This window comes from Lethenteron reissneri, chromosome 37 (genome assembly GCF_015708825.2).
Source record: "Lethenteron reissneri isolate LAM-NWPU_2019-01 chromosome 37, ASM1570882v1, whole genome shotgun sequence".
Classification (NCBI taxonomy): Eukaryota; Metazoa; Chordata; class Hyperoartia; order Petromyzontiformes; family Petromyzontidae; genus Lethenteron; species Lethenteron reissneri.
The window spans coordinates 11,944,897-12,080,555 of record NC_083815.1 but is presented as its reverse complement, the minus strand read 5'-3'; the positions used below and the strand labels follow the sequence as shown (position 1 = coordinate 12,080,555).

The 135,659-nt window shown below is 44.0% G+C and overlaps 1 protein-coding gene across 1 annotated transcript; it reads left to right on the top strand.

Moving 5' to 3' along the window:
• The first annotated feature begins 15,663 nt into the window (after positions 1-15,663).
• On the top strand, positions 15,664-133,456 carry LOC133351319 (IgGFc-binding protein-like). Its single transcript, XM_061566418.1, is given in 111 exon segments — positions 15,664-15,724; positions 18,683-18,774; positions 19,415-19,471; positions 19,953-20,009; positions 20,699-20,755; positions 21,554-21,675; positions 21,787-21,934; positions 22,995-23,039; positions 24,293-24,537; positions 25,220-25,394; positions 25,619-25,727; positions 29,966-30,063; positions 30,219-30,395; positions 30,578-30,780; positions 31,987-32,131; positions 33,086-33,139; positions 33,575-33,696; positions 33,803-33,947; positions 34,804-34,925; positions 35,018-35,162; positions 35,681-35,716; positions 35,995-36,236; positions 37,465-37,639; positions 46,090-46,198; positions 46,827-46,924; positions 47,600-47,776; positions 47,959-48,161; positions 48,475-48,619; positions 49,038-49,077; positions 49,325-49,598; positions 50,345-50,519; positions 51,572-51,680; positions 52,059-52,081; positions 52,320-52,418; positions 53,185-53,361; positions 53,545-53,747; positions 54,057-54,201; positions 54,402-54,449; positions 61,011-61,255; positions 61,918-62,092; positions 63,028-63,136; positions 63,225-63,316; positions 63,425-63,601; positions 63,784-63,986; positions 64,296-64,440; positions 64,739-64,786; positions 65,419-65,657; positions 66,391-66,565; positions 67,615-67,723; positions 68,363-68,460; positions 69,732-69,922; positions 70,172-70,228; positions 70,230-70,295; positions 70,610-70,754; positions 70,955-71,002; positions 72,107-72,351; positions 73,014-73,188; positions 74,128-74,236; positions 74,325-74,416; positions 74,525-74,701; positions 74,884-75,086; positions 75,396-75,540; positions 75,839-75,886; positions 76,519-76,760; positions 77,494-77,668; positions 78,718-78,826; positions 79,492-79,589; positions 80,266-80,442; positions 80,625-80,827; positions 81,137-81,281; positions 81,966-82,013; positions 82,645-82,886; positions 83,619-83,793; positions 85,416-85,524; positions 86,164-86,261; positions 86,736-86,912; positions 87,095-87,297; positions 87,604-87,748; positions 87,949-87,996; positions 88,862-89,106; positions 89,768-89,942; positions 90,930-91,038; positions 91,127-91,218; positions 91,327-91,503; positions 91,686-91,888; positions 94,636-94,780; positions 96,119-96,163; positions 96,905-97,051; positions 99,472-99,725; positions 99,972-100,056; positions 100,688-100,834; positions 102,766-102,927; positions 104,628-104,725; positions 106,359-106,443; positions 106,557-106,592; positions 107,319-107,560; positions 107,751-107,918; positions 108,889-109,016; positions 110,825-111,090; positions 111,639-111,847; positions 112,102-112,243; positions 112,773-113,020; positions 113,712-113,841; positions 115,875-116,049; positions 116,302-116,463; positions 117,012-117,142; positions 120,219-120,418; positions 120,739-120,877; positions 129,179-129,292; positions 130,204-130,315; positions 132,958-133,456. Coding segments are annotated over 110 exon segments (15,615 nt in total). The 5' UTR covers positions 15,664-15,724; positions 18,683-18,719; the 3' UTR covers positions 133,133-133,456.
• Positions 133,457-135,659: the final 2,203 nt, after the last annotated feature.

Here is a 135,659-nt window from a genome sequence, read left to right as displayed (position 1 = left end):
ATTTAAATGGGTGGGTTTTCAAGACACTTCATTAGTTCTCACGACTCGGATCGTGTTATTAGCAAAGGCAAAGCGCTGTTCAATAGTTTGGGAGCTGCACTGGCAAACGCCCGAACACCAAGGTAGTTAACATCTCGATGGCAAAATGTTAACTATCTCGCCTGGTATACAGGAGGTCATGGGTGCAATCCCGACTCTGACGCCTGCATATTTGGAGTTTGCATGTTATCCCGGTGGTTGTATGTGATTTTATCCGGGGCCTTTTCCTCCACATTTATAAACATGCGTTGTCGAGTATTTGGCTGCTTCGGAAAAAGAGCCATATAGCTCAGTGGACCTTATCTGGTAAAATCAAAAGTATAGTTTAGAACATTGACCACGGAGTGCTCAGAAGAATGCCATTCTCAGGGGCATCATCGGTGTGTAAATATGGATCAGTTTCTGCAAATATTGTGGGGCTATCCCATTGGGAGCCTTCTAATAAGTATATATTTAAAGCCCGTTGTCAATCCACACAGCTGTTGAATGTTGGTTTCCATTCACACTAACTCGATATGTAGGACCTTGCTTATAATGCGAGACCCTCAAACGATCATAAAGAGTTTATTTATTTATTTGAGGATCATGCATTACGTATTTTTATTTTTCTGTACAATGAGCCCGAGTTCAAGCTTATTCTACTTAACTAGGTGAGAACTCGAAAAAACAGGACAGTCTACCGAAAAAACCTAAGAGTAGGACAGTCTAATTTGCAAGAGTAGACCCTACTCAAGTCGGTATGATGAAAATTACTCAAGTGACTGAATGAATTGTAAAATGAAGTGTTTTTTTATAACGTAGATGCCATACGATTGTAAATAATAATCATAATTTAATATTACAATATCCAATATGACAGTCATGTGTGAACATCCTTTGCATGCAATTAAACTTGTGAACTTTGCATCCCCAGATAAAATAAAATAAAAATTATCACAGGTGTATCTTAAGCATGTTTTGAAGAATATATGTAATTACTCTTGAATTAAATATATAGGGCCTGATACGTGTGATGGCAAATGTTGATATTTTTCTTTCATTTTATAGCGTGCATGTGCCAATGTCTCCACAATCCAGAACATTGCCAATGTGACATTTTGCCAATTCATTAAGACTTGATTCTGGCAGTATGTGCCTATTATTTTTATATCTTCATTTCTAACTTTCATTGCACGTGTTTTGACTTAGTTCAGAATCAGAATCTTGGTTTATACTGGAAGAATCCGATGAGCTATGAAGCTCTTTTTCACAGATGTCCAGTAGGGGCGGGTCAGCAAGTTACAACAACAAACAATACAATAAACGATAGAAGTGCAAAATAGAGTAAAAGTTAAGCAAGTCATGAAATAAAAATGAATACAAATAAATACAAATTGTATAAGTACTGTACATAACTGTCGATTCTTCAACACTAAACGCAAGTTTGGGCAAAGCAACAACAAAAAACTTAAACAGTCCCAGACCACACTAAGACAACACACAATTTCTCAATAAAATAGCTTATTCAAATTTAGCTATCGTTACAAAGTGCATTTGCTATTGGATGTCATTTATTTACATAAGGTTTAGTCCTGCTCAAATGAACTTCGAGGCAGCACGCATCTCCGATTTACAGCCCTGAGCAAGTGGCAGAAATTCCACATTCCCTTGGTGGGGGCAAATCTATCTATAGGACAACCACTGTTGGCTTCTACACAAAGGAATACTCATTTTCATTGACATCAGAGAGACAATGTGTTGACCCCCCCACCAACCAGGTTTTGAATTTGTAACATTCCGATTGCGAGCTGTTCACTCTACCACCGAGCCACCTAGCCTCCAAGCCGCCTCTTTATTGCCCTGTTCTCCATATCCTCAATAATATTTTAAACTATGAGTACTGCTGACAAGGTGAGAGATTTGCATACATTTACATTTCTAACACCACTCTGTGTACTTTGCTTTACGTCCATAAAATCGTATCTTGTACCATTGTCCAGTACGTCCTCTCCCTGACCTTTGTACCAAGGCATCACGCATATATGGTGCAATGGCCTTCATCCTGCAGCTCTGAATCCCATTGCAACGTTGGTAATCCCATTAATAGTGGTACCCTATGTTGGAATGTCACACAATCCTTAGTATCATCCACAGGTTCTCAATCTAACCCTTGATCAATAATAGAATCGCTCTTGCAATCTTCAAGGTTCTCCATTGGGGTTTTCGCAAAATGCCCATCTCATCTCGCTCTACTTCTGTGCCCTTGCTTCAGCAATCAAGGTATTCTGTCAATACCCCCACTGTTTAGGGTTCGCTCATTACAATTGATGTCTCTGATGTCTGGTATTGCCGCCACCTGTTTTAAAAAACATTTCCCCCATATTATAAAACTCCCTTCCTGAACATTGTCCCACAATCATTTCAAAACCACATGTCCACCAGCTTTGTAGAGTACCTTGGTTTGCTGGCGTATTTATTTTTTAAAGTACGTGGGTAGGGGGGTGCATATTGGGGTATGAGTCGGGGGATATGAGTAGGGGGATGCATATTGAGAAAATTGGGTATCCTGAGGGTACCCCCGCTCCCTGCAGCCTTTATATACCCTATTTCATTGTATCATGGTGCTGTGGATCTTAAATTACGACAATCTTGCCCAGTGATCTACCCCTCCCCCACCCACTACCCCTTATTTGATCCTTATGGCAGTACCCCGGGGTACCAAATAATACAAAATGGCTGAGAAAATTAAACATTTTATTTCTGGGGTGTACTTAACTCCGCGACTGGGGTACCAATCAATCCGAAATCAGTGCTACTCCGCGATGTCGAAACACCAAACATTCGCATTAAAAAATCCGTTATCGAAAAATTCAACTTTGAATAGTGCATCATGTGCAGCTCGTCGAGATGAGTCGATTTCCACATCGCCGACCAGCAACAGACTAAAAATGACTGCATCACGAACATTATGCGAGAGCCGAGTATTATGGTACTCCGGGGTACCGCCATAAGGTTCATTTTAGTTGTTTTGCAATGTTAACATTTAGTATTTTTTTTAAACGTTCCCTGTCATTACACCTTTTATTTACCACCCGTGACCATTTCCTCCTGCCTTTTTCACCTTATTATATCCGTTGATGCAGTTGATGCCATTCTCCCAGAGTCTGTGGTGCTTCCCAGGGTGGGGGGCTGTGTTGTATCTTGGCAGCTTGAGGACTCTCCTGGGGGGCATCTGATCTAGATTCTGATGGTGTGGGGATGTTCTGGGGGGCCTGATATAACTAGTAATGTAAATTTATTTTAACTGGGTGAGAACTCAAGAGACCAGGATAGTCTTATTGCAAGAGTGACCAAGGTAACAAAAAAACATCAAATGAATGCTAAAATGAAGCAAATGGAAATTAGCACAATAACAACTGAATAATATGAGAAATCGAAAATACAGGAACACCTTGCCCAACGCGGCTTTAATGAATGTGTGTTTCAGCTATACAAGGTGTACCTGATGAGGTCTGTTTTCCGGAACACGGGGTGATGTTTTGGCAGTACGCGGTTTAATGCTGCTAAGATTCTTATCTCCGCGGTAAAAAGGTAGTACCATGACAGTTCTAAATCCGTTGGAAGGTGGGAATGAATATGCTGTGAAAACTTTTTATTACAATGTTTGTTTAGTATGATAATGTAACACGCTCAACACTCACAATGGCAAAACCCAAATGTTACACATTGCCACATGCACCTAACCATTCTGCCGTTTAGGACATTCAACAGACACCTTAATGGTGAATCATTAACATTCAAGTAACAGGGGCAACCATTGGGCGTGAGTGCCACAGTGCATAAAGTTTTGTCTTGAGGTGAAATTGATGTCTTATTCTTTCTTATGCCTGATGTATATGCAGAGCAACTACAATTTCACATTTAGGTGGTCAAGCCCAATAACCGCATCAGGTGTAGCGGAGTAAATCACTGTGAATTGCATCGTTTTATATTATACGAGCGGGAAGTACCCGACGTTGCCCGGGTCTTAAAAATATTTCAAAACTACTCTTAAAAATCTAACAGCAGTGCGTACTGACTGTGGTGGTGCCTGCTATGATTACAGCAGTGCATACTGTGGTGGTACCTGCTTTCACTGCAGCAATGCATACTGTGGTGGCACCTGCTATGATGACAGCAGTGCATACCGACTGTGGTGGTACCTGCTATCACTACAGTAGTACATGCTGACTCTATACCCTGGTGTCTACAAACTAAGTTGTGTCTGCGGCAGCAGTTACATTGGGGAAACGAAACGTGTCTTGGACCGTGTTCGCAAACACAAGGCAGATTTGAAACACGGAAGAACTAACACCCCTGCCGTGGCTGATCACTGTTTTAACGCGGTGTGTTCACATGATATTGTTTTTTCCAAGACCAAGGTACTTTGCGAACCTTCGGGCTACCATCAAAGATTTGTCCATGAAGCCATCAAGATATATAAACACAGACACAATTTCAACCGAAAAGATGGGTACAAACTGAGCAATCATTGGAAGGACGTTATTAACCAGTTTAGGTCATAATTGGCTGTGGCACTGGCTAAACAGTGGCATTGTGTTACTTGATGTGATGTCCCCTTCCTGCCCGCCTATGTTAGCAGCTTCTCTCGGCTCTCTGAGTCACATTCACTAACACATATTTTCTCTCCCCCTGCCACCGTTTATCTATGCCCCACCCCCTCTCTCTCCTCATGCTGCCCCCCCCTCTCTCTCTCGCGGGCGCTCGCGCAGCTCCCTTCCCTATCTCTGTTCCCCCCCCCCCCTCTCTCCCTTACCTCACGCGCAGCCCCCTGTCTTGCTCTGCCCCCCCCTCTCTCTCCCCCTTACCTCACGCGCAGCCCCCTGTCTTGCTCTGCCCCACCCCCTCTCTCTCCTCCTGCCGCTGACCCCTCTAACTATGCGACTGCCTCTCCAACGCACCTCCTCGGCCTATCCTGATTTCTCCCTGCCCTTCATCTTAGACATGGACGTGAGTGACCTGGGTATAGGGGCTGTCCAATCTCCGGAGTCGAGAGGGTCGTTGTCTATGGTAGTCGCGTTCTGACACTGGCTGAACAGTGGCATTGTGTTACTTGGAGGGAGCTGCTGGCAACGGTCTGCTTTATACAATAGTACAGCCCAACCTATATGGCAGGGACTTTGCGGTCCGCACTGACCATGCGGCCCTGCAGTACTTCTGTAGGGGTGTCAGGGGAAGGATTCCCACCAATAGATGGGTTAGTGGGAGGGGTGATCGAGGAGATATAAGGAGGGAACGGGCGGGAAGAAGGGGCCTTTGGCGGGAACGATATTGGGACGGCTGGGGACAGGTGTGGATGGAAGGAAAGGAATAAAGGACGAGATCCCTGCAATCTGGTGTCGGCTCCCCCTTTACATCTGGTGGCAGCGGTGGGATCTCAATGGCTACAAAGAAAAATCCCCGCGGGAAAGAGCCAAGGGAAGAGGAAGCAGGGGCCGGGGATCCTTCCCATCACGGGCAACAAGGGGGCCTGCTATCAGAAGCAGCAGCAGGGGGCCCGGATCGCCTGGAGGACCCCATGAAGGACCGCATGGCCCGCGTGGAGAGGGCACTCCAGGAGCTACTACAGAGGCTCCCTATGGGGGGCCCGCCAGCACCGGGACCCCCACCCCCACGCGTAATATGGGAGGAGAGGCCACGGGACCCGGAGGCCGACCAGCCGGCCGGGCAAGAGCCGCAACCAACCTCGTCACGCCAGCCGCCGCCGCTCCCGCCAAAACCCCCAGGGCTAAACACCCAACACGGAGAGCAGGTGGCCGGACGGCCGCGTCGGCTGGGGCCCGTCGACAAGTTCGTGGCTGAGGAAGAAGATTGGGAGGAGTTTGTCCGCCGATTCGAGGCTGCCTTCCACGCTCTCGAGTGGACAGACGAAGAGGCACTACGAGCGCTGCCGTCCGTTCTGGGCAAGGAAGCACTCTCCTCTTACACCTCCCTTCCCTCGCACAGCAAGACCACGCTACAGGCGGCCTACGAGGCTTTGGGGGAGATCTATTGCCCGGTGGAAAGAGCCTTTAAACGGTTCCAGGATCGCCAGCGAGGGCCTAAAGAATCCCCTTTAGCCTACAGGGGTGCGCTGCTCGTGTTGGCGAGGAGAGCTTTCCCTCGCCTGGCTGAAGAAGCGCTCGAGGACCTCGTGGTCGAGCACCTCATCGCCTACGCTTGCCGCGCCGGCATTGTAATGCCCGTGGTGACGCCGGGGGAACGCACCTCGCTGTGGGCTGCCCGAACCATCCAAGCCCACGAGCAGGTCATGGGCCGGGCGCCACCCGTGGGCCCGGTGGCTGGCGCGGCGGGGGGGAACAGCCGAGCCGTTGCCGCGGCGCTACTGGGTCCAGCGACACCAACCGCCGAACCTGCACCGTCGCCACAGGCTGCCTGTGGGGCAGCTGGGGACGGACCCCCGACGTCTGAGACGGAGCCATCGCTGCGGGAGGTGTACGCGGCGATCCGGGGACTGGCGGAGCAGAGGGACCAGGGGCGCGACCAGCCGCCGCGTCGCTGGCAGCCGCCTCTACAACATCGCGCCGAGCCCCCCCGACGGAACGCCCCGTGGGTCTGCCACCGTTGTGGTCGAGAGGGGCATGTGGCGAGGGGGTGCCGCACAGAGCCGGAGGCCGCCAACGTCACCTGGAACCCGCCGGGGCCGAACGCCGACAGGATCCAGGCGAGTGACGCCGTCCCGCCCGGCCTCTCGGTCGGGCCGAGCGATTACAATTCCGACGCCGCGAACTTACCGGGAGTCTCCTCGGGGTGGGTGCCGTCGGTGTCGTTCCCCGGTCCCCATTGTCCGGGTTGGGGGAAGGGGATCGCGCCGGGGATAGCGCCGGGGCCTGGGATTGCGTCGCGACCAGAAGTGGCGTCGCGACCCGGAGTGGCGTCGCGAACGGACGTGACGTTGCATTCGGAAGTGACGTCGCGGCCAAAAGTGGTGTCGCGGATCGCGCCGGGAATTGTGCCGGGGCCGTGGACCGCGTCGGGGATCGCGCCGAGGCCGGAGACCGCGTCGGGAGTCGCGCCGAGGCCGGGGACAGCGTCGGGAGTCGCGCCGAGGCCGGGAGGGACGTCGCGGGCGGACATGACGTCGCGGGCGGAGGTGACGTCGCGGGCGTCTGACAGATGCACCACCATTGGCCTTTCCGGATTTTGGCCTCCCCTTTATCCTGGACACGGACGCCAGCGATGTGGGCATCGGCAGTGTTTTGTCGCAAGTCCAGCAGGGTCGGGAGGTGGTTATCGCCTATGGTAGTCGCGTGCTTTCATCAGCGGAGCAGCGCTACTGCGTCACACGTAGGGAACTCCTGGCAGTCGTTCACTTCGTGCAGCAATTCCGACCCTACCTGTATGGTCGCAAATTTACGGTCCGCACTGACCACGCGGCCTTGCAGTATTCGCTCCGCATCGACCAGCCTTCGGGCCAGCTGGCCAGATGGATAGAGCGCCTGCAGGAGTACAGGTACCAAGTAGTGCATCGCAAAGGGACCAGACATGCCAACGCAGACGCATTGTCCCGACTGGCGCCCCAGGGCCCTTGTGCATGCACCACAGGCGGGGCACGCTGCAAGGAGGCGAGGCCGGAGGGGACGGTCATCGCTCCCGTACACACGGCGGAGGGCGCACAGGGTGAGGTCCAGCTGGCCTACCACGACCTGGGGCTGACCTTGGACGATTGGAGACGGCTACAGCTGGAGGAAGCCCCACTGCGAACACTACGCGCCTCAGCAGAGGCAGGGGGGGAGGAGTACATCGTATGTGAGGATCTCCTCATGCGATGGGACCCGACAGGGCGCCGGCGATGCCTGGTAGTTCCGGAGTCGCTGTGTCAACAATTGGTTATGGACATACACGGCCGCCAGCTGCTGCACCTGGCGGGGCGGAAGACACTGTACACATTACAGGGTCGGTACTTTTGGCCAGGTATGACCGCTGACGTGCATCGATGGGTCGCTACCTGCGTCGAATGTGCGCGGCGAAAGCCGCCACCCCGGGTAAGCCGGGCGCCCCTACAGCCCATCACGGTGACCAGGGTCAACGAATTGGTTGCGTTGGACATCCTGGGACCGCTGCCGGTCACGCCACGGGGAAATAAATACCTGTTGGTCGGAGTCGAGTACTGCACGAGGTGGCCGATGGCGTGGGCCCTCCCGGACCAAACGGCACAGACCATCGCCGATGCCTTCGTGGGAGGCTATGTCCTTGATAAGGGGGCACCGGAGCGGTTGCTCACGGATCAGGGCAGGAATTTCTCCTCACAGCTATTGAAGGACGTCTGCTCTATCCTGGGCACTAAAAAGGTCCGAACATCTCCATATCATCCCCAGACCGATGGGATGGTAGAGCGGCTTAACCGCACCATAGCGGCCATGCTGTCCCAAGTGGTGGACGAAAACCATTCCGACTGGGACCTCCACATTCCATCGGTCTTAGCGGCGTACAGGGTGGCCCCACACGCGGCGACGGGGTTCTCGCCGTTTTTCCTGATGTACGGACGGGATCCCGTTCCGCCTATTGAGGTGCAGCTGACGGACATTCCCGCAAGAGCCGACGCATGGCCGAAGGCACTAAAGACCTCCCTCATTTATTTGAGAGAGGCCCGCCAAGCAGCCGAGGCCGCATCGGCCACGAGCCAAGAGAGTAATGTACGGATACGGGAGAGGACAGTGACAGCCAAGCCCTTCAAAGTCGGGGACCAGGCATGGCTACACTGTCCTCAGGTGCCGGTTGGCCTCTCACCAAAGCTGCACCGACCCTGGAAAGGGCCGGTCGAGGTCATTAAAGCACTCCGACCGCAGTGCGTCCAGGTCCAACTGGGTAAGCGACGATGGTTTGTACACCCCACCCGCCTTAAGCCATACATCTCTCCACCGTCATCTTCACCAACATCACCACCAACATCACTGCCAACATCATCATCATCCCTACCCAGGCCAAGGTCGCCGACCACCACGCGCCGACCGGCAGGGGGTTCGGTGCCCTGTGTTCCCTTGTCACCTACAGCACCCCATGTGAGGCCTGACGGAGCGGCGGCACGAGCGGGGGCCGGAGATACAGCGGCGCCAGGCAAGGCGACACCGGCACCACCGAACCAGGGACCGTGACGAGAGGGCCTTCGAAGGAGGGGGCCGCCACGGTCATCTGCTGCCTGTGGATGTCCGGGCTGTTACGGGATGCTGGCTGGAGACCTGGGCAGGCCGCGCAATTGATTTCGTTGTGTTATATTGCATTGTATGGTTGTGGGGGGGGGGTAAGGGCTGTCGTCACTGTCAGTGGTGGGAGGCATGGGGAGACTTAAATGGTCCATGGGGGAGGCAGAACCGAGGACGGTTATTTTTTTCTCAGGGGGGGGGGGTGATGTAGGGGTGTCAGGGGAAGGATTCCCACCAATAGATGGGTTAGTGGGAGGGGTGATCGAGGAGATATAAGGAGGGAACGGGCGGGAAGAAGGGGCCTTTGGCGGGAACGATATTGGGACGGCTGGGGACAGGTGTGGATGGAAGGAAAGGAATAAAGGACGAGACCCCTGCAGTCTGGTGTCGGCTCCCCCTTTACACTTCCATAGTGTAGACCAATCTTCCAGCCAGCTCTCACGCTGGCTGGAAATACTGCAGGAGTACTCCTTCCATGTGGTCTATAGGAAGGGCACGAGACACAGTAACGCGGACGCGTTAAATTGGCTGCCTCGCGGGGAACTGTGTGCGTGTGCGTCGGGCGGGATGCAGTATAAATCACCTGCATCTGTGTCGCCGGCAGTCGCGGCTTTGCTGGGGGAGGCAGAACCCACCGGGGTGGATGTGCATAGAGACAGCACACTGGGGCTCACACATGCAGAATGAGGACAGCTGCAGATGGAGGACGGTTCATTGTTGGCTTTGCGGCGTCACGCAGAAACAAACCAGGATACCCCTGCCTCTGCGGGAGTCTCACGGTTTGTTATCCATGAGGGACTTTTGATGCGGTGGGATTAGGTCACCCAACATCGATGTCTGGTGCTCCCCACTTTCCTATGGGGTAAGCTGATGTGTGCGGTGCATGCCACTAAGCTGCTGTACCTTGGACGTCGTAAGACACTGTTAACTTTGCAGCAGGATTTTTACTGGCCTGGAATGTCGGCCGATGTCCATCACCTGGTCGCGGTTGTGCGGAGTGCACAAGCTGGAATCCCCCGTTGCAAAAGTCTCAGCCCCCGTTGCAGTCCATCACGGTGTCCTGCATCAACGAATTGGCCGCGCTAGATATCCTAGGCCCCTTTCCTTGTTCACAAAAGGAAAACAAATATCTCCTTGTGGGGTGGAATATTTTACCAGGTGGCCAATGGCTTGGCTGTTACCGGACCAAACAGCTGCGTCCTTTGCTGACGCGTTCCTACAAGGCTACGTTTTGGACAAGGATGCCCCACAGCAGCTTCTCACTGACCAGGGTCGAAATTTTTCATCTCAGCTGCTGCACGGAGGTGTCTGACGCTTTGGGTACTAAAAATATTTGAATGTCACCATACCATCCTCAAACGGATGGAATGGTAGAACGCTTGAACAGGACGATAACATCCATGCTCTGTCAAGCAGTAAATCAGGCACACACGGACTGGGACTTGCATGTCCCAGGGGTCCTGGCAGCGTACAGGATGGCTCCACACGCCTCTATGGGGTTTTCCCCATTTTGTTAATGTACGGGCGGGAGCACGAGCCCCCCAACTGGGTATGGCTTCAAAGAAACAAAGACAGGACGTACCCGTGCTGCTGCAGGTTACGCTCGGGTGGGTGTCGGAGGCACATGCTGTGGCGAGGGAAAATACTACTGTGTGGCTGGGGTATGGTGTGTTCGACATGCTAGGGCAGTCGTGCAACCCGGGGAATGCATTGTGCCACCCACAGTATGCGACCATCTGAGTCTCAGAGGCCCACAAGACTCCAACACGTGCAATGGTCCAGTGTCAAGAACTCGGTCGAGAGAACTTTACGGCTGCGATAGCGGCTCTCCAAACCACGAAGTGAACTCTCAATTTCTAAAGCCAAACATTTTTTTTTACGTGTACCCCAGTGCAGTTGTTGTTCGTGTGAAGTGGCTTGCACCACTCACTCGTCATATTGTATTGTTATTGTTGGTTTCTATAGTCGAGCGGCAGGTTCTTTTCGATGCGGATGTTTGTCATTCTGCCCTAATTGTTGAAAAAACATGTCTCTTAAGTGTTGGTATTAGCCAGGGCGGCTACATTTTTAAGAAGGGTGGGGAGTGATGTAATGACAGTAGAGTCTACCCGCGGTGTGAGTGGACAAGTGGCTGTGGGAGGTAATGACAGGGGAGTCATCCTACAGTACCAAGGGACTGGTGGCTACGGGAATGATCGAGATTTGGAGCGTGGTCAGGTGACGGAAGAGGACGGTCGAGTCTGCTGGTGGAGCGAGCGTCCAGAGCCACCGAGGTGTGGCCTCGGTCCGTATCAAGGGAGATGCGCGAGAGACTCGGGGCTGTTGCAGTGGAGTCTCCATCTGTTCGAGTGAACATGGCTCGTAAATAAAGTGAGTACAACGTTACTTTATTCGCGGCACTCTCACGCCCCCAGCCTCTGCCTCTCCCGCTGACGTCACCCCTCTCTCCCCTTTTCCCTGATGACGTCAGACCCTCGTGGGGACCTCATCTCATGTAAGTAACTCTACCTCATCTCATGTAAGTATCTCTACACATGTACTAGACATGTATACATGAGTGTCTTTCAGCTCCGTGCGGGTGTGCTGTGGGGCATTCCAGGCATGATGATGCCCATATCAATATATGGGCGATATTGGAATTTACATGCGATATAAGAATTTGCGGCAACAAAGTCTCCTTTTCAATATTTCTGGAAAACATTTTAAAAATATAAATGGAATATTTATTTTGAAAATTGTATGCCTTGCCATTCTTGAAACCATTAAAAGCACAGGGTCTGAATACAATGTTCGCACAGGGCACCATTTTTTATTGCACCGTCCCTTACAAGCTACACAACCATACATAGAAATCAGCTGAAAGTGCTTATAGTCTCTAAAATGTGTTACATTTTAAAAATGGAAATGCAAAGTTGAAACGTCAGTGTCGTAAATAGACCCCTTTCACTAACACTGAGGCTCAAAAGAAAGCTGTCACTGATGTGGACCAATCAGTTTCAAAGACTGCATATATTTCGATTTAAAGCTTTCGTGACTGCAGGGATTAATCTTCTTAGTTCTTTCGTTAAAGTCACGTAGAAGGGAAAAAATAAAATAATAAAAATAAAACATAAAATACAATTCTCACGACGTTTCGGCCACAACGCAAGCAGCCGTCCTCAGGTGAAGAACAGGTCTGTCGGAATGAACACCACCAAGCTTGGCAGCGTATATTTAAGCTGGGTTAGGGAAGGGCGCCTTGACAAAGGAATTTGCATATCAACAGATGAATTTAGCATATTTATGGAAAATTCAGATATGGGATTAGTCACTACTTGTGGAATGCGTAGGAGGTGGGGGGGGGGTCTCAAAGTCATATTATGCCCGTGCATTATGTAGGATTAGCAGCAACAAAGGGAGGAGGTAGGGTTAGAAGTAATTAAGGGAAGGAATTTTTATAGTAAGGAGCAGCAGCAGCCAAACCACCACGTAAAAAACTAAAATATAAACTACATCAATATCATCAATATACTAAATATACTCTCCAATAAGCTGAGCTACTAACAATAAGTCATACATTACAATTATATGTCGCAAAAAATATAATATGCCTCCAGCTAAACTTTTTCCTTACATCACACGGATCTACCCCGTACTATATACTGCCATAGACAAACCCAACTTTAAATTAAATACTGCATTACTATATACCAGGGGCGGTTTCTTCATTAGGGCGATTGGGCGACGCACCACCAATCTCAGCCGTTACTGTGCCTCTGGATATAGTCCAATCAGCGTCATGTCACGTTCTGTGGAGTACCGCCTCTTTTTGGGCGATTTCACTCCGGCTGAGAATCGCCCCGAGTGTTCCCATAGACTTACATTCAAAGATGTTTTTTTTCGAACGGCGGGCGCTGCAATGCATTCTCTATGGCTTCTGGGAGGGCTCGCACTAACGTGCTTACATCATCATACGTAAGCACGTTTCATCCAACAATATTATTTGTCGCCACCTAGTGGAATCTTTAATAAAAGAAACTGAGTGGATTGTAATAATAGTGAGATAGAAACAAACAAGATGTATTGTAAGAGTCACTTTATTTTTCATTAATATTAAAGAAGTGAAATTGCCTTTACATGCTTAAGCTGTTAATTTATCCATTGCATGGGTAGACCTTATCCTTATCAATCATCCAGACATTTGCCCCCCCTGAGAGATTTTGCAGGAGCCGCCACTGATTCTGACCACAAGTATTGTGGTTAATGCAGACATGATTCCCTTAAAAGGTTTCAGTTTGGTGTTTTAACATCTTCACACCTGTTTTGTTGCCAGAAAAATGGGAACCCTATTCTCATAACGCAGAGGTTGTATTGGGCTGTGTGAAGTTCAAGGTTATGTAATTCAACTCCTAAGTCAGGGCAGGAAGCATGAGTGACTGAAGAACGGTTATTTTTGTCACGGCCTGCAGCTGAGATTAACGTGCAATGTAGAAACAACTCAAAAAAACAAACGCAGCACCTGTCTTAACGGTTAAGCTGTTATTTACAATCTTAGATTACTCTCAGAGTTTGGACATTGTAAAGTCGCTCCATCGTTACTTCTCGTCCACCGCTGCTGCGTGCTACACTTTTCCCTTCCAAGGTCATCAGCCGCTGTTCACCGCTCATGGGTAGTGATGTCACCACGGCGCTTGTGGCATGCGAGGTGCACTTTGAAGCCACATGAAGTGGCAACGACACGCTGGCACGTACGGGAACAGACTCAGGTGCCATGGGTTGACTGAGATGACTTGGCAGATTCACCAACTGTGCTCCCCACTGTGCCAACTTTGCGTTTTATCCACCCGGCGCTCCATACTTTTTGTGAGGGTCGCTCTTCTGCCCTCCGTTGTTGTTGGAGGGTGACTGCCTCCAACGCATCAGCAGCGTCCTTCACGAACCTCCTTCACAGAGTCCGATCTTGACATTGCTGGTACCGGTCATCCGCAAGTCCAATCAGCTCCACATCCTTCTGTACCACATCAGTTCATCTCTTCTCTAGCTTGTGCTGCGGCAATTTAGCCACCTCTATCCAGCCGAATAGAAGCTAATTTGGCATGCGGTGGCTGGGCATGAGCTAGAGCGCCTTACAACACAGCACCTTACAACACAACGTGAGTCGATCCATATTAAAGGTTTTTGGGTTAGATCATGTAAATATGAATGTGTCGTTAAACCCGCCACCACCCAACACAGCCAATTAGTAAGGTTTGTCACGTAAGCAAAACAATCCTATTCTTTACTAGTTCAGCACACCGGAGTGTTGGAGAGTAAACCCACAACAGTCTACCTCTATTATGTTTAACACGAAGGCTTTCGCAACCAATATTATTCATATTATTATTCATATTGGTCGCCAATATTATTCATAATATTGGTCGCAAAAGCCTACGTGTTAAACTCACGTGAGTCTAATTTGCTACTCATATACATTGAAATGAAGACATCTTACAATCCTCGCTCTTGACAAACGTAATTGATATCACATTGATCATATGTACTGCACTGAAATCCATAAAAGTCTCAAGTATCACTCACAATTCTCCGTTTTGCATATTTCTGCGTGTCTCGTGGCAAAGGATTTTCACGTTTTTTATTATTTTACACGCTTTTATTTAACTCACCCTGTTGTTGTATCCTCAACTCTTGTAACTCAATTTTAACCCACTTCCCAATGTATCGACTGCAAACTTGGTATACGTATGTCATACTGATGACAATACTATATTCTATCATTTTAAAAAATATACAGTATTTTAAAAGAATATTTTTATATGTTTAATTGTCCACGCTCAACTCACGTTGGCTGTAAATCACCACGGTCCCTTACGTAATGGCAAGGTTCGTGGCCACTTCCTGGAGTTCCGTCATTACTCGTACGGTACATTTCATTAAAGCGTGTTTTTTTAAAAGTAGTTTTAAATATTTTTGTTGCTTAGCTGAAAATATCTCATTCGGTCCAATTTGTTTTCGTGCAGCGGCTTCTGCCGTTGGTTCAGGACGTGTGTGTATGGGTCAAGCTCCACAAGGGTTGTCTTTATGTACAGCATTTCTATGAAGAGTAAGCGGGAAACTCATAACTATATAAGATACATATAATTCAATTTACGATGTGGGTTATTACTATCAAGTGTAAAGTAGCCTGTTTCTGCTAGAAAAAAAACTCATGATAACCGCGATGTCTTCACCAGTTAACTGCTAAATGTTTCTGTGCCTCACTTCGTGGGTTTCTCTCTTAGTTTTTGGGTTATTCAGAAGGTGCCTCGCCACTTTGACCCCTTTGCGGTTGACGTGTGTAAGATGTCCACATGAGGATTGCACACTAATTTGCATGTTTATCTTTCACGTCAGTTTCATGGTGTGCAATAGCCAGGAGGGTGTGGTTCACAAACCGCTCAAGTGTAAATATAAGTCGCGGACATTTCGCTTAAAAAGCAGTCGTGATTGCAAAGGCATTTGGTCAGTATTGTTGGAAAAGTGCATAGGTAAGTACATTTTTCTCAGTTTTCTGATTTAACAGTCTGCTGAAACGTGTCACGTTTTGATGTTTTGCTATGAAGGCTTATGTCACAGTTATACTCTGCATTTAGATTACAATAAAAAAAATTCTGCTGCTAATTATGGTTGTGTTCTGTAAAATCATGTCCACGAAATAGCGATGTGTTTCACCAGCATACAACTCGAACTCTTGTGCGTGAGTGCACGCCGATGATAGTGTGCTCGAGGCAGGTTGGTGGGCGGTGCGGTGCCTCTCCAAAGCTTCGTGACTGAGTTTGGGAGCCAGCTGGCCACGATTGGGCAACACCATAGCAACCGGAGAGCACAGACATAGATATTTATTTGACTTATCGCTATAACAACACATATTTAAGAATGCACAATTTAAAGTAATAAGTACATAACACATATTCATAACAAAATGTTGAAATTATATATTTTAGTTTACTTAAAACTGTATGAATGATTCTCCAAATGTCTGTGACACTTTCAATATCGGACCAAGCTACTAACTAACCAACTGATCTACGAGAGGGGAACAAAGTAGCAATTGAAGGGCAATACTTGAACGCCATCTGTCTGGTTATGGTACAAAAGGTACACTGTTTAGATGACACAACGTTGTTTTAAATAAAACCTTATGGTTACACTGTAAAAAGTGGCAGTTAAAGGACATTGCATCAATCGAAATACGGTAAAAAGCCATTGTGAAATAATGTTATAGTCCAAACACTAAATTTGACACCTTAGATAAAACAAAATGTTTCAATGTAACTGTTGAACCAAAGTATGCAGTGAAACTCCTCTTGTATGCAATAAATGAAGAAAGTGATGGATGTGGATGCAGATAAGAAAATTTGTGAAGAAGTTTAATCCTGTAGACAACACAACACATCTTACATGTTCATCACTTACACATTATATGCCAGCTAAGGGAAGGAATTTAGTTCCTTGTGTCTCTTATATTAAAATATGTAATTAATTTTCCTCCCTGACTGTAACGTGGATATAAAATAAAGTAATGCAGCAGACTTTCAAGCATATTTGAGCAATGAAAATCATTACATTTTTCATATTATCACTGGAATGTGTTTTCGTGACCATATCCTGACAGGAAAGACATAAACAGAGCGTCTTTTGTGCAACTACAGTATTGCACACAATGCACTGGTCCTGCTTATGTGTATGACTCAGGGAGTTGCGGATGACAGGATTTAATTAGAACATGACTCACTATTATTCTGATTATTATTATCCAAGACATGCAATTATGAGGATAATGTTTTTTTACGTGGAATACTTCAACCATTTCCCATAATTCACTGTCATTGGTTAACAATATTTCTCCGTTTCTATTTTACTTGTATATGTGTTGAGTAATTTTGGCTAATCTCAGAATTTGCATTGATGTTTCCTCTATATTCATTTATGTAACTAGTTATTTCTGCACAGCATCTAAATCTGTCCATAGTATTCATTTGGGTTGCGGTGATGAGGAAAAACGACAATTAATGTTATGATAACAAATCTTCGACGATAATGATATCTTCCATTTTGTAAATTATAATTTCATGTGATTATCATTGCTCTTATTTTTTTTGAAACTTCTTTCACAATACCTGTATTTTTGAAAACACACAATAATTACAAATGTACAACAACAAATAAAATCTTCCATTTTGTAAATTAGAATTTCATGTGATTATCATTGCTCTTATATATAAAAAAAACTTATTTCACAATTCCTGTATTTCTGTAAACACACAACAGTTATAAATGTACAACATACGTAGATTTCAGCAATTAAAGCAGTACTTTACAAAACGTTTTCCGCAATAAATGGCATGATTTTGTGGGTCTTGTTTTTTTTATGCTTTCTCGTATAACTGACAACGTAAGCTTTATGTATCATAAAGTTACTATAATTAGAGGAATTATGGGAGAGTAATGTTGAGTAAACTGCAGTTTAAGATCTTTCGAATAACTTTCGTATGTATTGAAAGTACAGTATTGGAAAAACCTAAAAATACCAAAATATTAATAATTCTAAATACAATTACAAAGCTTTAGGAAACCGAAATGAATGATAATTGTCATATCGTAAACATGAAGATCGTGTCGTGCAAAAATACATTTGTAGCAACCCAGGTATGAAGACAGTAAATTGTGAAAATTATTATAATTATGGTGACCATGTTATCGGAAAATACTCTATAGCTAATCCTCTGTCTGCATTGTATGGCATTAATTCTCCAATAAAGCTTTCAGGAAATCTATTTTAATGTTACTGTGACAGTGAATCAAATTTTTCTTCTGCTTCTCTCTTCATATGCAATTAAAGTAGAGGCTTCTTTGATTTTCTTTTTTTTCTTTTAGAATTATTCGGTGACCCAGGCTACTCTTGCAAATGAGACTTATCCTAGTTTCTTGAAATATTTTCAGATTAAAGACAAATCTCTTTATAAGGCTGAGGAACCGTTGGAGACGCAATTATATTACAGCACACCTTGTGTTTTTACTGCCCATTGCATAACTTATTAGGCAATTAAAGGCAAGTTATACATTTTTATTTCTTCAAAATTTAGGTGTTAAAAGTTATAATTTTGATAAACATGTTGTTGGTAAGTGGCAGTGCGTGAATAATTTTTGCGGGCTGACAGTCGCTTTAAAACAAATGCCTTGGCTCAGTGTAGGTGATGAAACTTAGTTTCTACTTTCAATTTAAAGCTTTCGTGACTGCAGGGATTCATCTTGTTGGTTCTTGGTTCTTTCGGTAAAGTCACGTAGAAGGGAAATAATATTAATATTTCCCTGTTTTATTTTTATTATTTTATTTTTTCCCTTCTACGTGACTTTACCGAAAGAACCAAGAAGATTTCTACTTTCAGTTAAGTCATATTTCTTAAACATCCATTGTCCTGTGTGCTGGATTGTGCGATATGCAGCTATCGTCTGAGTCACTCGTCCACCGCTTCGCACGGCATGAGGGCACTGCTTCCACTTGTGCTCCAGTGCATCCTCATCTCTTACTATGGAGGTGACTACTCTCACTCGGTCCACAACTTGTCAAAAATCAACCCAATTAATTTAGTTTATTAAAGAGTCCTCACATATGTATTTACCAAAACGATGTGAAATGCATATTTTTTCATATTTTAAATATTTAACTTAATTTAACATTATATTTTCTACTTTATAAAGACGTTCAGGGAAACCTACGCGACAATCAAAATGGCAGACTCTTATATGCAAGATCGTCCTCGAAATGCATTGACTTACATTTTGACTTAAAACTTTCGTGACTGCAGGAATTCATACTCTTTGGTTCTTTCGGTAAAGTCACGTAGATAGAAAAAGAATAATAAAAAATTAAGTAGAAAAAACACTAATGTAGACTGGAGCCGGGTTCTTAAGCTGGGTGAGTGTACTGGCAGTCTACAATGTAGACTGTAGCCTGGTTCTTAACCTCGGTGAGCGTACTGGCAGTCTATAATGTAGGCTGTAGCCAATGCGCTCACCAAGCTTAAAAACTAGGCTACAGTCTACATTATAGACTGCCACTACACTCACCGAGGTTAAGAACCAGACTACAGTCTACATTATAAAATGCCAGTACACTCACTCTGGATGTTTTATTTTCTAACTGTTGTTATTTCGAATTATTTCGCGAATTACAGCTGTTGACACAACAACTCAAGTCTTCACTTCAGCAATTACTGCCACCTCATTTCAAGGTGATCCAAAACTTTACATCATTAGCTAATTTCCAATGTGCACTCAGTAGAATCTTTATGCATTTACTTTTTTTATAAAAGCCCATTTGCTGAAAATGTATTCCATGCTACAATAAGGGAAATATTAATTATTGTAATTGAGCATAACAAGTACAATACACGTTTAAATTGCAAATTCAATTGAAGAACCACTACAAGGTACATTACAATACATCTTAATACCTAATTCTAAACTGAAACGCACATCCAATCAAATAAGACCACATCCCCTTCTCATACGCAAAGCTAATTTTGAGACGTCGTTAAGAAATAGGTACGCTTTGAGGCATGCCTTAAACCAAAGGATTGGAGTCCCCTGATCGATGTGCCCTAGACAGGTCAGCACTACCTAAATGCTCATTTGGGAAATTTGATTTGATATTTGACTAAACATTACTTTTTATAATTTACTAATGTGTTATTTGCATATTCTGAATCACAGTTGTCGAGACAACAACTCCAGTCTCCACTTCAACAATAACTGCTTCCCCATCTTATGGTAATCCAATAAAGGAATTGTGTACAATAATTACAATACATTCAAAGTGCACATTTCATTGACGAGCTAATACAGGGCATCTTACAAAATGCCTCTTCAAAATACACCTTCACACCTTACTCAAAATATGAAATATGCAACCAACTAAGAGCACATCCTCTTCTCATAAGCAGTGCTCATTTTCAGAATTCCTTTGCCATGCTTTGAGACCTGACTAAAAACTAAAAAAGGACTTGAAGTTAGAATAATGCCTCATTTCCTTCATTAAAACTGACTACAGACCTGTTTTCCTTTTATCGCACATGTATCAATTATCCCCAAAGATAATTGGGAACAGAATAACAAAATAACAAAGGCTAACCAAACATGGGATCTAGCAGATTTATCTACCAACTTACCATCCACGGGATAACCGATATCACTTATTCTTATAGAGTTACCATTGGACCAGAATCACCAATGTTGATTTTATCTTTCCAGAATTAGTAGTATTGAAGTGCAGCCCTGACATTACATACTCACGTGACTACGGGCAGAAGGGCCCCCAGTAGAGGGAACTCGAGATAACCCTTCAAGTTGGCCCTCTTCCACACTTCCAGAAAGTGGAACTTATTCAGACAGGTGGCTTTTTGAGGTACGTGCCACCCATTAGCAATTATTTATTTCTTACTTCTGTTTCTTCCACACAGCTGTTGACACAACAACTTTTTCCACTACTTCAAAAACTACTCCTCCAAAACCTCCTGGTAAGATTTGTCATATATGTTTTCAGACTGTCCACATCCAATCATATATGATGAAAATGATTTTATGAAGATATGGTTTATCATTGATTGGATGGCAACTTAGGAGAGGTAATGGTGTGATAGTTTGAAAATGTAGTTCTCTCGCATAGATTCAGTGTGCACATTTACAGCCTTTTTGTAAATCCACTGCTGGATGAGAAATTGAGCACGTGTATTAGAGAACATATACAGATCAGAGACATACTGCGCTCATTAGAGTAAACAGGCTTGGGCAGGACACATCACGAAAAGGTTTGATGGCCGATAGTCAAGATTAATGATGGAGTGGTGGCCAAGGGAGGGAATGCGCCTGAGACGATGTCCACGGTGAAGATTGAGAGATTTCTGCGTTGCAGGAATGAGAGACGGTGATGCCTTGTGCCCTTTATCTACCAGTATATTTATCATGGCTCATAATGATGATGGTAATACTTATAAATAGTTTCAACTTGTAACGCGGCACACATCACATTCACTCGCTCTCGAATTAAGAACGACTCAGAGGCGTGAAGAACCACAGCCAAGCGGCACGGCAGCAGTGAGCTGGTGCCAACAATTGTCCACGCTCTGCGGTCCTCTATATATTAAGGCAGTATCAGCCAATTAATGAGTGTTTACGTGTAGAATGAAACCAGAGCACCCAGAAAAAAATCTATGCGTGTGAAGCGGAAACACTGTATCCCATAAAGACTGGACTGGTAATAAAATAATAAATAATGGTTACTGCAACATATGCTTGTAATGGATCTTACATTGCAGATGGGGAGTGGACACAGTGGTTTAACGGTGATCGGCCATCTGGGGTTGGTGACTTTGAAGATGTTGTATCGATCGAATACCATTATCCGGGTCAACCCTGCTCTAATCGCATAAAAATAGAGGTGTGTGCAAAGTATATACAAAACTCTTTCATGATCATATTTTTCAAGAAAAACACATTTATGTCACTAATTGATGCATTATCTCCTCATGTATACTCTGCAAACAAATAGGGCATGACAGTGGAAGGTATTCCTGCTGAGGAAACAGGACAAGTATTAGCATATTATGACGCAGACAATGGAATTCAGTGTTTCAATGCACATCAAGTGGATGGTCAATGTCTCAACTACAAAGTTCGCTTTCTATGTGGGAAAAACTGTAAGTTTTGATACATTTCTTCTTTTCATTCTACGCATCACCAGGCCATGCGATTCACATTCAGAAGGTGGAAAATCGACCGTACTTGTAACTTTTTGAGACTGGCCCCTTCCGTTGGAATGTGGAATTGTTAATGCTGTAAAAAAATATCACTACCTCAGTGCTCACTTGATCATTGTTATGATATTTCACTAATACTTACGTTGCATGTTTTTTTTATTAACTATTGTTACGTGGGATTATGTTATGAAACAGCAGTCAACTCCAGTTTTCACTGCAACATTCACTGCTACCTCACAGTAACCCAACATCTTTAGTTTACAATATGCGCTAAGTTTTCAGATTATCCATTTAGGTATTTATCTACGTCCATATCCTGAAAATGTATTACATGTTACAATAAAGGTACTTGTAATGACGTGTGCATTCTAATATTTGATACATCTCCATCTTCATATCCATCTCACTCAGAAATTAATCATATATCCATAAAATAAAGCCCATATCCTGTTTTCATCTTAAGTTTGTTCTCTCATAAATGTGTTCCTCTTTTTATTTCTCAGTGTAACATTTCCAGCATGCATCTCTCCGTCCTTTGCACACTTTTCAGCTTTTGTTATGTGTGTTTGTCAATGGGTCCATGTTTCCAATACATGTCAAGATTGGCAATACTGACAACATAAAATTTCCAAAACCTCTCCATGCTGCTCTGGCTCGTTGGCTTCTAAGCACTCTCTTCATATCATTTTGAAACATGATCCACCTTCAGCAGTTGCCATAAATATACTTTGTTTTCTCGTTTCTAGTTTTACCTCTCCAACAATAATTGGAAGCAATTGTTGTATAATCTTTATTTTGTTAATATTTAACTTTGGCCCATTTTGCAACTTTATTTGTTAATTTAAAGAATAATTCTGAGATGGTTTGTAATGTATGATGTTTATGCCCTAATTTTTCTAATCTAATGTTGAAAAATTCATCTTCTGACTTAGCAAAAGGTAACTTTATTTTGATATCAGTGGAAATCTTTTGTGACTTGATGTCTTTTTTTTTATCACAGATATAACAACAACGACAACAGCAACAGTAGCTCTGCCACGTCCTGGTAATTCGAGACTACATATAATTTCCTCTTAACTAAAATGTTCATTGTTAAAACTATGCATGTGCTTCCATAGAAACCCTCATTGGTAATGTAAAATGTACAGAGAAACACGGAGAGCTGCATAGTTAGAATACTGAGATACAAAAAGGCACACAGTGGATCAGGGAATAAACAAATTGGAGACATTAATTTGTTAAATTAAGAAAAGTAAATGGGTTAGGGCAAGACACATCCCTGCATGGCTGGTGGGCGAGCCAAATGAGAGAAGTTGGCCAAGCAGAAGATCGTAGCAGAGATGGAGCGATGAGCTCATGGTGCATTCGTGAGATGGATGGTGGCAGCACTGCACTATGAGGGCTGGTGATGGCGGGGGGAGGCCTTCATCCAGTAGTGGATAGACAATGGCTGATGATTGTCAAAAAATGTAATATCTTGAGATAAATATAAAATATTATAGATTGATGTTTTAACATTTCCCACTTTAAAACAATTATAAATACGCATTCGTAGTTAATATGTAAAATCAGTATTTTTTATGAATTAGAAACATTTATATTATTTGAGTGGATATTTACATTTCATATTCATACCTTTTAACTCATACCTTCTGCTATGGAAAGTGCATACAGACCTCATTTAATTTAAAACACACAAATAGCAGTGTGCTACTATGTGGTCGATATCACAGGAAAGATGTGGTTTTCAAACTTCTCTTTGAGTTGCAAGTTATAGTGGTACATTTTTACTGAAATTATCTTACCTTTTTCACAGCGTTTGTAATTTATGATCCTTGAATGTTGTGTCCTGCGGCTGCATTCAAACCAAATGGCGGTTGCAGCCTCGTTAAATCAGTGATGGAGGTGGAAAAATAAAATCAACCTCCTGACACCACGGATAAGGGTTGAATGATTCAACCCCTGCGATTCCATGACTTGCCCAGATTCATGGTTGCAATTCCATTTGTTTATAGATACTTTTTATTTAACACTACAGTGAATGCTATTGCCTACCACTCGTTACTGTAGGGATGATGCGAACCCATTACATTAAGCATACACGAATAGAAAAACATACATTTTTACAAACACGATTCAATGTGTATATTGTTGAGCATAAGGATCACATTGATCGATGTTTCGAACCACCCCTTCGGGATAATTAAAATGGCTGCACGGGTAAGTTGGTCATCACTTTGGAGAGATTGGGAGAATGGTCACCGGGAAGTGAACAGAAAATTCTAAAATCTCTTTCAGTCACTACAAGATGCGTGATACAGGGAGACCCACATTACATGACGTTTGATGGACTCTATTACGACTTCATGGGCGCATGCATCTACACAACAGCCAAGCTGTGCAACATCTCCTCCTCCCTGCCCCACTTCAACGTGGAGACGAAAAACGAACGCCGTGGCTATCCAAGCGTGTCTTATGTCCGAGATGTTCACGTGGACGTGTACGGACACAGGGTCACCTTGTCTTTACAGCACGCCCTCCTGGTTAGTATTACACCTCGTGTTACCGCCGAGATTATAGTAACAAATGAGTTAAATGTAAAATACCATTATGCATACACATTGTGTGGACTCAAGCAGAGGCGATGGAACAAACTAATATTGGGGAGGACAGACGAGACGAGCATAAGTGGAAGTGGGTGTGGCAGGCTTGGATTTAGCTTGAGCCTGGTTAGCATTTTGATGGGTGACCCATAGGGATCGCCAGGTGCTGTAGGCATGACACTGTGAGGTGGCCAATAGATGGCAGGTCCGTTTCTCTGGTTTCCTTATTTATATAACTGTTCAAACATCTCAACGCAGGATCCTCCGAAACTAAAAGATGAATCAAGGTTGTTTTTGATAAATAATTTCCATTAATATATTTAGAATTATTAATAGATGAGAGAGACAAGGAATCCAGCCTCAAAAGTAATGTGAGGTTTTGTGTTAATCGAATGTGGCTTGATGTGATTTGGCTTCAATTATACACAAATTCTCAATAAGAGAATAGGGTACAATACTTAGGTCTCGAAAGCCCAATTCTTGAGCAGAAGTCATGAAAGTACTTTTTTACCAGAAATAATCAAACGTATATTAAACCAAAGACCACTGGGATATACAAGCATTATAAAGGGGACTCATTATTTGCTTAACGCTGGAATTACTCATGTGCTATGATCTACAGTTGGATGGGGAGCGGGTGACGCCCCCACTGGTGTTACCGGGGATGCACGTGTCTCTGAGCGGCTCATACCTCGTGCTCATGACCAACTTCAGCCTCACGGTTCGATTCGATGGGAACCATCAAGTGGAGGTGTCTGTACCAATGGAGTACGCTGGGCAGCTCTGTGGACTCTGCGGTGAGACCCTGCCTGAAGATGTCATTATTATTTTGTTACATGAAAATTTTACAAAGTACTTTGTGCAACCGGTGTGATGAATCCATGAGAAATCTCTCGTTGAAAATCCAGCTGTTCTCAGTACAGCTTCCAGCATTGGCATGAGCAAGGAATTACAGGGCTGTACCTTTATTATTTACCCATTTGTTTTGTGGATCATGTGAATTTAGTCTTCTTTTCAACAGGAAACTTTAATGGTGATGTTGGGGATGACTACCTAATGCCGGATGGGATGGTAGCTGTTTCCTCAACTGAGCTGGGAAGTAGCTGGATATCAGACAATAGCTCTGCTGAGTAAGTGATCACTTGCCCATTATTCACACAAGCATTTCCATCACACGCAGCATTCCAATCACACGGCATTTCATTTACACAGCATTCCAATCACTCACAACATTCTGATAACTCACTGTATTCCAATCACACACAAGCATTCCAATCACACTAACAGCACCAACAGCGGCAGAAGTAGCTACAACAACGGCAACTACAGTAGCAACAATATCAACAACAGCAACAAGAACAAGACTAGCAGCAACAACTGCAGCAGCAACAACAAGAACAGCAGCAACAACAGTAACAAAAACAATAATAACAACAACAGCAGCAACAACAGCAACAACAAGAACAACAACACCTTGCGATGGCGACGCTGCGACTGCTTCTGCTGCTGCTGCCCGGCTGTCTGCGGCTGGGCCCTGCTCTCGCGGGGCTAAGTGAGCTGAGCGGTCTGGTAGAGTGATGCCTCCACTCCTTCCTGGAGAATGGGGGGCATACCGGAAACTTCTCTTGGCTTGGATCGAAAAACCAGTTCCATTTCACCAAAACGTTGCCGATACTGCGATGGAACTCGCCAGCAGACTCGGCCCAGCATCCAACGTGCAGAAGGCAGTGCTGATTGGCTGAATTTTACACTTCAAGCGACTCGAATTCTGCACCCACTGTGCTACGATCGTCTGTGGAAATGCTGACCACTACCCGACCGTTTTCGTCACTTGTTGTAATGCCTCACACATGGTTGTGCTGCAGATCTGGTCAGTTCTTCTTTTTGCCCTACAGCCACACGATCATGGAAAAGAGCAGCTTTATCACCATAATGCTGCTGATGTTGGGTATCGAGCCAAACCTCGGACCAGGGCTCCTCAATTTTGGATTTGTCATTGCACGCTCAAAAGTCAACAAGACGGTGCTGATCCACGATCTTATCAACGATTGTGGACTCGACAATATTGGCCTTTTGCGAAACCTGGGTATATGACGACTCACCGGACGTAATTAAGCGTGAGGCTGCACCTAACGGATATGTTATTGTACATCAGCACCGTCGTGGGAAGCCTGGCACCGGAAACCCGCATGGTGGTGGGATCGCTCTGATTCACCATGAAGACATCTGCGTGAAAGTTCTGAGCGACTAATGAACAACCACATTATTCCAGCTGCTGCTTGTGAAAATAACAAACAGCATACTGGGGCTTAAGTTCGTTGTCATCTATCGACCGCCGTTTTCACTGCTGTGGAAATTCTTTCCCGAGCTTTCTGGTCTGCTGGAGTGTGGTTCACTTGGCTCTCGCTAGAGTCGCTACATCATCTGTGGTGAGCTGAACTGTCCCGGACCGACTGGTTATTGTGGTAAAATCAACAGCTAGTGATCTTGCTAAGAGTCACAGTTTAACCCAGCACGTTAGCAGCGAAACATAACTGGGAAAATATACCAGATAACATCTTCACATCTGCCAATGCCGTAACTGTGACCTAAATTGTTATTTAAGACATGGGTATTTCAGATCACAGTCTCGTGACTGGATCACGATGCTTCCCATCACGAGATCTGGTCATCATCGGTATGTCTAAATCCTGCATCGATGGTCGATTAATTTGCAGCTCAATTAAAAAATGTCATCACTGCTGTTCTTGATAAACTCTTGCCCATCTGAACAAGCACAAAGAGAACGTGGAAAGCGCACAGTAACTGGCTATCACCAGAGGCGATCGCTGCAAAGCAGACAATGAGTGAGCTGGAGCATCTTTGGAAGAAAATTGGTTTTGAAACTGTCTGACTCATTTACAGAGCAGCCTGCAGATCTGACAACCGACTTATTATTGAGTCTCACAGATCGTTCTATGCTCTGTGAGTCAATGAGTTGGCTCTTGACCCCCGTGCTCTGTGACGCATCGTGAAGGGTCCTGCTGTACTTCAACCACCCATAAACTAGTCAACCCAGTATGTGCACAGATCTTGCGACATTCTTCAGCAATAAAATAGTGACGATCAAGATGGCAGTTTATAACTTGAAGACAACGCATTCTCCTGGTCTGCCATCTCAGTTTCATCAACCTGGAACCAATGCAGAACTCGAGACCCTGGCACCAACGTGGATGGCAGAGGTGTTGATGTTCATCACACGGCTGCCAAATAATATTTTGCCACTCAACTACATCCACACGTTGATTCTCAAATCATGCTTGGACGTGCCTGCGACACTGATTGACCACCTGGCAAATCTTTCTTTGAGCAAGGGCTGTTTCCCAGACTGGTTCAAAATGGCACAGGTAACATTGCGCCTGAAAAAAAGTTGGCTAGAGCCATAGTGACCCCGCAAACTATCGCCCGATCTCAAACCTGAGTACAATTTAAAATGCGCCTTTGTCTGAAGAGGTTACTTCCCTCCGTCGCTGCGAGGGGCAGATTCAACCCATTGCAGTAGGCATACCAGAAGTTCCACAGCACTGATACAGCTTTACTAAAGATCACTGATGACCTCTACAAGATCATTGATGACCGGTGTGCTGCAGCGTTGGTTGGCCTTGATCTCTCAGCCACCTTTGTCACCATCGACTATGACATACTCATCGGGTGGCTATGGTTAAGGTTCGATGTATTGGGTATGGCACTGGGGTGAATTGAGTCATTCATACATACATGGTCGATCATTGTTCGTCAAGCTGGGTAACGAACAGTCGTCGCCTATGCCATGTCTAGTTGGCGTACCACAGTGGTCCATCCTCAGACTCTTCCTATTTTCAACATACGTCTCTCCGATCGCTGATGTCACCTCATCTTATGACATCAAGTTCCATCAATATGCTGATGATACGCAATTGTACACTGCAGTGAAGTCAAAGATTCCACGTGAGCAGTGCATGTGTAGATTGCATGAAACAAAATACTGCTTAATCCAGAAAGAGAGGAGGTTCTGCGGGTTGGCACTCAAGCTCAGGGGAAACAAATGTGGGAGGATGAGGTATGGCGGTCGCAGACTTCAGGATTCAGTTTTCTGCTTATCTAAAGTGCCTTGGCACCATACTCGACCAGAATATGCCGTTTGATCACCACGTGCAAAATATTGTTAGGTCCTGCAATCTGCATATGAAGGCTCTATGACACATTCTAACACGATTGAATCGTGACACAAACAACACGGGTGGCGTGTATTACAATATCGACAAGGCTTGATTATTGCAATTCACTACTCTATGGGACGTCCGGAAAACACATTACCAAACTGCAGCGTGTATAAAATAATTTGGCATGTGTTGTGACGGGTACTGCAAGATTCAATTATGTCTGTCCAGTGCTCACTGAGCTGCATTGGCTTCCGATTGCTGAACGATACATTATAAGGTTGTACTTATTATACACACAAAGTGCTTGTCACAAATTAACCACAATACCTTGCTGATCTCGCTAAGGAGAATAAACCATCTTGCAAACTCCAGTCATTCACACAGTTGCTTTTGGCCAACCATCTAAAAAGACAGTCACTGTATCACACGCTTTCAGATCCGTTTTTGCGGCCATCTTGAACAGTCATCCTTCCGATATTAGGAAGCCACTGGAGCTACGCACTTTTAAATATATATTGAAAACTAATTCATTTGGAACTGCTTTTTAGGAATAGTTTTCTGTCCTTCCCCCGCACCTCTGATTAGAATGGTTGGCTGCATATGGTGCGAAAGTAATTTCAGCGTACATTTTCATCTGAAATCGTGTTCATCAATGGAGCACTTTTTGTTAATTGAATGGGTTTACTGGACAGTTTTGTAAATGGTAATTATCTGCAAATCTAATTTCCTGTTTTTTATGATAATGTTTTTACACCAGTCTGTCATTCAAATTGTGTGGCATTAGAAGACTGCCAAATGCATGTTACGGTGTAATTTATGCCCATGGATAAAGCCGACCATTCAATCTCACCCTCTGTTGTGGAATACCATGGAGTTTATGGATCTTGAATTGCGTCTTAGCTCGACCCTAGCCTCACCTACATTGATTCATTCCCCCTGTAGACTCAGGCACAGCCAAATGTCCTGCACAGGTTGTGAAAATATCCCTGTGTGGATTGCAGTTTGTGGAATTGAAAACATCCATCATTCAGGTGGGGTGGATTGATGGCCAAATTAATTAGAAGATTTGTGTCCCATGTCTCTGATTCAGTTCGAAGAAGTCCAAGGTACTCCTGGAGACAATGCAAATATGATGAACGGAATTATGTTGATGTGGTAGTAAGAGTTTGTTTTTGTTGTATTTGTAGCTGCGTCATTGACTTTGAGCCTCCAGTTCCCTGTGATGCAGGAGAACAGGCTAAGTTTGAATCGGAGGAATTTTGTGGAAAGATACATGATGTCAATGGTAAGTTCATTCTGTTCTGAATATTGAATCCATCATTTCCTTTTCAACATTAAACAACTTTGTTTCAATTAACATTCCCTAATAACATATATGTTGATCATTTTGGTTACAAATGCTGTTGTGATGTAACTGATATTCATGTCACTTGTGAACAGGAGCATTCCAAGAATGCCATGCAGTGGTCAATCCAGAGCAATTCTTCATAACCTGCGTTCTTGACCAGTGTTGGATGGATGGGAACGAGCAGTTCCTCTGTGCCTCCATGCAGACCTACGCTGACCAGTGTGCCCAGCATGGGGTCATCGTCATGTGGAGGAACGACACCTTCTGCCGTGAGTGCACATCTGTCTGAGCTTTAATCCGTAACACATCACATTGCATGAGACTGGGCCTTGTTTTTATTCTGTGGAAGCACAATGTACATCTGTGTGGTTTGTTCATTTGTATAGCTGCTTGCAGTTGTGTATCCCCATTGTAATTGATCTCTGAGTATGTTTATCATTTGTGTTGACAGCGCTCGAATGCCCAGCAGACAGCCACTATGAGAGCTGTGCCCCATCATGCCCAGCCACGTGCAGCAATGTGACCCTCCCAGGTGCCTGCCAGCAGCCCTGTGGGGAGGGCTGTGTCTGTGACGAGGGCTTTGTCCTCTCAGGAGACAAGTGTGTCCCTCAGGATCAGTGTGGCTGCATGGACCACAACGACTTCTATCACCCAGTGGGTTAACCCTTCACATCATGTTTCTACGACAACATTTTACTTGAAAATCTCAATCATCAATGAGTATTTTTTGGGTATAATCAAGTTTCAGATTAAATTAACAATGGTGCCCTATTGGCCAATATTATAGCTTATGCATTCTATACATTGTATTTTACCATTGACACTCGTAATGCATTTCAAACCATAGAGAGTGTTTTGTCATTTTTCATTGAAAGAGTGATCCAGAATCCAAGTAAAAATCAGCAAATTCTTCTCTATGATAACAATCCAATACTTTGGATCAAACCACCCATATCAAAATGTATGTTGAACAACCTCTATCATCTAAAGCCACGCCAGTTTAATTTAAACAGGATGGGTGTCATTTACCCAATTCAACTGGGTTATTATCTCCGTTAAGCAGTGGTAGATTAGATGTAATTGGGAAGAGGCTCTAGGCTTTCGATTGTGTTGCAGCTTCAACTCCCCGTGCATCCTAGCGCTACCATCCTCTTGCAAACTCCATCCATTCCTGATTTCTAAATTAAATCGTCATCTTCATCAGTGGTGATCTTTGCATGACTGGAGGAAGGCCACCTCAAGATGCCACCACGTCTTAATGCTGCAAATTACCACAATCCATCTTTCTGTTCACACCAGCTGATCTCACTCCTCAGTCTTATCGGTAGTCTTCCTCTCATATTTGATGACGTTAATACAATCATATTCATCATGTAAATTAAGAGAAATGAGCCTCAGAAAATTGTTGAAGAGCTTAACAAGGAAATTGCAAAGTTGTACTGAAGATAAATACGAGATAAACAAAGCCATATCAACAAGTTTGTTGAAAAAAATCTGAGGGACACAGGTGGAAAATATTTAAACGAGCATGTGTGATGAGTATGTGTGACACGACTGCTGGACCGGCCCACTATCCTTAACTCACTTTTGTGGCTGCATTGTGTGATTTGAAATCTATCAATGTTATTAAGAGTAAACAAATGCACTGCCTTTAATATGTTGAATCTGTACACTCATGTATCGGCTTCATTCTCGGATAGCTTGTCAAATGATATAGCAATTCTTTACTGGATTTGTTATATGGAAATGAATATGTTTGTGCCGTCTAAAAAATATTACTTCTATAACATAATCATCATGTGCAATTGTTTTGCTGTAAATAACATCCAGGATTCCCAACATTCATGTGTTTTTTTGTAGCTTGGGGACAGCTGGTTTGCAACACAGAATTGCAGTCTGCATTGCTCCTGTGGCGCTGCTGGAGGTGTGGTCTGTGAGCCCTGGCAGTGTGGAGCCTCCGAGAACTGCAGTGTGCAGAACGGCATTTTCGGATGCCACAACGTTGGTAAGCTTTCACTTCATTTAGTGTCTCGATATGAATGTGGATTGTACACATCCAGAATGCACGTGTTGTATTTTAATTTACCATCCCGTTGGTCTCCCCAGCTGCAAAAAGTCCCCAGTGTAAAATTCTATTTGGCTCACAGTCCTAGTGTTGGCCCATTAGGTTATTGGTTGTCCACAGAAATAAAGATTGCTGCTGCACTTGATACAGTTTTGCTGAGAGATCGTAGACATGAAGCAGGATCATTAAGTTATTCCACTGTTAGAGCATGTGGCCTTAATACAAAACATAATCAGGTAGTCTACAGGGGACTTTACCGAAAGAACCAAAGAGTATTGATTCCTGCAGTTATGAAAGCTTAAAATCAGGATTGATGTCACCATCCCGGTAAAGCAGGTTTGATTCCAGATTGTATTTACGTTGAGAAGTTAGTTAGGTTTGCTAAGCCTGCAATGACCACCGATGTTGTAATAATTCAGGTGTATACAGTAAGGTCTCAGAATACGCGGGCTCAAGAGTACGCGGAATCGCTCATACGCGACCGACGCCGATTCATACTTAACACTTGCGACTCGACACTGTCGCGACACACACGGGGTGGGAAGTGAGGAGTCAAATCGCTCCCAGCCATCACGCCAACGTGGATTTGACGGCGTCTAACTGAAGTGCCCGCGCAAGAACCGAGTCCTAAACAAATATCATGTTCGATCTGACCTGGATGCTTCCAATGATTAGTGAATCATTAACTGTACAGTACTGCACTTTAACAAAAATGTATGTACATTTATATACATTTTATATATCCTCATATTTTATATATACACTCGTTTCGGAGAAACGAGGGTTAGGTGCACGGAACCTATCCCTCGCCGCATACTCTGAGACCTTACTCTTGCTTGATGCCGTGCAAGTCATCTGCAGCAATGAATATGCTGTGTATGTTTCTCTCCACAGCCGTTGACACAACTCCATCCACCATTCCCCAAACGATTCCCCCATTACATCTTGGTAAGATGCTATTTATTACATATTGGTCAATACATGTTGCATGAAAACTATATATTTTTGTGCATATTTAACAACTTTGCTGACATTTATTCTCAATACATGTTATATTAAATAAGAAATGAAGGCTAATGTCAAGAGTTTGGTCTATAATCTTAAATTAAGTGACAATGAATAAAGGCTTCAAATGCTACCCTGCATCTTCTCAACACATGTCCAAACCATCTAAGTCTGCTAAAGCTCTAACATCTTCATTCCACCTCCTTTCACTTGTGAGAATAAAATACAGGTCTTAAAACCAATTCCTATATTTAAGCTTTCCTTAGTGGCGTGCACAATAAGCTATTCAATCCGGCGAAATTATGCATTTCTTGGAAACTGATTGTGTTATTGTGTGTGGGTTTGTGGCCGATGTTTTTTCATTGTGTTACATTACAGGTGTGCACTGGACGCAGTGGTTTGATCACGACAACCCCCATGAGATTGGTGACTTTGAGACAGTGAAAACACTCAGAGAGGAATATCCTCAACAAATCTGCTCCAATCCCATTATAATAGAGGTGTGTATTAAGCTGGTGGAAAATATTTTAATGACATTTTTTTTAAAGGACATGAATGTTATTTATTTGTATACGAACATATGTACGCACATTTTGCCGAAAATAGGCTAGGACACTGGATGGAATTCTTGCTGAGGCGACTGGGCAAGTTTTCTACAGTAACTCAACATATGGATTTCAGTGTTTTAACCACCTCCAAGTGGACGGAAAATGTCATGACTATAAAGTCCGCTTCCTGTGTTGGGACTATGGTGAGTTCTGGAACATCTGGGCATTCTATGGTGGATACAGAATTTTAGAGAAATGCTAACATGTATAACATAATTAGTATTGCATTGCATGGATTAATGTGTGCATACATGGATTAATGTGTGCATACAATATTCTTAGTGTGGACGTGGCTGTGTTAATGTGTGGCTAAATCATAATGGCAGATAATGTATACTTCTACATTGTGCAATGGATGTTTGCAGGCATGATTTATGTTTGTGCAAGCCCATCACTTCCTGGGTTTTTATTTTGGTATTTTATAGTGTATAAACATGGACAATACTACTTTTGTTCAAAAATTGGTGTGGCTGACCAACAACTGCACATGTTACGGAAAATTGTGATGGCAAAATCTTAAACAATTCTTATCAGTCTTGATTTGAAGTTTTCGTGACTGCAAGAATTCATACTCTTTGGTTCTTTCGGAAAAGTCATGTAGAAAGAAAAATAAATAATAGATCACAACGTTTTGATCGCAACAAAGAGCATCGTCTTCAGGTGAGAGAGAGAAACAAGCCGAAAAAGAAAGAAAGAAAAAAGATGAGAAAGTGTTAACTGTTGTGTTAGCCGACTCTCTGAGTTGCATTACATTTCTAAGTTTGCTAAGTTTGATTTCTCATCTTAGTTTCTTTCTTTCTTTTTCGGCTTGTTTCTCTCTCTCACCTGAAGACGATTGCTTGTTGTTGTGATTGAAACGTCGTGATCTATTATTTATTTTTCTTTCTACGTGACTCTACCGAAAGAACCAAAGAGTATAATTCTTATCGGATTCACCATATTTAACGATGTCGTTAAGATGTATATGCACAATATATTTATAATGCTGTTTCATAACAGATGGACACTGGACACAGTGGTTTGATCGTGACAGCCCAACTGAGGATGGAGATTTTGAAACACTGCAGTGGCTGAGACATGAATATCCTGATCAGATATGCCCCCGTCCTGTTGAAATAGAGGTGAGTGTTAAGATATTGCAACAGTTGTTATGATCTTATTTTGTAAAGACAGCTGATGTCTATTTCTAACTGAAATATTCACGTACAAACAGGTTATGACACTGGATGGAGTACCAGTTGAGCTGACAGCAGAAGTTACCTTCAGCAACGCAACATATGGATTCGAGTGTTTTAACCACCTCCAGGCGAATAATCAGTGCCATGACTACCAAGTTCGTTTTCTATGTGGGAAAAGGGGTGAGTATTGAAGACCTGTTATTCGTAGTAAAACATTAAAGGCTTCATATTAAGCACAATTGCCTAGCTAACTAAGAGTTTCAAAGATATATCATCATGTGCTGCATATGTTGTTTGTAACAGACACATTTTTTACTTTTCCAGACGATCTTTTGGGAAACAATTGCCCAAGCTCTTTGGACTGGGCTGTGTGTATATATGTTGAACTTCTTTCGCTAATCGTAATAAAGCCATGGGCCTTCTTACAATGGCATCGGAATGTTCAAAATTAGAGGTGCAATTGTTAAAATATGACTCGACCCACAGATTTAACATATAAAAATGTAGTTATATTTATTATTTTATTGTTTCCCTTCTACGTGACTTTACCGAAAGAACCAAGAATATGAATCCCTGCAGTCACGAAAGCTTTAAATAAAAATGTATACCAAGTAGTACGGGGTAAACAAACAATACGTTTTAAACATTGCTTGGGAGCTAGAACAGTATAGTTTTTACTTTTATTGTTTTTTTTACAGACATCACTGCAGCTCCGTCCAGAGCTCCATCATCTGGTAATCAGAGACTACACAGCACAATACCATGTATTTATTCTCACATAATTCCAGTGTAAATATACAATATCGCATTGTCAAAATAAACAAACTAAACATTGATATTTGGACATCATTTTACATCTTCTAGATAAATGAAGGTGCAAACAAAAAAAAATGAACGTTAATTTATATACAGCCCAAATAACAGAGACAAAACTGTGATGAAAACGAATAGTTAAAATGGTGGCATGGACGGTCACCGTGAAGTGAACGGGCAATTTGTGAATTTCTTTCAGTAGCTGCAAGATGCTTGGTGACGGGAGACCCACATTACACGACATTTGATGGGCTCTTTTACGACTTCATGGGCGCGTGCATCTACACAACAGCCAAGCTGTGCAACATCTCCTCCTCCCTGCCCCACTTCAACGTGGAGACGAAAAACCAGCGCGCCAGCCCAAGCATATCTGTGCTCCAAGATGTTTATGTGGACGTATACGGACACAGGATAACCATGACTGCACGGGACACCCTACTGGTTAGTATTACACCTCATGATAGCACTGAGGTTTAATGCATCAGTAATATGTGACTCTGGTTCTTTTGGTAAAGTCACGTAGGTATAAAATAAAATTAAAATAAATCACGACGTTTCGATTGCAACATAAGCAATCATCATCAGGTGGGAAAACCACAGCAATAATTTTTTTTTGCCAAGTTAATTGCATCCCCAGCGTTTGGCATTGCTGCTGCATTGGCATTGTTGCTTCATTGGCATTGTTGCTGCAGTGGCGTTGTTGTTGCATCCTCCCCCCGCGCATCCTCAGCTCTCTCAGCCTCCCACTTCCAGTCCCGCCCACTTCCCCCCTCTCTTACCTATATAACCTCTTACCCACTTCAGCAAAACATTTTCTTGCTGTGGTTTTTCCACCTGATGATGATTGCTTGTGTTGCAATCGAAACGTCGTGATTTATTTTTATTTTATACCTACGTGACTTTACCGAAAGAACCAGAGAGTATGGATTCCTGCAGTCACGAAAGCTTCAAATCTAGTAATATGTGAGTTAAATGTTACATTATTAGCCTATTAGTTTGAGCTAGTGTAACAGACGGTGCAATTATACATCCACGTTGTGTTGACGCATGCAGAGGCTAATAGGAGGCACCAACCTAAGCCGAGTGTATATTCCACCACCAATTCATCTGTTATTTCTGCATTCTCACTTAACTCGCTGGTGCTTGGCTTCTAAGAAAAGAATGCAACATTTTCCTGGTTGTAATTCCCTACTGCCCACAATGGCAGTTCCTCCAAATATGATCTCACAGGCTGGAAATGGCAAATTGCGACAACATCTTCATGATAACAGTAATTAGTAAACATCCTTAGACCATCATCTCCGGATGCTCAGGAACCCGGTTTATATTAAGGTGGCTGCCTGAATCTGAATTGAGCATCTCAGCAGAGGTGTCTTTTTAGATGTGCCCTCTTAACTTGAGTCCAACCTTCACCATTAAATGAATGTGAGCCTTTGTGTTAATTGAAGGTGGCTTCATACGATTCTGCCACTTACTGCATGAACTGTACACAAATGCTCAACAATGTGGTACTCGGGTAATCTCAATTTTTAATTAGCAGTAATTAAAGACCATTAACCAACCAATAATAAATCTAAATTTATATTTAGACTCCTGGGATGTACAAGCATTATTATAAAAGGAAATCATTTCCTTAACACTTGAATCACTCATATGCTATAATCTACAGTTGGATGGGGAGCGGGTGACACCCCCACTGGTGTTGCCGGGGATGCACGTGTCTCTGAGCGGCTCATACCTCGTGCTCATGACCAACTTCAGCCTCACGGTTCGGCTCGGTTGGAATAATCAAGTGGAGGTGTCTGTACCAATGGAGTACGCTGGGCAGCTCTGTGGACTCTGCGGTGAGACTATGATCAAAATGTTCATGAGCATTATTGAAACCTGACTTGCGGTAGCATCAGTTACTAGATGAAACATTCCCCTTCAAATTGAAATTAATTGAGAATGGAAAGGTTGGTAGTGAATCCTATAGTTCATCAGCTTGTGATATGAACCTTATGGCGGTACCCCGGGGTACCATAGTACCCCGGCTCTCGCATAATGTCCGTGGTGCAGTCATTATTAGTCTGTTGATAGTCGGCGTTGTGGCAATCGACTCATCTCGACGAGCTGTGCACGATGCACTATTCAAAGTTGAAATTCTTCTGTACAACTGTAGTGACTGTGATTGTCACTGTGTGGTGCCGGGCTTACAAAGCCACGGCGGATAATGTCTTGGCATTACGTGTCGCCCGCTTACTGGGCATAGTACCAGCCCTAGCGAAGCTTGGGTGAGCGTTGGTTAGCGCAGAGGCACCGCGTACAGTGTGCGGTGTGGGCTCCGGGTGAAGGAGCGGGAGGGAGTGTCAGCCAGCCAGGGTTACGTTGGGGCATGATACACTGGTTGACCTGCCGACACGTGACCTGGAAGATATTGGAGGGTGGCAACATGAGCATTCAACACCCAAGTGTAGGTTGTGTTATGTTACGTTGATTTATTGAATGAATAGTGTTGCTCCCAAGGTAACGTCTGCGACTCAGTTGGACTCACTACACAACTGTTAAATGATGGGTGCTTCATCGGCCAACGAGATAAGCTAGAACCACTGGGATATAAATTTTAATCTAGGTTACAGCCACTTATCATTTAATTGGGTTCTCAAGTGCATTTGATTGTCTAAGCCCAGTCACCAATGACTATATATGTGTAGAGGTGTTACGGAGGGCTTAACAATCACACTGGGCGTGGTTATGCCCGTACGCCGATAGGCGCTTACATCGACGTCCGCACCGTTCAGCCTGGGGGGCTGACACGGAGCTGGGATCCCCCACGGCCCCACCCCTCAGTGGGGGAGTTGCTATATAAGGCGGTGAGCCGGAGGGCTAGGGGTTCAGTGTTCAGCCTTAACCAGTGAAGCAAGAAGACCTGCTAGATAGGCCCTGGGACTCCCCTGGCTCGCTGTCCTTCTCAGGACCGACCAGGGCAAGCCAGTGGCGTGGCCCCGAGAGCCCAGAGCCGATGCTCTTGTAAGAGCCGGTCTGGGGACTCAGGGTGCCGTAATCCCAGCTTAACCAGGGCTGGGTTAGCTAGCCTCCCCTAGCCCGGTAGTGGAGGACCTAGGAGTAGGCTAGCTGTGACATAGAGTGTTGATCTCCCAGTTATACGGGTGAAGGGGCCGATACCCCTTCAAGTGTTGTACATCTCGGCCTGTTATGTACTTTGTGCTTAATAAATAAGTGTGCCTCCAACTACATCGTCCAAGTCTCCTGGAATCTACTACAACTGGCGTCAGAAGTGGTCTTCTAAGGATGGATAACAAGACGGACGGCTCGTACCAGGGAACCGGGGGAGGAGGAAACCTCGGCCAACTCAGAGCCCGAGATTGCGGAGGGCGAATCCGAGCAACCGGGGCCGAGTCCACCCACACCGCAACGGCAGGACGGATGGGGACCGTCGGCTGATGGACTACGGCTGGCTCACTCCCGCCTGGCGGAGCTACTCTACGCAGCAGGCGCCACGTTGGAGGAAATTACTCGCCTGGAGGCTGGAGGAGCGGCACGGGGCGACGACGGACGACACGTGGCGCCGGTTCCCGCCATTTCTACGGGCCTGGAAGTCGGATTTGCTGCCATCAGTTCAGTGGGTGCTGAGGGCGGGGCCGGGCTACGTCAGGCGACCGACTCTCGCCAACCAGGAACCGCCACGTCATCAATGGCGGCCAGCGTGTCACCAGAAGAGCAACCGCCGATGCCACCCGCCCTTCCCGCCAAAACTGTACGGAGTGGCGGGAACGACGGGGCGCGATCTTCAACTGCGGACGCCGCGTTACAGCAGCGATTACCACCTCTCAAGGAGTTCGTGGGGGAAGACGGTGACTGGGGAGGCTTCCAAAGGCGCTTCCTCGCTCACCAAGAAATGGCACAATGGACGGATGACGAGGCGCTACGCGCGCTACCGGCGATGCTCGACAGTGACGCCCTCGCTACCCTCACCTCGGCGCCAAGAGCGAAGCGCGCCATGCTGCAAATGGCGCTTCAACTCCTGTCTGCAGTCTATGGACCACCTTCGGACTGCAGGCAGCTGTTCTACGATCGCCAGCGGGGCGCCAAGGAATCGCCTTCGGCATACCGCACAGCTCTCCTGGCCCTAGCGAAGGCGGCTTTTCCTCGGATGGACGAGGAAGGGGTGGATGCCATGGTGGCAGAGAAGATACTGCTGTTGGCGGACGATTTGGACATTGTCGTCTTGGCATAAGATGACACGGAGATGTGTTCCCTGCCAGCCGCGCGGCACATCCACGCTAACTTGCTTTCCCAGCGTCGCAAGGCCAGCAAGGCGGCGGCCGGGCATACCATGGCTGCAACCACCCTCCCATCGGAAGAGGTCTGCGCTGTGGATCGCCCGATGGAGTGGAGAGCCGGGGGACGACCGGCTCGGGACGGACCGAGCCGCCGGGATCAGCCCAAGCCGTCTGGGGCGCTCACGCGCTGCTACAACTGTGGCCTCCGGGGCCATGTGGCTTCGGGATGCCGGGCTCCTCGACAGCGCGGGGCGACACCTTGGCCGGACGTCGCGCCTCTACCCAAGCCTCACCAGCAAACTCCGGCGAGTCGTGGCACCCCACATGTTTGGCCTACGCACACACCTATGACACACTCACGCACTGCAACAAACGGGGGTCAAACATTGCCTGTCGTCGCGCCGAAACGTACCACAGTGGGGAGTGCGTTCCAACCGGGCCAGTGGTCCGAGTTGGCCCATCGTGTTGTTGCCGCGTCGTCGGGGTCGTCGGTCGTTGTGGGGCATTTCGATGGGGTTGAGGTGCGGGTCTTAGTTGATACGGGAGCATCGGCAACTATAGTGTCCGATTTGATTTATAACATTCTCCCCGTTCAAAGCCGTCCTTTGCTCCCCGTTGATGTTCCATGCTATACTGCTAACGGGGGCTCGCTGGGCATTATCGGACAGATCTGCGTGCAAATTTGTATTGGGGACATAAAATTATCCGGCCCCATATTGGTCTCCTCCTCGCTGGCGGTTCCGTGCCTGTTGGGGACGGATTTCTTGGCCAAAATGCCGATTCGTATCTTGGTCGACCAGGGTTGCATCGAACTCCCGTCGGGCCGACGTATGATGTTTTTGTCCTCTCCCGCTACTGTCCGTACGGCATTTGCGACGGTACAGGCGCTGGTGGCGAGGACGGTACGCGTACCGCCGGGAGCTCAGATGCTCGTGCCTCTTAGGCTGCGGCGACCATTTGCCCAGGGCGTTGGGGATCGGGGGGTTCTGTTGGGACCATCTAGGGCCAGGGGTCAACGGACCCGATATGATAGCGGCCCAGACCATTGTAAAAGGGGACGGGGATCCCTTCATCGTGGTTCTCAATGTGGGATCGCGAACGGCTGTGGTTCCTCAAGGGGCCGTGCTTGTGCATGCGACGCCGGTACCCTGTGAGGAACGGGTTATTGGTCAGGTGAGCGCCGCACCGCCGGCGCGACCGCATTCGGACCGTGACGAGGGGTGGCTGGATGCGCTTTGTGCGGGATCATCGGACCTGTCAGACTTACAGCGTGAGAGGCTTCGAATCCTCCTGCGTGAGTTTTCTGACGTTTTTAGTCAAAACAAATACGATATTGGGTGTACTAAACTGCTGCGACACCATATTGACACGGGTGACAGCGCGCCAATCTACCAGAATCCTTTTCTGTTGAGTCCCGCCGAAAAGGATCATGTCAAATCGGCCATAGACGACATGCTGGCTGCGGATATTATATCTCCTTCTACCAGCCCTTGGGGTGCGCCGTCTTAGTTAAAAAACATTATGGCTCATTGCAGTTTTGTGTCGATTTTCGTCGGCTGAACAAGATTTCTGTAGCCGACGCATACCCGCTTCCTCGGATGGATGAATCGCTTGATGCCCTGGCAGGGGCGCGGTTCTTCTCCACATTGGATTTGTTGTCCGGGTTCTGGCAGCTCCCTCTGGATGATTAATCTAAACCGAAAACTGCTTTCCGTACGCCGCACGGCCTTTTCCAATTTAACCAGTTACCGATGGGGCTACATTCAGCGCCGGCAACTTTTCAGCGATTAATGGAATTGGTCCTGGCGGGGTTGCAATGGGATTCATGTTTGATTTACTTAGACGATGTCATCGTCTTTAGTAAAACATTCGATGAACACCTACAGAGGTTGCGTGCCGTTTTTCTAAAAATGCGGGTTGCTAATTTGAAATTCAAGCCCCAGAAGTGTCATTTGCTCCGCGAATCAGTGCGGTATTTGGGTCACATTGTCGGGCGTTCAGGTATTGCCACAGATCCCGCCAAAACGCAATGTGTCAGCTCCTGGCCGACGCCCACCTCGGTGGGGGAGGTCAGGAGTTTCATTGGATTCGCGTCGTATTACCGTCGGTTTGTCGCTGATTTCGCTACGATTGCGAAACCCTTACATGCCTTGACATCCAAAGGGGTCAAGTTTCATTGCGGTAAGAAGGAGGAGGCTGCTTTTCGCTCCCTCCGGGACGCCCTAGTGGGGGCTCCGCCGTTGAGTTACCCTGACTTTATGAAACCCTTCTTGCTCGATACGGATGCAAGCAACACGGGCATTGGGGGCGTGCTTTCGCAGGTTGTTGGGGGCGTAGAGCATGTGGTTGCGTACAGCAGTCAGGTGTTGTCTCCGGCGGAACAAAGGTACTGTGTTACCCGTCGGGAACTATTGGCGATCGTTTACTTCATTCAGTAATATCGCCCATATCTGTACGGTCAACGTTTCACCGTCCGCACAGATCATGCGGCGCTGCAGTACGCCTTGCGGGTTCAACAGCCATCGGGCCAATTGTCTCGATGGTTGGAGATTCTCCAGGATTTTGATTTTGAAACTACTTATCGTAAGGGCGTTTGCCACACAAACGCAGACGCTCTGTCGCGTTTGCCGCCCACCTCCGAGTGCGCTTGCCTCCTGGGTTCGGGGCATTGCAGACCTCCGAATGTGATCGCTGATTCGGTCCTTGCGGCCGCCGCTGATGCGCCTTCGGTTGCCGGTCCTATTGAGCATGATGGGAGGGATTCTTTGCTGGGGTTGTCGGTTGTGGAGTGGGGGCGCCTCCAAATGGAGGACACCTCCCTCCTCGCTTTGCGCCGTCGCATCAGGGGAGTTGGTCGGGGGGCGGAAAATGTCGACTCGTGGGGGTTATTTCAAGGTCTTTTGATGCATTGGGACGGGAGATCCCGCCGCCACCGGCTGGTGGTTCCTTCCGCATTGAGGGGTAGAGTGGTGTGGGCTGCGCACGAGCGACTCCTTCACCTGGTGACTCACAAAACCCTTGCCATGCTCCAGCTGGATTTTTCTTGGCCGGGCATGGCAAGGGACGTGGATGACCTTTTAGGGTCGTGTACTCAGTGCGCGCAACGGAAGCCACCAGCGCGGGGGTCCAACCCACCATTGCAGTCTATCAAAGTCTCGTTGCGCTTGATATTCTGGGCCCATTCCCCGCTACACCTAGGGGAAATAGATACCTATTGACCGGGGTAGAATATTTTAGGCGATGGCCTATGGCCTGGCCCCTCGCCAACCAGTCGGCAGCAGCCATCGCGGAGGCCTTTGTCCAGGGCTACGTCCTCGACAAGGGTGCTCCGGAGCGGCTGCTGACCGACCAGGGTAAAACAATTTTGGGTAAACTTCTCCACGAAGTATACGAGCTCCTGGGAACGAAGAAATATTCGTATCTCCTTGTCTAAGCTGGTGCGGCCGTGGCGGGGGCCCGTGGAAGTGGTGCAGGTCTTGCGGCCACAATGTGTGCGTATCCGGTGGGGGAAGCGTAGGTGGTTCGTGCACCCCTCCAGGTTGAAACCGTTTGTTGCGCCAAATGTTCCTACCACACACACGCGTGGCCAAACATGTGAGGGGTCCACCGACTCCCGGAGTCCGACTTCGCTGCTTTCGCCTAACTTGCCACCAACTGTTCCACCTCCAGGTGCACCAGGATTGACGTGCTCACGACCGCCAACCCCTCCCGGGGGGGTCGGGGGTCGCTCGGCAGCGAAGCCTGACTCTCTCGCACCCGGACTGTTGACACTCACCACTGGGCCAACCGGGGTTGCCCCTTGTGACGGCCCCGCTGCAAGAACGCGCGCCAAAACGCGCAGACTTTTGTGAGGTCGGCCGCTTATGCGGCCCTTGCGGGGGTCGGGGAGTGGGGGGGGTCCTGGAAATTGTATATATGTTGGGTTTTTACGGGATGCGGTATTTATTTGGGGGGGGGGTGCGTCGGGTTATTGTTCTCTTTCTTGTTGTTCTTGTTCATTGTTGTTCTTGTTAAATTATGCGAGGCACACACGGATTTGGGGGGATGCATCTTTATTGAGATTTTGTTGCAGCCGGGATGGCTGCGGGCTGCACAGGGGGGGGGGTGATGTAGAGGTGTTACGGAGGGCTTAAAAAACACACTGGGCGTGGTTATGCCCGTACGCCAAGAGGCGCTTACATCGACGTCCGCACCGTTCAGCCTGGGGGGCTGACACGGAGCTGGGATCCCTCACGGCCCCACCCCTCAGTGGGGGAGTTGCTATATAAGGCGGTGAGCCGGAGGGCTCGGGGTTCAGTGTTCAGCCTTAACCAGTGAAGCAAGAAGTCCTGCTAGATAGGCCCTGGGACTCCCCTGGCTCGCTGTCCTTCTCAGGACCGACCAGGGCAAGCCAGTGGCGTGGCCCCGAGAGCCCAGAGCCGATGCTCTTGTAAGAGCCGGTCTGGGGACTCAGGGTGCCGTAATCCCAGCTTAACCAGGGCTGGGTTAGCTAGCCTCCCCTAGCCCGGTAGTGGAGGACCTAGGAGTAGGCTAGCTGTGACATAGAGTGTTGATCTCCCAGTTATACGGGTGAAGGGGCCGATACCCCTTCAAGTGTTGTACATCTCGGCCTGTTATGTACTTTGTGCTTAATAAATAAGTGTGCCTCCAACTACGTCATCCAAGTCTCCTGGAACCTACTACATATGTATAAAAAATTGCAGGTTAAATGTTCAATTTTATTCGGCTGAATAGCAGATCTGTCATGTGAAAAATCTCATCGCTGCACACACATTCATACACAAAACACATTAATTTGGTTTTAACTTACTTTGTATTCCAGCATTGAAAGCTTAAAAATCGGTTTGACTTTCATGGGAAAAGCTCATCGCAGGGTGCATGGGAGAGTTCGACCACGAGTTTGTAAGACATCCTGCATCAAATAATAACAATTCGCCTGAGACTTCCAAATGGCTTCTTCGTCTCATCATATGGCGCTACGACCTTGAAATAAATTGGACAGAACAAAAGATCCCTTTTTTTCCGTTTCACGTGCACAGTTTATGGCAAACGGGCAGCGAGCCTCACTCATCTTTCAAAGGGAATTTAGCGACACTCTTGCACCACGGTACCCCACAGTACACCCGAACAAAATCGCTACCCTCAGGGGTGTAAAGATTCACTCTACTCCCCCACCCTTCACTCCCCGAAAAAATAGTGTCCCAGAAATAAAATATTTAATTGCCTCGGCCATGTTGTATTATTTGCTACTCCGGGGTTACCGCCATCAGGATCATATGACGGATGAGACACAGCACTTTGTGAAATGGATTGGCGAAGACACACAAATCCTATGTGGAGAAATAAGAGAGTAAGACAGTTCAGAACATAGGGATCACTGATTTGGGCATTTCAGAAAGGCTAGAAACATAAAAGTACTGTAGAAGAACACAACACATAGCAGCAGTACTGTAGCAGAGGCAGCAAAGAGATGTGATGAAGACAGTCCAGGTGCTCAGACAGAGCTACATCATCCATCGGGAGGACAAGCGCTTGATTTAGTTGCACCAAGCAGTTGTAGTGCTCACTTTGATGCACCATCCCTGAGGTGGGAGCATTACTATATTTTAGGCAGACCATTGATTTGTTAAAGTGTTTTGAGTTAAAGCTGCTCAACAGATTGTGTGCAATCTTTTGCTTCTAGAATCCATGATTTTAAAATGGTCCAGCCCCTTGTGAATCCACTGCTAGATGAAGGCCTCTCTAAGTTGCGTCGGTCATGGGGGTTGTTTGACCATACTTCATGCTGGACACTGCATGTTGCAATGGGGCCCAGGACCGTTTCATATATCACTCACCACTCATGTTAGCCCTGGCTGGCAAAGTTTTCTTTTCATGTATTATTTGTCATTTTGTAATGTCACATAATCTTACAATTCCAAATGTTTGCTCCTTATTTTATGAGGAGCAGTATTCTGGGAGTGAAGCCACACGTTTGGTGGACCATTTGAATGTTGTTGTCTTTTGAACAGGAAATTTTAATGGTGATATTGAGGATGACTTCCTGATGCCAAATGGATCATTGGCTGCTTCCGAAACCAAGCTGGGAAACAGTTGGATATCAGATAACAGCTCAGCTGAGTGAGTGATCACTCACCTATTTTGCATCTTTGTTCACGAAAACTGCACTTTCTGTTTGCTTTGTGGCTTCATTGACAGTTTCGCTGGTGGTAAATTGCTGCATCCCATTTCACGCTTTTTACGATATTTAAAATAATTTTAGAAGTCAAGATTTGTGCCGCTCAATCCACTCAGCACACATAGAATTTGAAGAATCTGCCAAATACACGTCATTGTGTATTTTCTGCCCATGGACAAAGCTGATCATTCAGTCTCAGCCTATATTGCCGAATGCCATGGCTCTGTTCATGGACTGGTGGACTATGAATTGCGTCTTAGCTTCACTATAACCTCACCGACTTTGATCCATTTCTCCTTGTGGACTCAGGCACAGCAGAATGTGCTGCACAGGTGGTGCAAATACTGCTGCGTGGATTGCAGTTTGTGGACCTGTGATAGGTTCTAGAAAGCACCCATCTTTCTGCCTAAGTAGGGAGGATCGATATTCACATACATTATATTTGGGTCCCTTGTCTCCGATTTAAAAATGGTTACAGTAAGTGACCGGTTTTTCTGAAGGCAATGCAAGGGTGATGAATGGAATGATCTTGATGCGGTAATAAGAGTTTGTTTTTTGTTTTATTTGCAGCTGCGACGTTGACGTTGAGCCTCCAGGTCCCTGTGATGCAGAAGAACAGGCTAAGTTTGAATCGGAGGAATTTTGTGGAAAGATACATTATGTCAATGGTAAGTCCAGATATGTATGACTGCTGAACGCGTAATTTCCCTTTAAACAACTTTGTTTCAATTCAGATATAATACAGAAATATACGTTGATAGTTCTAGTTTAAGTTGATTGGTTTAGTTTTACTCTATGGGATGTCTAGCAAAAACATTAGCAAGCTGGAGCATGTTCAACATTATTTGGCAAATGTTGTGACGGGTACTGGAAAATCCGACCATGCCCATCTATTTCTCGCTGAACTGCTTTGGCTTTCTGTTGCTGAACGAATACATTACAAGTTCACACACACTACACACAAAGTGGTTGCAACACATATGAACCACAATACCTTGCTGATCTCATCAAGGATCATAAACAATCAGGCATCCTCACAGCAGCTTTTGGCTAACCATCGAACAAAGATGGCCACTGCATCAAGGGCTTTCAGATGCACTTCTACAGCCGTCTGGAACACACTTCCTTCTAATATTAGCAAGCCACTGGAGCTCTGTACTTTTTACATAAAACATTTAAACTCATTACTTTAGAACAGTTTTATTGTTTAGTTTGTTGTCCTTCCCCCGCACCTCCGATTAGCACGGTTGACGACATACGGTGCGACAGAAGGTCAACATACGTACATACGTAGTTACAAATATCGCTGTGTTGTAAATTATATTCACGTCGCTTGTGAACAGGAGCATTCCAAGAGTGCCATGCAGTGGTCAATCCAGAGCAATTCTTCATCACCTGCGTTCTTGACCAGTGCTGGATGGATGGGAAAGAGCAGTTCCTCTGTGACTCCATGCAGACCTACGCTGACCAGTGTGCCCAGCATGGGGTCATCGTCATGTGGAGGAACGACACCTTCTGCCGTGAGTGCACATCTGTCTGAGCTTTAATCCGTAACACATCACATTGCATGAGACTGGGCCTTGTTTTTATTCTGTGGAAACACAATCTACATCTGTGTGGTTTGTTCATTTGTATAGCTGCTTGCAGTTGTGCATCCCCATTCTAATTTATCTCTGAGTATGTTTATCGTTTGTGTTGACAGCGCTCGAGTGCCCAGCAGACAGCCACTATGAGAGCTGTGCCCCACCGTGCCCAGCCACGTGCAGCAATGTGACCCTCCCAGGTGCCTGCCAGCAGCCCTGTGGGGAGGGCTGTGTCTGTGATGAGGGTTTTGTCCTCTCAGGAGACAAGTGTGTCCCTCAAGATCAGTGTGGCTGCATGGACCACAACGAATTCTATCACCCGGTGGGTTAACCCTTCACATCATGTCTATTCAACAGTGATCATTTATTAATATCCACAGAGGCAAGCTAAGCCCTGTATTGTTTTGGTATATGACGTACCAGTGAACATCTTCCTTTTTAAGACTAATATATGAGTAAAGATGAGTGCATTAAGTTTCACGCTGGAGTAAAATGGTGAAAATTATTAACAAAATGAACAAATGCAATGTATGTATGTTACAATGCTGTTGAAATATATCAGATAATGTTTCAGTAAGCTTTTCCTAATATGTACAGTATATTTCATGATTCTCATCGTGCATTGGTTTTCACAGCTTGGGGACAGCTGGTTTGCAACACAGAACTGCAGTCTGCATTGCTCTTGTGGCGATGCTGGAGGCGTGGTCTGTGAGCCCTGGCAGTGTGGAGCCTTTGAGATCTGCAGTGTGCAGAATGGAAGCCTGGGCTGTCACAGCAATGGTAAGATTTTCCCTACATGTCCTCCCCCAATGTAAGAAATAATCAAAACCGCTCATTTGCAATGACTTTTCGGCCCATAAAATGATAGTGATATTGCAACTAAAATTATAATATTGTATGCGTATTTTGTGTTCATCTTAAAAGTATGCTTCCATTTGTGATTCATCAATATATGTATTTGTGTATATTTATGTATGTTGTACTTCTTTCGCTAATCGTAAGAAAGCCATGGGCCTTCTTGCAATGGCATCGGGATGTTTAAAATTAGAGGTGCAATTGTTAAAATATGACTCGGCCCACAGATTTAACATAGAAAAATATAGTTATACCGAGTAGTATGGGGAAAACAAACAATACTTTTTCAAACATTGCTTGGCAGCGAGAACACTATAGTTTTTACTTTTCTGTTTTTTTACAGATATCACCACTGCAGCTTCCATCCACAGCTCCATCATCTGGTAATCAGTGACTACACAGCACAATACCATGTATTTATTCTCACATATCTCCAGTGTAAATATACAATATCGCATTGTAAAAATAAACCAACTAAACATTGAAGCTTGGACATAATTTTATATCTTCTAGATAAATAAAGGTGCAATAAAAAAAAGTGAACGTTCATTTATTTACAGCCAAATAACGAGGACAAAACTGTAAAGCAAAGGAATGGTTAAAATGGCGACATGGACTGTCACCGTGAAGTGAACGGGAAATTTGTGAATTTATTTTAGGAGCTGCAAAATGCTTGGCGATGGGAGACCCACATTACACGACGTTTGATGGGCTCTATTACCACTTCATGGGCGCGTGCATCTACACAACAGCCAAGCTGTGCAACATCTCCTCCTCCCTGCCCCACTTCAATGTGGAGACGAAAAACGACCGCCGTGGCTCTACAAGCGTATCTTATGTCCGAGATGTTCACGTGGACGTGTACGGACACAGGGTCACCTTGTCTTTACAGCACGCCCTCCTGGTTAGTATTACACCTCGTGTTAGCGCCGAGATTATAGAACAAATGAGTTAAATGTAAAAGACAATTATGCATATACATGGTGTGGACTCAAGCAGAGGCGATGGAACAAACTAATATTGGGGAGGACAGACGAGACGAGCATAAGTGGAAGTGGGTGTGGCAGGCCTGGATTTAGCTTGAGCCTGATTAGCATTTTGATGGGTGACCCATAGGGATCGCCAGGTGCTGTAGGCATGGCACTGTGAGGTGGACAGTAGATGGCAGTTCAGTTTCTCTGGTTTCCTCATTTATATAACTGTTCAAACATCTCAACGCAGGATCCTCCGGGAAAAAAAAGATTCATCAAGGTTTTGTTTTTGGTAAATAATTTATATTAAAATATTTATAATTATTAATAGATGGGTGATTGTCATGACACTGAGAGAGACAAGGAGACAAACATGAAGTCTTACAGATGCTGTGCTCCCCTCATTTGAATCCAGCCTCAAAAGTAATGTGAGGCTTTGTGTGAATCGAATGTGGCTTGATGTGATTTGGCTCCAATTATACAGACATTTTAAATAAGAGAATGGGGTACAATACTTAGGTCTCAAAAGCCCAATTCTTAAGCAGAAGTAATGATAGTGTTTTTTTACCAGAAATAATCAAACGTATATTAAACCAAAGACCACTGGGATATACAAGCATTATTATGAAGGAAAATAAATTCCTTAACGCTTGAATCACTCATGTACTATGATCTACAGTTGGATGGGGAGCGGGTGACGCCCCCACTGGTGTTACCGGGGATGCACGTGTCTCTGAGCGGCTCATACCTCGTGCTCATGACCAACTTCAGCCTCACGGTTCGTTTCGATGGGAACCATCAAGTGGAGGTGTCTGTACCAATGGAGTACGCTGGGCAGCTCTGTGGACTCTGCGGTGAGACTATGATCAGAATGTTCATGAGCATTATTGAAACCTGACTTGCGTTCGCATTGGTTACAAGCTTAAACATTCCCCTTCAAATTGAAATTAATTGAGAATGGAAAGGTTGGTAGTGAGTCCTGAAGTTCATCAGCTTGTGATATGACGGATGAGACACAGCACTTTGTGAAATGGATTGTCAAAAACACACAAATCCTATGTGGAGAAATAAGAGAGTTCAGAAGATAGGTGCACTGATATGGGCATTTCAGAAGAGCACGAAACATAAAAGTACCGTAGAAGAACACAACACATAGCAGCAGTACTGTAGCAGAGGCAGCAAAGAGATGTGATGAAGACAGTCCAGGTGCTCAGACAGAGCTACATCATCCATAGGGAGGACAGCGCTTGATTTAGTTGCACCAAGCAGTTGTAGTGCTCACTTTGATACACCATCCCTGAGGTGGGAGCATTACTATATTTTGGGCAGACCATTGATTTTTTAAAGTGTTTTGAGTTAAAGCTACTTAACAGATTGTGTGCGAAACAGCATAAAAAAGCAACGCAACATTCACAGAGGCACTCTTACGAATTATAAGATAAGGCAGAAGATAAGGAGTTTTCAAGGATAACACATTAACGGCAATGGTAAAGAGAAACCGATTATGAAGACATTCACGATGGATTTGAATAAGTTATTATTAATCTTTTGCTTCTAGAATCCATGACTTAAAAATGGTCCAGCCCCTTCTGAATCCACTGGTAGATGAAGGCCTCTCTAAGTTGCGTCAGTCATGGGGGTTGTTTGACCATTCTCCATGCTGGTCACTGCATGTTGCAATGGGGCCCAGGACCAGTTCGTAAGTCACTCACCACTCGTGTCTGCCCTAGCTGGTAAAGTTATATTTTGATGTATTATTTGTCATTTTGTAATGTCACGTAATCTTACAATTCCCAATGTTTGCTCTGTATAAACGTATGCTCCTAATTTTACGAGGAGCAGTATTATGGGAGTGAAGCCACACGTTTGGTGGACCATGTGAATGTCATCATTGTCTTTTGAACAGGAAACTTTAATGGTGATATTGAGGATGACTTACTGATGCCAAATGGATCATTGGCTGCTTCCGAAACCAAGCTGGGAAACAGTTGGATATCAGATAACAGCTCAGCTGAGTGAGTGATCACTCGCCCATTTTGCATCTTTGTGTAAAATATTGTTCACAAAAACTGCACTTTCTGTTTGCTTTCTGGCTTTCTAGAAAGTTTCGCTGGTGTTAAATTGCTGCACACCATTTCCCGCTTTTTACACTTTTTAAAATGATTTTATGAGTCAAGATTTGTGCCGCTCAATCCACTCGGCACCCATGTAATTCGAAGAATCTGCCAAATACACGTCATTGTGAATTTTCTGCCCATGGACGAAGCTGACCATTCAGTCTCATCTTCTGTTCCCGAATGCCATTTCTCTGTTCATGGACTGGTGGATCATGAATTGCGTCTTCGCTTCACTATAGCCTCACAGACTTTGATCCATTTCTCCTGTGGACTCAGGCACAGCAGAATGTGCTGCACAGGTAGTGCAAATACTGCTGCGTGGATTGCAGTTTGTGGACCTGTGATAGGTTCTAGAAAACACCCATCTTTCTGCCTAAGTGGGGAGGATCGATATTCACATACATTATATTTGGGCCCCTTGTCTCCAATTTAAAAATGGTTACAGTAAGTGACTGGTTTTTCTGAAGGCCAATGCAAGGGTGATGAATGAAATGATGTTGACGTGGTAATAAGAGTTTGTTTTTCGATTTATTTCAGCTGCGACGTTGACTTTGAGCCTCCAGGTCCCTGTGATGCAGAAGAACAGGCTAAGTTTGAATCGGGAGGAATTTTGTGGAAAGATACATGATGTCAATGGTAAGTCCAGTTATGTATTACTGCTGAATGCATTATTTCCCTTTAAACAACTTTGTTTCAATTCAGATATAATACAGAAATATACGTTGATAGTTCTAGTTTATGTTGATAGTTTTACTCTACGGGATGTCTAGCAAAAACATTAGCAAGCTTCAGCATGTTCAACATTATTTGGCAAGTGTTGTGACGGGTACTGGAACACGTTCCTTCGGAGTGGGCAGGTAGGAACTCGGTTGGACAGCGCATTCGTGCACGACAGACAAATATTCCCTGGTGGGCAGTGTGGAACTGTTGTTCCTATTTGTAAAATCCGTCCATGCCCATCTATTTCTCGCTGAACTGCATTGGCTTCCGGTTGCTGAACGAATATATTACAAGTTCACACTCACTGCACACAAAGTACTTGTTACAAATGAACCACAATACTCTGCTGATCTCATCCAGGAGCATAAACAGTCACGCAGCAGCTTTTGGCTAACCATCGAACATAGATGGCCACTGCATCAAGGGCTTTCAGATGCACTTCTACAGCCGTCTGGAACACACTTCCTTCCAATATTAGGAAGCCACTGGAGCTCTGTACTTTTATATCAAAATTTAAAACTCATTACTTTAGAACAGTTTTATTGTTTAGTTTGTTGTCCTTCCCCCGCACCTCCGATTAGCACGGTTGACGACATACGGTGCGACAGAAGGTCAACATACGTACATACATAGTTACAAATATCGTTGTGTTGTAAATTATATTCACGTCGCTTGTGAACAGGAGCATTCCAAGAGTGCCATGCAGTGGTCAATCCAGAGCAATTCTTCATCACCTGCGTTCTTGACCAGTGCTGGATGGATGGGAACGAGCAGTTCCTCTGTGCCTCCATGCAGACCTACGCTGACCAGTGTGCCCAGCATGGGGTCATCATCATGTGGAGGAACGACACCTTCTGCCGTGAGTGCACATCTGTCTGAGCTTTAATCCGTAACACATCACATTGCATGAGACTGGGCCTTGTTTTTATTCTGTGGAAGCACAATGTACATCTGTGTGGTTTGTTCATTTGTATAGCTGCTTGCAGTTGTGTATCCCCATTGTAATTGATCTCTGAGTATGTTTATTCGTTTGTGTTGACAGCGCTCGAGTGCCCAGCAGACAGCCACTATGAGAGTTGTGCCCCACCGTGCCCAGCCACGTGCAGCAATGTGACCCTCCCAGGTGCCTGCCAGCAGCCCTGTGGGGAGGGCTGTGTCTGTAAGGAGGGTTTTGTCCTCTCAGGAGACAAGTGTGTCACTCAAGATCAGTGTGGCTGCCTGGACCACAACGACTTCTATCACCCGGTGGGTTAACCCTTCACATCATGTCTATTCAACAGTGATCATTTATTAATATCCACAGAGGCAAGCTAAGCCCTGTATTGTTTTGGTATATGACGTACAAGTGAACATCTTCCTTTTTAAGACTAATATATGATTAAACATGGAGTGCATTAAGTTTCACGCTGGAGTAAAATGGTGAAAATGATAAACAAAATGAACAAATGCAATGTATGTATGTTGCAATGCTGTTGAAATATATCAGATAAGGTTTTAGTTAGCTTTTCCTGTTATGTATATTTCTTGATTCTCATCGTGCATTGGTTTTCGCAGCTTGGGGACAGCTGGTTTGCAACACAGAACTGCAGTCTGCATTGCACTTGTGGCAATGCTGGAGGCGTGGTCTGTGAGCCCTGGCAGTGTGGAGTCTCCGAGATCTGCAGTGTGCAGAATGGAAGCCTGGGCTGTCACAGCTATGGTAAGATTTTCCCTTCATGTCCTACCCCAATATAAGAAAGGATCAAGACCGCTCATTTGCAAAGACTTTTCAGCCCATTAAATGATAGTGATATTGCAACTAAAATTATAATATTGTATGCGTATTTTGTGTTAATCATAAAATTATGCTTGCATTTGTGATACATCAATATATTTATTTGTGTATATTTCTTACCACAGATGCCACAACAGTTTCACCACCAACAACAACTGCTCCTCCAAGCATAAGTAATCAAGGACTACACATGGATATCTCTTGCCCAGGATATTTACTTACAAAATAAATGTTTCAGAACTTTTGCTCTAATATATATTGCTCTGAATGTGTTCAACAAAGCATGGAGCCTTCAAAACTGGTCCAAATGCTGGCAATTTACTAATTTATTCTCATTGTTCAAAGATTGCATGTTGATGGTTCAAACACGGATTTGAGAGATTGAAACAAATCTTGCCTGTTTTTAACTTCATTTAGTGTAGTTCTGATTTGAGGGGAGAATTTTTTAATATTAACGGAGAAAAATAATGGCTCCATCTCGAGTTCATGAAGATATTCTTGTTTCATCTTCTTGGTTCTTTCGGTAAAGTCACGTAGAAGGAAAATAATAAAATAATAAAAATAAAACATAATAAAATAATTCTCACGACGTTTCGGCCACAACGCAAGCAGCCGTCTTCAGGTGGAGAACAGGTCTGTCAAGTAGACAGAGTCTGAATGGCACGCTCCAGGCTTGGAGCGACTATTTATGCTGGGATGGAGGGGCGAAGAGCGTCTTGACAAAATAATTTGCATATCAAGAGGAATTTAGCATATTTATGGGAAATGCAGATATGCGATTAGTACTACTTGTGAAATGCGTAGGAGGTTTGGCGAGGGGTTTAAAGTCATTATGCCCATGCATTATGCAGGATTAGCAGTATCAAAGGGAGGGAGTAAGGTTAGAATTAATAAAGGGAATGAATGTTAATAATATGGCGCCGCAGCAACTAATATGCTTATTGACTATACATTGTCATATTACACTGTTTTATTCTACCCACTCAACTGTATAACACACTGCTATATATTCACTATAAAATTACGATACTATATATTACCTTATACATTGTATTAAACATTACACTTTAATACTGTTTATTATTATATAATATGCTATACACTATACCATTAACCGTCGCGTGAAAGGTACTAAGAGGAAGCAACTAACTATGTCAATGGGAGAGTGGTGGTAGGAAGCTTGCAGTGGAGCAAAGAATCCATTCCCTGCGGAGTGCATATCAAGAGGAATTTAGCATATTTATGGGAAATGCAGATATGCGATTAGTACTACTTGTGAGATGCGTGGGAGGATTGGCGAGGGGTTTAAAGTCATTATGCCCATGCATTATGCAGGATTAGCAGTATCAAAGGGAGGGAGTAAGGTTAGAATTAATAAAGGGAAGGAATGTTAATAATATGGCGCCGCAGCAACTAATATGCTTTTAGACTATACATTGTAATATTACACTATGTATTATTCTACCCACCCAACTGTATACCACACTGCTGTATATTCACTATACAATTACGATACTATATATTACCTTATACATTGTATTAAACATTACACTTTAATACTATTTATTATTATACAATATGCTATACACTATACCATTGACCGTTGTGTGAAAGGTACTAAGAGGAAGCAACGAAATATGTCAATGGGAGAGTGGTGGTAGAAAGCTTGCAGCGGAGCAAAGAATCCATTCCCTGCGGAGAATGCAAGATATATATTCAATGTCAGTGAGTGGACTGCAGGTCTGAAAGTCACCGTAAACGTGAACACAATCAGTTAAGATCCGAAATGGTTTATTACGTCCTTCCAATTATTTCTGAGCCAGAATCCATCTTCTCGATTGAAATTGTCTCTGTGTTTGTATATGTGGATCGCCTCATGGACGAATCTCTCATGGTAGCCGGATGGCTTGCAGAGAACCTCTGTCTTGGAGAAGTCAATATCATGTGATTCTAGATTTGAAGCTTTCGTGACTGCAAGGATTCATATTCTTAGGTTTTTTTCGGTAAAGTCACGTAGGTAAAAAATGTTAAATTAATTAAAGTAAAATAAAATAAAACAAAATAAAAAATCACGACGTTTCGGAAGCAACACAAGCCTCCGTCTTCAGGTGGAACCGTCACAGCCACGACAGCTGTATCAAGTAAATGAGAGATCACAAGAAATACCACCCCGTATATATAATGGTTGAGGGGGGAAGGACCAGGAACGGCACACTTTTTATTAATATGGTAAGGTGAGGCTTAAGACTAAGAATAGACTGCATAACAAAGGACTGAGCCTTTGTTATGGAGAGGTGCAGTTTGTAACTAACACCTAGCATACATGACAAAAGTGTGAAAAAAGAAAGCAAGTAAAAACTAAAACTGATGATACAACAAACTGGCTGTCTATCAATAACCTGTAATAGTTGTCTGTCAAATAAGATGGTCCAAATAAGTGTAGTTGCATCTTTTTGCATGGTTAATCACATCTTTCCAATGATTACTCAGTTTGTAACCCTCATCACGGTTGAAATTATGTCTGTGTTTGTATATTTGTATGGCTTCGTGTACAAACCTTTGATGGTAGCCAGGAGGTTTACAGAGCACCTTGGTCTCGGAAAAGACAATTTCATGAGAGCCCACAGAGTTGTAGCAATGATCGGCAACAGCCGAAGAATCAGTTCTGCCGTGTTTCAGATCTGACTTGTGCTCGCGGACACGATCAGAAACATGACGTTTCGTTTCTCCAATGTAGCAATCACCACAACTGCAACTCAGTTTGTAGACTCCAGGATACTGTAAGTCAGGAATAACATCCTTCACAGATGGAATCAGATCACGGATTTTATGCACTGTACTGAATCGGACTTGGATCTTATGTTTGTTTAGAATTTTGGAGATCTTTTTGGTCACGCCTGCTATGTATGGTAACGTGATAGTTTTGGTCGGAGTTTCATGTGGCTGTTTCTGTATGGTGGGAGAAACAGCTTGGCGTATGGTGCGGTCAGAGTATCCGTTCATCCTGAGGGCCCGATGTACATGTCTTAATTCACCGGCCAGGTGGTGTTGGTCAGAAATGCCATGGGCTCTGTGGTATAGCGTTTTGATGAGAGAATTCTTTTGAGATGGGTGGTGGTGGGAATCCGGTTTCAAGTAGGAATCTGTGTGGGTGGCTTTCCTGTACACAGAATGTCCCAAGGATCCGTCAGGTCTCCTCTCAAACAGAATATCCAAGAATGGTAGTTTACCATCTTTCTCCACTTCCATGGTGAATCTGATGGATGGGTGTCTGGAATTGATGTGGTCCAAGAAGTGGTTCAATGCTGGGAGGCCATGTGGCCATATGACGAAAGTGTCATCCACATACCTCTTCCACAGGGAAGGACGCAGGGTGGATGTCTGGATGGCGTCTGATTCAAACTTTTCCATGAACATGTTGGCTATCACTGGTGACAAGGGGGAGCCCATAGGGGTACCCTCATTCTGTTTGTAGAAGGTACCATTCCAGGTAAAATAGGTGTTGGTGAGGCAATGCCTAACCAGCACAGGTACATCAGTATTCAATCCATGTTGGACTAAGTCCTCAATTATTGTTAGGGTGTCCGGTACTGGGACTTTGGTAAACAGAGATACTACATCAAAACTGAAGAGGATGTCATCAGGAGATATTACCTATGTCCTTAACCATAGAGACTAATTGGGTTGAGTTGAGTACTGCCGAAGAGGTCTTGCCTGTGAAGGGAAGCAGAGTATCTGATAGAAACCGGGCTAGTTTGTAAGTAGGGGAGTTTGTCGTCGACACGATGGGTCGTAGCGGGGTGCCTTCTTTATGGATCTTGGGAAGACCATAGAGTCTGGGAGGTCTTGCCGCCGATGGTTTTAGATCTCTCATTTACTTGATACAGCTGTCGTGGCTGTGACGGTTCCACCTGAAGATGGAGGCTTGTGTTGCTTCCGAAACGTCGTGATTTTTTATTTGTTTTATTTTATTTTACTTTTATTAATTTAAAATGTTTTACCTACGTGACTTTACCGAAAAAACCTAAGAATATCATGTGAGCCCACTGAATTGTAACAGTGATCTGCCACGGCTGAGGTGTTTGTCCTACCGTGTTTCAAGTCTGCTTTATGTTCACGGATGCGGTCCGAGACATGTCGTTTGGTTTCTCCAATGTAACTGCTACCACAGAGGCAGCTTAGTTTGTAAACGCCAGGGTACTGTATGTCTGGAACCACGTCTTTTACAGACGGGACCAGATCACGGATTTTATGTACTGTGTTGAATCGGACCTGGATCTTGTGTTTTACCAGGATTTTGGAGATCTTTTTTGTGACCCCAGCAATGTAGGGTAAGGTGATGGTTTTGAAAGGCTCCTCAACAGGATCCTTCTTGGTGGTTGGAGTGATGGCTTTGCGGATTGTGTAGTCGGAGTAACCATTAGCCTTAAGAGCTTGGCGTACGTGTTTGAGTTCACTGGCAATGTGTTCCTGGTCGGAAATGCATTGGGCTCTATGGGTATAGAGTCTTGATGAGGGAATTCTTCTGGGATGGATGGTGGTGGGAATCCGGTTTTAGGTAAGCATCCGTATGGGTGGCTTTCCTGTAGACAGAGTGGCTCATTGAACCATCAGGTCTCCTTTTAATTAGGACATCCAAAAAGGGTAGCTTGCCATCTTTTTCGACTTCCATGGTGAATCTGATGGCTGGGTGTATGGAATTGATGTGGTCAAGGAATTGTCAATATCATGTGGGCTCAAGACAGAGGTTCTCTGCAAGCCATCCGGCTACCATGAGAGATTCGTCCATGAGGCGATCCACATATACAAACACAGAGACAATTTCAACCGAGAAGATGGATTCTGGCTCAGAAATAATTGGAAGGACGTAATAAACCATTTCGGATCTTAACTGATTGTGTTCACGTTTACGGTGACTTTCAGACTGCAGTCCACTCACTGACATTGACTATATATCTTGCATTCTCCGAAGGGAATGGATTCTTTGCTCCGCTGCAAGCTTTCTACCACCACTCTCCCATTGACATATTTCGTTGCTTCCTCTTAGTTCCTTTCACGTGACGGTCAATGGTATAGTGTATAGCATATTGTATAATAATAAATAGTATTAAAGTGTAATGTTTAATACAATGTATAAGGTAATATATAGTATCGTAATTGGATAGTGAATATACAGCAGTGTGGTATACAGTTGGGTGGGTAGAATAATACATAGTGTAATATTACAATGTATAGTCTAAAAGCATATTAGTTGCTGCGGCACCATATTATTAACATTCCTTCCCTTTATTAATTCTAACCTTACTCCCTCCTTTTGATACTGCTAATCCTGCATAATGCATGGGCATAATGACTTTAAACCCCTCGCCAATCCTCCCACGCATCTCACAAGTAGTACTAATCGCATATCTGCATTTTCCATAAATATGCTAAATTCTTCTTGATATGCACTCCGCAGGGAATGGATTCTTTGCTCCGCTGCAAGCTTCCTACTACCACTCTCCCATTGACATATTTAGTTGCTTCCTCTTAGTACCTTTCACGCGACGGTTAATGGTATAGTGTATAGCATATTATATAATAATAAACAGTATTAAAGTGTAATGTTTAATACAATGTATAAGGTAATATATAGTATCGTAATTTTATAGTGAATATATAGCAGTGTGTTATACAGTTGAGTGGGTAGAATAAAACAGTGTAATATGACAATGTATAGTCAATAAGCATATTAGTTGCTGCGGTGCCATATTATTAACATTCCTTCCCTTTATTAATTCTAACCTTACTCCCTCCCTTTGATACTGCTAATCCTGCATAATGCATGGGCATAATGACTTTAAACCCCTCGCCAAACCTCCTACGCATTTCACAAGTAGTACTAATCGCATATCTGCATTTCCCATAAATATGCTAAATTCCTCTTGATATGCAAATTATTTTGTCAAGACGCTCTTCGCCCCTCCATCCCAGAATAAATAGTCGCTCCAAGCCTGGAGCGTGCCATTCAGACTCTGTCTACTTGACAGACCTGTTCTCCACCTGTAGACGGCTGCTTGCGTTGTGGCCGAAACGTCGTGAGAATTATTTTATTATGTTTTATTTTTATTATTTTATTATTTTCCTTCTACGTGACTTTACCGAAAGAACCAAGAAGATGAATCCCTGCAGTCACGAAAGCTTTAAATCGAAATATTATTGGTTCTTTCGGTAAAGTCACGTCACTTTACCGAGAGAACCAATAATATAAATTCCTGCAGTCACGAAAGTTTAAAGTCAAAATGTATAAAGATAATTTACCAATCACCAGAAGTATCCCTGTTGTACAGGACATTGGGCTACCCTGTGGTGCAATTGATTCACACATGTTGCAACCACTCAAGGAACCACATTCACCACAATAGTAACAAAATCATTATTTATTGCATCAAATTGTGATCCTGAAGTGTGACAATTCATTGACTTGCAATAGGAGCAACTGTTGCATTCTTCATACACTGTAATATATCTGAGCTGCTCATATAAACTAAAGTAAACCAAACAGAGTATTCAGTTGATACAGGCCATGTATCTCATCAATTTAATCACATACAGACAATGGGAACCTACTTTAGGTAAATATATCATGGTGGCAATTTAATCTAAAACGCTGACTGTAGTTTATTGAAATAAATCATAATTAAGTGGGCTATGACAGAGTGACATTAAAGTGAATGTTTAAAAATCTCTTTCAGTGCCTGGAAACTGCATCGTGCATGGAGATCCACACTACGTCACGTTTGATGGGCTCTCATTGGCATTCATGGGAACGTGCACCTACACAACAGCTAAGCTGTGCAACAGCTCATCTCATCTGCCCTACTTCAATGTGGAGACAACCAACGAGTATCGCAACCAGGGCTCCATCTCTTTTGTCAGAGAAGTTCACACAGAAGTCTATGGACAAAACATCACCTTGTCCTTGGGTCGTACCCTTCTGGTGAGAATTCAACTTTGCACAAGCATTGAGGACTTGAAAGTGGCTATCCATCTGTCAAATTTTCTTGATGATTGCATTGGTCTAAATCCTTCAATTGTATCCAAAATGATGTATATTGCAGGAGGAAATATGTTTCCATTACAGTGCTGATTTGCATGAGTTTTTCTAATATGGTATTCATATGAATGCATCAATTTTTTAAGTTATCATTGTCTAGAATCCTCACAAGCATATAATTTTACATCCGACTTCAAACGTATGCTGGTTTTATTTCTACCCCCTTAGAAGAGTTCAGTGAGCACTGATTCACATTCAGAGTGGACTCTACTATTCGATTAGATAATATCACCATCATACTCTACATTTTGGAATCCTTAAGTTGGTTGGAAACACGGTCATTGATAAGCAACTTAAAATATAATTAAGCTTACAATTAAAACAAGATAAAACCATACATATCCAGACAATGTACATATCAAGTCCAACTTTCCACCAGTGCAATGCAGATGAGAGGTTCAATTGTATTTTGGAAATAAATTAGTCAATTATGTGGTACCCACTAATTATCTTTGCAACATTATCCATTGATCGTGAGGTAACCAAGAGTAGAACCCACGTGGAATGACTTGCGATGCCTGTGTTTCCTGTGCGCTGATCTACAGCTGAATGAGGAGCTGGTGACGCCCCCACTGGTGTTGCCAGGGCTACATGTCTCTCTGAGTGGCTCATACCTCGTGCTCATGACTGACTTTAATCTGATTGTTCGATTCAATGGAGACAATCGGGCGGAAGTGACTGTGCCAAGAGAGTATGCAGGGGAGCTTTGTGGCATCTGTGGTGAGACCATGTTTGTGAGAGTTCCATAGCAGTGCTGAGACAAGGCTTTAACTGCTCTATTTACGTTCTCTCTTCAGAAAGCACTGCTGTGTTATTGCCATATAATCACCGTGCAGGATTAATTATGTCAACTGCCAATATTTAGGTTTTTTTATAATTAAAATATTACACCATTCACGTTATGAAATTGTTCACTTAATTTGCAATCTGAGCGTAACGTACACTCACTTTACTGAAGACATTGCTTCTCGTTACATCACACATTTTCATATTGACTCTCCCGCCCATGCTGAGGAATGTGCTTTGGGGTTAAGTATTCTAAGAATAAAAAGGTTGCATACATTGGAAGATATATATAGAAACATTTCAATTCAATTTAGAAATTCCCAATTACACCCCTTCACATGTGGCAATGTGTAATGTATGGATGTCCTTGCTAACGGACTACGATAGTTCACCCCCTGTGGACATGCGCAAAACGCCACTGATTGCGAGGCACCAATCTGTGCACAAACCCTAATCTCAGGGAGGTGAATCACCTCAGCTGGGAAAGCCAACATCGCTTTCCAACCTGTGCTGATGGAGGTGCGCTCCCCACTCTCCCCTCCATTGAATCGCGATGTCACCACCTACCGGGAATACTAGGCAGCACACATTGAATGTCACCTTCTAACATTCTAATGTAAATGTATTTAGCTAGCAATGTTTTTATCAAATCAGGGCCTGGCTTGGCATATGCATAGTTGACCGCACCTCCGATTAGCGCTGGTGGCTATGTACGGTGTAAAATAAGTTTAGCGTACATCCATACATCACACATGGTTCTGGAAGTGGTTTTAGTTGTTATAAGTTCATTTTACATTTATTCCTGTATTGTTGACTTGAATCCAGTTTTGAGGCAATACATGTGAACAGTTTAATCTGTGTTTTAACAGGAAACTTTAATGGTGACCGTGCTGATGAATATCTGATGCCCGATGGGACGCAAGCTTCTTCACCAACTGAGCTTGGTAACAGCTGGAAAACAGACAACAGCTCCGCCTAGTGAGTGGCCACCTCTTTATTGTTTACCATCACCTTGAGTCTTGCCTCTGGTTTGTGGTTATGGACTTGTACCTTTGTCTATTTGTAGCTGTGACGCTCCACCTCCACCTCTCTGTGATGAAGATGAGCAAGCAGAGTTTGAAACAGAGACATTCTGTGGAATCATCACAGATGTGAATGGTCAGTGTCATAAGTTATTTTTATTGCAGCAATAGTTATTGAAAGTGTGCTTCATAATCAATGAAGAGGACAATTGAGTCAAGCAAAATGTGTGTCCCTTGTGAACAGGATTGTTCACAGAGTGCCATGCAGTGGTCAATCCAGAGGAGCTGTTCACCAGCTGCGTGCTTGACCAGTGCTGGACACATGGGGACAAGGGGACCCTCTGTGGCTCCCTTCAGGCCTATGCTGATGAGTGCGCGGAAAATGGCATCGTCATCATGTGGAGGAATACCACCTTCTGTCGTGAGTGCAAACCCCTCTGAGCTTTAATTCGTAACACATCACATTGCATGAGACAGGGCCTTGTTTCTATGCTATGGAAGCACAATGTACATCTGTGCGGTTTGTTCATTTGTATAGCTGCTTGCAGTTGTGCATCCCCATTGTCATTGATCTCTGAGTATGTTTATCGTTTGTGTTGACAGCGCTCGAGTGCCCAGCAGACAGCCACTATGAGAGCTGTGCCCCACCGTGCCCAGCCACGTGCAGCAATGTGACCCTCCCAGGTGCCTGCCAGCAGCCCTGTGGGGAGGGCTGTGTCTGTGACGAGGGTTTTGTCCTCTCAGGAGACAAGTGTGTCACTCAAGATCAGTGTGGCTGCATGGACCACAACGAATTCTATCACCCGGTGGGTTAACCCTTCACATCATGTCTATTCAACGGTGATCATTTATTAATATCCACAGAGGCAAGCTAAGCCCTGTATTGTTTTGGTATATGACGTACCAGTGAACATCTTCCTTTTTAAGACTAATATATGAGTAAAGATGGAGTGCATTAAGTTTCACGCTGGAGTAAAATGGTGAAAATGATAAACAAAATGAACAAATGCAATGTATGTATGTTGCAATGCTGTTGAAATATATCAGATAAGGTTTTAGTAAGCTTGTCCTTTTATGTATATTTCTTGATTCTCATCATGCATTGGTTTTCGCAGCTTGGGGACAGCTGGTTTGCAACACAGAACTGCAGTCTGCATTGCTCTTGTGGCGATGCTGGAGGCGTGGTCTGTGAGCCCTGGCAGTGTGGAGCCTCTGAGATCTGCAGTGTGCAGAATGGAAGCTTGGGCTGTCACAGCTATGGTAAGATTTTCCCTACAATGCCTACCCCAATGTAATAAATAATCAAGACCGCTCATTTGCAATGACTTTTCAGCCCATAAAATGAAACGTCGTGAGAATTGTATTTTATTATGTTTTATTTTTATTATTTTATTATTTCCCTTCTATGTGACTTTACCGAAAGAACCAAGAAGACATAAAATTATAGTGGTATTGCAACTAAAATTCTAATATTGTATGCGTATTTTGTGTTAATCTTAAATTGATGCTTCTATTTGTGATACATCAATATGTTTAATTGCGTTTATTTTTACCACAGATACCACAACAGTTTCACCGCCAGCAACAACTGCTCCTCCAAGCATAAGTAATCATGGACTACACTTCGATATCTCCTGCTCAGGATATTTACTTACAAATCCATTTTTTAAGAACTTGTACTGTAATATATTTTCGTTTCCTTGATGATAAACACATTCAAAACATAAAATGTTCATCGTGGCATGACAAGGGAATTGGTTACTTATATTGTGAATGTATTTAACACAGGATATATCCTGCAAAACTGAGTTTCCTTGTTCAAATCCTGGCAGTTAACTGCTTTATTATCATTGTTCAAGGATTGCATGTTGATGGTTCAAATACGAACCAAATTGATTGAAATAAATCTTGCCTGTTTTTAACTTAATTTAGTGTAGTCCTAATTTGATGGGAGAATTTGTAAATATTGACGGAGAAAAAAATGACTCCATCTCTAGTACCCCTGTTGCACAGTAGCTTGGCCTACCCCGTGGTTAGATAAAGAAGGATATTTCATCCCAATATGGCTTGATGAGTTGGATGGGTAGGTTCCCTCTTTGTGAATATAAAAATAACAAGCATTTATTTTATTAGATGCTAAAATACAAACACGATCTCAAAACAAAGTAATAACACGATTAAAATGGCTGCATGGATGGTCACCGTTAAGTGAATGGAAAATTCTCAAATCTTTTTCAGTAGCTGCAAGATGTGTGGTGCAGGGAGACCCACATTACACGACGTTTGATGGGCTCTATTACGACTTCATGGGCGCGTGCATCTACACAACAGCCAAGCTGTGCAACATCTCCTCCCTGCCCCACTTCAACGTCGAGACGAAGAACCAGCGCGCCAGCCCAAGCATATCTGTGCTCCAAGATGTTTACGTGGACATATTCGGACACAGGATAACCATGACTACACATCACATCCTACTGGTTAATATTACACCTAAAAGTGCTGAGGTTTTAAAGTATTGATCAGTAATATGTGAGCTAAATGTTACATTATTAGCCTATTAGTTTGAGCTAGTGTTACAGGCGGTGCAATTACACATTCATGTTGTGTTGACGCATGCAGAGGCTAATGGGAGGCACCAACCCAGGCCGAGTGTATATTCCACCACCACTTAATCTGTTATTTCTGCATTCTCACTTAATAACTCATTGGTGCTTGGCTTCTAGGAAATTAATGCAACATTTTCCTCTTTGTAATTCCCTACTGCCCACAATGGCAGTTCCTCCAAATATGCTCCCACAGGCTGGAAATGGCAAATTGTAAACATCCTGAGACCATCATCTCCCGATGCTCGGGAACCCGGTTTATATTAAGGTGGCGGCCCGAATGTGAATTGAGCATCTCAGCAGAGGTGTCTTTATAGATGTGCCCTCTTTACTTGAGTCCAACCTTCACCGTTAAATGAATGTGAGCCTTTGTGTCAATGGAAGGAGGCTTCATCTGATTCTGCCACTTACTGCATGAATTGTGCACAACTGCTCAACGATGTGGTACTGGGGTAAAACTCACTTCTCAATTAGCAGTAATTAAAGCCATTTAACCAATCAATAATAAAATCTACCTTTAAATTGAGATCACTGGGATATACAAGCATTATTATGAAGGGAAATTATTTCATTAATGCTTGAATCACTCATGTGCTATGATCTACAGTTGGATGGGGAGCGGGTGACGCCCCCACTGGTGTTACCGGGGATGCACGTGTCTCTGAGCGGCTCATACCTCGTGCTCATGACCAACTTCAGCCTCACGGTTCGGCTCGGTGGGAATTCTCAAGTGGAGGTGTCTGTACCAATGGAGTACGCTGGGCAGCTCTGTGGACTCTGCGGTGAGACTATGATCAGAATGTTCATGAGCATTATTGAAACCTGACTTGCGTTCACATCGGTTACAAGCTTAAACATTCCCCTTCAAATTGAAATGAATTGAGAATGGAAAGGTTGGTAGTGAGTCATAGAGTTCATCAGCTTGTGATATGACGGATGAGACCCAGCACTTTGTGAAATGGATTGTCAAAAACACACCAATCCTATGTGGAGCAATAAGAGAGTTCAGAAGATAGGTGCACTGACTTGGACATTTAAGAAGAGCACGAAACATAAAAGTACTGTAGAAGAACACAACACATAGCAGCAGTACTGTAGCAGAGGCAGCAAAGAGATGTGATGAAGACAGTCCAGGTGCTCAGACAGAGCTACATCATCCATAGGGAGGACAGCGCATGATTTAGTTGCGCCAAGCAGTTGTAGTGCTCACTTTGATGCACCATCCCTGAGGTGGGAGCATTACTATATTTTGGGCAAACCATTGATTTGTTAAAGTGTTTTGAGTTAAAGCTGCTGAACAGATTGCGTGCGGAACAGCATAAAAAAGCAACTCAACATTCACAGAGGCACTCTTACGAATGATAAGATAGGGCAGAAGATAAGGAGTTGCCAAGGATAACAAATTCACGGCAATGGTAAAGAGAAATCGATTATGAAGACATTCACGATGGATTTGAATAAGTTATTATTAATCTTTTGCTTCTAGGAATCCATGACTTAAAATGGTCCAGCCCCTTCTGAATCCACTGCTAGATGAAGGCCTCTCTAAGTTGCATCGGTCATGGGGGTTGTTTGACCATACTCCATGCTGGACACTGCATGTTGCAATGATGCCCAGGACCAGTTCGTAAATCACTCACCACTCATGTTTGCCGTAGCTGGTAAAGTTATATTTTGATGTATTATTTTTCATTTTGTAATGTCACGTAATCTTACAATTCACAATGTTTGCTCTGTATAAACGTATGCTCCTTATTCTATGAGGAGCAGTATTATGGGAGTGAAGCCACACGTTTGGTGGACCATGTGAATGTCGTTGTCTTTTGAACAGGAAACTTTAATGGTGATATTGAGGATGACTTACTGATGCCAAATGGATCATTGGCTGCTTCCGAAACCAAGCTGGGAAACAGTTGGATATCAGATAACAGCTCAGCTGAGTGAGTGATCACTCGCCCATTTTGCATCTTCGTGTAAAATATTGTTCACAAAAACTGCACTTTCTGTTTGCTTTCTGGCTTTCTAGAAAGTTTCGCTGGTGTTAAATTGCTGCACACCATTTCCCGCTTTTTACACTTTTTAAAATTATTTTATGAGTCAAGATTTGTGCCGCTCAATCCACTCGGCACCCATGGAATTCGAAGAATCTGCCAAATACACGTCATTGTGAATTTTCTGCCCATGGACAAAGCTGACCATTCAGTCTCATCTTCTGTTCCCGAATGCCATTTCTCTGTTCATGGACTGGTGGATCATGAATTGCGTCTTCGCTTCACTATAGCCTCACAGACTTTGATCCATTTCTTCTGTGGACTCAGGCACAGCAGAATGTGCTGCACAGGTAGTGCAAATACTGCTGCGTGGATTGCAGTTTGTGGACCTGTGATAGGTTCTAGAAAACACCCATCTTTCTGCCTAAGTGGGGAGGATCGATATTCACATACATTATATTTGGGTCCCTTGTCTCAAATTTAAAAATGGTTACAGTAAGTGACTGGTTTTTCTGAAGGCAATGCAAGGATGATGAATGAAATGATGTTGACGTGGTAATAAGAGTTTGTTTTTCGATTTATTTTCAGCTGCGACGTTGACTTTGAGCCTCCAGGTCCCTGTGATGCAGAAGAACAGGCTAAGTTTGAATCGGAGGAATTTTGTGGAAAGATACATGATGTCAATGGTAAGTCCAGTTATGTATTACTGCTGAATGCATTATTTCCCTTTAAACAACTTTGTTTCAATTCAGATATAATACAGAAATATACGTTGATAGTTCTAGTTTATGTTGATAGTTTTACTCTACGGGATGTCTAGCAAAAACATTAGCAAGCTTCAGCATGTTCAACATTATTTGGCAAGTGTTGTGACGGGTACTGGAACACGTTCCTTCGGAGTGGGCAGGTAGGAACTCGGTTGGACAGCGCATTCGTGCACGACAGACAAATATTCCCTGGTGGGCAGTGTGAAAGCTGTTGTTCTTACCTGTATAAGTGTAGTGTGTTGTCGTGTATAGTGTAGTGTGTAGGTTAAACGTTGAGTTTTATAAGGGCACCACGAGGTGACCAGCCCCTCCCCACCCAGCCCTCCCCACCCAGCCCCTCCCCACCCTCCCCTCCCCACCCAGCTCCTCCCTCCCCACCCAACCCCACCCCTCCCAACTCTAACTGAATCACCTTAAGGCTGGGAATGTTGAAAGAAACACGAGGCAAAAAGATCCGCTTTTTTCTTTTCAAGGCTTCCATTTTATGAATGGAGCCACCCTCCCCCAGTTCCATTTTGTGAAGGAAACATCGCCCGTCTCCTCATTGGCCCGAGTTGCGGCGGTGCCCCCCCCTCCCACCACTAACTTCCCACTCTACCAACCCCAACTCACCGCTCCCATTGGTCGGCGCCCCCGAGCCAATGGGAGGGCTCTGGTGGGGCGGGGTCATGCACGACAGACAGACAAATAATCCCTGGTGGGCAGTGTGGAACTGTTGTTCCTATTTGTAAAATCCGTCCATGCCCATCTATTTCTCGCTGAACTGCATTGGCTTCCGGTTGCTGAACGAATATATTACAAGTTCACACTCACTGCACACAAAGTACTTGTTACAAATGAACCACAATACTCTGCTGATCTCATCCAGGAGCATAAACAGTCACGCAGCAGCTTTTGGCTAACCATCGAACATAGATGGCCACTGCATCAAGGGCTTTCAGATGCACTTCTACAGCCGTCTGGAACACACTTACTTCCAATATTAGGAAGCCACTGGAGCTCTGTACTTTTATATCAAAATTTAAAACTCATTACTTTAGAACAGTTTTATTGTTTAGTTTGTTGTCCTTCCCCCGCACCTCCGATTAGCATGGTTGACGACATACGGTGCGACAGAAGGTCAACATACGTACATACGTAGTTACAAATATCGCTGTGTTGTAAATTATATTCACGTCGCTTGTGAACAGGAGCATTCCAAGAGTGCCATGCAGTGGTCAATCCAGAGCAATTCTTCATCACCTGCGTTCTTGACCAGTGCTGGATGGATGGGAACGAGCAGTTCCTCTGTGCCTCCATGCAGACCTACGCTGACCAGTGTGCCCAGCATGGGGTCATCATCATGTGGAGGAACGACACCTTCTGCCGTGAGTGCACATCTGTCTGAGCTTTAATCCGTAACACATCACATTGCATGAGACTGGGCCTTGTTTTTATTCTGTGGAAGCACAATGTACATCTGTGTGGTTTGTTCATTTATATAGCTGCTTGCAGTTGTGCATCCCCATTGTAATTTATCTCTGAGTATGTTTATCGTTTGTGTTGACAGCGCTCGAATGCCCTGCAGACAGCCACTATGAGAGCTGTGCCCCATCGTGCCCAGCCACGTGCAGCAATGTGACCCTCCCAGGTGCCTGCCATGCAGCCCTGTGGGGAGGGCTGTGTCTGTGATGAGGGTTTTGTCCTTCTCAGGAGACAAGTGTGTCCCTCAAGATCAGTGTGGCTGCATGGACCACAACGACCTCTATCACCCGGTGGGTTAACCCTTTACATCATGTCAATTCAACGGTGATCATTTATTAATATCCACATAGGCAAGCTAAGCTATGTATTGTTTTGGTATTTGACCTACAAATGAGCATTTTCATTTTTAAGACTAATATATAAGTAAAGATGGAGTGAATTAAGTTTCACGCTGGAGTAAAATGGTGAAAATTATCAACAAAATGAACAAATGCAATGTATGTATGTTGCAATGCTGTTGAAATATATCAGATAAGGTTTCAGTAAGCTTTTTCTAATATGTACAGTATATTTCATGATTATCATCGTGCATTTGTTTTCGCAGCTTGGGGACAGCTGGTTTGCAACACAGAACTGCAGCCTGCATTGCACTTGTGGCGATGCTGGAGGCGTGGTCTATGAGCCCTGGCAGTGTGGAGCCTCCGAGATCTGCAGTGTGCAGAATGGAAGCTTGGGCTGTCACAGCTATGGTAAGATTTTCCCTACATGTCCTACCCCAATATAAGAAAGGATCAAGACCACTCATTTGCAAAGACTTTTCAGCCCATTAAATGATAGTGATATTGCAACTAAAATTATAATAATGTATGCGTATTTTGTGTTAATCATAAAATTATGCTTGCATTTGTGATACATCAATATATTTATTTGTGTATATTTCTTACCACAGATACCACAACAATTTCACCGCCAACAACAACTGCTCCTCCAAGCATAAGTAATCAAGGACTACACATGGATATCTCTTGCCCAGGATATTTACTTACAATATAAATGTTTCAGAACTTTTGCTCTAATATATATTGCTCTGAATGTGTTCAACAAAGCATGGAGCCTTCAAATCTGAGTTTCCTGGTCCAAATGCCGGCAATTTACTAATTTATTCTCAAACACGGATTTCAGAGATTGAAACAAATGCTTGCCTGTTTTAACTTCATTTAGTGTAGTTCTGATTTGAAGGGGAGAATTTTGTAATATTAACGGAGAAAAATAATAGGCTCCATCTCTAGTTCATGAAGATATTTTTGGTTCTTTCGGTAAAGTCTCGTCACTTTACCAAAAGAACCAAGAATATGAATTCCTGCAGTCACGATAGTTTTAAGTCAAAATTTATAAAGATAATTTACCAATGACCAGAAGTATCCCTGTTGTACAGGACATTGGGCTACCCTGTGGTGCAATTGATTCACACATGTTGCAACCACTCAAGAAACCACATTCACCACAATAGTAACAAAATCATTATTTATTGCATCAAATTGTGATCCTGAATTGTGATAATTTATTGACTTGCAATAGGAGCAACTGTTGCATTCTTCATACACTGTAATATATCTGAGCTGCTCATATAAACTAAAGTAAACCAAACAGACTTAATTTGTAGCTTTCGTGACTGCAGGAATTTCTCTTTGGTTCTTTCAGTAAAGTCATGTAGGGTGTTGACTGTTATGTTATCCGACTCTCTGTTGTATTACATTACATTTCTAAGTATACTAGATTTGTGTTTCTATTTCATTTATACATGTTGATGATTGCTTGTGTTGCAATCGAAACGTCATATGCTAGTATTTAATTTATTATTTTATCTTTATACGTGACTTTACCGAAAGAACCAAAGAGTAAACCAAACAGAGTATTCAGTTGATACAGGCCATGTATCTCATAAATTTAATCACATAAGGACTATGGGAACCTACTTTTAGTAAATATATCATAGTGGCAATTTAATCTTAAACATTGACTGTAGTTTATTGAAATAAATCATAATTAAGTGGGCTATGACAGAGTGACATTAAAGTGAATGTTTAAAAATCTCTTTCAGTGCCTGGAAACTGCATCGTGCATGGAGATCCACACTACGTCACGTTTGATGGGCTCTCATTGGCATTCATGGGAACGTGCACCTACACAACAGCTAAGCTGTGCAACAGCTCATCTCATCTGCCCTACTTCAATGTGGAGACAACCAACGAGTATCGCAACCAGGGCTCCATCTCTTTTGTCAGAGAAGTTCACACAGAAGTCTATGGGCAAAACATCACCTTGTCCTTGGGTCGTACCCTTCTGGTGAGAATTCAACTTTGTATAATTGAAGACTTGAAAGTGGCTATATGTCTGTCAAATTTTGTTTAGGATTGCATTGGTCTAAGTCCTTCAATTGTATCCAAAATGATGTATATTGCAGGAGGAAATATGTTTCCATAACAGTGCTGATTTGCATGAGTTTTTCTAATATGGTATTCATATGAATGCATCAATGTTTTAAGTTATCATTGTCTAGAATCCTCACAAGCATATAATTTTACATCCGACTTCAAACGTACGCTGGTTTTATTTCTATCCCCTTAGAAGAGTTCAGTGAGCACTGATTCACATTCAGAGTGGACTCTCCTATTGTTCGATTAGATAATATCACCATCATACTCTACATTTTGGAATCCTTAAGTTGGTTGGAAACACGGTCATTGATAAGCAACTTAAAATATAATTAAGCTTACAATTAAAACAAGATAAAACCATACATATCCAGACAATGTGCATTTCAAGTCCAACTTTCCACCAGTGCAATGTAGATGAGAGGTTCAAATGTATTTTGTAGATAAATTAGTCAATTATGTTGTACCCACTAATTATCTTTGCAACATTATCCATTGATCGTGAGGTAACCAAGAGTAGAACCCACGTGGAATGACTTGCGATGCCTGTGTCTCCTGTGCGCTGATCTACAGCTGAATGAGGAGCTGGTGACGCCCCCACTGGTGTTGCCAGGGCTACATGTCTCTCTGAGTGGCTCATACCTCGTGCTCATGACTGACTTTAATCTGATTGTTCGATTCAATGGAGACAATCGGGCAGAAGTGACTGTGCCAAGAGAGTATGCAGGGGAGCTTTGTGGCATCTGTGGTGAGACCATGTTTGTGAGAGTTCCATAGCAGCACTGAGACAAGGCTTGAATTGCTCTATTTACATTCTCTGTTCAGAAAGCACTGCTGTGTTATTACCATCTAATCACCATGCAGGATTAATTATGTTAAATGCCAATATTTAGGTATTTTTTATAATTAAAATATTACACCATTCACGTTATGAAATTGTTCACTTAATTTGCAATCTGAGCGTAACGTACACTCACTTTACTGAAGACATTGCTTCTCGTTACATCACACATTTTCATATTGACTCTCCCGCCCATGCTGAGGAATGTGCTTTGGGGTTAAGTACTCTAAGAATAAAAAGGTTGCATACATTGGAAGATATATATAGAAACATTTCAATTCAATTTAGAAATTCCCAATTACACCCCTTCACGTGGCAATGTGTAATGTATGGATGTCCTTGCTAACGGACTACAATAGTTCACCCCCGTGGACATGCACCACACGCCACTAATTACGAGGCACCAATCTGTGCACAAACCCTAATCTCAGGGAGGTGAATCACCTCAGCTGGGAAAGCTAACATCGCTTTCCAACCTGTGCTGATGGAGGTGCGCTCCCACTCTCCCCTCCATTGAATCGCGATGTCACCACCTACCGGGAATACTAGGCAGCACACATTGAATTTCACCTTTTAACATTTAAAGTTTATCGAAAAATGGCATTGTTGAAAATTACTGATATATTGAACTAAAATGTATATGTATTTAGCTAGCAATGTTTGATCAAATCAGGGCCTGGCTTGGCATATGCATAGTTGACCGCACCTCCAATTAGCGTGGGTGGCTATATGGTTCTGGAAGTGGTTTTAGTTGTTATAAGTTAATTTCACATTCATTCCTGTATTGTTGACTTGAATCCAGTTTTGAGGCAATACATGTGAACAGTTTAATCTGTGTTTTAACAGGAAACTTTAATGGTGACCATGCTGATGAATATCTGATGCCCGATGGGACGCAAGCTTCTTCACCAACTGAGCTGGGAAACAGCTGGAAAACAGACAACAGCTCCGCCTAGTGAGTGGCCACCTCTCTATTGTTTACCATCACCTTGAGTCTTGCCTCTGGTTTGTGGTTATGGACTTGTACCTTTGTCTATTTGTAGCTGTGACGCTCCACCTCCACCTCCCTGTGATGAAGATGAGCAAGCAGAGTTTGAAACAGAGACATTCTGTGGAATCATCACAGATGTGGATGGTCAGTGTCATAAGTTATTTGTATTGCAGCAATAGTTATTGAAAGTTTGCTTCATAATCAATGAAGAGGACAATTGAGTCAAGCAAAATGTGTGTCCCTTGTGAACAGGATTGTTCACAGAGTGCCATGCAGTGGTCAATCCAGAGGAGCTGTTCACCAGCTGCGTGCTTGACCAGTGCTGGACACATGGGGACAAGGGGACCCTCTGTGGCTCCCTTCAGGCCTATGCTGATGAGTGCGCGGAAAATGGCATCGTCATCATGTGGAGGAATACCACCTTCTGTCGTGAGTGCAAACCCCTCTGAGCTTTAATTCGTAACACATCACATTGCATGAGACAGGGCCTTGTTTCTATGCTATGGAAGCACAATGTACATCTGTGTGGTTTGTTCATTTGTATAGCTGCTTGCAGTTGTGCATCCCCATTGTCATTGATCTCTGAGTATGTTTATCGTTTGTGTTGACAGCGCTCGAGTGCCCAGCAGACAGCCACTATGAGAGCTGTGCCCCACCGTGCCCAGCCACGTGCAGCAATGTGACCCTCCCAGGTGCCTGCCAGCAGCCCTGTGGGGAGGGCTGTGTCTGTGACGAGGGTTTTGTCCTCTCAGGAGACAAGTGTGTCACTCAAGATCAGTGTGGCTGCATGGACCACAACGAATTCTATCACCCGGTGGGTTAACCCTTCACATCATGTCTATTCAACGGTGATCATTTATTAATATCCACAGAGGCAAGCTAAGCCCTGTATTGTTTTGGTATATGACGTACCAGTGAACATCTTCCTTTTTAAGACTAATATATGAGTAAAGATGGAGTGCATTAAGTTTCACGCTGGAGTAAAATGGTGAAAATGATAAACACAATGAACAAATGCAATGTATGTATGTTGCAATGCTGTTGAAATATATCAGATAAGGTTTTAGTAAGCTTGTCCTTTTATGTATATTTCTTGATTCTCATCATGCATTGGTTTTCGCAGCTTGGGGACAGCTGGTTTGCAACACAGAACTGCAGTCTGCATTGCTCTTGTGGCGATGCTGGAGGCGTGGTCTGTGAGCCCTGGCAGTGTGGAGCCTCCGAGATCTGCAGTGTGCAGAATGGAAGCTTGGGTTGTCACAGCTATGGTAAGATTTTCCCTACAATGCCTACCCCAATGTAATAAATAATCAAGACCGCTCATTTGCAATGACTTTTCAGCCCATAAAATGAAACGTCGTGAGAATTGTATTTTATTATGTTTTATTTTTATTATTTTATTATTTCCCTTCTATGTGACTTTACCAAAAGAACCAAGAAGACATAAAATTATAGTGGTATTGCAACTAAAATTCTAATATTGTATGCGTATTTTGTGTTAATCTTAAAATGATGCTTCTATTTGTTATACATCAATATGTTTATTTGTGTTTATTTTTACCACAGATACCACAACAGTTTCACCGCCAACAACAACTGCTCCTCCAAGCATAAGTAATCATGGACTACACTTCGATATCTCCTGCCCAGGATATTTACTTACAAATCCATTTTTTAAGAACTTGTACTGTAATATATTTTCGTTTCCTTGATGATAAACACATTCAAAACATAAAATGTTCATCGTGGCATGAGAAGGGAATTGGTTACTTATATTGTGAATGTATTTAACACAGGATATATCCTGCAAAACTGAGTTTCCTTGTTCAAATCCTGGCAGTTAACTGCTTTATTATCATTGTTCAAGGATTGCATGTTGATGGTTCAAATACGAACCAAATTGATTGAAACAAATCTTGCCTGTTTTTAACTTAATTTAGTGTAGTCCTAATTTGATGGGAGAATTTGTAAATATTGACGGAGAAAAAAATGGCTCCATCTCTAGTACCCCTGTTGCACAGTAGCTTGGCCTACCCCGTGGTTAGATAAAGAAGGATATTTCATCCCAATATGGCTTGATGAGTTGGATGGGTAGGTTCCCTCTTTGTGAATATAAAAATAACAAGCATTTATTTTATTAGATGCTAAAATACAAACACGATCTCAAAACAAAGTAATAACACGATTAAAATGGCTGCATGGACGGTCACCGTTAAGTGAATGAAAAATGCTCAAATCTTTTTCAGTAGCTGCAAGATGTGTGGTGCAGGGAGACCCACATTACACGACGTTTGATGGGCTCTATTACGACTTCATGGGCGCGTGCATCTACACAACAGCCAAGCTGTGCAACATCTCCTCCTCCGTTCCTCACTTCAACGTGGAGACGAAAAACCAGCGCGCCAGCCCAAGCATATCTGTGCTCCAAGATGTTTACGTGGACGTATTCGGACACAGGATAACCATGACTACACATCACATCCTACTGGTTAATATTACACCTAAAAGCGCTGAGGTTTTAAAGTATTGATCAGTAATATGTGAGCTAAATGTTAAATTATTAGCCTATTAGTTTGAGCTAGTGTTACAGGCGGTGCAATTACACATTCATGTTGTGTTGACGCATGCAGAGGCTAATGGGAGGCACCAACCCAGGCCGAGTGTATATTCAACCACCACTTCATCTATTATTTCTGCATTCTCACTTAATAACTCATTGTTGCTTGGCTTTTAAGAAATGAATGCAACATTTTCCTCTTTGTAATTCCCTACCGCCCACAATGGCAGTTCCTCCAAATATGCTCCCACAGGCTGGAAATGGCAAATTGTAAACATCCTGAGACCATCATCTCCCGATGCTCGGGAACCCGGTTTAAATTTAGGTGGCGGCCCGAATGTGAATTGAGCATCTCAGCAGAGGTGTCTTTATAGATGTGCCCTCTTTACTTGAGTCCAACCTTCACCATTAAATGAATGTGAGCCTTTGTGTTAATTGAACGAGGCTTAATATGATTCTGCCACTTACTGCATGAATTGTGCACAACTGCTCAACGATGTGGTACTGGGATAAAACTCACTTCTCAATTAGCAGTAATTAAAGCCATTTAACCGATCAATAATAAAATCTACATTTAAATTGAGATCACTGGGATGTACAAGCATTATTATGAAGGGAAATTATTTCATTAATGCTTGAATCACTCATGTGCTATGATCTACAGTTGGATGGGGAGCGGGTGACGCCCCCACTGGTGTTACCGGGGATGCACGTGTCTCTGAGCGGCTCATACCTCGTGCTCATGACCAACTTCAGCCTCACGGTTCGGCTCGGTGGGAATTCTCAAGTGGAGGTGTCTGTACCAATGGAGTACGCTGGGCAGCTCTGTGGACTCTGCGGTGAGACTATGATCAGAATGTTCATGAGCATTATTGAAACCTGACTTGCGTTCGCATCGGTTACAAGCTTAAACATTCCCCTTCAAATTGAAATGAATTGAGAATGGAAAGGTTGGTATTGAGTCATAGAGTTCATCAGCTTGTTATATGACGGATGAGACAAAGCACTTTGTGAAATGGATTGGCAAAAACACACAAATCCTATGTGGAGAAATAAGAGAGTTCAGAAGATAGGTGCACTGACTTGGGCATTTCAGAAGAGCACGAAACATAAAAGTACTGTAGAAGAACACAACACATAGCAGCAGTACTGTAGCAGAGGCAGCAAAGAGATGTGATGAATACAGTCCAGGTGCTCAGACAGAGCTACATCATCCATAGGGAGGACAGCGCTTGATTTAGTTGCACCAAGCAGTTGTAGTGCTCACTTTGATACACCATCCCTGAGGTGGGAGCATTACTATATTTTGGGCAGACCATTGATTTGTTAAAGTGTTTTGAGTTAAAGCTGTTTAACAGATTGTGCGCGAAACAGCATAAAAAAGCAACTCAACATTCACAGAGGCACTCTTACGAATGATAAGATAGTGCAGAAGATAAGGAGTTGCCAAGGATAACAAATTCACGGCAATGGTAAAGAGAAATCGATTATGAAGACATTCACGATGGATTTGAATAAGTTATTAGTAATCTTTTGCTTATAGAATCCATGACTTAAAAATGGTCCAGCCCCTGCTGAATCCACTGCTAGATGAAGGCCTCTCTAAGTTGCGTCGGTCATGGGGGTTGTTTGACCATTCTCCATGCTGGTCACTGCATGTTGCAATGGGGCCCAGGACCAGTTCGTAAGTCACTCACCACTCGTGTCTGCCCTAGCTTGTAAAGTTATCTTTTGATGTATTATTTGTCATTTTGTAACGTCACGTAATCTTACAATTCACAATGTTTGCTCTGTATACACGTATGCTCCTTATTTTATAAGGAGCAGTATTATGGGAGTGAAGCCACACGTTTGGTGGACCATGTGAATGTCGTTGTCTTTTGAACAGGAAACTTTAATGGTGATATTGAGGATGACTTACTGATGCCAAATGGATCATTGGCTGCTTCCGAAACCAAGCTGGGAAACAGTTGGATATCAGATAACAGCTCAGCTGAGTGAGTGATCACTCGCCCATTTTGCATCTTCGTGTAAAATATTGTTCACAAAAACTGCACTTTCTGTTTTCTTTCTGGCTTTCTAGAAAGTTTCACTGGTGTTAAATTGCTGCACACCATTTCTCGCTTTTTACACTTTTTAAAAATAATTTATGAGTCAAGATTTGTGCCGCTCAATCCACTCGGCACACATGGAATTCGAAGAATCTGTCAAATACACGTCATTGTGTATTTTCTGCCAAATACACGTCATTGTGTATTTTCTGCCCATGGACAAAGCTGACCATTCAGTCTCAGCTTCTGTTTCCGATCGCCATGACTGTTCATGGACTGGTGGATCATGAATTGCGTCTTAGCTTCACTATAGCCTCACAGACTTTGATCCATTTCTCCTGTGGACTCAGGCACAGCAGAATGTGCTGCACAGGTGGTGCAAATACTGTTGCGTATATTGCAGTTTGTGGACCTGTGATAGGTTCTAGAAAACACCCATCTTTCTGCCTAAGTGGGGAGGATCGATATTCACATACATTATATTTGGGTCCCTTGTCTCCGATTTAAAAATGGTTACAGTAAGTGACCGGTTTTTCTGAAGGCAATGCAAGGGTGATGAATGGAATGATGTTGATGCAGTAATAAGAGTTTGTTTTTTGTTTTATTTGCAGCTGCGACGTTGACTTTGAGCCTCCAGGTCCCTGTGATGCAGAAGAACAGGCTAAGTTTGAATTGGAGGAATTTTGTGGAAAGATACATGATGTCAATGGTAAGTCCAGTTATGTATGACTGCTGAATGCATAATTTCTCTTTAAACAACTTTGATTCAATTCAGATATAATACAGAAATATATGTTGATAGTTCTAGTTTAAGTTGATAGTTTTTCTCTATGAGATGTCTAGCAAAATATTAGCAAGCTGCAGCATGTTCAACATTATTTGACAGGTGTCGTGACGGGTACTGGAAAATCCGACCATGCCCATCTATTTCTCGCTGAACTGCATTGGCTTCCGGTTGCTGAACGAATATATTACAAGTTCACACTCACTGCACACAAAGTACTTGTTACAAATGAACCACAATACCTTGCTGATCTCATCCAGGAGCATAAACAGTCACGCAAACTCCGCTCATCCTCACAGCAGCTTTTGGCTAACCATCGAACATAGATGGCCACTGCATCAAGGGCTTTCAGATGTACTTCTACAGCCGTCTGGAACACACTTCCTTCCAATATTAGGATTCCACTGGAGCTCTGTACTTTTATATCAAAATTTAAAACTCATTACTTTAGAACAGTTTTATTGTTTAGTTTGTTGTCCTTCCCCCGCACCTCCGATTAGCACGGTTGACGACATACGGTGCGACAGAAGGTCAACATACGTACATACGTAGTTACAAATATCGTTGTGTTGTAAATTATATTCACGTCGCTTGTGAACAGGAGCATTCCAAGAGTGCCATGCAGTGGTCAATCCAGAGCAATTCTTCATCACCTGCGTTCTTGACCAGTGCTGGATGGATGGGAACGAGCAGTTCCTCTGTGCCTCCATGCAGACCTACGCTGACCAGTGTGCCCAGCATGGGGTCATCGTCATGTGGAGGAACGACACCTTCTGCCGTGAGTGCACATCTGTCTGAGCTTTAATCCGTAACACATCACATTGCATGAGACTGGGCCTTGTTTTTATTCTGTGGAAGCACAATGTACATCTGTGTGGTTTGTTCATTTGTATAGCTGCTTGCAGTTGTGTATCCCCATTGTAATTGATCTCTGAGTATGTTTATCGTTTGTGTTGACAGCGCTCGAATGCCCAGCAGACAGCCACTATGAGAGCTGTGCCCCACCGTGCCCAGCCACGTGCAGCAATGTGACCCTTCCAGGTGCCTGCCAGCAGCCTTGTGGGGAGGGCTGTGTCTGTGATGAGGGATTTGTCTTTTCAGGAGACAAGTGTGTCCCTCAAGATCAGTGTGGCTGCATGGACCACAACGACCTCTATCACCCGGTGGGTTAACCCTTCACATCATGTCAATTCAACGGTGATCATTTATTAATATCCACATTAGCAAGCTAAGCTATGTATTGTTTTGGTATATGACGTACAAGTGAACATCTTCCTTTTTAAGACTAATATATAAGTAAAGATGGAGTGCATTAAGTTTCACGCTGGAGTAAAATGGTGAAAATGATAAACAAAATGAACAAATGCAATGTATGTATGTTGCAATGCTGTTGAAATATATCAGATAAGGTTTTAGTAAGCTTGTCCTTTTATGTATATTTCTTGATTCTCATCATGCATTGGTTTTCGCAGCTTGGGGACAGCTGGTTTGCAACACAGAACTGCAGTCTGCATTGCTCTTGTGGCGATGCTGGAGGCATGGTCTGTGAGCCCTGGCAGTGTGGAGCCTCCGAGATCTGCAATGTGCAAAATGGAAGCTTGGGCTGTCACAGCTATGGTAAGATTTTCCCTACAATGCCTATGTAGTGACATAAGAAGGGAGGGGCTGCTGGGGGCTCTGGGTCACTGGGAGGGCCAGGCGCTTAAGCATCTTGGCGTCAGGCATTGAGTTCCCAGGCCCTTAATCCCCTTGGCGCCGCCAAAGGGGGGGGCTGTGTGTGCTCTGTGGGATATCTGGGGGCGCACACGGCCCCACCCCTCGTTGGGGACTGGGCATATAAGCGGAGCTTCCTGGACGATCAGGGCCAGTTGTAACTCAAGACCCAAGACTCACGACCAGCCATCTTAAGACCCTGGGATGCTGTGAGAGCCAGTGGTGGGACTCTGGAACTCCCGACTCTACGACCTTGTGAGGGCGAGTTCCGGAGCGTAGCCAGAGTAGAGTATCTAGGCTGTGTACCTAGGCTGTAACAGAGTATCAGGACTGTTGGAGAGTTGGCCTGTTGTAGTGTTGTATTGTAATAAAGAAGTTACCTCTACAAGTGTCTCCGGAACCCGTTACACCTACACCATTGTAATAAATAATCAAGACCGCTCATTTGCAATGCCTTTTCAGCCCATAAAATGATAGTGGTATTGCAACTAAAATTATAATATTGTATGCATATTTTGTGTTAATTTTAAAATTATGCTTCTATTTGTGATACATCAATATATTAATTTGTGTATATTTTTTCCACAGATACCACAACAGTTTCACCGCCAGCAACAACTGCTCCTCCAAGCATAAGTAATCATGGACTACACATCGATATCTCTTGTGCAGGATATTTACTTACAAATCCATTTTTTAAGAACTTGTACTGTAATATATTTTCGTTTCCTTGATGATAAACACATTCAAAACATAAAATGTTCATGATGGCATGAGAGGGGGATTGGTTGCTTATATTGTGAATGTGTTTAACACAGCATATATCCTGCAAAACTGAGTTTCCTTCTTCAGATCCTGGCAGTTAACTGCTTTATTCTCATTGTTCAAGGATTGCATGTTGATGGTTCAAATACGAACTTGAGTGATTTAAACAAATCTTGCCTGTTTTTAACTTAATTTTGTGTAGTCCTAATTTGATGGGAGAATTTGTAAATATTGACGGAGAAAAAAATGACTCCATCTCTAGTACCCCTGTTGCACAGTAGCTTGGCCTACCCCGTGGTTAGATAAAGAAGGATATTTCATCCCAATATGGCTTGATGAGTTGGATGGGTAGGTTCCCTCTTTGTGAATATAAAAATAACAAGCATTTATTTTATTAGATGCTAAAATACAAACACGATCTCAAAACAAAGTAATAACACGATTAAAATGGCTGCATGGACGGTCACCGTTAAGTGAATGGAAATGCTCAAATCTTTTTCAGTAGCTGCAAGATGTGTGGTGCAGGGAGACCCACATTACACGACGTTTGATGGGCTCTATTACGACTTCATGGGCGCGTGCATCTACACAACAGCCAAGCTGTGCAACATCTCCTCCTCCCTGCCTCACTTCAACGTGGAGACGAAAAACGAGCGCTTCAACCCAAGCATATCTGTGCTCCAAGATGTTTACGTGGACGTATTCGGACACAGGATAACCATGACTACACATCACATCCTACTGGTTAATATTACACCTAAAAGCGCTGAGGTTTTAAAGTATTGATCAGTGATATGTGAGCTAAATGTTAAATTATTAGCCTATTAGTTTGAGCTAGTGTTACAGGCGGTGCAATTACACAATCATGTTGTGTTGACGCATGCAGAGGCTAATGGGAGGCACCAACCCAGGCCGAGTGTATATTCCACCACTGCTTAATCTGTTATTTCTGCATTCTCACTTAATAACTCATTGTTGCTTGGCTTCTAGGAAATGAATGCAACATTTTCCTCTTTGTAATTCCCTACCACCCACAATGGCAGTTCCTCCAAATATGCTCTCACAGGCTGGAAATGGCAAATTGTAAACATCCTGAGACCATCATCTCCCGATGCTCGGGAACCCTGTTTAAATTTAGGTGGCGGCCCGAATGTGAATTGAGCATCTCAGCAGAGGTGTCTTTATAGATGTGCCCTCTTTACTTGAGTCCAACCTTCACTGTTAAATGAATGTGAGCCTTTGTGTTAATTGAACGAGGCTTAATATGATTCTGCCATTTACTGCATGAATTGTACACAACTGCTCAACAATGTGGTACTGGGGTAAAGCTCACTTCTCAGTTAGCAGTAATAAACCCATTTAACTGATCAATAATAAAATCTAAATTTAAATTGAGACCACTGGGATATACAAGCATTATTATGAAGGGAAATTATTTCCTTAACGCTTGAATCACTCATGTGCTATGATCTACAGTTGGATGGGGAGCGGGTGACGCCCCCACTGGTGTTACCGGGGATGCACGTGTCTCTGAGCGGCTCATACCTCGTGCTCATGACCAACTTCAGCCTCACGGTTCGTTTCGATGGGTACTATCAAGTGGTGGTGTCTGTACCAATGGAGTACGCTGGGCAGCTCTGTGGACTCTGCGGTGAGACTGATCAAAATGTTCATGAGCATTATTGAAACCTGACTTGCGTTAGCATCGGTTACAAGATTAAACATTCCCCTTCAAATTGAAATTAATTGAGAATGGAAAGATTGGTAGTGAGTCCTGAAGTTCATCAGCTTGTGATATCACGGATGAGACACAGCACTTTGTGAAATGGATTGGCAAAAACACACAAATCCTATGTGGAGAAATAAGAGAGTTCAGAAGATAGGTGCACTGATATGGGCATTTCAGAAGAGCACGAAACATAAAAGTACCGTAGAAGAACACAAACACATAGCAGCAGTACTGTAGCAGAGGCAGCAAAGAGATGTGATGAAGACAGTCCAGGTGCTCAGACAGAGCTACATCATCCATAGGGAGGACAGCGCTTGATTTAGTTGCACCAAGCAGTTGTAGTGCTCACTTTGATACACCATCCCTGAGGTGGGAGCATTACTATATTTTGGGCAGACCATTGATTTGTTAAAGTGTTTTTAGTTAAAGCTGCTTAACAGATTGTGTGCGAAACAGCATAAAAAAGCAACACAACATTCACAGAGGCACTCTTACGAATGATAAGATAAGGCAGAAGATAAGGAGTTGCCAAGGATAACAAATTCACGGCAATGGTAAAGAGAAACCGATTATGAAGACATTCACGATGGATTGAATAAGTTATTAGTAATCTTTTGCTTCTAGAATCCATGACTTAAAAATGGTCCAGCCTCTTCTGAATCCACTGCTAGATGAAGGCCTCTCTAAGTGGCATCGGTCATGGGGGTTGTTTGACCATTCTCCATGCTGGTCACTGCATGTTGCAATGGGGCCCAGGACCAATTCGTAAGTCACTCACCACTCGTGTCTGCCCTAGCTGGTAAAGTTATCTTTTAACCAGGGGCGGTTTCTTCATTAGGGCGATTGGGCGACGCACCACCAATCTCATTCAACCACAGAGTCACACTAGCCGTCACTGTGCCTCTGGATATAGTCCAATCAGCGTCATGTCACGTTCTGTGGAGTACCGCCTCTTTTTAGGCGATTTCACTCCGGCTGAGAATCGCCCCGAGTGGCCCCATAGACTTACATTCAAAGATGTTTTTTTTCGAACGGGGGCGCTGCAATGCATTCTCTATGGCTTCCGGGAGGGCTCGCCCTAACGTGCTTACGTCATCATACGTGCTTACGTCATCATACGTAAGCACGTTTCATCCAACAATATAATTTGTGACCACCTAGTGGAATCTTTAATAAAAGAAACTTGAGTGGTTTGTTTTAATAGTGAGTATAGAAACAAACAAGATGTATTGTAAGAGTCACTTTGTTTTTCATTAATATTAGAGAAGTGAAGTTGCCTTTACATGCTTAAGCTGTTAATTTTTCCATTGCATGGGTGGACCTTATCCTTATCAATCATCCAGACATTTGCCCCCCCTGAGAGATTTTGCAGGAGCCGCCACTGCTTTTGATGTATTCTTTTTCATTTTGTAATGTCACGTAATCTTACAATTCACAATGTTTGCTCTGTATAAACGTATGCTCCTAATTTTACGAGGAGCAGTATTATGGGAGTGAAGCCACACGTTTGGTGGACCATGTGAATTTCATTGTCTTTTGAACAGGAAACTTTAATGGTGATATTGAGGATGACTTACTGATGCCAAATGGATCATTGGCTGCTTCCGAAACCAAGCTGGGAAACAGTTGGATATCAGATAACAGCTCAGCTGAGTGAGTGATCACTCGCCCATTTTGCATCTTCGTGTAAAATATTGTTCACAAAAACTGCACTTTCTGTTTGCTTTCTGGCTTTCTAGAAAGTTTCGCTGGTGTTAAATTGCTGCACACCATTTCCCGCTTTTTACACTTTTTAAAATTATTTTATGGATCAAGATTTGTGCTGCTCAATCCACTCGGCACACATGGAATTCGAAGTATCTGTCAAATACACGTCATTGTGTATTTTCTGACCATGGACAAAGCTGACCATTCAATCTCAGCTTCTGTTCCCGAATGGCATGGCTCTGTTCATGGACTGGTGGACCATGAATTGCGTCTTAGCTTCACTATAGCCTCACAGACTTTGATCCATTTCTCCTGTGGACTCAGGCACAGCAGAATGTGCTGCACAGGTGGTGCAAATACTGCTGCGTGGATTGCAGTTTGAAGACCTGTCATAGGTTCTAGAAAACACCCATCTTTCTGCCTAAGTGGGGAGGATCGATATTCACATACATTATATTTGGGTCCCTTGTCTCTGATTTAAAAATGGTTACAGTAAGTGACCGGTTTTTCTGAAGGCAATGCAAGGGTGATGAATGGAATGATGTTGATGCGGTAATAAGAGTTTGTTTTTTGTTTTATTTGCAGCTGCGACGTTGACTTTGAGCCTCCAGGTCCCTGTGATGCAGAAGAACAGGCTAAGTTTGAATCGGAGGAATTTTGTGGAAAGATACATGATGTCAATGGTAAGTCCAGTTATGTATGACTGCTGAATGCATAATTTCCCTTTAAACAACTTTGTTTCAATTCAGATATAATACGAAAATATACGTTGATAGTTCTAGTTTATGTTGATAGTTTTACTCTACGGGATGTCTAGCAAAAACATTAGCAAGCTGCAGCATGTTCAACATTATTTGGCAAGTGTTGTGACTGGTACTGGAAAATCGGACCATGCCCATCTATTTCTCGCTGAACTGCATTGGCTTCCGGTTGCTGAACGAATACATTATTAGGAACCCACTGGAGCTCTGTACTTTTATATCAAAATTTAAAACTCATTACTTTAGAACAGTTTTATTGTTTAGTTTGTTGTCCTTCCCCCGCACCTCCGATTAGCACGGTTGACGACATACGGTGCGACAGAAGGTCAACATACGTACATACGTAGTTACAAATATCGTTGTGTTGTAAATTATATTCACGTCGCTTGTGAACAGGAGCATTCCAAGAGTGCCATGCAGTGGTCAATCCAGAGCAATTCTTCATCACCTGCGTTCTTGACCAGTGCTGGATGGATGGGAACGAGCAGTTCCTCTGTGCCTCCATGCAGACCTACGCTGACCAGTGTGCCCAGCATGGGGTCATCGTCATGTGGAGGAACGACACCTTCTGCCGTGAGTGCACATCTGTCTGAGCTTTAATCCGTAACACATCACATTGCATGAGACTGGGCCTTGTTTTTATTCTGTGGAAGCACAATGTACATCTGTGTGGTTTGTTCATTTGTATAGCTGCTTGCAGTTGTGTATCCCCATTGTAATTGATCTCTGAGTATGTTTATCGTTTGTGTTGACAGCGCTCGAATGCCCAGCAGACAGCCACTATGAGAGCTGTGCCCCACCGTGCCCAGCCACGTGCAGCAATGTGACCCTTCCAGGTGCCTGCCAGCAGCCTTGTGGGGAGGGCTGTGTCTGTGATGAGGGATTTGTCTTTTCAGGAGACAAGTGTGTCCCTCAAGATCAGTGTGGCTGCATGGACCACAACGACCTCTATCACCCGGTGGGTTAACCCTTCACATCATGTCAATTCAACGGTGATCATTTATTAATATCCACATTAGCAAGTTAAGCTATGAATTGTTTTGATATTTGACCTACAAAGGAGCATTTTTATTTTTAAGACTAATATAAGTAAAGATGAGTGCATTAAGTTTCACGCTGGAGTAAAATGGTCAAAATTATAAACAAAGTGAACAAATGCAATGTATGTATGTTGCAATGCTGTTGAAATATATCAGATATGGTTTCAGTAAGCTTTTCCTGTTATGTATATTTCATGATTCTCATCATGCATTGGTTTTCGCAGCTTGGGGACAGCTGGTTTGCAACACAGAACTGCAGTCTGCATTGCTCTTGTGGCGATGCTGGAGGCGTGGTCTGTGAGCCCTGGCAGTGTGGAGCCTCCGAGATCTGCAGTGTGCAGAATGGAAGCTTGGGCTGTCACAGCTATGGTAAGATTTTCCCTACAATGCCTACCCCAATGTAATAAATAATCAAGACCGCTCATTTACAAAGACTTTTCAGCCCATTAAATTTTAGTGATATTGCAACTAAAATTATAATATTGTATGCGTATTTTGTGTTAATCATAAAATTATGCTTGCATTTGTGATACATCAATATATTTATTTGTGTATATTTCTTACCACAGATGCCACAACAATTTCACCGCCAACAACAACTGCTCCTCCAAGCATAAGTAATCAAGGACTACACATGGATATCTCTTGCCCAGGATATTTACTTACAAAATAAATGTTTCAGAACTTTTGCTCTAATATAGATTGCTCTGAATGTGTTCAACAAAGCATGGAGCCTTCAAAACTGAGTTTCCTGGTCCAAATGCCGGCAATTTACTAATTCTCATTGTTCAAGGATTGCATGTTGATGGTTCAAACACGGATTTGAGAGATTGAAACAAATCTTGCCTGTTTTTAACTTAATTTAGTGTAGTTCTGATTTGAGGGGAGAATTTTTTTATATTAACGGAGAAAAAAATGTCTCCATTTCGAGTTCATGAAGATATTTTTGGTTCTTTCGGTAAAGTCATGTCACTTTACCAAAAGAACCAATAATATAAATTCCTGCAGTCACGAAAGTTTTAAGTCAAAATTTATAAAGATAATTTACCAATCACCAGAAGTATCCCTGTTGTACAGGACATTTGGCTACCCCATGGTGCATTTGATTCACACATGTTGCAACCACTCAAGGGACCACATTCACCACAAAAATAACAAAAGCATTCTTTATTGCATCAAATTGTGATCCTGAATTGTGACAATTCATTGACTTGCAATAGGAGCAACTGTTGCATTCTTCATACACTGTAATATATCTGAGCTGCTCATATAAACTAAAGTAAACCAAACAGAGTATTCAGTTGATACAGGTCATATATCTCATCAATTTAATCACATAAGGACTATGGGAACCTACTTTTGGTAAATATATCATAGCGGCAATTTAATCTAAAACGTTGATTGTAGTTTATTGAAATAAATCATATTTAAGTGGGCTATGACAGAGTGACATTAAAGTGAATGTTTAAAAATCTCTTTCAGTGCCTGGAAACTGCATCGTGCATGGAGATCCACACTATGTCACGTTTGATGGGCTCTCATTGGCATTCATGGGAACGTGCACCTACACAACAGCTAAGCTGTGCAACAGCTCGTCTCATCTGCCCTACTTCAATGTGGAGACAACCAACGAGTATCGCAACCAGGGCTCCATCTCTTTTGTCAGAGAAGTTCACACAGAAGTCTATGGGCAAAACATCACCTTGTCCTTGGGTCGTACCCTTCTGGTGAGAATTCAACTTTGTATAATTGAAGACTTGAAAGTGGCTATATGTCTGTCAAATTTTGTTTAGGATTGCATTGGTCTAAGTCCTTCAATTGTATCCAAAATGATGTATATTGCAGGAGGAAATATGTTTCCATAACAGTGCTGATTTGCATGAGTTTTTCTAATATGGTATTCATATGAATGCATCAATGTTTTAAGTTATCATTGTCTAGAATCCTCACAAGCATATAATTTTACATCCGACTTCAAACGTACGCTGGTTTTATTTCTATCCCCTTAGAAGAGTTCAGTGAGCACTGATTCACATTCAGAGTGGACTCTACTATTCGATTAAATAATATCACCATCATACTCTACATTTTGGAATCCTTAAGTTAGTTGGAAACACGGTCATTGATAAGCAACATAAAATATAATTTAGAAGCTTACAATTAAAACAAGATAAAACCATACATATCCAGACAATGTACATATCAAGTCCAATTTTCAACCACTGCAATGCAGATGAGAGGTTCAAATGTATTTGTAGATAAATTAGTCAATTACGTGGTACCTACTAATTTTCTTTGCAACATTATCCATTGATCGTGAGGTAACCAAGAGTAGAACCCACGTGGAATGACTTGCGATGCCTGTGTCTCCTGTGCGCTGATCTACAGCTGAATGAGGAGCTGGTGACGCCCCCACTGGTGTTGCCAGGGCTACATGTCTCTATGAGTGGCTCATACCTCGTGCTCATGACTGACTTTAATCTGATTGTTCGATTCAATGGAGACAATCGGGCAGAAGTGACTGTGCCAAGAGAGTATGCAGGGGAGCTTTGTGGCATCTGTGGTGAGACCATGTTTGTGAGAGTTCCATAGCAGTGCTGAGACAAGGCTTTAACTGCTCTATTTACGTTCTCTGTTCAGAAAGCACTGCTGTGTTATTGCCATCTAATCACCATGCAGGATTAATTATGTCAAATGCCAATATTTAGGTTTTTTTTTATAATTAAAATATTACACCATTCACGTTATGAAATTGTTCACTTAATTTGCAATCTGAGCGTAACGTACACTCACTTTACTGAAGACATTGCTTCTCGTTACATCACACATTTTCATATTGACTCTCCCGCCCATGCTGAGGAATGTGCTTTGGGGTTAAGTACTCTAGGAATAAAAAGGTTGCATACATTGGAAGATATATATATAGAAACATTTCAATTCAATTTAGAAATTCCCAATTACACCCCTTCACATGCGGCAATGTGTAATGTATCGATGTCCTTGCTAACGGACTACGATAGTTCACCCCCGTAGACATGCGCCACACGCCACTGATTGCGAGGCACCAATCTGTGCACAAACCCTAATCTCAGGGAGGTGAATCACCTCAGCTGGGAAAGCCAACATCGCTTTCCAACCTGTGCTGATGGAGGTGCGCTCCCCACTCTCCCCTCCATTGAATCGCGATGGCGCCACCTACCGGGAATACTAGGCAGCACACATTGAATGTCACCTTTTAACATTTAAAGTTTATCGAAAAATGGCATTGTTGAAAATTACTGATATTTTGAACTAAAATGTAAATGTATTTAGTTAGCAATGTTTTATCAAATCAGGGCCTGGCTTGGCATATGCATAGTTGACCGCACCTCTGATTAGTGCGGGTGGCTATGTGCAGTGTAAAATAAGTTTAGCGTACATCCATACATCACACATGGTTCTGGAAGTGGTTTTAGTTGTTATAAGTTAATTTCACATTCATTCCTGTATTGTTGACTTGAATCCAGTTTTGAGGCAATACATGTGAACAGTTTAATCTGTGTTTTAACAGGAAACTTTAATGGTGACCGTGCTGATGAATATCTGATGCCCGATGGGACGCAAGCTTCTTCACCAACTGAGCTTGGAAACAGCTGGAAAACAGACAACAGCTCCGCCTAGTGAGTGGCCACCTCTCTATTGTTTACCATCACCTTGAGTCTTGCCTCTGGTTTGTGGTTATGGACTTGTACCTTTGTCTATTTGTAGCTGTGACGCTCCACCTCCACCTCCCTGTGATGAAGATGAGCAAGCAGAGTTTGAAACAGAGACATTCTGTGGAAGCATCACAGATGTGAATGGTCAGTGTGATAAGTTTTTTTTATTGCAGCAATAGTTATTGAAAGTTTGCTTCGTAAGCAATAAAGAGGACAATTGAGTCAAGCAAAATGTGTGTCCCTTGTGAACAGGATTGTTCACAGAGTGCCATGCAGTGGTCAATCCTGAGGAGCTGTTCACCAGCTGCGTGCTTGACCAGTGCTGGACACATGGGGACAAGGGGACCCTCTGTGGCTCCCTTCAGGCCTATGCTGATGAGTGCGCGGAAAATGGCATCGTCATCATGTGGAGGAACGGCACCTTCTGTCGTGAGTGCAAACCGCTCTGAGCTTTAATTCGTAACACATCACATTGCATGAGACAGGGCCTTGTTTTTATTCTGTGGAAGCACAATGTACATCTGTGCGGTTTGTTCATTTGTATAGCTGCTTGCAGTTGTGCATCCCCATTGTAATTGATCTCTGAGTATGTTTATCGTTTGTGTTGACAGCGCTCGAGTGCCCAGCAGACAGCCACTATGAGAGCTGTGCCCCACCGTGCCCAGCCACGTGCAGCAATGTGACCCTCCCAGGTGCCTGCCAGCAGCCCTGTGGGGAGGGCTGTGTCTGTGATGAGGGTTTTGTCCTCTCAGGAGACAAGTGTGTCCCTCAAGATCAGTGTGGCTGCCTGGACCACAACGACCTCTATCACCCGGTGGGTTAATCCCATCTTAAAAAATTTACTTTCCAACTTTTTCCTTTCATACTGAACTTTTTCAGTTGCAGAACAGCCTTTGATTAGTTTAGGATACCTGTTGAATATGTGTCATCGATTTTTTTCTTCTGAATTGTTTGAGAGCCTGACAGCTGGATATTTTTGGTTATCTCAATAACCATAAATGTTTAATAGGTGAAACATGAGTTAATGCCATTCCTCCCTCCCCTTCACCATCCAGGCCACTATCCAAGCTGTCCAAGCTCCACATGTACTCCATAATATAGGTTGTTTGGGTTAAATCGCGATCTAACACAAAAAACCTTTATTATGGATGATATTGGTCGTGAAAGCCTAAGTGTTAAATCCACATGTACTGTTCCGCACTCATGATGTGAGCGCTTCCATTATCAATTCTGATTAAATGCTTCCAAGGACAAACACGTGCTGGAAAGCATCACAGAATACAAGCATGTGCATGTTCCCCACTCTCTCCATTTTGAATAGTGTTAAAATTTACAAAAATACGATGTTTCGCTGGTGATTACAATCAGCTAATCGCCTCATGAAGCTGGCTGTAATCGCCAGCAAAACGTCATACTCAAATTGTAAATGTTGTGGGTTACACTCCAACACACCGGTGTGCCTTATTAGTAACTAATTGGCACGTTTTGTTTACGTGACAAACCTTATTAATTGGTTGTGTCGGGTAGTGGTGGGTTTAACGACAGATTTATATTCACATAATTTAACCCTCAAAAAGCCGTTTATTACGGATAATATTGGTCGTGAAAGCCTACGTGTTATATATTGGCACAACTGGCTATAAAGACTGGCCGACTTGTTACAGAGCCACCTCCAGATCTGCCAACCCACTCATTGACTCGCAGAGCATAGAATGGTCTGCGAGACTCAATAATGAGTTGGCTCATTATTGAGTTCGCAACCCCCATGCTGTGTGACACGTCTTGAAGCGTCTGCTGTACTTCAACAACCCATCATCCAATCAACCCGGTTGTGTGCACAGTACTTGCGGCGTTCTTCGGCAATAAAATTGTGACGATCAAGATGAACATTTTTAACTTGAAGGCAATGCATTCTCCCGGTCTGCCATTCGAGTTTCATTAATCTGGAACCATTGCAGAACTCAAGACCCTGGCACCAACGTGAATGGCAGAGGTGTCGATGCTCATCGAACGGCTGCCAAATAATACATCGCCGCTCGACTACATCCACACTGTCGATTCTCAAATTATCCTCGGACGTGGTTGCATCACTCATTGTTCACCTGGCAATTCTTTGTTTGAGCGAGAGCTGTTTCCCAGACCGGTTCAGATTGGCATAGGTAAAACCGCTCCTGAAAAAAGTTGGCTTGAGCCATAGTGACCCCGCAAACTATCGCCCGATCTCAAACCTGAGTATGATTTCAAATGAGTGCCTTTGAAGCGGGCACTTCCCTACGTTGCTGCTAGGGGCAGATTGATTCAACCCTTGCAGGAGGCATATCGGAAGTTGCATAGCATTGACACAGCTCTAATCAAGATCAATGATGACCTCTACAAGATCATGGATGACCGGTGTGCCACAGAGTTGGTTGGCCTCTTAGCTGCCTTCGACACCATCGATCATGAGATACTCATTGGGTGGCTAATGTGTATTTGGCATGGCACTCGAGTGGATTGAGTCAAACATACGTGGTTGATCACAGTTTGTCAAGCTGGGTGACGAACAGTCCTCGCATATGCCATGCCTAGTTGATGTACCACAGGAGTCCGCATTCGGGCCCTTCCTATTTTCAACATATGTCTCTCCGATCCCCAATGTCATCTCAACTCATGACATTAAGTTCCATTAATGTACACAATTGTACTCCGGAATGAAGTCAAAGATTCCACGTGAGCATTGCACGTGTGATTTGCACGAAACAAAATGCTGCTTCATCCAGAAAAATTGGAAGTTCTGTGGGTTGGCATTCGGGCTCAGGCGAAAAAATTGTGGAAGGATTGGATGTGGTGGTTACAAACTCCGTGATTCAGTTTTCTATTAATCTAAAGAGCCTCAGCACCATACTGGACTAGAATATGTCGTTTGATCACCATGTGCAAAATATAGTCAGGTTCTGCAATTTCCATATCAGGGCTCAGACAGCGTCGACCACTATTGAGTGGTGACATAGCCAGCACGGTGGCATGTAGCATAGTATCGACAAGGCTCGATTATTGCAACTCACTACTCATCTAGATTGAAAACTAATTTATTTCAAAAGTTTTTTTGTTTTTAGTTTGTTTCCTTCCTTTTCTGATTAGCACGAGTGGCTATATACGGTGTGAAAGAAGTTCAACATACATACAAAGGACTATTCTATTCTTATGCATGGTAATGTGCTCCAGAGCTGAATGCCAATGTCACGGTCTGTTGACCGCGAGAGGGCTTCAGGACAGAGTTTGTGTGGTTTTGCTGTTCCTCCTCCGTTTAAGGAGTGCAGACTACAGTGGTTTACTATGCAGTCCACGGTTTGGGTTGCATGGCCACATTCACCTTGTGGCTTGTGTCTTTAATTTTCCATTCATGAATGAGATGTGTGCGAGAGCCTGTTGATGTTCTGATGTGGTTGATGATTGCTTTAATTATCTTAAGATATTTGCTTCAAATAATGATAAAATCTCATGATCCATCCAGCAGTATATGTATGATAATCATGGTTGATGAGGATAATGATGACATGCATTTGTTTTGTTATTTTACAGCTTGGGGATCACTGGTTTGGAACACAGAACTGCAGTCTGCATTGCTCCTGTGTCAGTGTGGGAGATGTGGTCTGTGATCCCTGGCAATGTGGAGCCTATGAGATCTGCAATGTGCAGAATGGCACTCTGGGCTGTCATGATATTGGTGAGCCTTCCAATGTCTTTCATATTCAATTTATATATTTTCTGATATTAGCATTGAAAAAACATTTATATTTTGCCAACTTCCTATCAGTGTTTTGTTGATAGATTCATGTCGAATTTTTTGGCAAAAGGCAGAAAACCACAATTTAATATTCCTTGTTGAAATTGCTTGTAATATAACTTATTATACTTTAAAATTCACGTGCTGCCTTAACATACTCATACAAATGAACTCTATATGATTGTACTTTCTTCAATATACATTTTTCTATATTTTAACTTTCATGACAAACTTTGGAGTAAATCATATTTTGAATGGAGAAGAGTTAGCCAATTCTAGATTTGGGAAAGAGCCAGTTCTAGATCTGTGTTGATGATAACACGCAAGGTTTCATTTTGTAAAGAAGCTCCTTGGAGGCATTCATTTTCAGGGGAGTTGAGTTTTATTTTTCCGAAAGTATATACAGCTTGAGCATAACGACTGCTACACTGATTATGGCTATGGCTCTTCAGTCCTGGCAGTTTCCACTATGTTGAGCCTTGAACCGTGAACCCCGATGGTTTCCACTATGTCGATCTCGAACAGTCGGCCCCGATGTCATCCACCTCTGGTCGTCGATTAGTCCTCGAGCAAGCGCCTCGACTGCGTGCCTCGCGCTCCCTTATATAATGCTTGGCCCTGCCCCTATTGGACAGTGTGCCCCCCCCCCCCCCCACTTAATTATAACACGTGTGACAGTGCCTTCTGGTCACCTGTTTTCAGCCACCTCAACCTGTTTTCAACCATCTCAACTCGGCCTTCTAGAGCCTTCTCTTGTACAGTCCCCTACAACGTTATGCTTTAAGGTCAACAAACTGTGGTCATGATTAGCACAATTTTATTCTTAGTCTGTGCAATTTCTCTTACATAAGTTGAACAAACATGAATGGCTTCGGGCAAATTTATTTTCAGCATAAATACATATTTGTGAGAAATGATTTTTAACAATATTGAGAAAGAAAATGGCTGAAATGCTTTATCAACATAAATACATTTTAGCGTGTTTAACGCGCAGGCTTTCGCGACCAATATCATCCATAATAGAGGTTTTTTGGGGTAAATCGCGTAAATATATAAATGTGTCGTTAAACCCACCACCACCCGACACAGCCAACTAGTAAGGGTTGTCACGTAAACAGAACATGCGTCACTAGTACAGCACCCCGGTGTGCTGTACTAGTGTCGGGTGGTGGCGGGTTTAACAACACATTTATATATTTACGCGATCAAACCCAAATAAACCTCTTATGGACATTTTAGCGTGTATATATACATGAAAATCGATATTGTGTATTTCAGAAACGCCAAGTTCCCCAAGCACATGCATACCAGCTCCAAAACCAGGTACACATTAAACATTGGATGTTTCATTTGTATAATTTTATCTATGGTATTGTCTATTGTGTTCTGATTTAGCTCCAAGAGTTTTTTTACATGTTTGTGTAAGAAAAAAACAACCAAAACAAAGGGATAATTCCCTGGAAAGTTTAGAATAGCAGCATTCTTAATAACCAACGAGGGAAAGCTTTACTTTATCTCAATACTTTTCAGAAGGGTTCTGCTTGGGATGTCGGGCCTTGTTTTTAAAGCAAACTACTTCATGCACCGACTTCCAAAAGCTCTCTTCACCCTGCAGGTTGGGTCTCATGTAATGTTTAAGTGATTCAACTTCTCGTAAAAAAATGCAACATTTCAGCCATGTGTCACCGCTGAGTGTCACCGCCATAAAATTGAGTCAAAGATAAAAAGTAAGAAAATGTTGAGCTTATTCATTCAGTTTTTAAACCAAATATTCATACATGTATATTATACCAGAGCCATGGCTAACATCAATTGCATTTGAACCAGTCCTGGTGCCCATTACCCACATCCTGTTAACCAAACCACTCTCAAGAGTGTGGTGAAGGTCAAACAAAATGACCCACACTGTGTGGGGAGTCCTTCATCCAAAAGTTGATTGATGAATGGCTGCATCAATTTTGTTGACGCTGTATATTTATGAGAAAAAAATATTAAATACATTGCTTTTCTTCATAACTGAGCCTTCTTTAATGTGTTTGATATTCGTTTCTGCTCTCTTGATAGAACCGCATCTCAGCTGTGACTTTGACGATGAGCAATCCCCGTTGTGCAGCTGGGTGCAACTCAGTGCCGATGCTGCGGACTGGATCAGGCACTCAGGAGAAACTCCAAACCCTTATACTGGACCAAGTGGTGATCACACCACAGGCTGTGAGTGAAACACACTTTTGTGGGTCCCACTGCTCGTTGTGTTGAATTAATTGTGCTACGAGCTTCTTGTGTGTGTGTGTGTTGTGGACAGCAGTAGTGTAGTGGTTACAACACTGCACTGCGAAGCTGGTAACCCGAGTTCAACCCCTGCTAATGGCCACCATTGACAAATATCTGCAATGGTCCTGGGCCTCCCCTAGGTCAACTGAGCCTCAAATGAGTACATGGTGATGCAGTGTGTAAAACTAGCAATGGGGAGATGGTGACCAAGCATGGTCCTTGCCACACCACCTACTGATGTGCTGTAGGTGGGATGAGGTGGTATGATGGTTAGTGCAGGGCACTATATTGATATATCCCAAGTAAGCCTGGGTCTCTGTCACATAAATTCAGGCTACAATTATTGCTTCGTGATAATTACTGGGAAGACAAAGGCAGGTGAATAGTTTTGACCGCCACCACCTCGATGCAAAGCCACATATGCGTAGTATCAGTCACAGTATTTAAGGTGGCAATGTTAATTTGTAATATATTTGAGCAGAGCTGCCTCCATGTTGGGATTTTTTTCATGTCCCAATGTAAGACAATTAAGCTGTTGCCAATACCTATTCAAATTAGTAAGTTTTCTTATCACAAAAATCACCATAGGTGGTACAGTGAGGGAAAAAAGTTTTTGATCCCCTGCTGATTTTGTACATTTGCCCACTGAAAAAGAAATGATCAGTCTATAATTTTAATGGTAGGTTTATTTGAACAGTGAGAGACAGAATAACAACAAAAACATCCAGAAAAACGCATGTCAAAAATGTTATCAATTGATTTGCATTTTAATGAGAGAAATAAGTATTTGACCCCCTCTCAATCAGAAAGATTTCTGGCTCCCAGGTGTCTTTTATACAGGTAACGAGCTGAGATTAGGAGCACACTCTTAAATGGAGTGCTAAAAATCTCAGCTTGTTACCTGTATAAAAGACACCTGTTCACAGAAGCAATCAATCAATCAGATTCCAAACTCTCCACCATGGCCAAGACCAAAGAGCTCTCCAAGGATGTCAGGGACAAGATTGTAGACCTACACAAGGCTAGAATGGGCTACAAGACCATCGCCAAGCAGCTTGGTGAGAAGGTGACAACAGTTAGTGCGATTATTCGCAAATGGAAGAAACACAAAAGAACTGTCAATCTCCCTCGGCCTGGAGCTCCATGCAAGATCTTACCTCGTGGAGTTGCAATGATCATGAGAACGGTGAGGAATCAGCCCAGAACTACACGGGAGGATCTTGTCAATGATCTCAAGGCAGCTGGGACCATAGTCACCAAGAAAACAGTTGGTAACACACTACGCCGTGAAGGACTGAAATCCTGCAGCGCCTGCAAGGTCCCCCTGCTCAAGAAAGCACATATACATGCCCGTCTGAAGTTTGCCAATGAACATCTGAATGATTCAGAGGACAACTGGGTGAAAGTGTTGTGGTCAGATGAGACCAAAATGGAGCTCTTTGGCATCAACTCAACTCGCCGTGTTTGGAGGAGGCGGAATGCTGCCTATGACCCCAAGTACACCATCCCCACCGTCAAACATGGAGGTGGAAACATTATGCTTTGGGGGTGTTTTTCTGCTAAGGGGACAGGACAACTTCACCGCATGAAAGGGACGATGGACGGGGCCATGTACCGTCAAATCTTGGGTGAGAACCTCCTTCCCTCAACCAGGGCATTGAAAATGGGTCGTGGATGGGTATTCCAGCATGACAATGACCCAAAACACACGGCCAAGGCAACAAAGGAGTGGCTCAAGAAGAAGGACATTAAGGTCCTGGAGTGGCCTAGCCAGTCTCCAGACCTTAATCCCATAGAAAATCTGTGGAGGGAGCTGAAGGTTCGAGTTGCCAAACGTCAGCCTCGAAACCTTAATGACTTGGAGAAGATCTGCAAAGAGGAGTGGGACAAAATCTCTCCTGAGATCTGTGCAAACCTGGTGGCCAACTACAAGAAACGTCTGACCTCTGTGATTGCCAACAAGGGTTTTGCCACAAAGTACTAAGTCATGTTTTGCAGAGGGGTCAAATACTTATTTCCCTCATTAAAATGCAAATCAATTTATAACATTTTTGACATGCGTTTTTCTGAATTTTGTTGTTGTTATTCTGTCTCTCACTGTTCAAATAAACCTACCATTAAAATTATAGACTGATCATTTCTTTGTCAGTGGGCAAACGTACACAATCAGCAGGGGATCAAATACTTTTATCCCTCACTGTACATATTTCTGCTGTGGCACACAGACTAAAACAGCTCATACAGTAGGGAGTGGCCTGTAATGTTATCCATACCAAAAAAGAAATCGAAACTAAAAATACAACTGTAAAAAATAATAAAAGATCAAGGTCTTGAACAGTAATGGATTGCCTCTTTTTCAGCGACCTCCTACATCTACTCGGACTCAATAACCATCGTCTCTGGAGGAGCAGTGCGACTTCAGAGCCCCAGCATTAACTCCCACCAAAATATCTGCCTGAGCTTCTGGTACCACATGTCTGGCGACAACCTGATGACGGTAAACGTGTACGTCCTGGACGACGACATAGAGACGCACGTTTGGAACGTCGTGGGGCAGCAGAGCAGTGCCTGGTTGCAGGGATCCATTACCATCCAAGCCACGGCCAGCAGTCAGGTCGGTTTACTCTCACATAATATTGATTACATTTTTGTATGTGCGTATGTGTGTTGAACTTCTTTCGCACCTTACGTGCTAATCGGAGGTGCAGAAAAATTACAAAAGTACTAAATAGTCATGACTAATTTTAGTAACTGTCCTTCAGTAATCTAGTAATATTAACGTTGTACTTGTGTGTTATTCATGAACACTGTATGAGGGTGAATTCCACACATTGAAATTGTGAATTGATGTCGTCTCTAGATCATCATAGAGGGAGTTAGCGGATACACAAAATCAAGTGACATAGCCCTGGATGACATCATGGTAATAGCAGGAAAATGTGCAGGTGAGCACACAATATCAGCATTCACTACATCCATACAGTAGCCAGTGTTCTCATGTATTGGGCGGTTCTGAAATCCATGAATGGTCCTGGTCTAGTAGTGTAAATTCCACTTTCCTATGGTAATGGTCTTTATATCCATTGGACAACCACTGTTGATTTTCCTGCAAAAGTATGTCAGCCTAACCAGGTGGGGCTCATTTCACTGGCTCCAGTAGGATGACGAGGAGGATCATGTGATGTTGATGGAGTTGAGCTGATATTAACCAAGAATTAAACTCACGAATGGGACCTTGTCTTACCAACTGTTATTTGCTCACTGACATTTAAAATTAAATAGATATGCATGCATTTTTTTTAAATTAAATATTGTTTGCGCAACATTCCCATTCCTAAAAAAATGCAGGCGATAATAAAACAATCTTTACACAAGCCCAATTGTATTACCTCTGCTGGGAAGGTTACTGTTCATGATAACGGTAAAGTGTTTTTTTTTACACTTGTGCTATTGCTGAGTTTTATTGAAGGATTTGCACAATTCCAGAATCTTAATTACTAAAATAAATGTAGACAATGCACTTTTAGTGATTGTAATGACCAACTTTCCATTTTCCCCATTTTCCAAACGCAACAGTGTGTGTGAGCGGTTGTGATTTTGACAAGAACGAGGGACTGTGTCAATGGCGCAACAGCGAAGAGGATGATGGAGACTGGGAGCTGTGGCTTGGACAGACAGATACAGAGGGCACGGGGCCCGATGATGACTTCACTCGACCTGGCTGTTTGTACCTTTCATAAAATTTATAATTTACACCAAGCTCTCAAGATGAATGGATAATCAGACCCTATCAAAACCATTACCTTGCCATACGTAAAAAGATTTCCAAAATCATGAGCAAACACAAGATCCAGATTCGATTTAACACAGTACATAAAATTCGTGATCTGATCCCATCTGTGAAGGATGTGTTCCCTGACATGCAATACCCCGGCGTCTACAAACTAAACTGTGTCTGTGGCAGTAGTTACATTGGGAAAACTAAGCAACATGTCTCGGACCGTGTTTGTGAACATAAGGCAGATCTGAAACACGGCAGGACCAATACCTCGGCCGTGGCTGATCATTGTTTTAATGCGGTGGGCTCACACGAAATAGATTTCTCTAAGACGAAGGTACTTTGCAAGCCCACTGGCTATCAACAAAGATTCGTTCATAAAGCCATCCATATATATAGACACAGACACAATTTCAACCGAGAAGATGGGTACAAACTGAGCAATCATTGGAAGGACGTGATTAACCAGTTTAAGTCATAACTGGCTGTGATGTTTCCATCCTACCTTCCGAAGTTAGTAGTTATTTTCGACTCTCTGGTTTTACATGAACAGGTTAAATGTCTCACACTAACACAGCCTCCGTCGCTCGTGTCCTCGTTGTGGCGGTGGCTCTGCGATCTTACATTGACATCCTAATCTCTCACAATACAATAGCCACCTCCGAGTCGTCGTCATGGATGTAGCTCTCCGACCTTACATTTACATGCAAATTTCTCACTTTAACATCACTAGCCCCGCCCACTTCGTTTATGACCCTTGGGCTACACCCATTTCAAACCTTTAAAAACAGCCTGCCTCAGCAGCTTTACCACTCTTTTTTCTCCTGATGACGATTGCTTGTGTTACAATCGAAACGTCGTAGTTTTTTGTTATTTTGTTATTTTCTTTGAACCTATCGACGTGAATTCTAGATTTGAAGCTTTTGTGACTGCAAGGATTCATATTCTTAGGTTTTTTCGGTAAAGTCACTTTACAGAAAGACCCACGAATATGAATTCCTGCAGTCACGAACGCTTTAAGTCAAGATTCAAATTTACAACTTACAACAATGGGTGTTCTGCCTCCCTAAGAGCTACCCATCCCAACTATTGCTTTCAGCCCCACCTGTTGTCTTATCACTACCCTTTGCCACCCCCAGTATCCAAGCCTGTGTGTGCATGTGTACATTTTATACAACACTGAGGGTGATGTGTAGTGGTTAGCGCACTGTACTACAGTGCCAGCAACCTTGGCCCATGATGTGCTGTGAATAACGTCGATGGCAGTCATAGGATCTCTACACACAGAACACTGGGCGGTGATCATCCTCATCTGTGGAAATTCCATATTTCCAACACAATTTATAGATTCTCTGGCACAGATAATTCAACATTGCCAAAACAGGCAGAAATTGTGTCAATATAAATCGGTACTTATATATGTTAGTTACTCATCAAAATGCTTTATCTGTAAAACTAGTCAGATGCAATCTGTTGAAATAAAATTACATTTATGGAATAAAGTTCTCATAACTTCACAATTATGGTAGCCACTAGCCCAACTTGTAAAACATGTAAGTATATTGTGCTGTATAATCATGTTCAATCTATCACCATCATTATCATCACTACCTTCATCACCATGATCAATCAAACCATAATTTCCACTAATCCACAGTAGGAAATGAGTAGAGCGCTAAGGCACAGATTAACACAGAGAGGGGGCATTTGCAACGGGACTATTTTGTTATCTTTGAAATTGCGACACTTAACGGGCATTTTGCGGTCAGATTCCAGCCAAAGGCAATGGGAGTCGCCAATAAGAGGCGATTCCGTCTGTTGTGTGTGCAAGTGCATCCATGTTTATCAGTGTATTTCCACTTTGTGGGTTGTGTAGTTGGGAATTACCTCCTGCTGGACTCGTATTACACCAGTCCTAGGGACAGACTGCAACTGGAGAGTCCGCTGCTCACCTCCCCTGGCTGCTTGGTGCTGCGCTTTCACTACTACATGTTTGGGACAGCAGCTGACATGGCAATCAATGTTTACGTTAAAAAAGGTAAGCTGAATTTATTATTTGTAAACTTAATTGGACTAGCTACGTGACGTAATTTGACGTGAAGTACAATCCTCAGATTGTATATTTGTTATTCAAGTTCTTCCTTTACTCCAAGTGTAGTGACACAGCGCTAACTGCTGGCCAGCGGCAGCAACTGCGGTGGACAGTTAGCGCACACGCCGTTGAGTATATACACGGGTGTGCAAGCAGGGTGGAAAAACTGGGGCAGGGGTCACTAGAGACCTCACCGAGAAGCCCCTGGAACCCGCTAGTGGGTTCGAGAAGGAAGGTGCGGCGAGGGCGGAGCCAGGCCTCGCCGAGTAGGATATAAGCAGCAGAGAGCGAGAGCTCCAGGCTGTCGGTTCTGGGATAGGACTCGTCTCGTCGTCGCTGTCGTCTTTGCCGCCTTCGTCGCTGCCTCCTTCACTCTATTATTGCGCGGCCAGATAGTTGGCTGTCCCGATCGACGCCGTCAGTTTAACGCGGTTAGGGTTGTGTTAGGCTGGGCTATACGACATCGGGAAGCTGCGGGCAAAGATTTCAAGTTGAGAGTGATAATAACGAAGGTTCCTCCTGCAACTACCTCGTCTCCGACTTGTGCTACACTACACAAGTGATAAAACCCCCCGTTGTGTCCTGATTTGTTATAAGTTGCGGTGGGCGAACTTGCTCACCCATAAAATCTAAATAAAATAATAAAAACTGTCTCTTTATTATTTATTTCAATTATGTGTATTTACTCCTTACCTTTCTTATGCTATTCATTGCACGCGGCTGCACTTTATTTTGCGCGTGGTTGCAATTTTGTCCGCTCAGTCGGTGTTAGCTGCTGAGGGCGTCACGGAGTTATTTTCTAACTGCTGTTGTAGTATGCCAGCGGTACCGTTCTGTTGTGATGTGCACTGATGCCTACTTTAGGGCAATATTGCCACATAAAATAAAGATTGATTAAAATTTCCTGCAGCAAAATATTTGATACCTTATCGTAGCAATAGTTTCAGCCCTCAAATCCATTGCCCTTCAGTGAAGATGCGGAGAGCTGGACGCTTCATCTTGATGGTTGTCACGAAGAACAGTGATTATAATCTTGATTTGAAGCTTTCGTGACTGCAGGAATCCATACTCTTTGGTTCTTTGACTTTACCAAAAGAACCAGAGAGAACAGTGATTATGTTACATTCTCAAATTACAGTAATACAGGTGGTGGTTTCATTTTCAAACGCTGCCATTGCTTTAAAATGTTATGCTAAATTTACAATATTTCATCTCAAGATTTGCAGTTCATGATTTAGATCAGTAACCATTTTTAAAAATACGTATTTTTGTCGTTAGTAATACATTAATAATGTTAAGGAATCATGCGAAGTAATTATGCCGCATTTGTGGTAGAAGCGTAAAGAATTATTTTTTTTACCATACTTGCACTCTTGGGCCTTACACCCACGTTCCTGATCAATAAGCTGCGTGACTTGGAGGTCGGGTTGTTGGATCATGCAGGAATGGATGTCCTATAAGCGTGATACACTTGAGTCATTCGCTTTACACATCATTACAATTATTAAAAAAAACAAATCAATAAATGCTGATAATGAATATCATTACATGGAGTCCTTCAATGAGAATTTCTGGGATAACGTTTTGAAATTGAATAAAATGTCGTAAACTGTAATCTATATATTTTTTTATTCCAATTCTTACAGGAGGGCTCACAGGGCCTGCTGTTTGGTCTCTGCGAGGAAACCAAGGGAAGGCATGGATTCTAGCTGAAATCATGTACTCTGAGACTGGAGAAGTGCAGGCAAGAACATGCAATCATATGCTTTACTGAAGGTTTTATAGCAATCACATGGCTACAGGGTTCTCTTTTTAACTTCAAACTATATTTCTGCTAACTGACCCAGTGGGATACCAAGTGGCTCTGTATCTTAGTTGACTCAAAATGCTTGTGTTAGAGCACTGAACCATCAATGTTGAGATTATGAGCTTGAATCTGGGCTATGCCTGTGATTAAACTAGGTTATCAAGTGTATCGAACGAATAGTCTTTAGTCAGCAATAACTGCCATATCAATTTACACTTTATATTCTTTGGGTCTTTTGGTAAAGCCACGTAGATAGAAAAATAATAAAATTATCACGACGTTTCAATCGCAACACAAACAATCGTCATCAGGTGAAAAAATATAGCGAGAGAGCTGCCAAGGCAAGAGAAAATACAGCGGGAGAGCTGCTGAAACACGAAGTTATATAGGCTTGAGATGTGCTCAGCCCAGGGTAAGTGCGCGGGGCTAGAGGTGGAATTTGCATGTCAATGTAAGATCGGTGATGTACCTCCACGACGACGACGCAGCTGTGGAGGTGGCCATTGTATTGTGAGAGATTCGCATGTCAATGTAAACGAACTAACGCAACGGTGGCTGTGCTAGTGAGACATCCAGCTCATAAAAAAAAAAACGAGGGACAACACCACATCGAGGAAAAGGAGCAGCGGTGGCTGTGTTAGTGAGACATTTAGCGTGTATGTAACTCAGAGAGACAGAAATAACTGCTAGCATCAGCAGATAGGATGGAAACATCACAGCCAGTTATGACTTAAACTGGTTAATAACGTCCTTCCAATGATTGCTCAGTTTGTATCCATCTTCTCGGTTGCAATTGTGTCTGTGTTTATATATCTGGATGGCTTCATGAACGAATCTTTGTTGATAGCCAGTGGGCTTGCAGAGTACCTTCCTCTTGGAAAAATCTATTTCGTGTGTGCCCACAGCGTTGAAACAATGATCAGCCACGGCTGAGGTATGGGTCCTACCCTATTTCAGATCTGCCTTATGTTCACGAACACGGTCCGAGACATGTCGCTTAGTTTCCCCAATGTAACTACTGCCGCAGCCACAGCTTAGTTTGTAGACACCGGGGTATTGCTTGTCACTTTATGTTTCACGTTTGGCCTGCAGCAGCTGTAGGTTATACAACCGATGAGTCACAAAGCATGAGCAGGTGCCACCAGGTCACTCTCTGGCCGGTTAAACAACATTCACTTGATCTAGTATCAGATGTGGGTGACCTTTTGAAATTATTCCAGAAGTAGTTATGATATCATCTGCGGCTGTTCTTTGATATAATTGTATACGACGCTCTGCTATCTGTAGGAGTTCCATGATCTTGATCTATCTAGCATGACTCAAATAGAATGGTTAAGTTAATTAAAAACATTTGTTTGCAAAGGTTCCACTGGCATACCAATGTATGCACAAACGTTGTGACACAGAAGGCAGCGAGCACATAGGAACACAACGCATCATTTAAATACACCAAAACATAAAGGCTGTGCAATATGAATTTTGAAGATAGTGTAAGGGCCTTTTAATGACTCCTGTGTATGTGGACGTTGATGTAAATCAAGTTTTGGTGTTGTTTTAATTGATGTTTTAGTTTTTAGTGGAAGGAGTTCGAGGACATACAGACGGGAGTGATATTGCCCTGGACAATTTCTGTGTCAAAGTCTGCGATCCCAGAGGTAAATTTGCATGGGAGTAATTGGTGAATGGAAAGTTTGTTATGGAATGCCATATTTTATTTTATTTGTTGTACATCATGTGCTAATTGTGCTGTATGATTTTAATATTGCAGATATCTGCAGTACAACTCCAACTCCTCCCCCTCCAGGTAAAAAAACCACACACTTTATAAAATGTACATGCCATGTATATGCATTTATTTTAGACAAGAGGAATTGTATCCACTCTCCTCCACCTGACGACAGCCAATAAATAAAGTTGTTGTGTAAAGAAACGCGCCAATTTATTACCGCTTCAGCAGTGCTGACGGTGTTGGAGAGCAATCGCAGAACATTTAACAATTGGGAATGCGTTTCACTGATATTTACGACATTTAAGTTACGTGATCTGACCCAAATTTCAGTTATGGTCGCGAAAGCCTACGTGTTAAAGAGATTCCTAGGATGTGAAATGTAGATTCGTGCAGCATCTCCTTCAGCCATAAAACAAACTCCGTTCATATGAATAGGATTATATTTGATGATCCTTAGGCTGTTAAAGCATACCATGAATTGGATTATATGACAGATTAATAATCATCCAAATATTCTCATTAATGAATTGAAAATTATTGGATGTCCATCAGGTAAGATTTTAGTGACAATTTTATGATAGCCACTAGATGGGATGCTTTTCTAACAACCTATTGAAAATACTGGTTATTATAGAATTCCAATGATCTCGCTATCCCATTAGGCATTATTTGATTCCCACAAACATATTGTAATTTCATGAGAATTTCCCACAACGAATAGTTGGCCAGGAGCAATCTAGTTTCGTGTACACAGCAGTACACTACAACTGCTTAACCACAATATTTTCTTCCGATTTGTAGTGAGTGCCACGTGTCACGTGGCTGGAGATCCTCACTATTTCACGTTTGATTCTGCACTGATAACCTACATGGGCACGTGCACCTACCAACTGGTGAGCGTCTGCAATGCCGACCACGTGACACCCTTTACCATATTGGCTAAGAACGAAGAGCGGGGGCAGCCGAATGCCTCCTACCTCAAGCACGTTTACGTCGACATTGGCAGTGACCGCATCCAACTGAAGAAAAAGAACGTGATTCTGGTATGCACAACTGCACATGAACCGCACATGAACCACACATCAGCAGATCTGCTTTATCCCATCCATGTGAGACTTTGAATAACTGTAAATATTCAACGTGATGTTTAATATCTGTGCTGCATGTTTTGGCAATTACTTAATTTCACACGCATCTAATTTTTTGTACTGACATTTTATCTTTGTTTTATAGCTCAATGGAAGGAAAGTCAAGACCCCAATTATCAAAAGTGTGGTTCCTGGAGTGCAGTTCAGCATTATTGGAAGCTACGTGCATGTGGTGACAGACTTTGGGTTGGTGATCAAATTTGATGGTGTGCATCACCTCTCAATAACTCTACCAAGTGCTTATGCCAATAAGGTAATTGCAGTTTTCATTGTAGCAGACCTTGGTACAAGTGGTAAACATTCTGTACATGTTTCCTACACATGCTGTAAACGTGGATGTAAATGCAGAATCGTATGCTAATTTGCACGCTTAAATGTATGCAGGCGTCTATAATGCAGTCAATCGTAGATCCTGCTATACGTGTTTATCCGTGCGTTTAACTTCTCTCGTGTAAGCAGCAATGCACTGATAAACGTGAATAGGGAGAATGTGCCGCCATTTCCGAGTCGCTCCTCCTATCCGTACGAAAGCTCAGGGAATAGATAGAATGACGTGCTTACAGGAGACCGCTCCTGGATTATTTCCAGTTCAAAGTCCTCGGATAAGTGTGGATAACAGGATATACCCCGTAGATAGATTTACAATGCCTCAAAAGAAGCGGGGGCTATGCGCACATGCATACAGTGCACATGGAGAAGGCTGAATTGGTTTTCATAGGCATGCTTAATAATTCATATGTTAAAATGTATTTGTATTACACTTTATACATGTAAAAATCTTTGTTTTACAACTTGTGCAATTCAAATTTAACAAGTATGCTTTCGCAACCAATATGGTTAAATGTTGTGGATCGCAGTCATTGGCACGTGTCCCCTTCTTTATTGGCTATGTCCGATGGAGGAGATTTTCTAACATAAATTAAACTTATGAAATCTTATCTAAAAATGTATTATAAATCATAAATGAAAATGATATGACAATTTAAATGAAGGCTAATTTAAACAAATGGGATGAACCAAATGATGAACAATACAATGGATGTGAGAGAATGCATTCTCAGATCAAATTTCCCACCCCACATCAAAATTGTAACTATAAACCGCATCGAGGAGAAATAAGGCATTTCAAGCTAGCCATGAGGTAGTTTTAATGATCAAGGTGGCAAGTTTTGTATGTAAATTTACCGTGCTCTCGTTTATGTTGTTTTGTTCTACTACAACAGGTGTGTGGTTTGTGTGGAAACTACAACTTGAACCACACTGACGATTTATTGATGCCCAACGGCTGGCTGGCATCCAATAACAGTGAGCTCGGGAACAGCTGGAACGTGGAGGATGCTGATGATAAGGAGTGAGTGGAGGCTTGTACAGGACATACATATGGCCTATTCGTGTACACTACTGTACTGTAATTTGAAATGCATGTTTATATAATTATGAAGGTAAACCCGTAATTTGCACAGTATTGTTTGTCTACAGTTTGCCCCAGAAAATAATATTGTAAGTGAATCATGAGGGCAAACACATTTATTGTGGTAAATCTGTAAAATGCAACAGCACGTGTGCCACACACAGCAATCATCAACCGAGTCGCCATTAACCACGTGACTGGTGTCCAAGTCCGGTTAATCAATAACAGTTTCTCTTAAACCAAATTCTCCTACTGATAAACCATCTTTGTCTTTGACAATAACCCTTGAACGTCACTATTTGAATATTACTGTAATCCTAAGCTGTATGTCTATCTATACCATCCTTATATCGGTATTTAACACCCATTACCGGTACTGTATGTGTACATACTCTTTGCGTCTTTCGGTAAAGTCACGTAGATTTAAAATAATACAAAATCACGACGTTTCGATTGCAACGCGAGCAATCGTCTTCAGGTGAAAAAATACAGCAGACGAACTGCTGAGGCAGGAGAAATATAGCGAGAGAACTACTGCAGCAAGAGGTTATATAGGTAGAAAAATTAAACAAAATAAAAATAATATATCACGACATTTCGATCGCAACAAAGCGGTCGTCCTCAGGCGGAAAAAATACAATCCAGCAGTGGAACTGCTGAACCAGCGAGAGAGCTGTTACAACAAGGTTATATATGTGGCGATGGGCAAGCAAGCGGGGTCTGAGCTGGAAAGGAACTCCATCTACGGACGTAGGGAGAGAGGGATTAGGGAGGGAGATTAGCATGAACGCTCTTCCGTCGCCAGGATAAGAGTATCATGCCGGCATATGCGCACAACAGCAGTGTTAATAAGAGATTAGCACCATGAGAGTGCAATCCAAAGGACATGTGAGCCTGAGAGGTGCAATCCAAAAGATCTAAGAGAGAGGCAAATAGAGAGAGAGACGCAGAGAGTCGAAAATAACAGCTGACATAGGCAGGTAGGATGGAGACATCACAGTCAGTTAAGACTTTACCTGGTTAATAACGTCCTTCCAATGATTGTTCAGTTTGTACCCATCTCGGTTGAAGTTGTGTCTGTGTTTATATATCTGGGTGGCTTCATGAATCAAATTCGTGTCAGCCCACAGCGTTAAAACAATTATCAACAACGGCAGAGGTATTGGATTGCACCTCTCATGCTCACATGTCCTTTGCATTGCACTCTCATGCTCATATGTCCTTTGGATTGTACCTCTCAGGCTCACATTCCCCTTTGGATTGCACTCTCATGTTCACGTCCTTTGGATTGCACTCTCATGGTGCTAATCTTTCATTAACACTGCTGTTGTGCGCATATGCGGGCATGATACTCTTATGCGGCGACGGAAGCGCATTCATGCTAATCTCCCTCCCTAATCCCTCTCTCCCTAATCTCCCCCATTAACACAACTGACGTGCTTACGTCCGTAGATGGAGTTCCTTTCCAGCTCAGACCCTGCTTGCTTGCCCATCGCCACATATATAATCTTGTTGTAACTACTCTCTCGCTGGTTCAGCAGTTCCACTGCTGGATTATATTTTTTCCGCCTAAGGACGACCGCTTGTGTTGCGCCCGAGATGTCGTGATTTATTTTATTTTATACCTACGTGACTTTACCGAAAGAACCGAAGAGTATGGGAATTTAAATTTCAAGCAAGAGCTGAATGTGTCCACTGAAGCGATCAGTCTCGGTGCAAGCCTCAACCGTTGAGTTCTCTCATTTCAGCTGCAAGCTGGGCGTGGAGCCTGTACAGTCCACTTGGAGGCATGAGAAATCCTTTAACAAGAGGTGCCAAGTCCTCACTTCACCCACTGGCCCTTTTGCAAGTTGTCATCATGTCATCAACCCCCAGGACTACGTCACGACTTGCACATTCGACATGGGTCAATACAGTGACATGGCGAGCATCCTGTGCGACAGCTTACAGGCATATGCGGAGGCCTGCCGTGTTGAGGGAGTGAACATTCAGTGGCGTAATGAGACCTTCTGTCGTGAGTCTATATGGAACATATACACCTCACCCGGGATTGTATGTGTGGCCAGTTTACAGTGTTATAACTATTATATTAATGATAGACATACAGAGTACTTACCAATATATATTTCACGTAGACACAAAAGTGCACCTACGTACAGGTTATAAAACGCGCATTAAATTGTATTATGAATGGTGCTGAAGGGATTGAAAGCATATTGCAAGTAGAGATAGCAGCTAAACACAATAACTGTGTTGAGATTTATTATGGTAAACTTTGCTATTACTGTGTAAACTTTAAATATTTGTTTTATTATCAACTGCTTGTTTTATGTTGTGGTTTACATCTTGGGCTGAATTTATATGTTGGCAGAGGAGCACATTCTGCAGTTATTTGGCTAAACCAACTGCTCACATTGTCACAATTTTTCACTGACTTGCTCATTTTTTTTCAGCAATAGGCAAAAAAGCTGATTTCTACATACACATTAATTGGGCCTGATGTTCAGTGCAGAAAGTATTCCAGTCTAACCGTTGCTCGTTGTTGTTGTTAATGTCCATTAGCGCTGTCCTGCCTGGCAAACTCCCACTACACGGATTGTGCCTCGCTTTGCCCAAACACCTGCCTGCACGCAAGCACAGAGGACGACTGTCGGAGCACAGAGGCGTGCACAGAGGGCTGCGTCTGTGACAGCGGCTTTGTGCTCAGCGGCAGACTTTGTGTACCACAGCAGGATTGCGGCTGCTGGGACCATGGAAACATCTACCACACGGTGGGTAGCTCCGCTTTTCCTCTGAACCACCACGAATCCGGCTCCACCCTTTTTTGATGCGCATATGCGTGCGGTGTCATCACCACTGTGCATTTGCCCAGCAACAAAACCTAAAAAAATTATATTCCTATATTAAATTAAACAACTTGTATGACTCTACTCATTGTCCTGTTTTATTAACTGACATTTCAGTTGAGCATACTTATTGATTGTATCCTACGGTTTCAGATCATTTTAGCATTGTATTTCCACAGCTCGGAGAATCCTGGCTGACAGACAACTGTAGTACTCGGTGCAGGTGTATGGGCTCTGAGGATATGGACTGCAATCTGCACAGCTGCATGGCTGAGGAGAGCTGTGCTTTGCAGAACGGGCAATACAAATGTCAGCCTGTCGGTAAGCTCGTTACATGTCTTGCAGTATATATTCTAGGTGTTTAAAGAAAGTTCAATCATATTAAACACCACTTTAAAGAAAGTGCTTAATACAAAATTGGAGATGCTAAGAAAAAAATTGTGCAACTAAAATTTGCTCAACCAATGTAAGATAATTTATATTTGATGGCAAAAGACAGACCATTTTCAGGTAAATAACCACATTTTCTGCTTATTTGGTTATGTGAGAGATGTGGAAATTGCACATTCATTTCCTGCCCACAATGTCGTATAATAACCAAGCCTCAAAATTTCAACTAGGATTTTGAGTTGAGCGCTCCGCCAATACAACTTTAACAGGTCATATACTGTCATGATGAAAATGATGCTGAAGTTAACAATAACTAATTTTCTGCTGGTTTCTGCTGATAAATGAATAAGAAGTCCGCTACATGTAAAGCGCTGCATATAGACGAGTCAGTGTGCTGGTGTGTTTATTTCATTGTCAAGGACTGCTCATGAGACTTTGTCACTTGTTATGCACTTTTCAGGTTTCAGTACTTGCACCATCTCTGGAGATCCACACTATCAGACCTTTGATGGATTGCCTTACAACTTCATGGGCAATAACACTTACGTTTTGGTACAGACCAGTGGCGATAACCCCAACCTCATCCCCATAAGTGTGCGTGGGAAAAACGCCAATCGTCATGGTTTAAGCGACGTCTCATATTTGGATGAGGTTCACGTGAATGTGTTTGGACACGAAATACGTTTTACCAGCAGGGATGATTTTGAGGTGAGAGTTATGTAGACATGCAAGGTAAATGCTGTAATGAGAAGGGTTTCCAGCTTGAACAAGTGCTGAGCATTGCTCAACTCTGTTGGCCCTGAGCCAGTGGTGGAAATTACACATTCCTATGGCAAATGTCAGTCGCCCTATGTAACAATAACTTCACTTCCTATGATGTGGTCATTATTTTTAATGACCCATGAGGGGTAATGGCCTAAGTTGATCCCTAGAGCAGTGCTCTTCAATTGGTGGCTTGTGGGCCACATCTGGCCTCGAACGGCTCTTAGAATGCCCTGCTGAGCATCCCGTGACATCTATTGATACAGATTAGTGAGATGAAAGAGAGATAGATAAGAGAGCTGTATGAATGTAAATGCACTCTAGAGTGTATTGCGTGTACGATACTGAGTATACAAATTTAAACTATACAGCAGTTCATATACATTTGTGATTGACTGCTAACAGCAATTATCTCTTAATGGACTCAGTTACAGCTGTAAAACCACTGGCTCATCGTTGTACTAAATGGAGATGGACTACCACTAAATGGGCGAATGGAATTGTGCGTGACAATATACCGACATCCACACCAGTATGGCAATGACCAATCGCCAGAAACTCTGGCAATTGGGCACATGGAACCAGCCGTAATGAAGTCTCCAGTTGCATAACGAGTGTGGCTGTGTCTGTTTTGCAGTTTGACGGGGTGAGGATGAGGCCTCCGATGTTCCCCAGTGAGGGTTTGTCCATTCAGCAGTCCTCTCACAGGATCATCCTGCAAACCGACTTTGGTCTCACTGTCATCTACGACCGCAGGGAGCATGCAGGTCAGTGCTGTGGTCCTAATGACAGCAAGCTTTCCAAATCATATGTTAGTTTCATGGAATATGCAAGTTAAGTAAAACAATATAGATTAGAAGTTTTCGTGACTGCAGGGATCCATACTCTTTGGTTCTTTCGGTAAAGTCACGTAGGTTGTTTCTTGCTGTGGTTGTCCCACCTGATGAGGGACGCTTGTGTTGCGCCCGAAACGCCGTGATTTAATTTATTTTATACCTACGTGACTTTAAGTAAAACACTCCAAGTTGCCCCATGCTCAAACTTGCATTGGTAGTGCTTGTGTAATGAGTCCACCAGACGACGGTTGAGATGACACACTCTTTATTTTCCACACGCGCTCATGTTGCGTGCGACCACTCCACTCCAAATCCCACCAGGAAGCACCCCGATCTCTCCGCCTCATCCAGTGACATGAACACTCCCCTGCTGGACGTTCACTCTCTCTCACGCCCCGCCTTCTCTTTTCTTTCGTTTGTGACGTTATCTTTAACAGTAACCTGGGATCCCGTGGGTATTCCTACCCCCGGATCGCATACGTATTTAAACTACACTTGTATCTTTATAGCCATTGGTCACAATTTGGTAGTTCTAAGCCACTTGTAAAATATTTATTTTTGTTTGGGAGAGGATAGACTATCCTCAGATAATCACAACTGACTCCAACTTAAGCTCATTACCCGTCATTTAGAGATAATGGGACAGATTTGACAATGGTTTGGGATTTTGACTCTCTTACACAGCCTGGATCTGGCATATTTGACACAGACAGCACTAGTCATTTAAGATAGTACGATTAAGGGCTCTTCATTGGTCATAATTTATAACATATTTACACAAAAACATTTATTTGCCGTAATCCTAAAAAAGTTGGACAAAACTACCATGTTTGTTTGTTGTAGTACAGAGTTAGACTGATGGCCTTAATCTAAGTTGTCTTGTGGTTGTTGTTGTTTGACTTGCATCCCACTGGGATTTTTGCACAGGGTTGGTGTATGGTGATTTTTCTGCAATATTTTGCTGTCTTTTCTTGGATTTTCTGTTTGCACATAGTCACTTTAAGATGTTTTCTTGTTCATGTTTTTGTTTTTTGTTTGTTGCGGTTGCACCCGATTCAAGAGCCGAATGGCTCACAGGGCTATACCTAATAAATGAACTTTTAACTTTGATAAATTAAGATGGCTAAGTTTAAGTTCATTTGAAACCACATTTCAGAACTAGCGGTCAACTCCATGTATTTGTATGGTTTTAGGATTATGTTTTGTCAGAGCCGCTATAAATGTAATGATGATGTTGCACTGTTATTGGGAAAGCCGGGGATTACTATAGCGAGACATGAATACTTTTTACAAATGAAACGCAACACTTGACCTCTTCAGAAGTGTCACAAATTTGTTTTATTAAAATGTATTTCATGCAACACTCCTTGCCAAATTGGCTCCCATCTTGTCTGTTTTGGTAGCCTGTAGCCTGCACACTCACAACGGAGTGAGTTTACATGGAGCTGACCTTTCGATTCTCATAGAAATTGGTCGAATTGCCTCTCAATCCAAACCAGCATGAGGGATGTATGCTTCTCCTTCAATGAACCTGAATCAGTGGTAGAAAATACACATTATAGTGGCAGGGTTTTTCCCAATGCAAATCCCTATTGAATTCCCACAAAATGATACACATTTTGTCTACTCTGGAGGTTTGATGACCTCAATATGTTGAATATTGTTTTGTATGATTTCCATATATTCACGTGTTCATTTATACAAACAGGTGAAACTCTATGAAGCCGTATATAGTTTATAATGTAACATATATTTTCCTAATTCTTCAAATGGATAATAACGTAAGGTTTTTTTTTCTGTATCGTGTCAACAGCTAAATGAGTTTCCCCTTACAGAGAATAGCCAGATACAAATAATGTATGAATACTTTCTTAGATTTATTTTTACCTTTTGTACAAATGCAAACATTTATATGTAACTGCTAAATCCTGTGTTGTATTTTTGTTTGACACGATGCATTATAGATGTGATTATATCCAGCTCTTACATGAATGAGGTTAGTGGATTGTGCGGGAATTACAATGGCGACCCCAACGATGAATATTTTGGACGTAATGGACAGCAAATTCCTTCCATAAAGGCGTTTGGCGAGAGCTGGGCAATGAATGATGCTAGTGAGAACCTGGCGCCTGCTGTGAGGTAAACCACAAGCACCCGCGGCACGGTGGTTGGACACAAGCAGTGTCGGTCTCGTGGGTTTGCAACGTTGCGTCATGAGCATATTTCATAGACTGTACTTGCACATACATGCAAACTAACCAATGTTACTCATATATACACTGTATAAGGGAAAAAAAGATGTCCACATACACAATACATATGTATAACATACACAATCTGCACAATATGCATGTATTGTATGTCTTAACTTGTGTATGTTTTTACTTTAAGCCAATATAAATTCTCCATCTCTGAAGACTCATTAAATGACCCAACCTGCAGTGAGACACAGCTGATCGAACTGCAAGGCATTAGTTCCTGTGGGATGATCAAATATATCGCTGGTCCCTTCCAACCATGCCAAGAGACAGTTTCTCCTGATTCATACTACGAGTGAGTCTAACAAGACACCAATAATGGCCTGCAAAACCACCGACACATTTTGCATGATGGTGCACACCTGCAATACAGAGTTTTGTAGGCAATGATTTATGAATCACATAGATCTTTAAAATTCCTAAACCCACTGAATTCTGAGTTTGCCAGGAGATGGCAGTGCATGACTTGTGTTTGTGTACTCACCTGCCTAAATATTTCCTTGCCATGCTCTAATGTGCATTGGTTTTAACCGGGAACTCACATTTCCTTTCACAAGCAAAGCAATAGAATTGGGTTTGCTTCTCATTGCATAACTATCCTAAAAACAGTATTGTGACTGAGGTTTCTGGATAAAATTATATTGCGAATATGAATTGAAAATAAAACGAATGTTTAAAATGTGCATATACGAAAATTGAGCAGCCAATTACAAGGTAAATACTGTACCTTTGAAAGCAAACCATTCGTATCTGCTTTGATGATTGAGTGATGCTAAGCAGGATTTTTGTAAACATGCTGATCATGTTACTAGCCTGCCCATAGCTAATACTGCATGTCCTTAGGAACTGCTTGTACGACATGTGCGCAAACTTTGGAGACAAGGAGACACTGTGCAACAGCCTGGCGGTTTACACTGCATCTTGTCAGCGGAAGGGCATCACTCCAAGCAACTGGAGGAACTTTTCAGGCTGCGGTAATGTTAAACACTTTTATGATGTTTTATTTGTATTATTTTAGTATTTCCCTTCTACGTGACTTTACCGAAAGATCCAATAATATTAAATACTGCTATTCACCCCTGTGTTCTTTTTTAGATTTTTACACACTTTTATTGAACTTGCCCTGTTGTCTGTTTATATTCTTTCAAACCTTTGACGCTTATGAATATCTTTGGATCTACGAAGCCTAACGAGCTGAAATTTTCTACATAGACTCATCTCGCGTGACAATTCAAGATTTCATTAAAAAAAACGGTCCAAGTCCTGCCTGATCCTAGGCCTGTTCGTGTTTTTTACTTCATTTTAATAATTAATACTCATACATTCTCCCCTTCTTTTTGTAATCTCAAATGGTCATGCCCAGCTACGAGGGAAAACGTCTTGTCCAATCAGAGTGGCCGGTGTGGTTCCCTCTTCCTTAGCGCGAGACTAACAATTAGAATAATTATAATGACTACTATTGCTATTGTTAAAATAATTACATAGTTATACTTGTAATAAATAGGATTATGATTTGCTGTCATGCCGCATTGAGCGAGCAGGTGAAAACCATGATCATGTTTTCAAATGAAATGTCGTAAAGTAAACCCATATTTCTATTGGCAAAATGTTCTTATGATTGTTGATATAAATGCTTTAAATTAAGGTGCTAAATCTGTGCACGTTGATTCAAGTCTCGCCATATGCACTGTTGTCCATATATGCACATTGCTATAGCATCGCAGTCTGTGTGTCTTATCTTTCATAAAGTTCAGTACTTAATGATCTCAAATACGACAAATGTTCTTCTACATGTCATTTCACGACTTTGCTCTAATTGTAATAGCTGCGCTGCTTTCTATCAACCTTTCATTACGTAGACTGTTGTTGTACAGCAATGCGCATGCTCGAGTGGACATTACCTAGGAAAATAAATAGCAGTTAAAATAGTTACAATAATTTTCACGGTAAAAAAATAGGTAATACAAAAGTTTTTTTTCAATACACACACTTTTATTTGCACTCAAACGTTAAAAAAAAATTGGACCCTAGAATTAATCAAATGTGATGTGCTGAATACAAGTGGGTGGCTTCCTTTCGACATCTTTAATTTTATTTATGCAAGTCACCCACTTTTATTCAGCACATCAAATAAATTTAATTCTGGGGTCAAAATAAGAAATTTTCTATGTTTGAGTGTAAATAAGTGTACATTGAAACATTTATTTCTTTACCTTTTTTTTTGCCAAATTTATGCTGACTGGATTTTTGGTGTCATGTCATGAGACAAAACATCCATTTGGATCCCTCGAAAAGCACTATAACCCTTTGCGTCAGAAAATACGGATATCACCGAGTTACCTCTTAGATCCCTTTAAGTAACCTCTGATTCACACAGTATGGGCAGCACTTTTCAATCCACTCAGCCACTCGGAGTAAAATCCATTGCATGACAAGTACATTGATAATTTGAATTCTCGGAGCTGGAATTTCGTCAATTTAAGTGCGGAATGAAATGTAATATGAGGTTTTTTTGTGCAATCCTTATAACTGGGCAGAGGCCATCAACTCTATACATTAACCCAACTTTATCGCGGGTGGCTGCCTGGATTCCAATCCATGTTTTCATCTCCACGCTCTCACCTCCGAGCCACCCAGCCAGCTCCACACCACCACTACTACTGTGTTCTTATTGGCAGTCCCTCACTTTCCAGGGCACCAAGCCCTCATGGCCTGCATTCAGAGCACTATCCATGTGATATATTTAACAAAATGGGTGTTTTAGTTTATAATTGATTATAAGGGGTTTGTAATTAAAAGTCTTTGAGAGGGATTGCTGTATTACAATATATGTTCAGATTGACTCCATTTACAGTAATTAATTTCTCACCAGACCTATCCCTATTCATCTATTAGCAGTTTCTCGGGTACCGCGATGATCCATTTTGAGTAAATGTATGTGTGTATGTTGAACTTCTTTCGCACTGTACATCGCCGACCGTGCTAATCAGAGGTGCAGGGGAAGAACAAACTAAACACAAAAAAGCAGTTCTAAAGAAATTAATCTTAAATCTAGATGTAAATTAATCTAGATTTTATTTGTGAGGCATATCTCTGTAACGAGTGGTCTCCGACACGGTAAGTAAATTTGTAGGTTTATTCAATAGAGTTTGGTACAGCCACAGTCTCCGTCTCTTTATTTTCTTTACGGACTCCACCCTTCGGGTGGCTACGCTGCCCCGCGCCACGTGGCGCTCACCCGCTCTCCGACACACCGCTGGCTGACAGTGCGCCGGGGAGCGACTGAGCGGCTGGAGGACAGCCGCCACGTGGTCGATGGAGATGGCGGGGCAGCAGCAATGGGGCTCCTCTTCAGTCTTCAATCACCGACCCCTTGCGGTGCTCTGTGTCCCGCTTATATCCCCCTCTCGGGACTAAGCCCCGCCTCTGGCCACGCCCTTCCTGGAACGTTCCCGAACGTTCCAGAGGCTTCCCTGGTGGAATTGCCTCTCACCTTTCCCCTAGATGTAAACCCTACTATGGATAAGCCTGGGCTGTACAATTAATGTATGCCCCCCTGATAATCCAGGCGATGGCGCTCTCATTACACCTGTAATGAAACACTTTGGCACCAGGGATGGTGGATCCTGCAGACTTTGTCAGTTGCTGTGATTCTTCTAACCTGCTGTGCTATGGTATTACCAGGTAGGAAATGTGAGCTGATCTATATGTATACATTATTGGGGTTATGCACTCTTATTTATGGGTTTTCTCCAGGTCATCCAGTGTCCTCCCACACGTTTAGTGAACTATTAAAACATCCAAAATGCACGAACCTTCCAAAAATAATCTGGAGACTCGGTAAAGCTTTCTTAGATGTACTGTTACACATTAATACATATTTTCTTAGCAGAGATAAAACGGATATACTACATTACATCCATCTCCTTATGTAAGAGATCTGATATAAACACATGGCACACACTTAGAAGACATGGCAACATATGTTTGCAAAGGCATATCATTCATAACTCGTTTGCATTGTGTGTATGTGTGTGTATGAACGCACAGATGCGGCATGTCCTCCGAACAGCATCTACACTGAGAGCATGAATGCTTGTCCGGCCTCCTGTGGGAATCTCGCTGCGCCTGAGGAGTGTGGCCTGCCCAGAATGGAGGGGTGCCAGTGTGAGCTGGGGTTTGTGTGGAGCGGCTTTCACTGCGTGCCCTTCAGGGACTGTGGCTGTTTTCATGATGACACCTACTATGAGGTAGCAACAACACACACAAAACACACAAGACAATAAAACACTACACTGTTCTAGAGTGTTTTTAGGTCATATACTCTGTGGGTTGTCACATGGTTTCCAATATTAGAAATGTAACCAATAGCAATGATTCTCATGCAAATATAAATGCCCTTCACCTGTTTGTTGGCAGCACCTTGTGGCAGTTATGAACAAGATAAACAGACCACACCGACTACCTTTACACATTGCATTTGTGGTAAACTCTTTCAGAGGTTTTCCATAGCAAGTGGGTTAATTAAACGCATGTTCTTATCCATTCTCTGTGTGCATTTCCCGTGAAGGTGGGCAAGGAGTTTTACTCACCCCAGTGCAGTAGTCGGTGCCAGTGTGTGAACACGGACACAGTTATATGCAGAAACAAGGGCTGCAACGTAGAAGAAGTTTGCTCCATCAGCAACTACACCTTTGGCTGTTTCAATCGTGAGTCTCGAAGGACACTGTTCCACCTCTCATCATACTCCATGTAGAAAGCAAATGTGCATATTTTTATGTAACCCTCTTAAGACGAGTTGATTAAATATGGCTAGTCCAGTTTATTCTCAAATGCAACACTCACATTCAAATTCTGAAAAAAGGTGCGACTCTCAGGAAGACTTCCCGAAACTATTGAGCACTTATTTGGTGCTTGCAGATTATAGTTTTACGAAACATTGATTCTACTCCAATAGCTAGACAATGAGTATCAAATAAACCCTTATAATGTCAAAAAAATCTGTGGAGAAATTGGTTTAAGTTAAACGTTATTATATTTCAATGTTCACTGATTTACACTTGAAAGGTAGATAGTGATGATTTCATCCATAAAATAGCCGATTCACAATAACAATGGATGCATACCTTTTTCCCCATAATGCAGTTAGACATTGTTGTTGGATCATTTGATATAAATGTGTAATAATCCTTCTGAGACGGCTTCGGAATCAGTCCTTTTATTTCCACTCCACAATACACTTGCTCACTCACTCTCCGTTGCTGGCAGACAACTGAGAGAGGACAGACTTCGCACTATGTCCCCACCGCGCACGTGGCACCCAGAGCCCCGTCCGCGTGTGACCCTGCTATTGTCAATTACCGTCTCCTCCCGATCGTTCTCTCTCCCTCTCTCTTAATACCTCCGTCACGTGGTCCCCCCAGCCAATCGTTCATGGACAGCTTCGACCATTCTCGATGGTTCCCTGTCAATCCCGGGACCACGCCCCTCATCCGGCTCCCCATTTGCTGGGGCCCCGAATGGCTAGGCCAATCACTCCTGATGACATGTCGTGATGACGCCTGGGCCATGGTCCCTATCTCAACCCTTATTGGCTACAAGCAGGACCGGCAAGCCAATCCCCACGTGAACCCTCTATGGCTGTTATTACATCACCCCCCCCCCCCCCCCCCCGGTGAAAAAATGTAGCCGTCTCGGCTGGGAAAGGGTGAAGAACCAATTCCGCAACGTCTTATTAGGGCACCAAGGTAAGTTTAACAATTCGAGGGTGAACCAGCGTTCCCGCGCCTAACAACATTTAAAACAGTCACCCTTAATAAAAAATCACAACATACATTAGGGCGCCCCTGCAGCGCAGTAACGACAGGGAAATCAGCGAAACGATCAAACGCTAACGAAACGGAAGAGATTTTGACCGCGTCCGCGACGCGGGACCCTCTCCGCTCCCAGCGCAAGGTCGCTTTGCTTCCGGATGGACAGGAGGTGGCAGGCTCGAAGAAGAAGTCGGTTGTTGGTGCTTGGTCACGTCCAGGGCGGGCCCCGTCGGAGGGGGGGCAGCGGGGGCTTCCTCAGCCATCAGAACCTGTTCATCTGCAGGAGGCACAACACAGTCCCCCTTGGGATCAACGGGCGTGTCAAGCGGCGTAGTCGGCCCGGCAGAACCCGGCAGGTCAGCTATTGGGGATGAAGGACCGACACGCGCGTCAACATAGGGTTTAAGTCGCGAGGAATGAACATACCACCGACGTTTACCGTATTGAACGCGAATACTTTGCGAGTTCCGAACATCTACCAGCGTCACAGGCCCCCGCCATGGCCTTATGCAGTTTAGGGGATGTGCCCGCTGGTACCTGGGGGCAGTGGAGCCACGCCAGGTCTCCCACCGACCAAGGCATGCGAGTATGCGATCGACGCGCATACTGTTCGTTCCTTGCCTGAGCACGGGCCGTCGCGCACCGGGCAGCCTCTCGCGCCTCCGTTACTCGTTCAAGCGAGTCACGCACGTGGTCAGGCAGGGAGCGGGACGGTTGTTTACTCGGCGTACCCAATTGCACATCGATGGGTGGAACATTTTCACGGCCATACATCAAAAAAAATGGTGAGTATCCCGTGGACGTATGCGGAACCATGCGGTATGCCGCCAAGACGCCTGGTATGTGCAGGTCCCAATCGGTTTGCTTTTCACTGACCGTGTGACAAAGCATAGCCGAAAGGGTACGGTTGAACCGTTCCACCATACCATCTGTTTGTGGATGGTATGGGGAGGTGCGAACTTTCTTTGTACCTAGCGCGTCACAAACTTCCCTAAGCAATTTAGAGGAGAAATTCCGGCCTTGATCTGTGAGAAGCCTTTCAGGTGCCCCCTTGTCCATGACATACCCGTTCAAGAAAGCGTCGGTGATGGACGCTGCCGTTTGGTCGGGTAGAGGCCAGGCCATCGGCCATCGAGAAAAATATTCCACCCCGACCAGAAGGTATTTATTGCCCCTAGCCGACGGGGGAAACGGCCCCAGAATGTCGAGAGCCACCAATTCGTTGATACGGGACACTTCAATGGAACGCAACGGTGGTACATAGTGGTTCCGAGGCGGCTTCCTCTTCGCGCAATCATGGCACGAGCGAACAAAATCATTGATGTCTGCCGTCATACCGGCCCAAAAAAAATCCTTTTGCATCGCGGCCACAATCTTTTGGACGCCGAGGTGCATCAACTTATCAGCGTGCAGAGCACGGAGCAGGTCGTAGCGAAGCGAAGTAGGAACCACCAAGCGTGGTCGGTCAGACAACCCGTCGGTACACATTAACAAACCTGACTTACCCCGGAACATCTGCCACTTCCAGCCAGCCAATTGCGATTTCTGTTTCCCAACCAATTTACGTAGCGGAGACAGCGAGGCATCGGCCTCCTGCTCGCGCAACCAGACCGCGTGCGGCAGCCGTAAGGTATCATCGGTGTCCACCGACACCTGCTGGTCCTCCCCCTTCGCTTTCGCCCCTGCGTCGTCCTCATTCGCTATCGCCCCCATGACCGGGCAGGGCGACGTGGGCGGTGCGGCACAGCGGTGCGTGCCCGTCAGGCAAGTGCACGGAGGAACGGGCGGCAGCCTTGAGAGCGCATCAGCGTTCGCGTGACGGGCCCCCTTTCGGTATGTTATATCGAAGGAAAATTCCTGTAATGATTCCAACCACCGGGCCAATTGGCCTGACGGCTGATCCAATTTGAGGGAATATTTCAAAGCCGCATGATCAGTGCGGACCAGGAATTTCCGTCCATACAGGTACGGCCGGTACAATCGAACAAAATGGACAATCGCCAAAAGTTCCCGCCTTGTGACGCAATATCGCAGTTTCCGCAGGGGACAGAACCCTGCTGCCGTACGCCACCACCCTCTCAACCCCGTCCTTACGTTGCGACAAAACGGCCCCAATGCCGATATCACTAGCATCCGTATCAAGGATGAACGGCTGCGAAAAATCAGGGTAATCTAACGTAGGCGCCGTGGCGAGGTGGTCCCAAAGTGCCATAAAGGAACTTTCTTCCTCTGCCCCCCATTTAAACCTTTGATTTTTGCCAGTCAGAACGTGTAATGGTTTTGCCAACGTCGCAAAGTTCTTGACGAAGCGGCGATAATAGGAAGCGAATCCAATAAACCGCTGAACATCACCCACCGAGGTGGGTGTGGGCCACTCCCGTACACACTTCGTTTTCAGAGGGTCAGTGGATACACCGTCCGAACTGACAATATGACCCAGGTAACGGACGGAGTGTTGCAGAGGGTGGCATTTCTTGGGTTTAAACTTAAGGTCAGCCGCACGCATTCTTTGAAAAACTGTCTCAAGGCGTTGGAGATGTTCCTCGAACGTGCGGCTAAAGACAATTATATCGTCTAGATATATGAGGCACGTTTCCCACTGCAGTCCTGCCAACACCAATTCCATGAGTCGCTGAAACGTGGCCGGAGCCGCGTTCAGGCCCATCGGCAACCGATTAAATTCGAAAAGACCTTGCGGCGTGCGGAATGCCGTTTTGGCTTTTGACTCGTCATCAAGGGGAAGCTGCCAGAAGCCCGAGGACAGGTCAAGGGTGGAAAAGAATTTAGCACCCGATAAAGCATCCAATGAGTCATCCATCCTCGGTAAGGGGTACGCGTCCGCTACCGAAATTTTGTTCAATCGGCGTAAATCAACGCAAAACCTCGTATCACCATCTTTCTTCTTAACCAGAACGACGGGCGCGCCCCAAGGGCTGTTGGACGGCGAAATAATATCCGCCGCCAGCAAATCATCTACTGCGCCACGCACGTGTTCCCTTTCCACCGGGCTCATGCAGTGGGGGTGCATACAGACGGGAGGTGCCGCACCGGTTTCAATATGGTGCGACAAAAGCGACGTGCGGCCGAGGTCCAAATCATTTTTGCTGAACACATCAGCGTACTGCAGCAACAGCGAACGCAAGGCGTTCCTATGTTCATTTGACAAGGAAGAATTCTCTCCGCATAAATCCGCGATCCAGCGTTCTTGTGAACGATCATGCGGAGGCCCATCCGCGGGCATCCGAGCACGCGGTTGTTTGTCACAAGAGGCAAAATCGGTAGTGACGTGAGCCAGCACCGATCCCTCCGGAACAACAACGCGGTCAGGTCCCCCATTCAAGACCTGTATGAAAGGTGCCTGACCTGGGCGCACGATCGTTTGTGCCGCCGCCAAAGAAAAAGATTTCGATACGGAATTCGATGGGGATAACAGGCACGCCCTTCGCATCCCTTCCCATTTGAAGCGGTTTTCGGTAACGCAGCGGGATAAGCATTTGCGCTCCCGATGGAACCTCCACCGTAGCCGCCACTACAGCAGTAACTGCGTTACCTGTAGGCGCCTTTGCCAGCAGGGAAGGCAGGAACGCCATCCTACGACCCCCCGGCATTTCCAAACAGTCCTGGTCGACCCGTATTCTCAACGGCATCCGGCGCAGGAAATCCGTACCCAACAAGCATGGAACAGCTAGCGAGCGAGAAATTAACACAGGTCCTGCGGCGGTAATATTTCCGATAACGATGCTCACATCCACCTGTCCGCAGATACCCATGCTCCCCCCATTGGCGGCAACACACGCATCATTAACCTTGCGTATCCGCGACGCAGGAATAGACAACAAATGAAAAATAACATCCGAAATGATGGTAGCCGATGCGCCAGTGTCCACCAAGATATGGACGTCAACGCCGTTGATGGTACCTCGTACCGTCGACGAGCCCGACGCCGCAGCCACTATCCTGCGAGCCAATTTCTTCCACTGTGTGGCAGAGCGTGTCAACGGAGCAGGAGAAGTAAAATTATCTTTAGGAGTGTAGGGAGAAGTGCGAGTGGATGAGTGATGTGACACGACCTGCCGGGTGTCCCGATTTGTGCCGACTCGCCCGAGGTTGTTGCAGCTCCGCAGCAAGTGGAGGAGATGGAGGTCCCCTTGGCGGAAGAGGCGACGGCAGAGGTCGGCAGCGGCAGTCACGGGCGAAGTGGCCCCGTCTGCCGCACTTGAAACACGCGGCCGACGTCGGCCGATGGTCGGACGACCCGGCCCTCGCACGCGGCCGGCCCATGTAGTCGCTCCGCTGGTCACGCAGCCGCCGTCCCTGAATCCTATGCGGGACAGCAGCAGCCAGCATGTCGTCGTCGCCCGAGTCGTCGGAGCAGTGGACAACCAGTCGCGGAGACCACCCCAGAGGCGGCCCGTCGATCTCGGGTTTCCCCGTCCACGCCGCCATCTGGTCCCAACGCTTGATATTAAACTTAGCGTCCAGGCAGCGCGCCACCCACCACGATGAAAGCGGTTCGTGGCCGCACACTGGTAGAGAGATGTTGAGCTCCTGGGACAACTCCAGCATGCGGGAAAGGATGAGCGGATCCAAGTGCTCGGCCGTTGCGTCGGGGTAGGCAGCCATGGCCATCGCCATCAGCGCCCCCCGATAGGCCAACGGCGATTCTTCCAGTGCTCGGCGACGTGACATAAATTTTCTGGTGGCCGATGTCGGCGGGTCGTAAAATTCCGCCATCTCTGTGAACGCATCCCGCAGTGTCTTCTTCTTGGACGCTGGGATGGAGCGGAAGACTCCCAGAGACACATCATCGAGCAGCGTAGGTAGCGCTCCCAGCGCTTCTTCCTCCGTCCAGTTGACAGATCTAAAAGCTGACTCGAAGCGCCAAGTAAAAGCACTCCAATCGCCCCCGGCGATAAATTCTTTTATTTGTGGAAGGCGATGTCCGCGGTGGCAGGCGCGTGCCGTGGGCGTCTCCGACTGCCGTTCCCGCTCCCCACTCGGTGCAGACAAAATGGCGTCCGGCGGCCGCGTGGTGGTGGGCGCGCCCAAAATGGCGGCCGACGACTCCGGCGCAGCCGCCCCACTCAAGACGATGGCGTCCTCCCGCGTGGCAGGAGCAATGGCGGGACCGGATTCCGTAGCAGGACCCCTTCCCGCGGCGTCCAGCTGATCGGCGATCTGGCGACCCACGGCTGGTGAGGACGCCACCACGGTCACCAGGCTTAGCAGAATGGCGCGCAACGACTCAATCTGCTCCACCATCAGCCGCCATTCGTCTCTCGGTCCTGCGGTGGTCGCATCCTCCCCCGGTCGACGCTGAGAGGCGTCGAGGCGAGTGTCATCGGCAGGCAGCACAAGAGCTGTAGCTCCCAACAGCTCATGTTCATCCGTCTCGACCTCTTCCTCCGATAGAGGCACGGGCAGGTTCTTTTTTCTGGGGTGCTTAGACATCTTGACGATCGTCCAAACAGTCGCAGAATTACTTCTGACACCAATGTAATAAACCTTCTGAGACGGCTTCGGAATCAGTCCTTTTATTTCCACTCCACAATACACTTGCTCACTCACTCTCCGTTGCTGGCAGACAACTGAGAGAGGACAGACTTCGCACTATGTCCCCACCGCGCACGTGGCACCCAGAGCCCCATCCGCGCGTGACCCTGCTCTTGTCAATTACCGTCTCCTCCCGATCGTTCTCTCTCCCTCTCTCTTAATACCTCCGTCACGTGGTCCCCCCAGCCAATCGTTCATGGACAGCTTAGACCATTCTCGATGGTTCCCTGTCAATCCCGGGACCACGCCCCTCATCCGGCTCCCCATTTGCTGGGGCCCCGAATGGCTAAGCCAATCACTCCTGATGACATGTCGTGATGACGCCTGGGCCATGGTCCCTATCTCAACCCTTATTGGCTACAAGCAGGACCGGCAAGCCAATCCCCACGTGAACCCTCTATGGCTGTTATTACAAATGTATGAGACCCTTTGAATATTGTGGGGGTTACGTTCTTGGAAAGTGTCGCGAAAGGGGAAACCGCGGTATTCAATACTCAAGCCTGACCTAAATAATGTGGTAAAGCAAATGACAACTAAAAATAAGACGCATCACAATTGAAATAAGTACTGAACTGCATGTCATAAAATAAAGTAATTGACATAAACAGGTAAAAAGCCTGTACAGAAAACGGAGGTACTCGGAAAACCTACCGGCTGCCTTCAGAGATTTGTTCATGAAGCCATCCAGATATATAAACACAGACACAACTTAAACCGAGAGGATGGGTACAAACTGAGCAATCATTGGAAGAACGTTATTAACCAGGTAAAGTCTTAACTGACTGTGATGTTTCCATCCAACCTGCCTATGTCAGCTGTTATGTCGACTCTGTGTCTTTCTTTCTATGTCTCTCTCTTAGATCTCTCATGCTCACAGGCCCTTTGGATTACACCCGTTGGGTTGCACTCCCTCGTCGAGGAGGCCGCTCTTCTCCTTTTTTATAGTTACATGATAGTTTCCCACATTAACATCATGCTAATCTCTCACATTAACATAGCCACTTCCGTGCCCTCTAATTTATCACATTAACATCACGCTAATCCCTCACATTAACATAGCCACTTCCGTGCCCTCGTCTAGGAGGCCACTCTCCTAGCTTACTTTACATGCTAATTTCTCACAATAACATCATGCTAATCCCTCACATTAACATAGCCACTTCCCAAAAAAAACTCTTATGAACATTAATGATGTTTGTGCTCGTGCACAACTGCCAATGTAGTCCCTTAACGTTTTGTCCAACTAGGCTACTGGAATGTGCTGCTACGCTTCAATTGCACAACTCGTTCTTTCCTACCAAGGAGTTTTCAAAATAGTTTTTCTGGAGAAGTGTATTTACTAAAAGTAGTGTCAAAGAATCTGTCGATATGCTTGTTAATGCTCATATTCGTGGCATTCTGAAAGGAGGAAAATGGTTAGTTTTATTTTCTTAGGTCACCATCAACAGAAGTGAGCAATTGTGACCGAGTGAACTAAGATAAGGAGACCGCAATTCCCTTCTTCAGAAAATGCTGTGATAGTTTTTTCACATAGACCACGTGCTCTGTACGTATCTGAATGATGTTTTAAACTTAAGGAAGCAAATGCAATCGTACAGAATGAATCCATTGATAACTGCGAACAACCCATCGGCTGTGTTGCAGTGGACGCTTGTGATTCCAGCCCATGTCTGAATGGAGGAACCTGCACAGACAACGGTCGAGATTTTGAGTGCCACTGTCCACCCACACACAGTGGGATCGTTTGTGAACATCCAGGTACGTGCATAGAATAAGCCAACACTTATAACATTCTCTTGCTGCAGTATCTGTATATGTAACAATACCATGCATGAAAGGTTTCTCACACTTGAGATGTTAAAAAAATATGTACTACAGGCACAAACACTTGGATAAATATATTTGAATCTTTAAATATCCAAGTCTGCTGGGATTATCGATTAGATTAAATCATTGATTAGAAAGATGTATCATGATATGTAGGTATGTAAGACAAGCTTGTACTTGCTGTTGAGTGATATTGATGGAGTCATTTGTCGTTTAACTATAATTTAATGTATATATTTTGGCATGTTTCTATTTTCTCTTTGTTATGATTTATGGTTAATCAGGCCTCCATTGAGAAATAAATGTCTCTCGTATGTATGTTGAACCTCTTTCGCACTGTACGTAGCCAGCCATGCTAATCGGAAGTGGGGCAGAATGACAACAAACTAAACACAAATAGCAGTTAAATTAAATCATATCACATACAATATCAGATAAGTTTTAAAATGTCCTATTGATCATTTTCGTGTTTCTCAATTCTGATCAAGTGTGGGATTTGTATGTAGTGCAATGACATCATTAGACCTTTCTCCTGCATGGTAATTATGCCATAGTCTGCACCCCTGAAATGGTTCAGGGAAGCGCAATTCGTCTCTTGAGAACTGCTACTGTTTGCATTTTGGTTGAATAGTAAGGATTGTTTCTGCCAATATTGACAGTCAATGGAATTGACGCATCACAACATCATTTGTGCCCCAGTTGTTCCCTGTTTATGTCGCATTATATTGCTGTACTTGATCTGCACTGGTTATATTATGCTGCGTGTGCTAATATTACAGTTGTATACGAATATGAAGCTGTGCCAAATGCTTGCATTAAATCGACTTTTTTTTGCACTTAAGGGAATACACCACCACTCAACACTGTCACCATCGTCATCATAGTGGTCTGCACTGTTGGTGGAATCATTTTGATCTCCGTGACCATTGTACTTGTCAGGTTCCGCCATGGGAGGTAAGTCCATTATTGATCAGAATGAAATGTACTTGCATTCATTTCTGGGGACGTTATTAGCAACAAAGTATTTCATTTATAATGCCTAAATATGGCCGAATCTCCAGACGATCTGTGAGAGATAGGGCAAGCACTGGAGAGGTTAAAGGATATATAAGGGGTGTGTGATGGTGACTTGTGTCCAGGGCACCCGAAGAAAAGGAAAGGCCTGATTGGGAGAAATTGCTCCCCTGATCTGTACTCGAATGGTGAGATGTTATTGGAATTCTGCGCTAGTCACGGAATGTCAATAACAAACACCATGTCTGAACACAAGGATGCTCATAAGTGTACTTGGTACCAGAGCACCTTGGGCTGAAGGTCAATGATTGATTTGTGGACACTCGGGTTAATGGAGGGGCAGAGCTTTAAACTGATTACCACCTGGTGGTAAGTTGGATCCGATGCTTAGGCCACCGACCAAATAGACGCGGAAGGGCCAAACGAATAGTGCGGGTTTTCTGGGAACATCTGGCGGAAGACCCAGTGCAGAAATATTTTACCTTCCACCTCCAGGGGATATTGTGGACATTGAGTCCGAGTGGACGGTGTTGAGGACTGTGGATGCAGCTGTGAAAAGCTGTGGCCTGAAGGCAGTTGGTGCTTGTCAAAGCGGCAACCATAGGACCCACTGTTGGACACCGGTGCTGAGGGAAGCTGCTAAGTTGAAGGAGGCTTTCCGAGCTAAGCTTGAAAAAAGGTCTCCCGACTCGATTGAGAGGTGCTGGCTTGCCAAGATGGCGGCAGCTGCAACAGTCGCTGAAACGAAAGCCCGGGCGTGGGAGGAGTTTGGAGAAGCCATGGAGAGGGATTACCGGGCAGCCTCAAAGATGTTCTGGCAAACCATCTGATGTCTTAGGCGAGGTTGACGGGACGTCGCCCAGGCTGTTTTCAGTAAGGGTGGTGTAGCATTGACCTCAACTAAGGAGATAATCGGGAGGTCGAAGGAACACTTTGAGGAGCTCTTCAACCCGGTGGACATTCCCACCTCTCGGAAGGCAGCCCTGGAAACAGCTGGGGGGTTCGGATCCATCACGGCTGCTGAAGTCGCTGCGGTGGTCGAGGACCTCTGTAGCGGCAAGGCTGCTGGGGTGGACAAGATTCGCCCAGAGTTGTTGAAAGTACTGGAAAGTACTGTGTTGGAGTGTCGTGGTTAACATGCCTCTTCAATGTTGCATGAAAGGTGGGTACAGTACCTCTGGATTGGCAAACTGGGGTCGTGGTTCCCATTTTTTTTTAAAGGGGACCAGAGGGTGTGCTCCAACTACAGAGGGATCACACTCCTCAGTGTCCCAGGTAAAGCCGATGCCAGTGCTGGAGAGGAGGCTCCGCTTTGTGGTCGAGCCTCAGATTCAGGAGGAACGATGTGAATTCCGTCATGGTCATGGAACAATGGACCAGCTTTTTTCCCTCTTACAGATATTTGAGGGGTCATGGGAGTATGCTTCCCCAGTCTACCTCTGCTTTTTAGACTTGGAGAAGGATATGACCGTGTTCCCCACAATGTTTTGTGGGAGGTGCTGCGGGAGTATGATATTCTGGTGCCACTTTTGTGCGCTATCTGGTCGCTATATTCCTGGAGTGAGAGCTGTATCTGTACTCTTGGTGTTAAATCAAAGTCGTCCACTGTGGGTGTTGGACTCCACCAGGGGTGCATCTTGTCTCCACTTGTTAGTGATTTTTTATGGACAGGATATCACGGTGCAGCCAAGGTATGGAGAGTATCCAGTACGGAGCCATCAAGGTGGCATCACTGCTTTTTGTAGATTAAATTGTTCTCTTAACTTTTTCAGTCTGTGATTTCGAGCATGTATTTAAACTTTTTGATGCCTAATGTGAAGCAGCTGGGATGAGAATCAGCACCTCCAAATCTAAGGTCATGGTTAGTGGATTGTTTTCATACAGGTGAGGGGAAAACCGCTGCCCTTAGTGGAGGAGTTTAAGTACCTTGGGGTATTTTTTGCGAGTGGTAAGTGGGAGCAGGAGATCGGCTGGCGGATCGGTGCAGTGTCTGCAGTGTTTCGGGCACTGTACCATTCTGTGGTAGTGAAGTGGGAGCTGAGTTCTCGAACAAAGCTCTCGGTTTACAGTTCGATCTACCTATAGTCATGAGCTTTGGGTAATGACCGAAAGGATGAGATCGGGGGTACAAGGGGCCAAAATTAGTTTTTCCGCAGGGTTTCCGGGCTCACTCTCCATTATAGGGTGAGGAGCTCAGTAATCTGGGAGAGCCTCAAAGTTGAGCTGCTACTCCTCCGGATTGAGAGGAGCCAGCTGAGGTGGTTAGGGCACCTGGTAAGGAGCCCCCCGATAGATTTCCCCTGGAACTCTACCGAGCACGTCCCACACGGCAAAGACCCGGGGGCCGGCCCAGGATACGCTGGCGGGACTATATTGCTTGGCTGGCCTAGGAACGCCTGGGAATTCTCCAGGTTGAGCTCAAGTCTGTTGCCAGGGAAAGGAAGGTCTGGACCACCCTACTCAACATGCTGCCACCGCGACCCTCACCAAGACAAGTGGATTGAGAAATGAATGAACAAACACTTATATATCTGCTTATAATGTAGCCTACTGGAATAGCACTGACACCTTTGTTTTGGCAGGAAACACATGAAGCTCGAAGAAGTATATGACACTAAATCAAGTGCATCTTCCGAGGATGGCAATTTCAATTACCGTCATGAAGATGTTGTAAACAGTGACGTGTGGGCTGCTTACATCAAAACAAATGATACAGGGATATTAAAGGTGCCAGATATCACATCTAGTGCCTTCTAGTAGGTACAGTATTTGTGACTTCGTATAAGGTGGGCTCATTATGAGAGCCATATTGGTCCAGTAAAGCTGGACAAGGCTATGTGAAATACATACGAAATTATTTAGAAAATGATGAAGCCTGCCGATTCAAGTTACTGGTAATTAATAGTAATTAATAGTGTCTATAATGTAGTAAATGCGTATATTCGCATTTCCATGACAGTTATAACAAATCTTCAGTAATTACAATCAATTCAACTGTATACATGTACTCTCACAATGGAAAAGCAAATTACGTGGCTCAAGTCGTGCATCAATATATTGTAATAAACGAACTATATCATTTGTGCCTGTGTGTATATATTTTTATTGATACTTTGCTGTCAAAGTTGTGAACACTGAGACAGCTTATATTTTCATAGTTTTTGGTTGATCCATGCCCTATCAGGCGTAATCACCAGCAAAACATCGTAGTCAATTTGTAAATGTGGGTTACTCTCCAAAACACAACCGGTGTGCTGAAAAAATAACTAATTGGCATGTTTTGTTTACGTGTAGGGTTTAACGACACGTGTTTCCACGATCTAACCCAAAAAAACCTCTTATGGATAATATTTGTCGTGTAAGCATGCGTGTTAAACGGGTCTTGTATATCATGGGACCTCCTTTGCCAGTACCAATATAAGATGATAGGTTTTTCCCCTTTTTCTGGCAACAAAACAGGTGTTAAGATATTAAAACACCAAACTGAAACCTTTTACAAGGAATCATGTCTGCATTAACCACAATACTTGTGGTCAGAATGCAAACAAAAAACATACTCTGATAATATATGCATTGTCCTTGAAACTGATTGGTCCACACCTCTGGTCTAAACACCATTTGAGACGAGGCTCAAAAGAAAGCTGGTCCACACCAGAGACAGCTTCATCACAGTCAATTAAGACTTTAACTGGTTAATAACGTCCTTCCAATGATTGCTCAGTTTGTACCCATCTTCTCGGTTGAAGTTGTGTCTGTGTTTATATATATGGATGCCTTCTCTCTCCCCCCTACTGCCGAGGTCTATATAAGCTCGTGCCACAGCAGATCTCTCGCATTCTTCAGCAGTTTTATCTTGCTGTGGTTGTCCCACCTAATGACGATTGTGTGGTGCCACGGCCGCGGAGCAACTCCACCAATGCCGCCATCCACACGAACACACGCACACCCCCACTAAACACACACATGCACCCACGTAGGGTCTCGTGGGGGGTCACCTGGTACCATGTCGGGGATTTCCCACGGTTTCCCAGTGCCAGGAGATTGGTCGACCCCCCCCCCCCCAGGCCGGATTACATGGCGGCCCCCCTAAAATCAACGTTAAAAAGTCGTAGGGGCGCATAGAGCTTTACAGGCTGGCTACGATGAAGCATACATGACACGGGAGGTGGGGCCTCAAGGCAAACACCCTGCGGGCAGTGTAAACAGTGGGGTGGGAGGGAAAACCCCTGGGCACATAGGAGGCGGCTTTAAGAGAGAGACCTAGGGAATTACCTTGGTCTCTCGAATCAGAGATGAGGAACGCAGATACAGGGACAATGGAAAGGGGGGGGGGCCGTAACGGCCAGAGCGTTCAAAACGGCCGGTAAAAAGCACTCGATTTGACGCGCAGGATGACATCCCACTCTACTCCTCTCCACACACTCACCTGCCTCTCCCCTCATCACACGACTTACCTCAACAAACTCACCTGTCTCTCTCCTCTCATCCCATTCTACTCCCCTCCACAAACTCACCCATCTCTCCCCGCTCATCCCACCCGACTCCGCTCTACACACTCACCTGTCTCTCCCCTCTCATCCCACTCTACTCCACTCAACAAATACACTTGTCTCTCTCCTCACTCTAAAACCCTCCACACACTATCTTGTCTCTCTCCCGACTCGTCAAACTCTAGTCCCCTCCAAAAACTCAATTGTCTCTCCACTTTCATCTCACTCTCGGCCACATGTACGAGTCTCTTCCCTAATCTCACTCTACTCCTCTCCACACACTCACCTGTCTCTCCCCTCTCATCACACTACTCAACTCACTCACCTGCCTCTCCACTTTCATCTCACACTACTCTGCTCCACAAACTCACCCATCTCTCCCCGCTCATCTCACTCGACTCCGCTCGACATCCTCGCATGTCTCTGCCCTCTCATCTCTCTCTAGGCCACACTCATCTGACTCTCCCCTTTCACCTCACTCTACTCTGCTCCACACACTCACCTGTCTCTCCACTCCCATCCCGCTCTACTAACCTCAACAAACTCACCTGTCCCTCTCCTCTCCACTCTATTCACCTCCACACAGTCTCCTGCTTCTCCCCTCTCATTAAATTCTATTCCCCTCCACAAATCCATCTCTCCATGTTCATCCCACTCAACTCCGCTCGACACACTCAACTGTCTCTCCCTTCTCATCTCACTCTTGGCCACATGTACCTGTCTCTTCCCTCATCTCACTCTACTCCTCTCCACACACTCACCTGCCTCTCCCCTTTCATCTCACTCTACTCCCT